Below are 127660 nucleotides of genomic sequence, written 5' to 3'. Positions count from 1 at the left end.
AAAAAACCTTATTATTTAGCTTAAGTATTTATAAAATCTTATATAAGGAACTGTTTCTATTACTCCTTAAATGAATCAGAAGTAAAAATGATGACATGAAAGGAATTACAATCCTTTGGAGCATTAAAAATGACTCCACTAGGTGGAGAACTTGCATCAAGTATGCAACTAAAAATGTTGGCACTACCTGACTTCCTAGTGGTGCTGCAAAAATTAAACTCCTCATAACAGAATACTTTATGTATCATACTTCCTGTCTATCATTTCTGGTGAAGAGAACTTTTAAATTTGTGGTATAGAAATTCTGTGGGATTGTGGAACACTATATAAATTTATGTTTAAATATTAATAAAAGGATGAACATATATTTCTTGATACATTAGCTGAAGAAGTTGCTGTCTGTTGTTATCAACATCTCTGTGAAATGTACTCATTTGGAACATTTTTCTTTACCATCCAGGTCATTCTTATGACTTGCTGACAATGCAGACTGTCCAGAGATAGAAAGAATGAAAAAATTTGGCCAAAACCAGATATTTAATTTTTAGAAGTCCTATTTAACTGGATCCCAGCTAAAATTAACTAAAGAAATATTATATTTTATTAGTTTCCCTGGCTCTGTCAACATGACCAAGATTAAGATCCTTAGAACTAGGAAGAGGACAAATGCTGACAAAAGGGAATATTTTGATGTGTATTTTTGTGTTGACTATAGGCCCCAGCCAGAATTAGGACTGCGGTTGACTTTGAAATTTTTGCAGATTCAGAATTCTGTAGCATTGCAGTAGTTCCTATATGGCTGGGAGGAGAATAAAGACAAAAGGGGACATTTTTTCTTAATCTGCTGGGACTAATCTGTGGAGACAAATCTGCCAGGAATTTGCAATCTGCACATTTGTCTTCTGAAAATAATTAAAAAGTGATATATGGTTTGTGTAAGAGTCAGAATATAAAGTTTCTAGGAACCACATGTTCAGAAGGGGGAAATTTTGAAAGGATCATTGCTTGCTTGGGTGTACAAACTAACACCAGGCTTCAAGGTAGATTTTGAATTGGGCTTTGGGAGTGTAAGAAAGAATTGTAGAGATTTTTGGTTTTGTCAGGGGGCTGAAGAATCAAGAAGATTGCAGAGAGGGGTAAATGCTCTATATCCTTCTTTACTATTTACATGTGTTTAATTAATACAAATATTATAACTGGGATCTGGGAATTCGAGTCTTCAGGATATTTGTTCATGTCTTTATGCTGGTTGTCTGACAGAGTTACGAAGAGGGCAGGTGATGACAGGATAGGAAATTGGATGTACTCTATCATTATGCTCCAAGCCTTGCAAATAATTAACATCAGATATAGAGTTCAGAATTGGATTTTCAAGACTCCAGATGATTCTCTGTGGCTTGCAAAGTTCAGAAGACAAGATAACAGCTGCTGGTAAAGGCAGATACTGTGTAATTTGGAGTCTGAATGCATACTAGCTTATAACTAAGTTAGGGCTAGTGGTGGCATTAGGTTAAGGCTCTAACTTGCTTTAAATTTAGGGCTGAGATTAGATTTCAGGATAAGAGGAGTTCTCTCCTATTGATATGTTCCTTCTTAAGAATCCAGATCTTTGCTGCATCCTATTATTACTGAAGAGTTGGAAATGGGCAGGTTTTGGAAATGATGAATGTTCTGTGTCATCTTGTAGAGGTGAGATTTTCAGTGAGATTTGCACCAATGTCATGGGTAGGGTAGGGTTAGGAATAGGAAATCCAAACTCTGTTTTTCTCAATTTATGGGTGGATATTCCAGGACTAGGGAAAAAGAAAAATGACATGTTTCTCTATGGGAATATGTTTTTCTTTCACTTTCATTGATGTGATCATTGTTGGTGTTGATATTAAGATTGGAGTTAGGTTTAAAGTTTTGGGTTTAGTACTGAAAGAGAACTTTTTTTCATTTTAGAGGGTCTAGATAAATACAAATAGGAAAAACAGTTGCTTAGGCCAGTGCTTTATGCTCTCATTTACTTCTGGTCTTCCTTCAATTCATTCATATAATTAAATTTTGCATTAGGATTTGCTCTTTGTGTGATTTATGAAGACAGAATTCATATTTATTTATAGTAAAAATTATAGTATAAAATAATAGTCTTCAAGAATTATTACATAATATAGGGGACAACAGTAGAAAGGACTCCAGCTAATAATTAGGTTTAGGTTCAGAGTTGGGAGTAAATTTAAAGCTTAGAAATCTAAAGCTAAAACTACAGTATATTTTCCTCTTTGTTTAGCTGTGTCTACTTGAGTTTAGGAAAGGCAATTTCTTAAAGATATTACTGGAATTAGAGGCAATATCTAATTAAACATAATTAAGATTGGATGTAAGGCTGGAGTTATCATTTGGAAACTCAATAGCTGAAGATCTACGTTTGTTGTGGCCTTTTATAGGGCTCTTTGGGGTGGAAAGAGGGAATAGACCATGAGGGGGACCACGTTAATTTTTTCCCACTAATGAAAGGAAATACCTGTCAAGAATCAGCCCATGTCTGCTCCTGGCTGGGTTGGTGGAATGGGATGGGACAGTCTGCTAGTCTCTGCCCTTCTTCCCCCCGGGGGTGTCCTGGGATTTTACCAGCCTGTGCTAGGGCTGCAAGAGTTGATCTGAGAGAGAAGATGTGTGACAGCAGTAGTGAAGACTACTTAGGTTTCTTTGTAGAGTATGAATTTGCATCCTGGGTGTGATGAAGGCTTTCATTAGTGTTGGGGAACGTGAAGGTATTCTCACCCTCTCTGTCTTGCTTGTTCCTTGTTTCTATTTCTGGCCCTCATTTTCCTTGATGAGCCACCATGTCCACCTCCATTCAGAAGATGGCAATTATTTCACCCAAATTTAAATCCAAGCTCAGTTGATTATTTGCTTTATGGTATTTCCCAGAAAGTTTGGTAGAGAGTTGCATTGAATCTGCCAGGACATATGTCCTGTATCTGCTTGTGTCAAAAAATCCCATTGTTTTGTTCTGTAGGACACACTGCATAGCACTGGTGTTATACTGGTGGCCAGTGAGAAAGACACTTTGAACTGAAAATAAACCCAAGTACAGTAATTAGGTTCATGTGTTGAGTGGCAGTACTCACTGGAAGATGCAGGCCAGTGATAAGGGTAATAGACATAAAGGAAAGTGGACAAAAAGTTGGTCTGCCCTGATTGTGCTGGTAGTCAGATTTCCTTCTGGTGGATCCATAGTGTTGGTGCAGAGAGAGCAAAGGCTGCTGATCAAAGGCTTCACTTTTGTTGGAAGAATCAATCAAAACTGTGTAGATCAACAGGACTGATGCAAATATAGACCTGGACAGTGGTGTGACAGGCTATTTTTCACTTGATCTGCAATTCTCATAATATAAAAAAGATACAGCAAAAATCAGGAAGGGTGGCATCTGTACTTTGTCATGTATATTAATGGATATCTCCAGCCATTTAATACTGTTTTTAGTTTGTAACAACTTTTAGCAATTTGTATTATTTCCAGTAATTATTTTCCCTCTTTTCCTTGTACAAGTTGAAAATTATTAACAGATTTTTACTGACAGAATCTGTCTGGTTTGTTGTTACCTTGGGAAAAGGTGAAAGGGTGACCTACAAACAACTGTCGTGAGCTGTGTGTTTTGTCTTTTCTCCCAAGTAAGAAGTGGTCCTCTGGCCTCAGATTATGCCAGAGGAGATTTAGATTGGCTATTAGGAAAAATTTCTTCATTGAAATTGTTAAGCACTGGAACAGGCTGCCCAGGGAAGTGACAAAGTCACCATCCCTGGATGTATTTCCAAGATATGTAGGTGTGGCACTTAGGGACATGGTCTAGTGGTGAACTTAGAAGTACTGGGCTCACAGTTGGATTAAGTTATCCTAAAACTCTTTTCCAAACTAAATGATTTTATGATTTCATGGAATTCACAGGAGAATGTGCAGTTCTCCTCAGTTGTGAAGGCCACTGAGCTGGCTGTCACAAAGGCAGGACACAAAAAGATCCCTCTTCAAGGTACAGAAGGCAAATGGAATATTTTATACTTCTTAGAATTCCTTCTTTGCCTGGATGAATCAGTTTGAGTTTCCTGGTAATAAACCCAAAGGATTCAGTTTTCTAAGGAAAGCTGACATCTTTGACTATAAAAGTGTTTTTGTTCTTTTGAGGAAGGGGATGTGTGTCATCACTACAGGAAAAAGATCTAGTTCAACCCATCACTGTATCTGGTAAGTGCAGATTGCTTCTCAGAAACCTTGATCACAGCAACTCTTCTGACTTCTGCATTGTACCAGTTTTGCACCTTCTGGTTTGGTGATAATGAAATACAATCTTTCAGCCTTTCCTTTTTGCTTTCTGAAAAAAACATATCCTGTTTGTTTTCATAAGGGCTTCAAAGCATTCAGAAGTGTTTAAATGAGGCACATGTCAGCATACCAAATTAACCTGTTAGCCATAAGGAGTGCTATTGTATATATATCTTGCAAATCATCTCCACCTCCTTATTTGCTTTTTGCAAGAATAGTCTGTCCAAAGATATAATTTAGTGAAATAGTAGCTGACAATTGATTTTTTTTAAAGATGCAGCATTGAAAAGGATTATTTGATCAGGAGAGCAAAATATTGAATAATTTCAACACAGGTAGGGAGGGCTTGATTATGTATTTGCTGTGTCCGTGTTTGTGGTGTCTTGTTCATGACAATGGTTTAGCCCTGTTCCATGTCATAGAAATATAGAATCTTAGAATGGTTTAGGTTGGAAGGGACCTTAAAAATCATCTTGTTCTAACCCCTGGCCATGGACAGGGACACCTTCCACTAGACCAGGTTGCTCAGGACCTTCTCCAACCTGTCCTTGAACACTTCCAGGTATGGTGCATCCACAACTTCTCAGGGCAGCCTGATCCAGTGCCTCACCATGCTGACAGTAAAGAATTTCTTCCTAATGTCTAATCTAAATCTACCCTCTTTCAGTTTAAAGCCACTCCTCCCTGTCCTTCCACTACATGCCACTGTAAAACCTCCCTCTCTTGACTATTCTTCACTGTAAATTCTGCTCTGCCAGCTCTTGTAACCACTGAAACAGCTGTGTGTGCCAGTACAGTAAGGCTACAGTAGACTGACATACTCTCAAATATTATGTGATGGACAGAGAACAGAAAATAATTTATCTAGGTTGTACTTCAAAGCAAAAGAAATGAGAGCCAGGCAGAGAAAAAACCCTCCTGTTTCCACATCTCTGTATGGAAATATTCCAGATTGCTGGCTACCCTGAGTGATTGTTTTCCACCTAATTAAGGTAGAAAGAAGAGATCAAGAGCCAAGATGTCCAGAGTCATGGACTTCATGGGACATGAAGTTCAGGTGTGATGATGAAACTTATTTTTTAAAAGTGTGACATCCTTAGAAAAATTGAAAACCCACAAGGGTGAAGGTTGGGAACTCTGTCCTTTCAGCAGCAACAATGCATAACATAATGAAATGTATAAGAAAAATCACAGTCTTTTGGAAAGTGGAAACTTTATTTTGTGTTCAGAAGACAGCAGATGTAAGCAACTTTTACCGTAACCTGTCAATTCAAGTGTTTTCAAGCTGATATTTTTTTTTTTTGCTTATTTTGCAATTGTTTAGGAGAGTCTGCATGACTTATCATTTTTAAGGGAAATACTGATTTTCAATCCAGAAGAAGTGCTTCATCGACTCCATGTTTTCATGAATGCAAGAACATTTATACAAACTCCAAAAGTATTCCTTCCCCAGGAAAATGTTTTAACAGTCCAGTTTCATACTGGCGTTATTATATCCCATTTAATCAATAAGATTAGTAACCTAGAGCTGCTGACAGGGAGGAATTCTGATTCCTCTTATTCTCTGTGCCTGTATTCTCCATCAGTTAAAGAATTTTCAGGGATCAGCTCTTCAGGGTGGAGAAATCAACCATTAAGCAATCATAATATATGTATGGAGAATGTGGTGTGCAAGAGTGGGGTCTATGGGAGCACACAATCACAATTAGAAATCTCAAGTGAGCATGAGCCTTACTCCCTCAAAAAGCTAAGGTTCTCTTTCTCCCTCCTGACAAAATTAGATGCCCTTTCTCCCTAAAGCAGGAGATCATCAGATGCAATACAATTTATTCACTTTTGTGAAACACTCGCTGTCACATTCAGACTCATTCTTCTGTCTTTGTAGGTGGCAGTGCAGGGAGAGTTGAGTGTGGATTTTATAAATTCTGATGAAACTTCTTCATGCTCTGTGAAGTAATTGATAGACTTAGACATTTTAAATTTCTGCAGTCTCTGTACTCCTTTAGAATTACTGTATGTAGTGTGAGACAGTTTAATAGGACTAACTGAGGTAACTTCACTCTAGCTTATTTGAGACACAGTGAGAATATACTCCTTTGGGAAGTGGGTGAGGTACTTCAAGTCCTCCTGAGAGTTAACCTTGAGTGTCATAGACATATGAGGACAATAAAAGCTAAGGACAAAAAATACAGTACTTCCTTTCCTTAATTTTTTAAAAGAAAAAGTTTGAGGATTATTTTCATCTAAGAACACCAATCACGTATGGCCTCACAGAGGAGAAGGAAATGGTACTTCTACCATTTGGGAATTCCTTTGAGGACATAAATATTCTGGGTGTGCTCCAGACCAAATTTCTATTTAATTTTTTAGATAGCTGTAAACTTTAGACTTTTCTGGTGCAATGATCTGCAGAAAAGCTCCAGGTAGGTGACTTTTAGATTCAGTGTGTAGATCCTGGGCTCTAATCTCTTTCTGAATCTAGCCTTACATTCCCATCCTTGCTCTCAAGCTTCTGATGGCTGAATGAGAAAAGCCCTAAGGAGTGAGAACACTCCCTTTCTATAATTGCAGGGTGAAATCCAAACAAATGTCACAGCACCCGTTGACTTCAGGTCATGCCAGAAATTCACATGTGGTTTTGGTTTTATTGTATGTCTTTCTCCTTTGTTCATGAGCATTGGCAGTGAACCTAACATAATGGGACTTACAGAGCTTCCCTGGACAATATTATTAAAAAGGAAAAAGGAAGCTGTTTAATGTATCCAATAATAACTGAATGATAGCAAACTATTCACATGGTTGTCTTTGCCAGCAGGGAATGTATTTTGTGACTAAATGGGAGGGAAGACTTTCAATCTTATATTCCCATGAAATATGCAAAGCACTGAGCAACAAGGGATGACTGAAAATATGCATGTCCAAGTCAAACAACAAAAGTGACCTTTCCTTAAAAACATTTTGAAATAGTTAACTACAATTCCAAGTTATCACTTGGTAAGCAATTAATGAGTTAGCATACAGACTTCTTTTCCAGCCATTACAAATCAGTCTGCATTTGCACACAAAAACCATGTTACGATAAAAACCATAAATCAGATGTTTTTATAGCATAAGAGTACCATATTTAATCCATCTCAGTCTAAACTTTTTTCCATCCTTCTCTCTGCAAACAGACTTGTTTTGCTTGATCAGAAAAAAAAATGTTTGTGCCATTACTCAGTTCTGTTCTTACTCCTTCAAATATTTCAAAATTAAGTGTTGTGGCTACTATTATTAATAGTTTACGTTCTCTACTTTTTCTTTTTCTGACTGTGGTGCCAGGATTTCTCTTCTTGTCATGATGTCTTTTACATTACCTCCTTGTTTTGTAATTAAATGTCTATTACTAAATATCATAATTATAATGTAATAATTATCACCAAATTGTTCCAGCCAGTTAGGACACAGAGCATATAGCAAAAATTCTAACATCTATATGTCTTGTGGGGTATTTTACACTATAGTTTTACTTCAAATTAAATGATTATTAATTGATTGTAGATTAACTCAATAGAGTTATTAATTTTGTTCAATTGTTGTACATATGGCCTGCATTTTTGTTTGCCTACAGTCACTTCTCTGCTTTTCAACCAAAATTAGTTGTTTTGAGCAAATGTTTGTGTAATGTCCAGAGTGTTCTTTATAACCATGTTAACAAGAAAGTAATTGATTTACAAATTACCCTAAAATCTGTCTACTTTGGATAGTTCTCTGAGTTTATAATGAAGAATAATACAAAAGAGGTCCTTTATTAGAGACTGCCTTTATTATGGAGTTGGACTCTGTATTGTATTATTTTTGTCTTGCTTATTGCCTCATTTAATAATACACACACAGGAAATACTTACAGAAAAGGCATTTTAGTCTATGCTGTCACAATGACCAAGATTTTGTTGCTGGATTTTGTTATGTGCGCTGGTTTATTCTGAGTCCTATCCTTATGGAATAGATACACTTTAAATTTGCTTAAAAATATTTTTGCTTTTCGTTTGCTTCTGTGTTTTCAGTGAACACAGCATCTGCTTATATCTCCAACAAGACTACTAAATATCTTTCTAGTTGCATTTCCACACATTGCTTTTAGTTGAATGTTCTTGCCTCTCTAGTTTTGCTAGAGTAATGTGTTTCATCGAGTCACACTTAACTTGCATGCTACTTACACTAAACATTAACTTTTTCTCTGCAATTGCATATATTTCAGTGAGATGTGTTAAAATCCTCATCTATTGTAAAGCACTCCATTTTATCCATGTGCTGGTATGTCTGGCAGGCACTACTTTTGGAATCCCATGTCCCATGACACTTTGCCAGTGTCATTTCAGCCATGAGCAGGGCTTTCCTGAGGTTGGGAGAGGAAAAGGGTGTGCCTCTACAGACCTTTTGCCTTCCTGCAGAGGTTACCTCCAGGAAGGTGATAAGAGCTTCTGGCACTTGCTATTGTTACACGGGACAGTTCTGATTCTGAGCAGAAAAGTGTCTAGGCAAGACAGAGGATGTGGTGGCCTTTGTGTTGTTCCCCGCACTCTGAGCCACTGCATGCCAAAGCCTCTCCTCAGCACATGCTGGCATCTTTTGTACAGATACAATTATATGTAAATGTTTGGGACTCAGCTTCATAAATTGGATTCCAAACTGCTGCTAAAACCTTGCATGCTGAAATGTTTGTATTTCATAATTAAGAATATTACACAGAAATTATAGTTTTATGTTATATGTAGTTTTCCCCATTCATTGAATTTTAGATTGTATTTTACATTATTGTTTGGATGCATTTAAGCTTTTTGCATCCAACTTTGTTCAATAATAACTTATCTGTCATCTGTTAATGTCTGCTTGATAGCTAAACAGCCAAGTCCTGGCATCACAGCTCGAGATTTGCTGGTTTAGTGCTGTTGCTTTGATATTCATTGTTTGTTTTGTAATGGCCCTTAAACATTTCCCATGCATATTTGAGCTAGAATGATTCTTTACATAATGCCTTAGAGGAAAACAAGGTTCTTCTAATAGCAATTAAAATTAGCAATGTTATTAGGCTAAGCATTTAAAATTACATATCACTTCTGTGCCAATTCCCTTTTATCATTAAAAAAAAAATCAATTTTCAACAATGCTGTATACCTCATGCATTATACACAACTTCAGTGATTTACTTCTTGTTTTGGCAGAGGCTCAGTTGAATGATATAAGAGCTAATTTTGTTTTTCTGTTGTAATAGCTTGTATTGTCTGCATAATGAATCCTTGCTGAGTTTCATCAGGAGAGTTATGATGTTTATATACTTCTGTTAGTGAAAAATTCAGTGCTTGTTCTCCAAGAAGTTTATCTTACCTATAATCTGAAAGAACCATTCATGCAGGTATCAGCTATCACACACCATTCACAGCCATTCACTCAGCTATCAGGAAGAGACAAATCTAGAGATGGGTTTTCTTGTTAGGATGGTGGATATTTCCAAGTGAATGCAGGAAACAGAAGTGGGGAAGAAAACATTGAAAGAAGTTCCCAGCTATGCTACACATTTTGATAAATGACACTGTGATGTTTCCATTGAATCATATAAAAAATGATGTCATATTTGGAGAGATGGGCAATGATGAGGCTTTTTGTAGCCAGAGAATGGCAAAGAAATAACAGTGAGGACTATCAGATCAAGAATTTGAGATATCTGGAATTTTGCAATGTTAGTCCATTTGGAAATATTCCAGAAACTGAGTTCCTTTCCTTTTCCTCTGTAAGGAACAAGTCAGTGAATGAGAGGGGAATCTGGGAAAGAAGCTTTTAACCTACAGTCTCAAAGATTCATTATAAAGTAAATCAGGCAAATCAGAGTAAAGCAAGACTTACTAATAAAGGTGAAGGGGTTCCAAAGATCCTAGAAAAAAGTTCAAATGCTAAAAGGGTCGTGGACAGCTGAAAGGCAGTAGAGCCACTGGAAGGCAGCAGAGGTAGGGAAAAGATCCTGATGAGGATGAGGCACTAGGCAGAGAGGAATGAGGGAAGTGTTTGTGTGTTAACTCAGGTCAACATACAGTGGTGATTTATGTTTCTGAGAGGGAGGCTAGTATGTGTTTTTGTTTGCAAGTTATCTTAAGCTGTGTAAGATTAATAATAATAATAATAACAACAACAATAATATTTATAATAATACATGTTTATGATAAATCATTATATGTTAAGTGGATAAAATCTAGCTTAGAAATAAATATCTTTTAATTTGAAATGTCTTTGTAAGAATATTAAGTGGATGTAGGAAATTTTTATTTTTTCTTTGTAGTATTAAGTCTGTCTCTGTCCGCCTAAATTTAAATGGAATGTTTGAATATATATATATATATATTAATATATATGTATATATTTACTGTGAAAGACAGTCACAGAAGATAAACAATGTCAACATTGAACACGTGTGCTTTGCTTCACTTATTTGAAGTTTCTCATCTGGGCTATAAGTAGAAAAAAAGGTTATAAGTCTCATTGTAGTAATTTCACTCTTACAGATGGGATTCCTAGAAGCTAGATTGCAGTAAATATCAACTGAAAATCAGTGGATAATAGAGCAAAAAGTGTTCTCTGGATATGACATAGACACTCAAACAGGGCTTGCAAAAGCTGAAGCCCATCTTTAGTGCTGAGATAAAGCAAAGCTTCTACTCTTTTGAAATATTTCAAGAGAATTGATATAGACTGTGATGCCATACCATGTGTAGGCATTTTGTGTAAATCTCTAACAACTGTATCTATCTAAGCAGATTCCAGCTATGAGACTTAGGAGGACAAAACAGCATGAAGTGAAAGGAAAATTGGCTGATGATATTCTTGATTTTCATGCTCTTCTGGTTCGAGTCATTCACAGATCTGCATCACAAACATTCTGTGAGAATAAACATTGACCAGACATACTTTGGAGAATTTTTGTAGGCACTGACAGTGTTGATGCTGGTTTCTGCAGAGATATCTTGATGAGAGAGTAGATGAAACACAGCGGGACTAAGTTCCAGCATGACAAATCCCATAATCTAAGCTTGTGCCTTGCTATCAGCAGGTAATTTTTTCTATCTATAACAGTAGTTTGTCACTAATGTTCTGAGGGCATGTAGCAAAGATGGAACAGTTCAAGTTAAGAGGACAAAGACAAATCTGAATGAGCCAGAGGGATTTTGCTTGCATGAATACTATTTGAAAAGTACTTTTTGCATTAGCTGAAGATATAAAAACAACAAAAAGCATATGGGTACAAACAAATAATGCAAGTAAGTGATAGTATGGTTATGATAATTCTTCCTTTAGAGTCTGCATACTTCTTAGCCTGGTGAGGAACAGAAATATCACAGAAACTCAATTATTCAGATGACCTAGCTAATCTAAACACACATGCCTCCTAAAGGAGCATTTGGTATGAAGAAATAGATGGGTTATGCTTTACTCAGTACTTAGAACACTGTATCTTAGTGTCCACTGTGGAAGACTTGAAATTGAAGATATACATCTGTGAATTCTGGGACTAGAGGAAAATGGATTTTTACATGCCCTCAACCTTAGAAGTTATTCCTGGCCTCAGCCTAGCCTCATTTTCTCCTTTGGGGTGTGCTGGAAATCATCTATGTCCTTTACTCCTTTTGAGGAGTTGAAGGAAGGGATAGAAAGCAGGAATGAAATGTTGGTCCATGAGTGTGATTGCTGAGTATGGGATGAAGGAAATGTTAAGAATTATGTTACTTTGAATAGTTGAAGTGATTGGCTTGGTTCATATTAATTTCTAAAAATAAGAACAAAAGGTATACACTGAAATAAATATTTTAAAGGAAATTACACCACTTTGAATATATTTCCTTGACTAAAGTTTCAGCGAGGTTGTGGCAAATGCTGCTGTCTCACCCTGAACTTTAGTGTGGAAATTTTTCCAACATAGAAACTCAACCAGATCTTTTCCCAGATTCTTGCCGGTGGGTCCTGATTATGAGAGACCCTGCAGGCCAAGATGGCCTGCTTCCGGCACCAGATCTTACCAACATTGCACAGAAACAATGCAGTTTTCTCTGCTTTAGCAAGATAGAGCTTGTTTGCTATACTGTGTGAGCCTTTGATGTACATTGGCTAAAGACGGTACAGCAACTAAAACATGAGTCATGAGAGCCTGTGCTAAGAAAATCATGGAATCATAGAACAGTTTGGGTTGGGACCTTAAAGGTCTTCTTGTTCCAATCGCCCTGCCATGGGCAGGGACACCTTCCACTAGACCAGTTTGCTTAAAGCCTCATCCAGCCTGGCCTTGAACAGCTCCAGAATGGGGCATTCACCACCTCTCCAGGCAACCTGTTCTGGTGCTTCACCATACTCTAATCTAAATCTGCCCTCGTTAAGATGAAAATCATTACCCCTTGTCTCACCACAACATGCCCTTGTAAAAAACCTTTCTCCAGCTCTCTTGTAGGTCTCCTTTTGGTACTGGAATTTTGGTATTTCAATTGGGGCTTCAGTTTACTGTTTATCATGCTTTAGCTGGCACGCAAAGATGGTAGATCATAAAGCAAATTTCCACTCTTTGGTAGAAATAAAATTAAGGTCTAATATTATAGAGTTACTGTCTGTCCAGACTTGCAAAAAACAAACATTCTGTATTATTAGTTGAATATATATTTGGGATACGTTGTATTCTTTTTCATGATAGAATCACTAACCTCTTGGAATGACTTAAGAAGGAAATGTTCTCTGGATGTACAATTTCCCAGTATGATGGGTTAATAAACAGGCTTCAAAAAATCCTGTTAAATATTCCTATTCATTTCATGAAAAAATAAATGAACCATATGGACAGACAATAAAAATGTCAAGTATTGTGTTAGAAATTACAGTACTTTTGAAAGTTGTTTAAGGGATTGTAATAAATCTAGGACCACTTTCAAACAGCTTAAACTACAGTTAATTTTTTTGAGTAGCAGTGCTCTCTATTAACAAGGCATCTATGAAGGTCTAGGGTTGGCCAATAGGAGACAACAGGGCCAGGGATTTAGGTAAAATGTACATCTATAAAGCAAATTTCAGAAAATGTTCTAAGAAGCAAATCCAATTGCAGTGCAAACTACAACTCAACAGATTATATGCCCTATGCTTCACTATGAGAAAGTTGTCTGAAGAGCAAATAGTTCTGGTGAGAGCAGAAGTTAAATGAATAAGACATATATATACATACATACACACACACACATATATATAAACATGCTAAGGCTTTTGGGAAGCACATTTTGGATCTTTTTGTTTTTCTTTAAAGAGCAAATGCTGTTTTAAGATTTTGGAGTAGGACTTTTTGATTATCTTATTAAAATAAAAAAGTAGTAATTAAAAATGTTGTTTTAAAAATTATGTCAAATGTTTTGTTCAAAAGGTATAAGGAAAAAAAATATTCAGTGCTTTCAAATAAGGAATTTTATTAAACAAAGAAATATGAAACTAAAGTATTATGACCTTTTTATTCTCCCTAGCCAGTTCCCATTTCTGGCTGAATTTATTAGTTGATTTGATTCAAAGTTCCCTAGTTCCAGTTCCCCCATAGTTCATTTACTCTACACTAAAGCTTATTTGCCCAGTTCTGAAACCAGCCTTAAATCTCACCTCTTTTGTAACTACTCTTTGGAAACAGACTAAATTTCTAAAAGTTGCAAGACTCAGAGAAGGTAGTTTGGTAAAAGACTGTGTTCTCAAGACCTGTTATTTTCTTTTTAGAACTAAAAATATTAATGCTGTGGTGCCTAGTCAGTGTTGTATAGGTAGTGGTAGTCAGTGGGTACAGTTAATATGTTGTAATAAGATTTCATATCCTGACCTTTGAAAATTGCTGTCATATATATCCTACACATAGTAAATCTGTTTCACAAAGGTTGGAAGAGTCTCTGAAACATTTTGTTCAATATGAATGTGTTTTGAGCAAATTGGAGAGAGCGACTTTATGGAAAAGAATGACATTTTCTAGGAAAACTTATTTTTTTTTTTTTTTTGGCTTTGTTATTAAATGATAATGTTTAAAAGGGCCTAAGTCTTTTTCCATTCCAAGAAGTGAAAAGCATTAAGGGACTGGAGCATCTCTCTTATGCGGAAAGGCTGAGTGAGTTTGGCCTGTTCAAGAAGAGACAACTGAGAGAAGACATCATCAATCTCTGTCAGAGTCTGAGGGGAGGGTGTCAAGAGTATGGATCCAGCCCCTTCTTGGTGGTGCCAAGCAACAGGAGAAGAAGCAATGGGCAGAGAAACTGATGCACAGAAAATCCCACCTGAGTATGAGGAAGAACTTTACTGTGCAGGTGACCCAGCACTGGAACAGATTGCCCAGAGTAGTTGTGGAATCTCCTTCACAGGAAATATTCAAGAACCATCTTGGCACAATCCTGTGCCATGTGCTCTAGGAACCACCCTCCTTGAGCAAGGAGCTTGGACCAGATGATCCACTGTGGTCCCTTCCCTGGGAGTGGGGCATTACTCATTTTGTATGTCAGTGAATCAAAGAATTCGCAAAATCTCTCAATCTACACCTCATTGAAGTGTTTTCACCCTTTGAGACTAGGTTTTAAAAGCTAGATTTTACAGGATATTACAGACCATAATAATCCTAGACAAGATTTCCCCACAACGTTACAGCATTTGGGTTCCATTTAATTGAATGCACATTTGTCACTATTACAACCATCATGCTTTTACTGCATGGCACTGAGCATGGGGACTGGGCTTTACACACACAGCAAGGTCTCTGCCTGTCACCTGTAGCCCAGTCTGGAGTGGTTCACTCCAGAAAGTCTCCTCTTGTGTTAGGTAGGTCTTGGCTCAGTTTTCCTGTACACACCTGGTCATTTCTTTGCAGCTGATACATGCAAGGGAAACCAGGCAATCTTAATGCCACCCTTTCATTGTGATTCCTAAAAACAGAGAAGAAGCAAAGCAAAACAGTGCTGTAGAAATGAGTTTTCAGGGATATAGTCTATCAGTTCATCCCTGAGGTGCCTTAGAGTCTCACTCTGCTCTCTGCTTTCAACAAATGTAACTGGGTTATTATTTATATTAATTAATGATAGTATTAATATTTATTATTATTTTGGCTGTATGTGCAGAATTTATTACATTTGATGGTTAAAAAAAGTCATTTACCATCTTTTTCAGACTGATAGAAATAAGGTTTGATCCCAAAATAATTGAAAGTGAGTTAGTGGCATAGGTACTAGATGGAAATGTCACCACAACAATCCTCACAAGAGGGAAGTAATAATTGAATGCCTTTCAAACATTAGGATCCAAGAGTCAGAGTTACTTAGTTTAAATACTGCACCTCCTGAAGCCCACTATGAAGTATTTATAGGACAGAGATGGGTGGTCAAACTAAGCACTGACAATCTAAAGCAAATGAAAATAATTAAAGGAAGCAGTATATTGTATAGTACAATTTATAGAAAGTCAGGATAAAAATAGGTGAGGATCAATATATACACTAAATTACATACATTGGTGACTATTTAACATCTAGTGTCTGTCATGTATTTACTTTATTTACTGTGAAAGCTAGAAAGAAAAATGATCATAAAATATTTAAGAGTCAATGTAAATGGAAAAAATGTTTTCCCAAGGTAATGGACTCCTCCAGCTATTAGGCAATGAAGCAAAGTAGAACATTTATTTTCCAGGCAGAAGGCAGTGCTTCTGAGATAAATTTCTATGATAATGAACATAAGGCAGAGATTCACTATAATGAATCCAGAGGTATCTGGTTTTACCCAGAGAGCTCAGAATGAGTAGGGATGGCTGTTCTGCACAGCCTGGCTGTGGTGCCCAAGCCCCATTTCCCACACCACTCCTGCTGGGGCTCCGTGTGCTCAGTGTCCATCTCCAGCAGTGTGTTGGCTCCTGGAGACTGGGGCTGGCTGAGAACATATGTTTCCTTTCTGACAGAAGTGATGTTTGTAGCATGAGGGGCAGGCTCTGACAGACTGCTTTTTACTGCACAAATGTCCTTTATTTGCTTCCTATGAATTAAAACCTTTGCAACATAAGAAACTCTAACCCTCTTTCCCAATGACTTTTTCCCCCAGTTATTTTTTAACTGCTGCCCACCTGCCCATTTGCTTCAGAACAGTGTTTCCCCTCAACCTTCCAAACACCCCTTCAGACAGGCTTTTAATCCCCCTTCCTTGTGCATCTCCTATGCTTTACTCTGGGCACAATCAGCACTTTGTTTTCCTGCTGACTTCTCACAGTTTAATTCTCAATATCTTGCCATCCCAAATTGAATGTATACTTGACAGTACAGAGCATTTGAATCCGACTTCTCTACCTTTCTTAGCACTTCCTCTTCCTTTAATATTTGTTTAAAATTTTAACATTACTTTTATGAATTATCATATTTAAATATAATCTTTGGCTAGGTTTTAATTTTTTTAAACATCTGAACATGTATTTCTTCATCAAGTTAAAAAATATTTGCTTTTGCCTTAGTAGTAATTCCTTTCTAATCCTTCAGGCAAACAGTCACTAGCCTGAAAATGTAAATTGGTATATGCATTTTTTATTTTTTAAATAAATATTTCATTGGGATATTGTCACTAGAATGCATTAGAAGTAAAATGAATAAGAAAATGCAACCTGGCGATACTTTTAAATATATGAAGGATCAACTTCAGAAAATCAGAATTAAATAAAAGTTTTTGTCACTCTGAGCACTAGCTCAGATCAGGCTAGGCAGATCAGGCTCAACTTGTCAAAACTTCCCCTTGTGATTTGAAGTGTATGTACCTGATGCTTGGACTGTTTGATCTTAAAATGTCACTGAGGCTATTTGTGCCGGGTCATAGCACTTCAAACAAAGTATTTATACTCTTCTCCCTCCTTTCCTCTTATCTGATAGGTGAATAGCTCTGCGAGTGCCTAATTTAAAACCATTAAATGTCACTTTTTCTTTTATCTTAAATCACTGCTTTCCTAAATTGATACTATTATCTACCTTAAAAATGGATATTGTGGATATATATTTAATAATAGTAGTTATAAACACTTCTAGACTTCCCAAAAATGCTGTTAACACTTAACATTTTCATTACCATTGCTCTGTTTTGTGGGCACGGTTAATAAATACAGAAACACTGAGGGACTCTCCCCACACCTGTGTTCCACTTCTGTGCTTGATAACTATCACTCAAAACATTTCATGACAATAATAGGACTCAGGCATCAGCTTAGGCAACTTTAGGTGTCAACTTTTCAGTGTTTTTTAGTCAGATTTGTTTGATTCAATCTTGTTGGCAATGTGAAGATGTCTGAGAATTCACATGGCAGATGCAGGTACCTGACCTGGCTCTGCCCCCCAGAGTCAGATGCTGGAGCATCAGGGAGCAGGGATGTAGAAGGAGCTGGGGTAGCTGTGTGCAAGCCATGTTGTGACTTGAGGAAGTGTGTGGTAGCTGTAGTGAGGTGAGCCTGTGCTATTTGCAGGTACTGGATCAGAAATCTGTTCAGCACTGCTGGTCATAGCATGGGTTTGCCACCTTGGTCTCAGTGAAGCTGGGGAGACAGCACTGTTTGGTGAATTGTATTTGGTGCAGGCACTGAAACATGCAGGGGGGTTAAACCAAGACAACAATATCCCCATACAGCTGAGAGCATAAAAACAGTGCAGAAAAGTGAATGTTCTGGAAAACTACTGCAGTCTGATATAAGGCATGTTGCAATGCTAAAGTGCATGCTATGCTCTTCATTAAAAAGTGGAGCTTTACATGTGATTGTCTAATTTGGACTTTTAATTTAAATTTGAACCTGTGTTTTGCATACTTTCCTCTCCCATCATTTATGACTCATCCCTTTTAAACACAGTAATGTGTCTTTAGACTGAGATGAAACCAACTTTCTTGACTGGCTGAAAATCAAAAGTATAATAAACGAAATAATTTCTTAGATTATGATTAATATCTGTACAACAGTGAGTTGAAGTAATCACACAAATAAGCAGAAAGAGAAGGTCTCTATATGCATGCTATCTTCATTTAAGATACTAAACTACACTAGAGGTCACTGCAGGTGAACCTTAGAAATTCTAAACCTCTGAATTCATTTACAGGAACCTCAGGAAAACAAATGTAGACTGCTGTAGTCACCCTTACCTGTTATTTCAAATTTCCCCCCAGTTTAGGTAGGGAAAAAAAAAAAAAAAAAGAAAAAAGAAAAATCAATTCAGCTCTTGCAGACTTGTTATTGTCTGACAATATTTCAGAAGCTGTGCAGGCTGGTAATATCTACTTGAGGGAGAGCAAAATTTAAAACCAGTCATTGTAGTCCCAGGCTAGAACTTCCTTTCCTGAGGGGCACACAGGATAGCCATCAAAAGGCTCCCCAGATGACTGAATAAACACTGCTCTGCAGTTCCTCATGACTATAGGTCTTTTCTTTTGTATTACTGTGGTCATGCTTATTATTTCCATGGTGCCCAGGAGGCCTAAGCAAGGGTGAAAATCCTATTCTGTACCTCTAAACAGCTACTTGGAAAGACAACTCTAATTCCAGAGAACTTACTGAGTAGAGATTGTATTTACAAGATGAGTAAGGCTGTTTTCAGTAGTGATGGGTAAGCATACTGAAAGATGCCCTCGCAAATACACCATTATTCAACTCAAAAAGATTTTTTCCAGATAAATAAAGAAACATGTATATTCATATAAATATAGGAAGCCATAAGTGTCTATCTCCTGCTTCTGAAAATTCAACTCTATGTACATGGAAGTGGAAAACAACAGCTGGGAGGGAGGGAATTTGGAGTACAAATGAACACCAGACCCAGCTGTAGATTTGCATTCTTTGACATCTGGTGCTGAGTAGACACTGGGGAATTCTGTGACAACATGAGATTTTTTGCATCTGTCAGCTAAATCTAGCAATTCTCTTTGGGACAATTGCATGGATGAAGTGAGACCTGTTTTAAGCCGGAACAAAATAAAAGGACTATATCTGATTCAGGCCCTCAATTCACAGAGCTGGCAGGTTGCATTAATTGGAATCACACATCTCTTCTACAAGAATCTGCAAGATACTTCCATGAAATTCCAACAGGTTTTATTTCAGGAGTGCTGTGACTTGGGGCCACTAAAGCCTTTTGGTGCATAATGAAAGGAGTTAAGAGTGTGTGCATGTGTGTGTATGTGTGTGTGCACATGTATGTGGGTAATTCAATAAAGGACAAAGCTCTATACAGTTTAAAAAATGGACTTTCAACACTTCTCTGAAGATTATTGGAAAATCCTATTAATCCAGATACTCAAGGAAAAAAAGGGTTGTGACCATATAAAGTAATCCCCTGATCTGAAGTAATCCTGCCCTTACCTTTGTACTTTTACCTCATTCCAGTACAGCTGACCTTTTTTTTTTTTTTTTTTTTTTTTTTTTGAGGTGAGAAAAAATCTTGTGCTTTATGCCAAACCAGTTTATGGTTTACATGCAAACAAAGGAGTGAGGGTTTGACACCAAAGACATTTCACGTCATTATACATCATAAATTCTCATGTGCTTGCTTTATCATTGACATTATATAGTGTTTGACACTACACATTGTAAAACATCACTGCCAAATGAAATCAGATCACTAATTCATGGAATCTCACTTTAATCTGTGCTTCACAGTAATTGCCATTCTTAAGAAGGGAGCTACTTAATTTAATGGGATTCTTCTTCGTATGCCACTAGGATAAACACACACCTCATATGAAAGCATTTAACCTCGCTTCCTCATAACTCTGGATAACCAGGGGTGGGTGCAGACAGGCCAGAGAGCAGTGCTGTGGTGAAGTCTGTGGCTGTGACCTTTCCACCTCAGACATCTGAGAGCACACACTGCAGCAGCACTAATGAAAGTGCCCTTTCTCGATGAACTCATGCTTCACAGTCCCTGCCATGGTATATTGCATAATCTGGGGTGATGTAAAAACGATCCGCAGTGCAGAAGATGAAATAAGTCTCCTTCCTTCTTCCTTCCTTCCTTCCTCATCTTCCTGTCAGATAGGCTGCTTGAATTGCTTTTGTTTTGGGGTGACCCTTGTTCCAAGAGATTTCTGCACCAAAAGGAAAGCAAAGAGCTTTATACAGCTGCTGCTTGTAGATCATGTGTGTGGACTCTTCAGATATAAATCAACAAGACTATTTCTATGCTGTTGTCTAGTCCCCATTATCTGCACACACTAATCAAATTTAAGCCATTTTCAGATACAGTGATTGAACAAGTTATTGTGTTAGAATGTTGTTCTTTTAATGACAAGTGCAATTGTGCTATTGCCATGAATATATGGAGAAATACTCTGAACTGCTTTGGCTCCCAGTTGTCTCTTTGCAAAGTAATCTTTGTGCTGCATGTGGGGTGGCAAATGTTTCTGTAATACAGCCCCTGACTCCTTTAATTATTGCTTATTACCCTGTGAAGGAGAAAAAAAGCAACTAAAGCTCTTAAATACCATATTAATGACAGCTATAAATGTAGATATTACCTTAGCAGTGCTGTAATGGAGTCTGGTATGCTGAATGAAAGTCCACAATTTTCTAAAAATATACTGCTGTAACTATGGAAGAGACACAGGTGGGAGCTTACCAGGAGAAAATAGGCTTTGTTGACAACTTGTGTCTGACAAATGTTAAAACCCAATTTCTGAGAAATTCTCAGTTGGTTATAAATCAGGCATTAGAGAAACTTTGCTCCCTTGAGACAACTGCCAAGTTTTTGCTCTGGTTATAGATGCAATTCCTTAAAGACATAATGGATTTAAAACCTGTAAAATACTTGCTATTTTTAATAATGATTCTCAACAAGCTAACAAATATTTTTTGTTTATATTAGAAAGTGTTGGTATGTCTGTGTGGTTTTTTGTGTGTCCATGCATGTGAATGTAACCTTTGCACATATTATGCAACCTGTGGGGGCCACAATAGGTGGTATTCAAGTCATGTAATTAAGTCCAGGCCACCCTAAGGCACAAGTCCAAGGGCATGCACACATCAACCTTTCTAAAATTGGATCACTAGTTTACAACACTGACACGCCTAAGCAAGGGACTGACATTAACCTTGTGATAGATTTAAATCATTCCAGGCAGTCTGTTTTGAATTTACAAATGTGCCGTACTGTTCTAATGAGTTAATTCATTTGGTATCCATTTCCTCCTGTCAGCTGCTTTTGGAAAATAAATTGTGCATTGTTATCTTAGCCTTGTCTATCCTCTTAATGGTTTAGGAAATGCAGCTGAAGATTATCTGTAGTTTTCTATGGCAGAGTTTGACCTGTGACAATATAATGATCAATCACATCTTGAAGGAGTCAGAAACAGTGAAATTGTTATTCATTTTTTTTTCTGTCTGCAGTGTACTTTTTAAAAAAAATGTTTTCCACCATTTGTGCAGAGGGATAAAAACAAAAGCGTTGTCCAGAATTTTTGAAAAACATCCATTTCAGTACTTAAATGTCATCCATGCAATGAGGGTGGATATAGCAATATACTACATATTCCACATTTCCCAGCAGTACATTAGAAGTCTTCTCTGTTACCTTCTTGTTTGGTGTTAGTGATTACATTGGCAATACCTGGATAGTTTCTGGTGTTTTGGGGTGCTGTGTTAGGCTGGGTGTGAGTGGGTATGGATGTAGTACCCCCACCCCACAGCATCTGGCAGCGGAAGACCCACAAAAGAACGTTGTCCAGGACCCTGGTGTTCCCCAAATGCTCATCTCCTTCAGCTCCATGGCATAGCTTTCACCTGTCAAATCCTGTCCCCTGCTTCTCAGCACATGTTAAAGATGGCAGTGCTTTTATACTCTAACTCACTCTAGAGAGAGGCACTGCTTTTAACTGGTCCTGCCTGAGTTTAGAAAACAAAGCTACCCAGGGTATCTCTGATTCCTGTTGAAGAGCTGGAAAAACTTCCACAAGAGACAATTCCTGTCTATTAATTTATTAGTGTCAACAGTACCCTTCCCTGCTCTTTCTAATCCTACCACCACTTCAAAAAACTCACCGTTTTTCTTTACACATCTTCCTCAGTTTCCTAGGAAGCATTTCAAATCTGCTATTCTATGATTATTCCAGCAACTAATTTTTAGAAATGCCTAGATACCTCTGCTCCCTGGTGTTCTGGCTGTGTTGCCCATGTCAGCTTTTTGCACTGTGCTGTGTGCTAACCCCACTGTGGCACACAGCACAGTGTTACTCGTGCCCACACTCTCCCTTCTCTCCAACCACAATTAGATCATCTCAAAATATCTGTACTGCTCAGAGGCTCTAGATCTGATGTGAGGGTTCACAGATTAATTTAGCACAACTAGTTTACCTTGGGATTTAAACAAGCTACTATTTTAACAGCCCTGAATCTTTTTGGCTGTCCCTGTGCTGAAGTCCTATGCTTCCCACAGGATCTGTGGGAATAAAAAGTGTATAAAAAGAAAAAGAAGCACAAAACTCTTAGCCTTTCAGCCCTCCATTTCCCTGTGACTTTCAGACAGTTCTGACTTGCACACTGGAGAGACTCGGAGTTATTTTTTTATGAGAAACAGATTGAATGCGCAGGTTTTCATTGATCTCAGTGCAAGTGAAGTTCACCTCTCTGAAGAATCCCCAAAGAGTTTAACACATGGTGCCAGAAATAGTCAGGACCTTGTACTTGACTGTGTTTTCTCCTGCACTTCCCCTCTCCTCAGCAGGTGGTGGAAAGACTTCTTTAATTTCCCTCATTATGCTTTTCATTGTTGCAAATGGCTTTGACCATTTTAGTCTTACTTTAACTTCAGCCACCGAAGCAGAGCCTTCAGTTGCCCTTTAATTCTGAACTGAGGGCTGAGTGGGAACAGAAGCTGCTTACATAGGAGTGAGGAAATCCATTCTCTGAGAAGGAATTCTCTGCAGCCACACGTGGCATTGCCTGAGCACAATCCTCACCAGCACTGATGTGATGCACAAATCTGAGCTGGGCCAAACAGCTTGCACCCTGTGCACATCTGAATTTTCATTTTCTCAGAGTGATCCACAGTGAGCATAAAAACCCCCTCCCCTGGAGGTGGCGGTGACTCTTGGATGGCTCTGTGTACCTTGTGTGGCCTGCATGTGCCTGGCTTTTTACTGGTGTCTGGGGACAGCTCAACCCTTGGTGTTGAAGAGCTGCAACTACGCAGCTGCACATCTGCGTGATACTCCAGGGAGAAATGGACCGCAGTTTGATGTTCATAAATAGCCTCTCAAATCCAAGATCTGTGAAAAAAAGAATGCTGTCAATGCTTCTATTTCAATTTTATCCTTATTTTTACAAAATTACAACAATAATAAAAAAATGTCCTGTGTTCTCTGTGACAAAAACTGAAGTCCCAGTGGAGTCTGTGGAATTGCATCAAATATGCCAGCAGAGAATTTGGCCTATGAAGGGAAAAGAAGTGTCAATAATGTTATATTCTCAACATGAATGTTTATTTTTCTTATTGCTAGTACCAAAAGATATTTTTCTCTGTTCAGAACTCAGACTGCAATTTTTACTATCAAGAATATAGCTTCTAAATAGAAAAATAAAGAGTAAACTATGATAATTTACCACAACGATATTACTTGAGCCTTAATTTTCAAGTGAAAACATTACTGAACTAAATTTCAGATAGCGTTTTATTATGTGCAAACCACTGTTGATATAATAACTTCTATTTTAGGTTGCTAGCAAAGAAAAGAACAATGTGACCCATTTAAAAACTGGCTCACAGAAAAATATTAGCAAGCTATTTATCAATTGTGTTTAATTTCGGTGATAAGCACCTTTTGATAGAAACATTTCTTTGTTACAAAACTAACAGTAGCATAGGATATATTTGACCATAACACATGTGCTTTGCAATGGTACTGAGAAATGGACTTTCTGTTTGTTGCCAATTGTTCGGAAAAGAAATAAAAAAAGGGAAAATTCCCACCTTTGAATTTTTCAGCAGATGGAGCCTGATTTTTGAAATCTCTGATTAAGAGAAATTTACACTGACATGGCTGGAGTGCTGCAATGTCTGGACACAGCTAGACAAAAGCAACCCAAGAGGCCTCTAGAGTGCATTGATAGACAGTAATGCAAAAATACTACTACTACAATAATAATAATAATAAATAATAATAATAATAATAATAATAATAATAATAATAATAATAATAATAATAATTCTGATACAGGTGACTGAGGAGGTGAAGAGAAGAGATGCTCTGTGGATCTGATTTTCACAAAAGGAGATGAACTGGTTGAGAATCACAGAATCATGGAATCACAGAATCACAAAGTTGGAAGGGACCTTCAAGATCATTGAGTCCAACCCATGCTCTAACACCTCAAGTAGACCATGGCACTTAGTGCCACATCCAACCTTTTTATAAACACATCCAGGGATGGTGACTCCAACACCTCCCCAGGCAGACAATTCCAGTACTTTATCACTCTTTCTCTAAAAAAACTTTTCCCTAATATCCAACCTATATTTCCCTTGGCACAGCTTAAGACTGTGTCCTTTATGTCAGTTGCTGCCTGGAGAAAGAGACCAACCCCCATCTGACTACAACCACCTTTCAGGGAGTTCTAGAGAGTGATAAGGTCACCCCTGAGTGTCCTTTTCTCCAGGCTAAACAACCCCAGCACCCTCAGCCGTTCTTCATAGGGTTTGTGTTCCAAGCCCCTCACCAGCCTCGTTGCCCTCCTCTGGACACGCTCAAGTGTCTCAATGTCCTTCCTAAACTGAGGGACCAGAACTGGACACAGCACTCAAGGTGTGGCCTCACCAGTGCCGAGTACAAGGGAAGAGTGACCTCCTGCTCCTGCTGGCCACACTATTCCTGATGCTGTTGGCTTTCTTGGCCACCAGGGCACACTGCTGGCTCATGTTCAGCCGGCTGTCAACCAGTACCCCCAGGTCTCTTTCTGCCTGGGCACTGTCCAGCCACACCATCCCCAGCCCCAGCACTGCAGGGGGTTTTGTGGCACTTGGGCTTGTTAAACTTCATCCTATTGGACTCTGCTCATCTATCCAACCATTCCAGGTCTCTCTGCAGAGCCCTCCTACCCACCAACAGATCGACACATGCTCCCAGCTTAGTATTGTCTGCAAATTTACTGATGATAGACTCAACACCCTCATCCATGTCATCAATAAAAATATTGAACAGAATTGGCCCCAGCACAGACCCCTGAGTGTGAATGCCAGGAGCAGATGGAACTCAGGATCCTGAGAGAAGATAGCAATTTAATAACCCCGGACATCAGGAAAGCAAACAATGGGAGCTGCTTGGAAGAATCCCATGTGACACCCTCTTGCAGAAGAGAGAAGGAGTTCAGGAGGGCTGACTGATTTTAAAGGATCAGCTCTTCCAGACTCAAGAGTTGTTGATCCCCACCTGCAGGAAGTAAAACAGAGGTGGGAGGAGGCCTACATGGATGAACAGTAAGCTCAAAGATAAAAAAGAAACATTCAAGAGGTGGAAGTAGTTAGGTGATATGGGAGGAATATAGAGGCCAAGCATGCAGGGATCAGGTTAGTAAACTCAAAGCCCGCTTGGATTTGAATCTAGCTAGCGACATGAAGGGAAAAAAGGGAGGTTTCTACAGGTACATCATCAGCAAAAGGTAGAGTGGGCAAAATGTTGGCCAACTGCTGAACAGGGCAGGCCACCTTGTGACAGAGGACACAGAAAAGACCAGTGAACTGCCAAGCTGAAAGGACTATGATCAGCCACACAAAATTCACACAAATTCACCTGAAGGCCACTCACCAGAGCTGTACACTGGAGATTGATACTGGGGTCAAAAGTGTTTAACATCTTCGTAAGACAGCTGGACAGTGGGACAGAGTGCTTCCTCAGCAAGTTTACACAATAGAACTGGAATGAGTAGCTGCTATACCAAATGTTTGTGACTGGAGAAACATGCTGACTAAAACCTCTTGAAGGTCAAAAAAGGGAAATGCCAAGTCAAAGGAACCCATAGAACTGCAGCTACCCGTAAAAGCTGGGGTCAACCAGCTGAAAAGCAGCTTTAATACAAAGGACCTTCTGGGCTTTATTCGGAAGAGAGTTGCTGGCAGGTCAAGGAAGGTGATCCTGCCCCTCTACTCAATGCTGTTGTGTCCACACCTGGAGTTCTGGGTCCTGTTCTGGGCTGTCCAAGACAAGAGAGATGTTGAGCTACTGGAGAGAGTCCAGTGCAGGGCCAAAAAAATGGTAAGAAACTGGAGTGCCTTCCCTAACAGGAAAGGCTGAGATAGTGAGATAATTGGGGTTATTGAGCCATGAGATAAGGACGCTCAGGGGGATCTCATCAGTGTGAATAAATACCTGGAGGAGGTGATTGAAAAGGATAGAGTCAGGATCTTTTCAGTGGTGACTAATGACAGGACAAGAGTCAATGGAGCAAATGAAACACAGGAAATTCCACTTAAACATAAGAAAAACAATGATTTCTGTGAGAGTAGTTAAACACTGGCACAGGTTTCCTGGAGAGGTGATGGATTCTCCATCCTTGGAAATATACAAAACCCAATAAGACATGGCCTTGAAAATCTGCTTTAAGTTGACCCTGCTTTGAGCAGGGGGTTTGGCCTAGTTGGTTTCTAGAGGTGCTTTCCAACCTCAACCATTCGTTGAAATGATTGCTTATATAATAAACCAAAAAGTGTTGGCTCTGTAGGAAGCCCCATGTCACAGTCTGGATGCAATCATGCTCTTCTGCCGCTAATAAGTCCTGTTAGAAAGAATTAATGTATAAACCTGCAGGGTGTAAGTGCACGTAGGATCTTGACATCCAGGGAAACAGCAGGGACCTTTTGGCACCTGATTTTGGGACAGATGGGAGATGCTTTGCTGCTCCTCACCAGCTGCATTCCCTAGAGGCTGGGCTTTCCCATCCCCAGGTAGGGATCACAGTCAGCATGATGACCTTGGTCTGTCAGCCTGCTGGAGAGCAGGAGCGACCTGCTGGTGGGGAACAGCTGGCTCTGGGGGCATTGAGGCAGCTGGGGAGCCCTTCTCTCAAGGAGAAGCTGCAGCTGATTTTTCCAGCCTACTTTCTAGACCTTTTGTGCTGATCTCACAAAGCACAAAGGGAATAGAGCAGTCCTGGGAATATGTGTGAAAAAAATATCTCCTCCAGCCTTCTACACACTGAAGAGAAGGAGTATGTAACAGCATGACTTCTGTACCAGTTCCATAGAGATAAAACCACTTTGGAAAGCAGCTTTTTCATTGTTTAGGAAACCTAATTTTCTCCCCAGGTTTGAATTAGACAAAGTAATTTTATTTTCTCTCCAAGTTCCTCTTATTGTTATGACTATTATCAACAATGAATTGTTTTGAACACCAAGAATAAGAAGAAAGCTATACTTCTTTTTTTTCACATCATCCTTTTACTAGTAAATTTTGGCCTAGACCACTTACTCTGTTTAGGATTAATGCATTCATGAGTCTTATTTTCAGTAGCTAAGAAGAAAAGACATTTTAAAGCAAATTGAGGTAGGTGATATTTTCTCTAATGCATTTTTAATGTATGAGATATTGTAAGGACCAGAAGAGCATTATGTGCTCTGCAATAGAATTTGAGAACTAAAAAAAAAAAAAAAACCAAAACCAAAAAACAACCTAGTAAAAAAGAAAGATAAAAACAAGATAACAGAACATATGGGAAAGTGAAAGATACAGCCATGCTATTAGTGTCCAGTTAGCTAATTTTATTGGGATTTCCAACATATGGAAGATGAATATGATAACTGGTGGGGTATGAAGATGTTGTGATATTAAGAATGTAATTCCATAAGAAAATGTCTTGTGATTTATAGCTAATAATATTACTGAAATGAGGCTAATGAAGGCAATCAATCCAATATAATACATTTTTGTAAATCTGATTCTCAAAGCATTTCTGATAGAAAGAGGATAGATTTGTCTTCTCTCAGGAATCCCTGCTGACATGAGAACTCCCACTGAAATCAATTGACAAGCAGACAGGGGAGTAAATAAACCTCTGTGGACGCACTTCTGCTCTGCCTTGCTTCTGTAGTTCCCCTCTCATGGCAATGTCCTTAGAGTCACATTTTCTGTAAGAAAACTGCTCCAGTGCATCTGGAGTGCAGTCTCACACCTTACTGCTCTACTAATGAACTCTGCCTGCTATGAAAGCTGCCTTTGCTCTTGCTGTCTTGGGTACAGATCACAAAGTCCTTTGCTGTGCCATACCAGTCTCTGCAGACCTTTGGGTATCTATACAATTAGCTGGTCTACACTGCACCCCACGCTGCTTGGTTTTAATGATATTACACTAAAGGAAGGCAAGCTTCATTGTATTTACCCATTCTGTATGAACACAGCAGACTGCAGTGTGTATTTCCCCACCCCAGCCTCCCTTTCTCTAAGTAACTGAAATCAGCTTCAGTTTGGTTTAGCAGATCCCTGAAAACATAGATACTTATTTCCCTCTTTGTCCCCTTCCTGGTCTGTTTCATTACCCATTTTCCTTGGAAAAGACAATGTGATTTATAATATGTATCTTTATAGCATTTGGAAGAACACCTATTTCTTCAGAGAAATGTCATGGGATATATTTAAAACCACAGAAATCTGGGACTACTTTGCTTTGCTTTGCTTGAAGTACAGACTCATAGTTCTACTTATAGGGGGATCTCTACAATGAAACTACTAATCTTGTGAATAATTTTGTGGATGTTAAAATATGACCTCTGTTCTGGGTAGATTGTGAAGAGAAGCTCCCACACATTTATCTCCTCATGCCCAAAACCTTCCTCTTCAGGATTCTGGAAATGGACAGTCTAGCAGATGTTTCTGTCTCTGTCACCATGCTAATTTAAGTCAATGGCAATAACCTTTTTGATGTCAGTGAGGCAGGATAAAAGCTTGTGTAAACAGCCAGTCCTCACATCTTTCCTCATCTCAAGAACCTTGCTGACATCTGGCTTAACACCTTACATATCCACCTCTCTCAAATACTTAAGTAAGCACAGATATGTGACAGGAAGGAGGTATAATGGTGAAGAAAAGGATGTGAATATAAGGTTGGATTAAAGATGTAGGCAAGATCATATAATCTATTTTACTGTGCAAGTTTTTTTCTATATCTCAGTCCAAGCAGCTGTTGAGGCAAGTAGCAAGAAACACAGGAGATTAGGGGCAAAAATATATTTGAACCATCAGATGCTTGGAAAAACTGCAGTCTTATCTGAGTTTGCTGAGAAGAACCTGAGAAATTACATGGACTGGAGAAACACCAAGGGAATGGTTACTGGTTTAAAAAGAAAAACAGTTGATTATATTTTGTCAGAAAAGGAAAGATTTTAGTCCTGACTGGTTTCTTTTTGTGTTTGAGTTACTTATGAAAACCACTTAGCACAGAGCAGATTAGATTCTGGCACTGTTGTGCTGTCATCACTGTAAATTCATTAATGTTTCACTGAACTGTTCTAATGCCATTAGACTGCCCCATGTCACATGTGTTATGTCTATGAATGCTCTCTTTGTCTCCCTGTGTAGCAAGGAAGGTGAAAGGCACTGGAATTGAACTCATTCTTCAAGCTGAGAATCTTTGCAATCATAAGTAAAGTAAGTCCCTTCAACTTAACATTCATTGCCTCCTTTCTCATTTAAAAACAGATGTCAGCACAAGGAGAAGGCAGGTGCAGAGTGCCTCTTTCAGCTGCTTTTGAAGGAAAGCAGGAAGTGAATAAGTCACAGAGAGCTGTGCTGTTTGGATATTTAGAAAGCATTTATAGCTTCTAGATACGTTCCATGCTAATGAGGGCATGAGATGCCAGCTCTTTGGAAGTTAGAGCATGCACTGTTGCACTCTCATCAGCTCTGATGGATGCAGTGTATATGGGAATATAATTTAAACATGAGGGAGGATATGAGGAATGATTTATTAAGTTACCACAGAAAGTACTTAGGAAAAAAATGTCTAATACTAGAAAAAAAAGTCTAGCATATTTGAATGCTATATAAACGACAGAATTTGTTATAAACTGGAAACCTCCAAATGGATGCTCTCCATATACTGCAGCAGTGTCTGAAACTGCATATAAATACCCTGAATAGTAGCTGTAAAATATTACAATTTACAACAGCCAGACCCCTGAACCTAATGAAGGCCACAAACTGATTGTTGCCAATCATATTATTACTGTTAAAGCCAGCAGCAATATCTGAGAGCATACTATGTCTGGGTGTGTGGTGAGGATCTGACTACTGTCATTTTCTCCCTTAGGCAATCCAACTTCCACACAAAATAGTGTCCTTTTTTAATGGGGGCAAGATCAGACACGATATGATCCATGGTCTCTACAAGACTCCAGACTGAGGTGAGCAGGAAAGAATAAATAGCACTATAGCCTCTCTCTCCTCTCTTTCCACATCTGTCAGGTTTGATGTGGGTGGAAACACACGATTCTTTGTAAAGAGCTGGCACAATTTGCCCTCATTAGCACAGCATGCCCACTTTTTTTTGCCACTCTTGCTGTACCTCATTTGAAACACCACATGGCAGGGATTTTGCAGTGTCTGGGATTTTGACTATGAAAGGAGAAGTTTACAAGAAAAATGCCTGCAGCTTCCTGGGCTTGATGCACTGCATTGTCTGGCATGGATTTCACTTTCCCCGTGACACTGAAAAAGCACTGCCACGGAACAACTTGCTTTGATGCCCTATGCTAGCAAACAAGTTCTGTGATAAACAAGCTTTTAATCCTGTATTTCCACACTTTTACTAAGCAAGTTGCAACTTGACAAATCTGTGTGCCAATGACTGTGCCAAAAGCTCAGCCCTGAACAGAGATGGTAAAAGAGGGTAGGAGAGAAAGTGCTCACAGGAAACACACAGAAGAATTGTACTTTAGAAACTTTGTCAGCGCTTTGATTTAGTGCCATCAGTCCTACTGCAGCAGGCCTTCTCCTAAGTGCTAGTGTAGACAGTCCAGGAAAACTCCCAAGAAGCCAGAAATGATGTTTGTGACCTGAAAAGTATCTTCTGCCTCCCTGAATTCTAAGGAGGGATCTGCCAAAGCAAGAAACGTGCTGGGACTCATGAGGAGCCTGCCCTTTCATGTGATAAGGTCTCTATGGAAAGAACTGTAGTGTAATCAAAGTACATAAGTAGCCAAATCTCAGCATCAGGGTTTCAGGAAAAAGCCCTGCTGGCCCCTTCCATATGACACCAGTCCACATGTGTCACAGTGAACAGCTGGTGAAGAGCCATCTTCTGCATGAAGGGAATACCAACACTAAAATGTATGCTAACATACACAAGGCAGAGTTTTTCAGTGCCAAAATTAGCAGTTTGGGAAGCAGCACAGGAATGTAAGTAGCAGAGGACCTTTTCTGCTTACCTGGAAGTCGTCTTGTTGCCTGAAATCTTCATAATATCCTGAAGTATTGCACTGTCTCCTGGTGCTACTCCTCTGTTCCCTTTTCAGATGAAGAGAGGCTGAGCTTATCTGCTTTGCTAATGCAGATACAACAAAGCACACTATGCTATGAACTAACTCCCTTCCTGTGGAAAAAACATTAGGAAGCAGCTGAAGAGATATTCAAGACTCCTGTGTTTCAATATAAACCACAAAATGCCTGTTTACAGATTCTTAAACAGGAGGGTGCAGACTGTAATACAAAAGCTAATCACAAGAATACAAAGTCCGATATCAAACTCTTCTTTTTAGTGAAGAAGTCTTCTTTGATGCTTTCCCCCCTGCCCTTTTTATACAAAACTGAAGTACACAGATGCATTGTAGAACATCGATAAAATATTAGAGCCACTGCATGGCTCTAAATTACTGCACAGAAATCTGGAGCATTTTTGGAAAATATTTCATATTCAGTGTGGGAAAGTATTTTTATTTTTAATGGTAGCTGTTTGAAGTTGTTCAGCAGCTTGGAAAGTTACCAGTTCCTTTTCATTTCTGAATATGAACATTTCTGTGTCTGTGTAAGATCTCAATTTTTTGAGGCGGTGGTTCTTTTTACCACACATCTAATCTGAGCCAAATACTACAATATTTTTGATTATATTATCACCCTGGAAGAATACTAATTCAGGAAATCAGTGTTCAATGCTTCTGTACAAAACATTTAAATTAGAACAAAATCAGTTGCTTTTTCTTAGCTAGCTACATGACACATGATTAACTATTGGTAAAATATAAATCTGAATGGAAGTATCTCCTCTTCCAAGGTTCCAATTGATCAGTTTTGAATTGCCAGACTGAGGATGTGAGCTAAGAGCCTCTCTAGCAGCATTACAGTGACACACTGCCTGTCATTTACTGCCTGCTCTCCTTTTTAAGTACTTGTTCCTTCATAATTATTATCTGCAGTTGGCCACTGGACTTTGAAACTGCAAACTGCTTTCCATATCTTTTGTTTCCTGCTGTATATACATTGAAATCACACGGTATGTTATCTGTCACTAAGATTACAAGCAGCATGACTTAAAAAGAAAAAAGTAGAAAAATGTCAGTGAAAATAGGGAGCTCTCTACTGACTATAAAACATGACACATCTCTGTGACCAAAATAGAGTAATAGTACTTGAAATCTGGTTCTGATTCAGTGGTGAATAGGAAAAAAATGAGTAGATGTAAATAGAAAAAGACTAAAGAAATGTTGATATATAGTAGAAATTTCAGGCTATAAAAATATTGATGTACACTTCAAGAAAAATCAATAATGAGGTTTCACACAAATTTGTGAATTTTTAAACTATATTAATTAGAGAAGAAACTAAGTCATTACTGGCTAAGACTGCATTTTTTTTTATGGTGATAAAGAGATAAAATATTCCTAAATATTTTAGGGGTTTTATTATTGGGGAGGAGTCTGATCTGCTTACATCAGGAGTGGTTAAAGAATTTTTCATTTTATTAATAACTAAGTGGTATTGTGCAATAACATAAAATTTGATTTAAATGTATGTACCTATATAGGTACTTACCAGGTTCTCACAGAACCCTGGAGTTTTACAAGAACTGGCCGAACAGATACTCAGTCTGTTGTGTAAATTGTTAACAAATACAGGAAAATGTTGTAAGACATAAATAATGTTAGCATTATGTAAATATTAAAGAAAAAAAGAGAGAAATGAGATAATTTAAGTAATTACTCTGTGGTTTGACAAAAGTAGCAGGAAAACTACAAAAGATATGGGACTACAGTTATAAAATCTTGATGGAGAGGACTAATGCTAATGACAATAGTTTTACTAGAAGTGTGTCTTGTCAAAGAAACTTATAATGAGATTACAGATTTGTTGAGGCATATGATTTAGTAATGTACAAGATACTGATTAAAAAGGAAGACTAAGGCTCATTCAAATGAATGGCATTTTAGGTCAACAAAATGTAAAATGATAATGCAGTCTGTGTCCATATTCTGTAGACTGGCTCCTGGATACCCTGACTCACAAAGAGGATTTAATGTTTATACTAAATCACAACAAACAAGAAAGCAAATATTTGATTCAACAGCAAAAAAACAAAAAAACAAAAAAAACCAAAAAAACTAATTGTGAATCCTAAATGTGCAAATAAAAAAGAAATGAGTACATAGAGGTAAAACAAGAGCTACTCAGGAGAATCCTAGTGTCTGTATTTTTGATGTGGAAAATGGGAAAATGTGCAGAAAAAAGCTAAACCCAAGATATCTTGGTCTTGACCCTCTAGTAAGTGTTAATGAGCTCCTTTTGTTTAAACCTCACAGAGGTGACCAGACTAACACAGGTGAGTACATTAGAGAGAAACACAAAGCAATAAAGGCTTTCCTGTCAAGGCAAAGAAGTATAACATGAACTAGAGGCTGAAAGTTAAAGCCAGAAAAATTCAAATTTGAATTGAATACCCATTAGTTAACACTGAAAGAGATTAACCACTGGAATGAGCTCTCAAAGTAATGAGTTCTTCATGTCTTGATGTCTTCAGGACAGGCATTTCTTAAAAATGTGCTGTGGCTAAACACAAGTTAATATTTATTGATAGCCAAATAATTAATTTAATACATGAGTAATAACTTGTGATATAGGAAGAAGATTATGCTCTGAATGTATGATTTCATAGCTTTTCCAGTACAGGGCACATGAGCACTTTGCCAGCTATGGATGTTGGCACATTGATAAGTGAAACTTAGTAGAATGAATGATGAACTGACACTCCTTTCACCATCATTTTACAGACTCAAATATGTTGTTATCTCCTTGCCACTTCATGCTGATCAGTGCTTCCTCTTTCTCACAAGCTTCCCAGCTGAAAAGCCAACACCTGTAAGCCAACACCTGCTTGTGCTCTTCTAGTGAAAAAATGATCAGGCCCATTATTTAGCTCATCCTCTCCTTTTATTTTAAACTGTAGAAGGTATTATATCTTTCCCTGATTCAGTGCTTCCCTTTGAAACATTTAATTTACAAGTGGTGGATTTAACATCTATCAGTTCCACTGACAAAGAGCCACTCCTTTTCAATAGCTATTAGATGAAATTCATAATCCTTCAAGAATCTCATATAATGTTAAAGATCTGAAATTATTACAGCTAGGTAAATACATATTTATCATCTCCTTATTGCAGAGTTCCTCCCTGAGCTTCCCATCTTCCTTTAATTTGCATCTGGGTGTATCATTAGTTTTGCTTCCTTACTAAAGAAATAAAGGAATAGGAGTTTTGCCATGTCAGGGCCCTTGATTATAATTTATTTGCATTCTGTGTTTCAGAGACATTTTATTCTTTAACTGCCTTTTCCTTTTAGCCCAGTAACATAAAAAAATCTCACTTCCCTTCTAGTCTTCTGTTGTCTTCAGGAATTCACTTTACTTTTGTGCTTATTTTACTTCATCAGCAATTCCTATTGATCTACCATTTTTTGTAACTCTTTACACATTTTTTTTCCCAGGGCTAGATCCTTTTAGGGAAAGGAAATGCTCCAGCAGACTACATAGATTACTCTCTAAATTTTTTCTGTGCCCTTAAATACACTGTACTTTATTATTATTTCTTCTGTTCCCTTTTGATGGTAGTTTTTTCAGTCCTTAAAAATGACCTCCTATTACTTGTTTTTTCTTTAAAAAGCTTGACATTATCCCCCTGTAGTTTTAATGTCCTCAAGCTGTATGTCTAAATTCTCATGGGCAGCCATAATAGTCCTGCTTTACACATTTGAACACTGGGAGAATACACACCAATTATATCCATAGGTTTGTGGCTTGCTCCCATTTTCCCCTCATCTCTTGTGCATGTAAAAGTTTTATAACTATACTGTAGAAAAATGTCTGTACACACTTGCAGATCGGCATGTTGATCTTTAAATTCCTCACCCAAACCATGCATTGCATATTGTGAAGTGAAGCATGTGAAGTGTGTTTAGGGCCAGTCTGCTGTCCTATTAGCTGGCAAAACCAGGAAGGACAAATTTACACTTACAGACCATAAAAACACACAAGGCCATGGAAACCACCCTTTGGTGTAGATGTAAGGGGAAATAGGGATTCAGCTGACATATTTTTGCAATGTTTGCAGGATGGCATTTGCCAATGTAAACCTGACTTGCAAAGATACAGTGTCTTTCACTGTGAATGGTTTATTTTTGCTATAAATGGCCTCTTTATTGGAAATGGTCTCCCTTTACCTTTTCATCCTGGACTGTTTGAACTACCCAACCAAATTTTCCGTTCTGTAATGCATAACTACAGATGAAGAAAATAAAAATAGGCAAATATTATAATTCCAGGAATACTGGAATATTATTCCTTCTAATGAACTAGTTCCTTTTAAAACGTGCAGAGAGATTTTCAATATTGTTACATATAAGCTTGTGCTTTAAAGTTCAAATGCAGAAACTCTGTACTTACACTTCTAAACTTGGAAAATAATCAAAGTTCTTTGAGAGCATAATCTGGCATGAAATAAAGATAGAAACAAGACCATGTGGGAGATATTTGCTGCTCAACCTCATAGTCAACACAGGAAGAAAAATAGGAAGCCCTATTCACTGGAAAAACTAGATGCTCCAGGTCCCTTCAGCTGCCTGTCTTGCTGTATGGACATTGCCTTCCTTCAGGACACCTTGGCAAGAGCAGAGATCTGGTTTGCAGAAGCATAAATAGACTTTAAATTACCCAAAATGGAATGCTTTAATATGCCATAGAACAATTCCTTCCTTATCAAAATATTAAATCATGCATGCTCTCACCTACTCTATGTTGGCAGCAACATAATAAAGAAAAAAGTGGACAATACAGGAAATATGATCATCTCAGAGTCTGAATTTCTCATCCCTTGCACCAAGGAAATAACTGCCAGTTCTGTGTCTGCAAAGAATCATGCAGGTAGGAATGTATAGTCTAAAATAACTTGTATGTAATTCTGTTTTTCTTTTTTTCCTATAGATTTCTTAGTAACCTGTACAGTTCTCTGCACTGGACTCTCCCTTTTCAGAGGGATGAAAGCAGTAAGTGAAGTTGTGGACATGTAACCTCTTTAAAAACGTTGCTAGTCATTAATGAGAATTGTCACATACAAATTTTTCAGCATTTGGACGGAGAATATTGGTTCAGGCCCAGTTTTCCCAGTATATACCTTTAAAGGTGTTTGTGGAAGATATATTTTCTGAAAAAAGAAAAAAACAATGTAGAACAAAAAAGTATATCTAGATATAGAAAACAGAAGAACAGTTGCTCGGGATCTCACCAGGATTAAGTATTATACTAAGCATGTTTCAAAATGCCATATCTTGTTTGACAAAAGAAATGTCAGAGACTACACTGCTTCTGAACTACTGTTGTGTGAGTTCAAAGAGGAACTATTAAGCCCTGGATCTGTGCTGAGCTTTTTATTCCTGGTACTATCAAAGGGTGTGATCATTAATCCCAGTTAAACAAGAAGTCAGCATGTTCCACAGAATCAAAGGGTGAACCAGGATTCAGGAGAGAGATTGCCTGCTCCTGCTTCTGTTGATGAGGTGTTATGTCACTTATGAAGCTCATGTTGGCTGAACTTCTCCTACTTTTTGCTCAACAATTTAATATTAGCTTGGGGGCCATAACTATACCTGTGTATAGATTTTTCAGTGTGTTGAGCCAATGTAGCAAACATCATGGGCAATGCATTTTTACAGAATAAAGAGTGCATTTATATGCATTATAGTTATATATTTAACATATTTTCATTGTAAATTCAACTATTGGGAGCTTCTACACAAACAATTTTACATTTGCTTACATCATTAAAGGAGATCAAATCCCACTGATTTTGAACAAATCTTAGCTCATGCCACTATCTCCACCTGATTGTTTCAGCCCTTTTACTTGAAGCTGGGTCCATAAACGAATGAGTTGGTTTGTGCAGAGGTCAATATCCACATTCATCTTTATCCATTTTTGTAAGGTCAATATCCACATTTATCATTGGAGTTTAATGTGAGGGCTTAGTCCCATGCTCCATTTCCTTATGGAGAAGCAAACTCCTTTGTTACTTACATACTTCACCATTAAAGTAGTCCCAGGAATCTTCAGTGGAATTTAATCTTTTGATTCTCTAATCTATGCCTGACAGATACTAAGAAAGAAACAGAATATTTGCACAAAAACTCAGCAGACATATGGGAATAAAGAGATGTCAATTATTCAGCAAGGATTTACCTGCCATGCCTAGTTTTGCAGAGGAATATGGAAAGAATTGAAAGGTTAAAAGGAAGGGCAACAAATACATGGCAAAGCCATGAAAAGTATTTATTGCAAGACAGGAACTCACAGGTATGATAAAGTTGCCCCTCATAAGCATGTAATTTGAGAACAGACATCCCACAGGAAAGTTACTGCAGGAAAGGACTTAATAGAGAACATGAATGAATGAAATACTGTATTTCAAGGATTAAGGGAATGAACCCTGCCTCCTAGGACTGTTTGGTTTGTTTCCAAAATATAAGACTCCCTTTTTAGAAGAAAATGAATTTCCAGTCAGATGGACCAGAATTTTGGGTAATGTTTGTTTTTTCCCCATGTGGTTGAACAATGATTCAAAGGAGTCTACATTAATAGAAGCAGCTAGCATGTGTTTTAGAAGTGAATAGATTATAAAACTTAACAACTTAATAAAGCCAATTGGCTATGGGAGATGGGTATGCATATACAACATGATACCTTATGTGACTAAAATGCATGTTAAAAATATCTGAGTTTTCTCTTTGTACTGTTGTCAGGTGCTCAATATATAAAAACTGTCTGTTTGGGTTTTTTTTTTTTTCCTCAATAAACTGCACCATGTTGTAATTTGGGTAGGATGATATTGCAGAAGGAAATCCATGTTTCTTCTCTGCTCTTGAAAAAACCCAACCCAGTAAACTCTACTTCTTTTGCCCTACTTTCTTTTCACCTTGCATGCAGCTCATGAACCAGTACTCTCTTGCTTCATTAATGAAGTTTCATCTGAGTCCTGCTTTTTTCATCTCACATGCACACTGATGATAATTTCTGCTCCTGTGTCAGTGTTGCACAGGAATCACAGGTACTGTGATCACTTAAGCACAATGAGCTCCAGACTGAGATCAAACCTGTGCTGTGGATCAACAGCACAGGATCAAGATGTTATCATCTTGGGATACGAGAATTCAGGAAGGTCTGGTCACTGACTTTAAGTGACTAGGATGGTAAGCAAAGGGCACTTCTTACCATTATAGCAGCACTGTTTGACAGCCTCTGTTACCTTTTCTGATTGCTGTCAGGGATTGCAGACTGCCAGTACTACATTCTCATTTCTCTTCCTGTCACTGATGCAAGTTTTTGGGCCACTGCCTAGAAGAGTCCTCTATAACAGAGGTCCCTTCTGTCCCTTTTTCCCCTGACAGAATGAATATTCTCTAGTTCCATACATGGCTTTTTCAAAGGAGAATGAGGAGTCCTTTCATAACCTTGAACTGAGGCATCTTCATCTTGGGGAGAGAATTTCCTCAAACCCTTCATTTTTGAATAATTTGCAGTAGGAATTGATGCCACACTTCTTCCTTTAGGACAGAAAGGGCAGAAGTGGGCTCCCTTCCTTACTTGATGTCTTCCTTATCCTCACTGAGGGTTTCTGTTCCTCCACAGAAGGGACACAGTGCTCAGTAGTGAGGAGTAAACACAGAGTCACAGAATGGCTGATGTTGGAAAGAACTTCTGAACATCATCTTGTCCAAATCACCTGTTCAAGCAGGGCTGCCCACAACAAGGACTGTGTTCACATTAATACCTTCATGGATGGAGACTCCCCAACCTCCTGGGGCAGCCTGTGCTAGGGCTTAGTCATTCTCACAGTAAAAATTGTTTCCTGATGTTCAAAAAAATCCTCCCATGTTTCATTTTGTGCCCATGACCACTGTTCTTGTTACTGGGCCCCACTGAGAAGAGCCTGGCTTCACCCTCTTTGCATTTTCCCTTCGGCTATTTGTGAGATCCCATTGAACCTGTCCTTTTCTCAGCTGAACAGTCCCAGCTCTCTCAGTCTTTCCACACAGAAGGGATGGTCCAGCACCTTAACCATATTCATGACCATTTGTTGGACTCTCTCCAGTATGTTCATGTCTCTCTGTACCGGAGCAGCCCAGATCTGAACCCAGCACCCCAGGCGTGTCCTCATCCGTGCTGAGCAGACGGGCAGGATCACCTCCCTCGACTTGTTGGAGTTGCTTTGCGTAATGCAGCTCAAGGTATCGTTCACCTTCTTTGCGGCAAGGGCACACTTCTGGCTCATGTCTGACCTGATACCCACCAGGACCCACAGTGGGTGGAATCCACCACTCACCCAATGCCAAACTGCATTCCAGTCAGGTAGTCCCCCGCCTGTCCCGGCGCCTGGATTGTTCCTCCCCAGTGGCCGGGCTTTGCCCTTCGCCTTGTTAAAGTTGCTCTCCCTGGGTGTCCCTGGGTGCACAGAACGCCTGTGCCCAGCTGGAGGGGCAGCGGGAGCTGTGGAGACACCCACCCACCCGGGCTAGTGAAGCAGCCTGCGGAGGACGGCGAGGAAGACGCAGGGAGGCTCAGGAGCAGCGTCCCGCCGGGAACGCCCGCTGCCACCTCACCTCTCGCTCGCCGTGCCGCGTCGCCTCGCTGGGACAGCGACCGGCTCCCGGTGTTGCCCGGCGGCCGCCCCCGGCCCTGCCCCGGCTCTCGCCGCCACCCGCGGGCGGGGGCGGAGGGCGGGGGGAGGTCCAGGCGCGGAGCCGAGCGCCGCCAGCCCGGCTCGCCCCGCACACGCTCGCACTCGGCGCAGCCCGCCCGGCCGCTCCCGGGGCGCCCGCCCATGGCTGACAGGAGCCTGATCGAGGGCGCCGAGCCCCAGCCGCGCCGGGAGGAGGCTCCGGAGTGGGGCTACGAGGAAGGTGAGGAGCGGGCGGCAACTCCGCCGGGGAGAAACTTTGTCCGCTGCCGGGGGAGGAGGCGGCGGTGTGGGAATTTCAGTGGCGGAGCACAGCGGGGTTCGCTCTGCGGCCGTCCCGAGCCGCCGGGAGCGGGGAAGAGCCGTCCCGCAGGAGGTCCATCCCCGCCGGCGGGAGGGCAGCGCGGGGCGGCGGCCGCGGAGCCGCCGGGTCCGGCCGAGCAGCCCCTTCCCTGGCCGGGGACAGGGTCTGTCTGACCCGCAGCGCGGGGTGCCGGGTCCCCCGTAACCGCTTTTTCCTTGTGCCTCAGGAGTGGAGTGGGGGCTGATTTTCCCCGATGCTAACGGGGAGTACCAGTCGCCCATTAACTTGAACTCAAGAGAAGCTAAATATGACCCCTCGCTCCTGGAAGTGCGTTTGTCACCGAACTACGTGGTGTGTCGTGACTGCGAAGTGATCAACGACGGGCATTCGATTCAGATTGCCCTGAAGTCAAAATCAGGTATGCTGAAACATGGCCTTGATTTTCCCGGCTAAAGGTTGTGTTGCCTGAAGACTCACTGTACTCATGTCCCGGAGTTTAGGGAAAGCAGCCTTTCCCAGCTGAGAGCAGTTGTGCCCATTCAGCATGGACTATGCTCCGTGAGAGTGTTGCTGTTGACTTTGGTAGGAAGAGGAGCAGGTGTTGCAATGGAAGTTGCAGATTTCGATGCCAGACTGGATGGTCAGTGAGATTGCTTCAAAACATGTCCAGAATTTCTTCTTGTGGTGGTGGTGGTATCCAATTCACTGGCATTAACAGCTGTCTGCACTCAGAAGCAGTACAGACTGCTGCTAAGACAGTGCAGTGCCAAACTGTTCGGTACAGCTGGCAAGATTTGTTCATGGTTCAAAGACCATGTAAGTTAAAAATGCTTTTTTCCCATTAACTTGAGTGGATTCTGAATACTACCTACAGAACTGGACAGCTTAAGATAGATACACCAGTTATACATGCTCACAATATTGATGAGGACCAAGTAGAAGGCAGTCCTCATTTCTTAAAGGGTGACATTTTTGGTGTCACACATCAAATGTGATTTAGAAGAAAATAATAAAAGTAACAATTCCAACATGAATGAAATTGCAATATTTTATCCAGACTTTTTATCTGGGTAAACTATTCTGTATGAAGGAGACAAGAAAATAGGGAGGAAAAAAGTCCATTTTACTTTCCAGCACTGCAGTAGTTCTTACCATGTGTTTGGAAGAGCCTCTATGTTATTCCAACCAGTCTTAACTAGTAACAGCCCTTTGGGGGCATTTAAACAGCTGAACATTGTCAAACCATGAGACATTCCAACTTCTGTTTTCTTCTGAGAACTCAGTAGTACTGGGGACTACAGCTGTGCTAAGTGAGGGAGTCAGTTCAGTTTCACACAGTTTTTTAAAAAGGAAGGGTTTGTTATCTCAATAATGATGCTTTCCTTTATAATTTCCTTTCTGTGATAATTTCCATGTATTTTTTCAACACAGAACTTTTTTTTCCATGGAATTTTGCGGATTTGCGATAGAAATGTTATACTTCCAATCCATTTTACTGCCTTCATCAGAAGCAGAGCTTTTTCCCCAAGGGATAAGGTTCTCCTTGCAGGATCAGGAGTTCTTGAATTCTCCTGTGGAGGAAGTGAGAGTGCCCACAAGTGACCTCATCATTCGCATGCCAAAATGCAACTCTTTCCATCCGTCCTACCTTTCCCAAGGGCAGTTTCTAACTTAGTAGTGATAATTAATAAGACAGGACCAACACACCTAAATGCCTTTGCAAACCATTAAGAGAATTAGAAAAAAGGAAAGACTTCTTTACACTTGACTGCAATGTGATGCCAGACAGATGTGTCTTGAATTATAAGAAAAATGTCAAATAGGGAAAAAGTTTATGACTGAAGTATGGAATTATGATTTAGGAACTCTTGGTTTTGTTTCAGCTTTTCCTTAAATTTAACGTTACATAGTTTCCCATTTTCCCTTTGTAAACTGGGAATAATTTGGGAGGGACAACATTTATTAAACCTACCAAGAGGAGAAAGGAGTTAATAAGCTGTGATTGAACATGGCCTAGTATTCTGGCCATTTTTCAAGGATTGCAGAAACTCCTACAGTTTCTTTTCCTCACAGGAGATCTCTGATGACATATCCATTTACGCAGATTATTTTGTTGGGAACTATTGAGCACTGGATGCTTTTGAAACTCTGTCCAATTAATGTGCAAGAGATCCTCATCTACTGTAATGTTAGCAGTCAAAGAAAAAGGGCTTTATGGAAAAACATAATCTGATTAAGATGAATATCAAAAATAAATTTGTCATTACTGGTGAATGTTTTTATCCTTTAATTCAAGACACACAGTCTATATGAAATTCCCAAATCCTGTTCATTATTTAATTGCAAACATTTTCACAGCTGCTTTCATTTTGATAGTGGAATACGTGTGGTGCATTAGGTGGAAGAACCATGACCAGCTATGAAATAGTTTTATTATGGGATCAGTGTCCTAACTGAAGCCTTGGAAAGAAACTCTTTGAAGCTCCTGGAGATCCAGAACTACATCATACAAAAAACATTTTTTGTAGTTACAGTTTTTCTCAGAGAAATGTTTTAAAACAGAAAATACTCAATGTTCTTGATTTAGATTATTATTATTATTCTCCTAATTAAGAACTAATTGAGTATCATGATTCTTTTTGTTTGTCCAGATTTCTTAAATACTTCAATTAGTTTATTCCTTGAGTGTTCATTGGATTTGTAGATTTTCACTCTAGGGGATATAGGTATAGATGGAGTATAGATAAAGCAAGGTTAAGGAGAAAACTATAACTATATTTAGGACATTTCATGTTAGAAACTCTAATGGCTGTTGGATTAGTTGTGAAGAATTATTAAAGGAAGATTATTTGGAATATTTGACTTTTCTTCCTCCAGTGTAATTGCTTATGAAAACAATAATTGATCTGTTTTTTTTCTTTTTTTTTTACAGTTTCATACCTTTGTTTTTGTGTTTGTACAATAGTAATATGATTCAATTGCTAACTTATGTTTTAGTATTATACTGCTTCTTGTGCTCCAAACTCAGGTGGTATAGTTTGTGTGCCAAAATAGCTATATATTATGGAACTAATTCCCTAAGGCTATATTTCATGCAGTTAAATAATCCTTATCAATTATCAGAGATTGTAAAAGATTAATTCCAAGTCTATGAAACGCAAGCTAGAATTTAATGGATTCTGGGGAAGACTGTGAATGCCATTAAATAAAACTCAGCCCTGCCTAGAAGCCAATATTCAATGATTTTGGTGGGAAGTTACCTCCAGCTTGTGGTGTAATATTTGATCTAAAGCAGATTCAGAAATCCCTGGGCGAAATGTTTCCGTTTATTAATTCCATACCAGATTGGGCCTCACAATTGCTTGCTTTTACTACTTCTGGTGGAAGTCTCTATTAAGGCAAAAGTACTGAGCAACTATATACATTTTTTGGTGCATGTATTGTGATTGCAGACAGATGCTTTTAAGAAGTTCCAGATGTTTAAAAAACTGAAGTAAGGAAAACCCATGGCTGCCTAGAAGCTGTTTTTAAGTAAATGACGTATGCTGGATTTGCTCCAGTGTGTAGATTTTATTATATCTTGGTGTGGTGGTGTGCAGTATCTCAGAAGCCTGACAGGTGGTATACGATACCTTTACCCAGCAAAATATTTGCTATCAAAAGTTTTCTATCCATTTCTGTGACCCATAGTAAATATAGGTGATGGAGATTAAACATTTGGACAACATGGAGGTTACTTCCCAGTTCAATTCAGAACCCCTGCCATCTGTTTAGAGCACACAGTTAATGTCTTGATAAGACAAATAAACATTCCCTCTTCTGACTGGTAAAGGTACAGTGCTTTTATTTGGTGTTCTGCATCATAAAACAAAGAGTTCAGTATGACAGCAGTTTTACTGTTTTTCTGTAGCTGCCTCAATTCTTGTTCTGTACCTGCAAGGTTCTTCAGAAGTAAAGGTGACAAGTCTGTGAACTTAACTCTTCTCCTCTCTGGTACCACTAATAATATAGAAGATTGCCACAAACTCCTTGCTGTATTTGGAGAACATATTCAGTGGCTTGTCTGCTTCAAAGGGCAAGTTCTTTACCATTTATCTTCTTTCCCAGTGTTAATAGGGGGGCCGTTACCTCGGGGACATGAGTTTGAACTACACGATGTTCGATTTCACTGGGGGAGAGAAAACCAGCGTGGTTCTGAACACACGGTTAATTTTAAGGCCTTTCCCATGGAGGTAAGAGTGCTCTGCATTGTATAACGCCCGTGAAATGCAAAAGATTTTGTTTCATAGCCTGAATTCTTGGTAGCCCAAAAGTGACTTCCTTTTAGCTCTGCATGCTTTATATTTCAACCACAAATCTAGCTTCCTGGGGTGTGCTTTAGTGCAGGTAAATTAGGATATGCATCTGGAATAGAATGCCTCCAGCACTCATCACACTGTATGATTAATTGGTCGTAAAGTTAACTTGCAGAATTATTAACTTCTTTCTTATTAGTGTTCTAACAAGATCTGCCATTTCAACACTTCCTATGCCACCCTGACTAATAGCTATAGATGGGGAGAACTAGCCACTGGAAATATTTCCATGGTGAGTAATAACAATTTAGGTCAATTTGGAGTAAGTGTAGAGTGATTTGTTCATGAAATAGCTTTACATACTTGAAAATTGAAGATTATGTGATAGTCCTCTGTATGTTCTGCAAGATCTGAAAAAAGTATACGATTTTGAAATAAAAGCAAATTGATAATGCAGTCTTAAAAAATTCAGCTCCTTATGGGGTTTGTGTCATAGGTAGCACAAAATGCTTGGTCCTATTTCTTCTGCCCTTCATCAGTGGTTTGTCTTCACTTACCACTGTCTCATTGCTTACAGCTGCCAAGGAATGGCCTGGAATATTCCTTAGGCCCTGGGTTGCAAGACTACTTTTAAAAGATACCAACCCCTACGTTTGGTGACTTCAGCTTTGCATCTGTTATTTCATTTGTTGTGCACTATTTGTTTTAAAGAAACTCAAGATTTTTTTTTGAGTTCTTTAATTTATTTTTGCCTTATTTATCTATCATAATCCCTCATGAGTCTGAAACGGTTTCTTTTATTCACTGTGCTCAGTGTTACGAAATTTATTATTATAGTGTTCATGAATGCTTGACTACTGGAATAGAACTGTCTTATGGAAAAGAATATAAAAATATTAAACAATATTATAACTATTATAAATATATAAATATAATAGTATAAAATATTATAAAAATATTAAACAATATTAAAGCAACTACTGCAGAAATAAGTGTAAAAATCTTGTGGACTTACATCATACATCTAATTCTTAGGGTTGTTCAAATACTTTCTTTAAGAGGTGTGGGTCTGATTTTGGTCTCTGCTATTTGCTATTTTGCACTGGTCTGTCACAACCCCCCCATATGTAAACTTAATCATTTGGAGTTTTCAGGTTGAATTGAGTCAGATCATAGAATCATTTATATTGGAGAAGACTTACAATCAACAAGTCCAATCATAAACCTAATACTGCCAAAGTCCTCCCCTAAACTATGTCCCTAAGTACCACATCTATGTGTAGATCCCCTCTGCAGGTTGATTCCAGGCAGTTTTTGGAAATGCAGAATTGCTTGAATGAGTAAGACTCATAAACCAAAGGGAAAACAAGGCAATGACTTCTGCATCCTGGTTGCCTGGCACAATATGTACAATATGATTTATATGGGCAGTAAGACCTTCAGGATACTGCAGTGTTCCCCTGAGGCAGGAAGTAGCCAATTCATTATAAAATAGCTCTGCTTAGTGCTTTTCTTCAAGGCAGATCCAGTATGTGGTGATCGAGAAATACTGACATGGGCTATGCTGAGAACTGTACTTGGGAATCTATCAGGATTTCCCATCTCTTTGTTTATTAAAGATCACTTGCAAACCGTCTTGGTGGTATGTGGGAACAGTCTATTGATAATCTGCAGAAAACCTAGAATTATCTACTCCAGATCAGTCCAGAGAAAAATATGTTTGACCCAGAGATACAAAACAACAAACTTAATAAGTCATGAAGGGATTTCATTCTTCAGCTACTTTAAAAGCAGTACAGCAGCTGCACAAACAGAATTCTGGCACAGTTGAAGACATCACCTGGAGGTGAGCAAGCCAGTGTTTTTCTGTTTCCTGCATCTAAGCAGCTTTCAATTAAACTCTAACTTCCGAGAAATAATTACTGATGCAAAAATTCTCTAGCAGAAAAAAACTGGCCCATAATACACTTTAAGTACAGTGTGAATGTTTTATTTTGTAAACAGATAAATTCTTATGGCAGAAAATGGCCAGTTCATCATCTTCTGCCCCAAGTTGCAAGAAAGTGCAGAGCAATTTTTTATTTTTTTGACAGATGAACTGCATTTCTTTCTGCTATATGCACAAAGAGCTGTTATATTAATTCCCTCTCAATTTGTCCAAATCAAATATTATACTTGAGCAATAATAAAACGGGTGCTTGTGGCCACTGTAATGTTTAGGTAGCACACCTGACACTCCAGAATGGAGGATTTGCTGTTTCCATTCCAGGCATAGACTTTTTTTTTTTTTTTTAACAGCAGCTTTGATTAACAGACCAGAAAATCTTATTTTCTTAGCTTTTGACATTGTCATTGCTGGAAATCATCATATTTGGAATGTATATTTGCCTTGATTTCTACTGGGTTTCACAGATTGACAGAATACCCTGACTTGGAAGGGACCCACATGGATCATCCAGTCCAACTCTTAAGTAAATGGCTCATATGGGGATTGATCCCACAATCTTGGTGTTATAAGTACCATGCTCTAATCAGCAGAACTAAGTTTGTTGGTTACTGAACACAAACAGCAATTGATGCCTATTTTGGCTACATCCAAGCAATCTGGTGTAGTTTATGCTTTCACACAAAATAAGCTGGCAGTTGTTTGTGCATCAGTGGATGCCTAGGAATGTGTCGTGCACCAAGTGCATAAGTTTTGGGTCTTTTTCAAGTGTAACAAATCTAGTAGGTCATCTTCCTAAGGAACTAGAAATCATTTCTGTGGCAAATGATAGGGATTATCTTCTCTTTGTGAGAGGAAAACAAGGAGATAAGCAATAATATGAAAATGGAAGTGCTTGGTTTAAGTGGGTATATTAACAACACAACAGGTCGGCTTAGATTACGCACTCTACTACTCTATTTTAAAACCTGAACTGAGCAGTTCTACAAAAATCAACTTTTAGTTTGATGAGATCTGAGATGACTATCTGACACTAATTATTGACTGGAGCAGCAGTCTGGTATTTTTAGGGCTGAAGGTTATACAGCTTTATTTTATTACACTGAACAAAATAGTTGTGAAACAGCTTCAGATCATGTAATGACAGATCGTGTAATGACCTTTGTAAAATATTTTGAAAAGGAGTGTAATTTTTCAAAGTTTGGAAGGCCAATCTTCAATTACTTCCTTAGTCTCTTCATCTTTGGTACCATAATTTCTATAAAAGAAGTTAGGCACTATCCTGTATTAGCTGGGTAATATCCCATGTTTCTTAGTGCAAAAATCCATTACTTCTTACTACACAGCCAGGGCCTTTGCATGTGGTTAGGATATATAGTCTCATGGTGAATTTGGGTAGATTACAAAGCTTGTGTAACCTCTGGAACAGCTTCTTGAGTTAATACATATTGTCCAAAAATGTTGTTCATGTGGCTTGGAGGCTTGGTTTTTTTAATTCTTATATGAGGTTCAACAAAGATGTGTTTTCCACCTTCCTTGACTGAAGAAACCAGAATGTAGACAGTGATATGCCAGTGTTTTCATTTTCACTGAAAAATCTGTGTTTGCAATAAGCCAGGAAAGCAGGACAAAGCAAAAATATTTGTCAAAAGGAAATACGGTAACACCTCTTCTTAAACCAAGGAAAAGCAGAGGGCTGTACATACCAGTACTCCTCTCTTTTATTCATGAAAAAAGGAGCATGAAGACCGCTCTTGCCCTTTGGGCAGGAATCTGAAGGAAACATTTGTGTGACTTTCTCTAGAAATCCTTCTCACCAGCTACTTCTACTTCATTTAAAAGAGCACTACTTTGCCTTTTGGCCAAAGATACATTGGCCATGACATATGCTAAATGTTTAGTAAAGGTCTTAACATTGAGAGACTGTTTCATGCCAGCAAATGGAACAGGATACCAAATATCTGTGCCTTACAGTACAAATTTACACAAAGCAGTGAAATCCACATTTACACATTTTATTTACCTGAAACTGATTTAGGTGTAGGAAAGAGAGGAACTATTTAGCATCTTTATTCCTCCTCTTGATGCCAACAGTATGGGTTGGAGAAGGAGGAAAAGCAAATGAAGAACTAATGAAACTGACTCTTTCCCTTACCTCTGAATATAACAGGGAGATAGAAGAGGACAAGAACTGCAAATTGCTGCTATTTATTTTTGTTAACAAAGTGAAATGGGAGCAGCTAAAAATGAGTTCCCATTGTATCTGATCTCTGTATAAACACAGCATATAATAGTGCCAGGCTGAATGAACTTACAGACAAAAAAGAAATTAAATTTAGTGGGAGAAAGTACATCATATGATAGCATCAATACAGGTTTATGGGAAAAAAATGTTTTCACTACTTCTGAAGTGAAGGGAAACAGGGAAAAATATAAAGGGGCCTTAAAGTTATCTCTTCCTCTTAGTTAGTCAAATGGTGATGTGACCAAAGGCACAAACTGACCACAAAGGCACAGTTGTTTCCAGGCCGCTGCTCTAAAATAAAACTGTATCAGGGAAAATAAAAAGGTTCCTTTCACCATTTGCAATATAACTAGGAGGATAATTCTCTGTAATCCATCCTCTTTAAAATGTAGGATTACATTAACTGCAAACCACGTGAAAGCTCTCAGTAGAAGTGGGTTGGCAGAAAATAATTTAGAAAATGTTTCCAAGATGTGCAGGATATTATTGTCTGTCCTACATTTTTTGAGTAGAACAGAAGAAAATACAGTTGCTGCAAGGACCAAAATCAGCTCTGGACAGGAATAAAAACTATTCCTTTCTGTTGGAAAACAAAATGAAAACTAATTCGGTAGACTCAGAGTAACTGAAATACTTGCTGCAATGAAGGTAACAGTGCAAAACACATATCCTACCCTCAATTTGATTTAAACCATGATGTTTTCCTTTGTTACAAGAAATGGTGCCTAAAGAACTCATCTAACACAGTTAAAGCTTTAGGGCTTCAAGTGAGGCTGTTAACATTACACATACCTGCTAAAGCCTGTACAGTTTTCACTGTGGGTTTTCTCCATGCCTAGCTCTGAAATCAGATATCTGCACTCAGTGCATCCCCTTGCTGGCATTTCTGGAGAGAAAGCATCGTGCTTTCCACACAGAAGTTTATTTTTTTGCCAACTTTTAATATTCTTTGCAAAGGCTATTTTACCTTGCTTTCTCTTTTAATTATTTTCTTATTACCTTATCTGGACTAAAAAATAAAACAGAGTATTTGTAATTATAATAGAAAGCATGGGAAACAGTGTGCTTGCCAGCGTGTCTCCCTTTTTATTCCAAGACTGACAAGCTGCAGAAGGACTGGGTAGGTGTGAATGGCAAGCAGAATTCAAACCATGATGACAGTAGTTTCTTTATTAGGACTGTGGTCCAAGTAATAAACTCTAAAAGAGAAACCAGAGAGTAAATCCTGTTGCCTTAGTTGGTTGCACTGATTGCCTGCTTGTGAAAAAATAATTAATTCCACTCATATTGGCACAAGACCTTTGAATGAAGGATATCTATGAATTTAACGGGAGGCAAAAAGAACAGATTCCAGAAGAGTTTATGTAGCATCATACTGGAGTCTGAAACTCTGCTCAGACACTGTCCAAGTTTTCTGCTGGAATATTAACTTGTTGCTAATAGTCTTGGACAATCTTCTAAATTTTGGAATCATTGCAGGTGAACACTCTTAGCTGTGATTAAACACAGTGTGCCTTATAAGGAAATGATGACATTAGTGTAATAGCTAATATCCTTGTCAGATTATGAATAAGACTAGTAATTGTTTAAAGTAGATATTTTCATTGGACAACATCTAAATTTTGAGGACAGAATTGTGGAAAAATACAGGAAAATTGTGCCAATATTTAAACAGCTGTTTTCAGTTTTGTTTTCTAAATCTCAGTGATTTCTACAAAAGCAATTTTTTACATGTTGTGTAGATGCCATTTAGGAATGTAACAGTAACACTTAGATTTACACAGCACTCTGTGGGCAAAATTGATCTTAGCACCAATTCCAGGACTGTCAGTGAATTGTGTTATGTGGGATCCTAGTCCCAAATGTACAGGTGTTTTAAGTATTTTTCTGCATTTTTTTATGTATCATACATTCTGCAATCCCCTTATTGATGTGACTTCTCTTTGGAGTTTTTGTGGTGGGACAAAGCTATGAGGTCTTTGTCTCCTCCCAATGTACAGGGAAACATGAAACCAGCAACGAAAAATTAAGAAAAAATTACCATAATTGTAAAACCACACATGATCAGCTTAGGACTCCTGAGATTGCTAGTGCTTTAAGTTCTTTCAGTGTTGTGTTTTTATTGTTGTTGAGGGTTAATTTGACCTAAGTAGGCACATGCAGTCTCTGGAGTATATTTTGTTTTTGGGTAATTTGCCAATATGGGCTTCAGTTGGCCCTTGTTTTGCTCACTCACATATAGTTTTAATTTTTCAGGAATGTACCTATGTGCTTTCTAGTGTGAATTCCTGAAAGCAGGTGCTAAAACGGGATGATGTACTTGCACAAACATGCTTTTATCTTGTCTAATAACTGAAAAAAAATTAAGTTAAGCCCCATGGAAAAAGGTACACAATTTTAGAGGTTGCAAATGTGCTACCCTTCTGTGCAAAATCTACAATATATTTATTGGATTTTGGAAGATGTATGAGCTGCCAGACACCAAGTCAAAGAGGAGTGGTGTTAATAGTGTTTACTGAAGCCTCTTTATCTTTCTGTCTGTTTTTAAGACTCATTTGAGTTTTGTGTGGAGAAGCTTTGTGGCCCATGTGCACCTAAACCACCTTTGAGGTGGTGGTTGCAATCATCTGTGATTAGTAACTTCTATCAGGATGGAGAATTTCAGTATTCATTGAAGAAATAAATAGTTCAAACTAAAAATGACTGAGCAGAACAGGACAAACTAGCAGGAAAAAATTTGCAAGAGGAGAAAAGCTGGGTGAAGGAGAAGAGAATGAGAAGAAAATGAGGAGCAACTGGAGAGAGGAGCCCTTCTCTGGGCTCCCTGTTCCACCTAATCTCAGTCTATTGCTTTAGTTCTGCCAGAAGCTTCAGGTAGTCTTTGTGTTTTGCCTGCATCAAATTTTCTTGCAGCCCTGCTGGGCTAAGGTAAGATGTTCAGTTGCAGCCTGTTTGGTGGCACTGCATCCTTGTGGAGGCAGGCATGTAACCTTGGACAGAAGAGCTCTTAGTATACCCTGTCTGTGGTAGCAACAGTACAGCCTCTGACACTTTTAAAAAATACGGAATTCTTTTCCATTCCTCGAGCAGATTTACAGCTTTGCCTTCTCCTTACTCTACTTTCTTACACAACTGTCTAGCTGACAGTGCTTGGATTCATGGATATAGAGGTTGCTACCAGACAACCCTTATAGAAAACTCTGTTCTCCAGCTCTAACAGAGTGGCTACTTATGTAGGAGAAGACATTCTGTAGTCTCTTAGCAGATGGGAAGAGGATTTAAACTTAGTTTGGAGCTCAACAAGATTGCTGCTCAAGTCTTCGCCATTTTTATTGGCTGTGTGCCCTTGCTGTGATTTGCTTCAGTTGTACATAATTTTCTAATTTCTGCCATGGTCTTTGCTGGCACTCTGCATGTATTTTGCTTCATTTTCCTGTTGCCTTGGTTTTCCTACTTGGTTTTCCTTTGCACTTTGCCCTAACCACTAGGCATAACTGTTTTGCTATCTAAAACCTATCACTTGTTGAAGAAGAGGAAAGGAGAGTCCTTATTTTGTTGGTTTCCATACTGCATGCTTGAGTCAGGACCAGTTCCAAGACTGGCCCCAATGCATAAGTAAATACTCTAAAAACCAGAAGTAATAGCTTTTTGATGCTAGCCCCAAATTTCATGTTATTTGTGCTAATAGTGCACTCATGCCCCTCAAGAAGTAAAGGATGAAACTTGTAGATCATGTAAGATCTGAAAACCTTAGGAGGCTTCTGGAAGTATTTGCTATCGTGCCTGAGTGCATCACAAACACAAATAATATAATCCTTAAAACATCAGTGCAAGGGAGATGAGTTCTATTGCTATTGTCAAGGAACTGATAGGAAACAAGTTCAAAGGGATTAAATTGTTTGGCCATGGTCACACATGATGCCTTTTGTAGAAGTGGGGGAGAACTGACTCATGATTCCTAAATGCTTGAAATCTAGTAAGGGTTTCAGACACTGTAGTGTTGGAATACCTAACTTGGGTTGTAAATCCTGTTTCAGTAATTTAACCACAGGGCTATCTGATGCCCTAGTCCATAGGCCACACTGTTTGTCACATTACACACTGTTGTCAATGAGATACTGGCCATTCCTGACTTTACTGTCCTAGCATTAAGCCACATAATGAACTGAACTGGGAAACAGCTAAAGTTTAGCAAAATTTGTGGAGTTCATGGAGCTATGGAAGAGAAAAATATAGCATGCTATTATGCAATCTGTGAACTTGAAATTCAAGAGAAAACTGTTGGAGAAGCATAACAAAGTTTATTATTTCAAAGGAAGCTTAGCCAACATTACAGGAAAACAAAAACCTGCCTGAGTTTCCTAGAGGAGTGTATTATGGAAGAACAACTGCTCCCTGGATAGCAGTCAAGATTATGACTTAAGAAGATAATATGCAGCTGCAAATTCTCGTATCTTAAAACAGACCATTACCTTTGAAACACAGAGAACTGTGGAACACAAATCAGTTATTAACAAAACATGGCAAATTAACAGGGAAGGAGTATTTTCTCTTCTGCCTTCATGAGAGAATCTACCATTGAAAATTAAATTGGGGATTTAAAACATTCCACATATGAACAGTCTGGTTTTAAATCCAAGACAATAGATTGCAGGCAACCAGGCAACACTTTGGAACTGGACATGCTTTTATTAAATGCTTAGTGATATATATAGCACTTCCAGAATTAAATGCTTAACTTATAGCTCTTTGTGTTTTCTGTCTTCTTGATGACATTGTTAGTCTATAATGTAATCAACTATCCATCAAGGTCCAGTCTTTTTTCCAAGCTTCACACTATCTAACTGTGGAGCTATAAAAGCACATGCAGACATGCACATGCACCCTCTCAGGCTGGTAAGAATCCAAAGTGAAGGTAGGCTGGAGAATCTTGCAGTAGAACCCTTGCTTTTTCCTTCCTGGCTTTCATATTTCAAAGGAAGGAAAGAGAAAGGCTTGAAAGTATATTTGTTTCTGTTAGCATAGGTAAAGGCAGACCCAGGGCACTTCAGCCTGTGTGTTTGCTGGGGCCAAACATAGTAGGGAACAATAAGCTGCTCTGTGGTGCTCCTTGCTTCGCACACTGAGCAGAAACTTGGCACAGTGAAGAGCCTGACCTATGAATCTGACAGTAATAACTGTGTAGCTGTTTAGTTTCTTACCATTAGGTTGATATTGAAAGTTGGCAGCATAGAGACAAGGACATTTCCAGTCTTTTCATGTCTTTTTCATGTCTTTTAGCCTGTATACTTACATTACAGTTTAAAAAAAAAGTTAATTTTAATTAATTCCTGTTTTCTTTTAATCTCTTGTGAGTGCCAGTACACATAAGCTGTGCTTGTGATTTCAAACATGAAGAAAAAAAAATACATACAGATGACAAATTATGTATCCTCAGTTTCCCCTACACCCTATGATGTTTTTGCCACTGACTTTCCTAAGGAACAGGCAAGCTAATGTTACATGTCAGCAGCTTTTGTGGGCAAACAAGGAGATAGGTAAAAACATCTACATTGCAGTTGCATTAACCATAAAGATTCCCCTTTTTCCCCCCCACCCCCACTTTTTTAGACCTTCTGGCTTATTTTCCCAGAATAGAAAAAAAGAGTGCTGGTTGGATTTTTATGGTTCCCATTGCTTTTCATTTTAGCTTACTCTTTGTAGCTGTCGTGTTTTGAGTTTTTCCATTTACATCAGTACTTCCTGCTGTTAATTTCATTTTTTAAATGAACCAATAGTTCTTTGTGTAAAATGAAATGAGGATGCTGCATGTGATTAGACTTTTCAAAGGGAACAGAGATTCCTGTTTAATATTAGATGTTGCAATGTTTTTATTATTTTGTTATGTAGATACTTCTTTAGTGAGTTTGCCAAAAGAAACTGCAGTAGTGTTTCCTGAGATGCTGCAATTAATTCAATAGTCCCAGGGTTCGTTACCTTTTGTGTAGCACATCTGAAGGTATGCCACACAATTGCTTAGACTACTTCTGCTTTCACTAGGCTGGCTTGTTTGGAAAGATAATAGATTTTGAAAGGTGTCTTTGCAGTCTTTCCTTTTATGATTCAACAAAATAACTGTTTTACAGCTGTTCTTCTTTCAAAGGTGTTCATGGAGAAGAGACCATTAGTCAGCAAAGGTTCTGGACCACCCTGGTGTTCCAGTCAAGCATATGTTCAGCATGTTTTAGCTGTGAATTTAGCTTTTGACCTGAAACGTGTAGTATTTCACTCTGTGATTGTGAAGTTGTTTGAACAGTATCTCCAGGATACCTTGTGCTCTGCTCCATCTTGATTTACGTGCACCTAATTTCTCTGATCTTAGATTACAGACTTCTTTGTTCAAGGAATGTCATCTTGTTCTGAACATACTTGGAGCCTGACGATTAATGCGCAGACTAGATCTGCTCGATCTTTAAGACTTTCAGTAAATTATGAAAGCAGAAGTTGAGCAGAAACTGTGCTTTCTCTTCTCCTACATTATATTAATCAGGAGATTTTTAATGCTAACAGTGTTGTCATCTGTGTTCATTGGAACTGCTTTCATTGGAACTTATGTCTCTTAGTGGTGAACTTAGTGTTGCTTTCAATGATGGGCAAAGATTTCCATTATGTGATTTTTTTCATTACAATGATCTATGTATGGAATTTTAAAGAGCATTTAAATTATACTGAAATTTAGTGTCATTTTGTCACCTATCCACTATGGAAGCCTTGAAGAATTCAAGCATGGAAGCATAAACCAAGTGCACTAATTTATAACCTAATGACATTTTCACCCTCTTCTTCATTTTGCACAGAGTTCATGATCTAGTAATTTGCTTCTGTTTGCATTTGCATTTACATAGGAAGCATATTTACGTTGACTGAAATATAATGTTTAACCATTAAGACTTCATGGGTATTTGTTTCTTTGTTTTGTGGCATGAAGTATGTACACGTACTCCTGTTTCTCCTAAGATATTTTCAAACAGTCTCTGTATCAATTCCATTAACTTTATTTTCCTAAACCTCTCCTTCAGGCTGTTAATAACTAACTTTCTGGTTTTTTAATCACTTTTCTGGAAGCTGTGTGCCCTGGTCATATCCTTGGTTTGGTCCCCTTGTGAGGATTTGGAACTTAATTACTGTATGTTATGGTCACTGCCAACAGCTTAGTCAATTGCTTCCTGAAACAATTCAGTGCCAAGTCAAGTATCAACTCATAAATTCTTGTGCACATGTAAAATAGCAAGACACAATTTTTTCACATTTTGTCCTCCTGAGATGTTGCTTACGCAATATTTGTGCTGTTGAAATTACACATCATTATTGTACAGCTAGGCTGTGTTGCCTTCCACTATTACTAGCTGAAATCCTGAGCTTCATTTCATCCCTCTCAATCCAGGAAAAAGCCTTCCTGCCGGCTGTAGTTAGGTAGCCAGAGTAAGCCATTTTTCTGTTCCCTACTCCATTCTTATGGCATGTTGTGGATGAAACTGAAATGTACTGATCCCTGGCAAACTTGGGTGAGTCCAGGAGAACCTTTGATATCTACAATCTGTAGCAGAGGAATTATAAAGCTGCTTTAATTTACCTTAGAGATATAGATTTATCCCTGAAACCATGTTTATGGAATCAAAAGAGTGTTTCAGCTACACTCTTCCTCAGCAGTGACAGAAATATCACAAAACCCATTCTGTTCAGAATTTCCAGACTGACATGTTTTAGGTGCCCCTCTGATTAAGACATCGTGATGCAGTATCCCCCTACTAGTATTTTGATGTACAGCCTATTGCATTGAAATAAGAGTTGGGAAGATACGAGAGCACTGACAAATCTCTCATCCTTGAGACATTTGTTAAGAGGCGTCTTCCTTCCTATAATATAATATAATTAGACTAAGCAGACTTTTCTGGAGCTTGTAACAGCTGGTTGCACAGCTAACAAGGAATAGCTGCATGTATATCCTAGTTCTGAGCAAGGAACAAAGGTTACTAGAAAATTCATTTACACATGATGCAGCATGCACTGAAGAAAGAAGCTTTTGTAATAATTAGCTTCTCAATCAAGAGTGTAGAGAGTGGAAAAAATGCAATAGTTTATTGTGCCAGCTGCACAGTTTCAAGCAGGCCCACTGACAATTGTGTCCCAATTAGATGTTCCAATCGATCTAAAGAGGAATTATTTAAAAATTATGGTCTTCTACTGTGCGTAGAGCACAAACAGGAACCTGTTAAACAGAATAATCCCCTGTGTCACAAGCTCTTGCAATATGGGTTATGGTTGCCAATAAAGTTGAGGCAGAACCTACACCCAGGCTGGGCAGGTGTTTCTTGTTGCCTCTCGCTGCCTGAGCTGCCAATGGTTTTATCAAGCCCCTGTAGAGCCTGGTTCTGGTGCCAGGGGGGTTGGGAGGATTTTTGCTGTTGGCACATTTCCTTTTGACTCCTATGGAGGGTGAGCTTGGTGCTCTGTTCTAAACTGCTTGACTTAGCCAGTGGAAACACAGCACACTGAACAGCAAATTAGAGTTTCAGTCATTTAGCAGTAAGTATTCATAAAGAAAGGAGTTATAGCATATGAGCTGCTTTTTATGGTAGCAGGATATTCCAGACTGTGCAGGTTCATAGCAAATTTGCAACATTAGGATCATACAAGAGTGCAGAAATGTTGGAGCAGAGTATTTCTTCTCCTCATACCATTAATCACATATCTCATAACAGATGATGAGCTGTGATTTATTTCAGTTTGTATTTTCCTGTGAGGAATTAGCCTGGGTCTGACATTTGGGTGACACATGCACACCAGTAGGTTACAGTAAGGGACAGAGCTAGTAGCAACTTTCCTGACACTTTAAGAGTTAGGCAAGCTTAGTTGAAAGTAAGCTTAGGTGAAACATGGTCATTCAAACAAGTGGATGACTGAGGAGGTTTGAGAAAGAGGCATCATTCGGGAGTCAATCACAAGATGCTGATTTGGCAGTCACAGGCAATTCATGCCTGGGCTCCCGAACTGAGAATCCTGAGGAGGGCAAAAGAACAAGAGGCAAGGGACACAGGTTGCAACAGAAGGATTCTGATTAGGTAGAAGGAGAAATAAATTATGGGGAGGTCAAGCACAGAACAGGTTATCTAGAGAGGTTGTGAGCCCTCCATCGTTAGAGAGACACAAAACTTAGTTGGACAAGGACCTGAACAATCTGATCTGACTTTGAACTAGTAGCTAACTTTGAAGGTGGTGCTGCTGTGAAAGAGTTGATCTTCAGAGGTGACTTCCAACATAAATTATCCTGTCATTATATATTTTATCTGTGAGCTGGGAATGAAGTAAGGTCATCAACAGAGCTTAAAAGATCATTTTTGCTCTCAGTGAGCTTTAGACCCTGCAGAATTCCACAGAGTAGTCAGTGCCCCAGACAGGGGAAAAATGTACATTTTTGTAACTGTGTTTTTTATTGAGACACTGGCTTCCAGAACTGATGAATGTGATAGATCATATACACTGACACTGACTCCTGCTAGAATCTGTCATCCCAGGACTCCAATTTTGTGTAAAAATCTACCATCAAACCTTATCATATTGACATAGAAGGTATTTCTGTGGTAGAGAAAGGAATGGATTTAAGGGGTAGGGTTTTCACTTGATAAATGTTTATTGATGTTAAAGTCAGAATCTCACTCCGTTTAGAGAAAGTCTTGTTTTGAGACAGGCCCCCTGCTAATGTCTGTCAGCTTTTCCTAAATAAGGATTTGGTTCAGTAGCCTTTTGGTTGAGTGGGGACTGGATGAAAATTGAGAAGTTTCTCAGAATTTGTTGCATACAGAATAATCCTTCCAGGGGGTTTGCTCTGCTACCTGGAAGGATTTATTAATCTTCACTGTGTAGGAGAGTTTCTCCAGCTGTTCACAAAGCAAATCAACTTTATCAGCACTTTATTATCATTTGCCTTCATGAGTTTTCAGTTTATCTGATTTTAAAGAAGCCGCTACCACAATTCTTTGATTTACAGCTGTAATGTTAAAAGGCCCAAATTTATGGGTTTTTCAAGAGAAAAGTAGATTTTTTGAGTGCTAAGGATTTTTTGATAGCTTTCTGATTATTTTGTCAAAATATATTGTCTGGCATGTCAAGCCAGTCACCGATAATCAGTAACAGCATAGCTGACTCATTTTGGCTGTGTAGAACCATCATAACTACAAAGTATCAAAACATTACCTGACAAGGTGAGCAGAGCCTTTCCTGCCACACTGACATGTGCAGCTGCTTTGTACTCTGAATGAAAACCACACAATGGAAAGCTGCCAATGCACTGTAACTGATTGTTTAAAAAGCCCTGCATGGTTATGTTCATATCAGGGGCTGGCACCCCTTGTGACTGAGCACTTTTCAAACAGCTGTCTCAAATAAATGTGGAAATGAAGGTTACTAAAATACAGAACATTGTTAGCCTCTGTGATTATTCCTAGTTGTGAGATACAGTGGCATGGATATGACATTGTCCATACGCATGGGCATTATATCATAGTGACAGTTTCAAGATTTGTGAAAGTGCTGTGGTCTTTCCTCTGTGCACATCTGATTCCCATAAATATTAACAAGAGTTATAGACCATGTTTTTTGTAGTCTGTACTCTCAAGAGTTCAGATTTTGTAATGTTTGTAGACTTGTTGCCATCTTTTTTTGAAAACTGTTGTCTGATGTTTATATCTGGTGTTACATTACAAATAAAAAAGAACACACAAAAGTCAGAAGAGCTCCAGAGAGCAACAAATATGCAGGATAAAACATGATTTATAAAACCCACACACTTTACTACAAACACTTACTACTTCCTTGCTACCTCACTTTCTGAGTGACTTTTTCACATACTTGCCCAGCCCTGCTTTTAGCTATGTTTTACCTGCTTTGTAGAAGAAATAATTTGACTTCAATTTTTTTAAGTGCATAACCAAATGTGTTTAATTATTTGAGTGTGCATGCATGGTCTTACAGAGTTAAAGGATACGTTGGCCTGCTGTTTGGAAATATCATGGTATTAATTATTATTTTCCATTAAGTTGCCTTTCTAATTTCAGTTTGTAAATTGCTAATGATAGAACATTTTCTGTGAACAGCTAATTCTGAATACCACTTTGAGTCAGGACATGGGAATGTAACAAATACACTGCAGTGCATACAGTGTGCTGTTGTCAGCAGTACCAGTCAGGGGTGCTATGTAGAAAGAACATATGAGCCAGACCACTTTTTATTGTACTCCCCAGTCATCTGCTATCATGGGGCTAGGAGTGCTCTCTACCTGTTTTCTTCAGTGTTTATGACAGCAAGTTTGCAACCTGCTGTATGAAAATATATCACCATTCCACTGTAATTATGGCCATCTTTAACACTAGCATCTTAAACACAGATCAGAAGTTCATTCTACTTTGGGTGTTAGCAAGCCAGTACAAAATGATGGATCTTGTTCCAAGGACCCTATTAATTTAAATGCCCTTAAGCAGACCCTCAAACAAACCCTACAGAAACCTTTAGACAAGAAAGTACTGATTGCTGATTTTTCAGTACTTTTAGTGATGTTAATTACTAAACCTGAACCTAGTCTGGGGGTGTCAACATTACCTTTACATATATACACAGTCCTGCACAGACTAATTCTAGAGCTCTTAACGTTTTATAGCATTACACACAGGTTTTGGTGTCATTTTTCTAGGTGATGCGGCCTTATCATAGGGAAATCTGTGCCCTAATGAACCTGCTGCCTAAGATAGGATAATCTGTTTCTGGATAAACTGGGGTCATTGCTTGAACAATTTGAAATGCTTGTTCATTTTCTTCTTTCTCGGGTTCAGCATTTCCTGTTTAGAGAAAGCGTGCTGTTGTCAGAACGCAGATAGATGTCACATTAGACTTCACCTCCAAGGGAATGTAGCACTGCCATCCCCACTGTAGTCACCACAACCAATTTTTCCTTCACGTTTCCCTCTTAACATCAGGATTTTGGTGTGGCTTGTGGGACTCCGTGATCCCCCTCTAGTGGGGAACTCGTGCGAACTCCAGGCTCTTCTGGAGAGACCTCAGAGACCGAAATCTCATTATTTGATCCTCTGGCTTTAAAATCCAAAGGCAAATCAAATATGTAACAAAGGTTTTTATACGTGATAAAATGCACACAACAAAGTAAATCCACAGGCTTTGCTCTAACAGGAAGCATGTGTATGTCTAGAAGTTTTGTAGCTGTGGGCAAGTAGATAATTTATATTAGTGTTCTAGTGTAAAAACAATTTGTTGTATTTGCTAAAAAAAGTTTCATTTTTTTTGCCACAGCAGATGACTTTGATAAAAACGAATAAAATTATTTGTGTGATAATCTGGAATTTAGTTCAATTTACAATATGTTTGTTTAAAAGTTTGTATTTACTTTTGGAATAACAGTCATCAAAAGGAGTGCCTAAAATTCATATTGGAAATAAGTAAGCGGAGACTGATTGCTTGAAGAACTGGTATTCTGAAATGCTAGGATGACTGAATGAGCTCCTATTGTGAAAGGGGCAATAAGCATTTCACAGAGGCTGTTTCTGCAAAGAAATAAAAAAACAAAATATGAAGATACACTGTTTTAAAAACTAATTTTGATGAAGGTGAAAAACAATGGTAGCTATAAAAATGACATTTTTAGGCACACGACTGAACAAACATTGATCATGATTTTACAGTGGAAATTAAGTCTAAGAATTGGCAGATAAACTTCAAAGCAGCTGTGTGTAGGATGTTGAACGTCTACAGTGCTACCAGACCTAGGCACAGAGATTACATTTGCATTTATTTCTAGAAAAACTCATGTTCAGAATTTGTATTATCTTTGAGTTGATAGATCCCTCCCTCCCTCCCTCCCTCCCTCCCTCCCTCCCTCCCTCCCTCCCTCCCTCCCTCCCTCCCTTCCTCCCTTCCTTCCTTCCTTCCTTCCTTCCTTCCTTCCTTCCTTCCTTCCTTCCTTCCTTCCTTCCTTCCTTCCTTCCTTCCTTCCTTCCTTCCTTCCTTCCTTCCTTCCTTCCTTCCTTCCTTCCTTCCTTCCTTCCTTCCTTCCTTCCTTCCTTCCTTCCTTCCTTCCTTCCTTCCTTCCTTCCTTCCTTCCTTCCTTCCTTCCTTCCTTCCTTCCTTCCTTCCTTCCTTCCTTCCTTCCTTCCTTCCTTCCTTCCTTCCTTCCTTCCTTCCTTCCTTCCTTCCTTCCTTCCTTCCTTCCTTCCTTCCTTCCTTCCTTCCTTCCTTCCTTCCTTCCTTCCTTCCTTCCTTCCTTCCTTCCTTCCTTCCTTCCTTCCTTCCTTCCTTCCTTCCTTCCTTCCTTCCTTCCTTCCTTCCTTCCTTCCTTCCTTCCTTCCTTCCTTCCTTCCTTCCTTCCTTCCTTCCTTCCTTCCTTCCTTCCTTCCTTCCTTCCTTCCTTCCTTCCTTCCTTCCTTCCTTCCTTCCCTCCCTCCCTCCTTCCCTCCTTCCTTCCCTCCTTCCCTCCCTCCTTCCTTCCCAGCTTCCACAACTTCCTTCCTTTCCTCCCTCCCTCCTTTTCTTCCCTTTCCAACTTCCTGCTACTCTGTCTTCCAGCACTTTTCTCAAACACTACTTCCCAGATTATGCTGTGACACTTCACCACAACAGACTTTGTGTTTACTATCCAGTGTCCACTGCCTCCCATGTATTCCTGCATTAGCTCTTTGATCTTTACCATCTTTCTTTCACCCTTACCCCTAAGGTGATCCTCAAGCCACTTTTCTCTGCTTGACTTTCTCTGTGTTAACCTTTTCTGAAATCACTTCTACTCTTACTACTGACATTTGAATGATTTGTCTTGGGAGGTAGTGTGTGAGACAAGTGGCGTTGTGATAGTACAGTCAGTCAGTCTGACGTGTTTGGACAGCCTGTGTCCATAATAATTCTCCTACCTTGGGAGAGAGTTGGCTGGCTGAGGGGTAATGTTGGTGGATTTCATTAGCTGACATTATTTCAGTATTCAGATTGAGAGAGTTGTTAAATCGTCATTACTACAGTCATTCACACCTTTTTGTAGATTTTTGGTAACTGGCTGTACATCACTTTATCTGTAATTTTACCTGTTTTTTTCTTGGTGTTCCTGATGTTTACAATATGTACTATCATAAGTAAATCCACTTATCCCTGTATGCACAGCCATAAGCATGCACATATGTGTGTAGTCATGCATGTGCACAGACCACATGCTGAGGCTTTGTTAATTGATGTAAATTGCTGGTGTTTTTAATTACAAAACATATTTCTCTATTGGTCTCTTTGCATTGCTTTGTTTTAGCTTCATCTAATGCACTGGAACTCCACACTGTACAGCAGCATTGATGAGGCAGTAGGGAAGAAGCACGGCATAGCTATTATTGCTTTGTTTGTGCAGGTAAGTTTCCTTTACACTTGTTACAATGCACTGTCATTTGTCTGAGGATAATGAGGTTCTTTCCATATTATTTAATTTTTAATGATTTCATGAAAGAAAACAATGTATGACTGCCGGTATTCTATTTGCAAGATATTTTTCAGTCCTGTCTTCTATATGTGTGTTAAGCAATCAATTCTTGTTTAAAACATTGTTTTTTTTGGGGGTTTTTGCTGTTGAGAGAGATACATAGGCACCTTCCTGGGACTCTGGCTATAAGTAGACACCCAATCCTCTTTCCTCTGAGAGCAGAATGAGGGGCTGTCAGGAGGGACAAGTGCTTCACTATCTCTGTGAGGTATTTCTCTTAATTCCTGGCTGGGTCTGCTGTTCAGAGGTTGAGGAAATAGATAGAGGAGAGGAGGAAAGATTAAAGAAAAGGCCTACAAAGTCATTGGTGCTGTTGAAAACTGGTAGTAGAATTGTACTTTCCTGAGAACAGGGGACAAGTGTGTTTCTTCACACAGGACAAATGTGAGGTGGAGTCATATTACTTCTTCAGAGACTGAGAGTGTTAACAAGACTTGCCAGAAACCCTCAGAAAAGCCTGCAATGAGAAGGCTTAAAACTTTCTGGGGACAAGGTGTAATGAAATCTGGGAAGTTAGCACTATAATCTAATTGCTGTTGAAGGTTTTTCAAGGTCTGCACCCTATAAAGATTTTCAGTTTTAGTCCTCAAACACCAGATTCTCATCTTCCTCATGAGAAATGGCAAACTGTTTTATTTAAATGGGTTTGGAGGAAGAGGTTTAGAGTTCATCCTTAGATCAAATGGATTTTCTTGCACAGTGATGTTATTAATTTGTCCGTATTTCATAACGAGTTTATGAGTGCCTTTGAGCTTTACCTCTGAATTTAAAGGTACATTGGTTACTGCCTCAACACTCAGAACTGCTAAAAATGGAAGTTAGAAAGTCTTCAGCTTTGTGTCCTAGAGGGCTGTGTGATAATTGCTTATGTAAGTCACCTTCTCATTCCAGCAGAAGTAACCTTTGAGTCAGTTACAAAGTTATATATAAGTTCTTAAATAAATTTGAAACTTCAATGATACATTTTCCATTTCTGGTCTCTCACCCGCATCAGTGTTCGTAAGCATTCCAAAAAGGCTTTTTCATTAGCCAAGAAAGGCATAATTACAACTGACCAAGGAAAATAATATTTAAGCTGTTTATTAAAGGAACAGGGAGAGTTACTTTGATGACCATCTTTTTCTTGGTAAAGGCATGGAAAAATAATTTGTACCATGGTTCTCAAAATACATTATTTTAAGGTCAATGAAAATATTTTCACTGATTTAAATGACAGCCATTGGGGATTATTAATTTAGAAGCAGCATCTTTGAAGTGACTTCAATATCTTTTATCCACTTTGAAAAGTTTGAAATTGAAATCCTTTCTGAAACAAAAGAAAATGCTCTTCAATTCCTAGAAGTAACAAAGTACCTTTTGTTGACATTCAGTTGTTTCCTTCCAGTGGCTACTATGTCATTCTATTCCAAGAGAAACAAAAAGCAAACAAATTTTTCAGGGTCTAGCTCTCCCATTCTCACTCATGCTGGTTTATTTCCTTACCTTGTATTTGTACATGTTGGCAAAGAAGTCAAGTGGAAGGCCATTCTGCCTCTTTTGATTTTTTGCTGAAGGTAAAACTAGGATCTTGGAATGGCTGATTTGAGTCAGAGGCAGTTGAGTTTAGCGTGCAGAGTGAGCACCATACATATAAAATTAGAATTTCTTTTCTCAGTGTGTTTCTTTAGAGCCCCATATTCTGTGCCTTACAGGCATTCGGTAGAGGCAGTGCTGCAGCCTGCCAGGAGCCTGGCTTTCACTGGCATGATCCCAGAGGTGCTGTGGGAGAGGGAATCTGCTGTTCTGTGCTCTGCAGGCAGGAAAAAACTCCCCTGAGCTTCAGAGATACCTTGGGCCAGATTTGCAACGCTATGGGAACAAATTCAAAAATTTTCTGTTATGCTTGTTCACTCTGTTCCTTTCTGTGTACTTTTCTGACAAAAACTGGTAAGGACAAACTGTATCCTTGGCATTTGTATGCCACAATACTGCATGATTTTGACTCCACATAGAATAGGTGCTGCAAAACAGGGTTAATAAAAACCTACCAGACTTAATTATGACTCTTTCTCTTGTTCTGTGAGTTTGTCTCTGCTTTAAAGTTATTTAAGCCTCTTTACTTTTGGCTGGTGGTTTTAAAATGATTTAATTTTTTGGAGTTGTCTCATATCAGTGTATTTGATTAACACAAGGCTGTGTAGCTAAACTAAAAACAGCTATAGTACTTACTGTTCTGGTTGACCTGAGTTTTGCCTCACAGTTTCTGAAATACCAAGATACTGAAACTCACCTTTGTTTGCTGTATTTCAGATAGGAAAAGAGCATGTGGGCCTAAAGGCTGTAACTGAAATTCTTCAGGACATCCAGTACAAGGTAGGGCATTGTCTGAAGCAATACTTCCTTTAATGACCAGAGAGACAGTAAGCAAAGGGTCTGTATGGAGCCAAGAGAAAGATTTCAGATGTGTCTGTAGTAAAACCATGTATAAAAGCCATCATTTGATGGCCAGCATGAAAACCTCAGCATTTCATTCAGCTAATATTATTCAGCTAATATATATTTTTTATACTTCTTTCTTTTTTTGGTGGCCAGAAAGTTTGATCTATACCAGTAACTGCTTGCAAGTCCTACCTTTTCAGTGATTTTCATGGAGTCAGTATGAGTGCAAGCACTGCAACATGCTTAGTGAACACCAGCAGCCATATCTCCTAGCTTACCTGGTTTTAATTTGTAGAGGAAAAAAACAGATGAAGTGAGCACCCATATTAACTTGCAGGGAAATCAGCAAAAACACAATGCCAACTTGTTAAGTGGATTATGTGTGGGGATCCTGAAGGAGAGGTAGTAACCCTAGCAGGACTGAGGAGAGTTGAGTGCTCTCCAAAATATTGACACTATCTTAAATGACCTTGGGCAAGTTACTTTCATCTCTTTTCTTCATGATCTGTAACATAGAAGTAATCATACATATCTTTAATTTTAAAAGGATTTTGAGATGTATTGATGACACATTTTTATTGGTCTGAAGAGATTACCATTAACTTCAGCAGATGCCAAAGTGCAGAAAAATGAGAAAGGAATCGCAATCTTTTAGTCAAATAATGTATGGTAAACTTCAGTCATTACGTTTAATATTATAAACTCCTCATTTATGAAAGTGTCAGAGAAAACAATAGTGTATGGAACTCTAATTTCATTACTGAGACAACAGGCAAGCAGAGAAAGGTCATAAAAGCCTCACCATTGTCTTATAATAGTGCCTTTCAAAGGGTCAGCATCAAATACACTTGGCATACATAACATTTTCATGTATTAAATATGCTGAACAAGAATTATTTTATTAAGTGTTATCCACATCAGTTAAGTAAAGCTCACTTTGGCCCTTGCTTTTTTTAACTCTTTTTATATGAAACCCCTGAATTTCATGAAGAGAATTTCAAGTCTGGGACCTGAAAGAAGTCCAGGTGCTAAAGGCAGAATGCTAACAAATTGCTGGGATAAGCTTAAAAATGAATTAAAAAATAGAATAAAAATATGTGTTTGTGTAGCTGCAAGAACAAATGCAATAATAATTAAATGGGGGCTCTTAATGAGGTTGCTTTCCACAGGAATTCAAGGCTTAATGGTAAAAGAACACAGAATGTGTTTTACCTCGGCATTCATCAGCATTTTAATTAGAAGCTAGAGATGAGATTGACTTGTATTCGTTTTTTCAGGGAAAGTCCAAAACAATACCCTGTTTTAATCCCAACTCTTTATTGCCAGGTAGGTGCCTTTGCTTACTTTTGTGTGTGTGGATTAGTAGCTGATTGCAGAGGCTGAGACTATCTTAATCTAAAGCCTAGCCTAAACTGCAAGCCTGAGTGTGTCCCATAAGGTGGTAATGCATTTTGGTAATGCAGGTCCTAACAGGGATAGTGGTGAAGTCCCACTGGAATTTACTGTAAATCTGCACCTTTGTCATGTGAGTGGGATGTGATACTGTAGTCTGTGCACTGCTGACAACACTGTGGCTAGCTTTGTTGAGGATTTACCAGCCCATCCAAAGAGACAGCTGTGTGTATTCCTTTCTCTACTTGGGCATAAAATAGGAAGTGTAAGGCTACCCACTTAACAAGGTAGTTTTTTTGGCAGAATCAAAAGACAATGCCATTATGCAACAACAGTTGTATAGCATAAAAGGAGAAGTGACAAAGGGAGGCAAATTCAAACTTACATAGTTAGAGAGTAACAGTAAGAAATGTGTCTTTAAAAATATTTCTAAAAGGAAATGTTTCTGCAAGGAATCCATTTGAGCTAAACTCTGTCATAGTGGCAAGATCTTTAATTTTTCAAAGTAGCCCAGATCTTCATTAAACTATATTAATTATATCAAAAGAATATTGTCTAGTTGCAAAGTCAAGTCTCAGCAATTAGGAATTGCAGGAATTAAGGCAGCCTGTGCCTCTCATCATATCCATTATGAAACATCACCTGATTGCATGACCATAAGTTATTTTTTACAGGACCCCTGCCTCACAGTTCCTGTTTGATGCTGATCAAGTCACATAAACAAAAATGTTCACAAGTCATCTCTAACTATGTGTTCCTCATTTTCTAGGTGCCCGACTTGAGATCATGGGGTCTGATTTGCAGAAGTGCTGAGTGCTTACACCTCCAAGAGAAGTCAATGGGAGCAGTGCTCTGACTGTATTATGTGCTATAGAAAGTTAAATACTCTGAGAAATCAGGTTCTAAGCATGTCATATTGAACACCTGAAATGAATAGATGCATTTGACCTCATCTTCTCTGCCTCAGTTCCCCAGCTGTAAAGTGAGGGGATAATCTATCCTTCCTCACCACTCTAGGGTATGGGAGGATAAATTAATTCATTTAAGCTCTCAGACACTGGAGAAATGAGTGTATTAGAAATATGAAAAATGAGAAAATATTCTAACAAGCAGGATTTCAATATAATAGGAAAAAGAAGACAAAGTGCCTCATATTGTACTGAGAATTCTAAATAATATTATGTACTTTTCAAAACAAAATCATCTGTCTTTGCAAGTAAACTATGAAAGGTTCTTCAGAAAAGACACACATGATCATGTGACAACACTATATCACGATGCATGCACAGGATGGGCTGAATTAATTCTTGCAGTTCTTAACTTTTGAGTGTTTGATAATGCAACTTGCTGTCAATGGATATGCTTCATAATTTCCTAGCTGAGAAAGAAAATCACACCAACAAAATCCATTTACTGGCAATCACAGGCTTCATTAGCAAAATTTAATTCTATTGATATTCCTCTGAGCTAGTAGTGAAATGACAGTAACAGGTTAGTTCCACCAAGCAGGTTTATTTGTTTCCAGTATCCCATTCTATCCTTGTCAAGCTAGTCACAACCTTCCCCCTGGCTCTCTATGCCATGATTAACCACCCTTTGTCTCCAGTTTCTCTCTAGGTTTGTTTCTTGAGAAACTCTCTTTTACAGTCAGGCAGTTTTCTCTCCTTTTTTTAGCACTTTTTAGGCTGTACAGCAGCAAAGGGAAGCCCTGTGTCATCTCACTTATGAAGTGTAGTGTGATTGGAATCTATGAGAAATTGAAAAAAATTAAAATAATTTAAATCAAATGTGTTTTATGTAGAGTTAAATCTCTGCATGCACAAAATTTTGTACATTTTCTTCAGTGACAACTGTTTATTCTAACAGTTATTTATAAACCTATTAATAAATATATAAACTTAAAAATTATGTTATTATGAGGTAAACCTTGATGTTTTCCCCCTCAACTCAGTTTTCCAAAGGTAGGAAGCGCCTCTGCATCTGAAAAAATATGTCACCAGAACTGCAAAGTGAAAAGTTTTTTTCAGCTGAATTTTCATTGATTTCTTTTTCTAAAAAATGAAATAAAATTAATTCTTGAGACATATCCTAAATGTAGAAGTCAGTTAAAATTCAATCACCACAGACCCTCTGCCTTCAAAATACATCTCTTTTTAGCTTTTGACATTAACAGGAATTACTTTATTCCCATAACATTGCTTATTTGCTGTGTTAATTTAAAGAGCTGTGCACTTGTTATTTTTCACATCTACAAAGTGTCATTTTCATACCTAAAATGCTTATCTGCAGGATAACTTACAATAATATAATGACCACAAGCTCATATACAGTCATATGAGGAAGTAGTGGGCAGTGCTTGGCCGGTTATAAATTATAAATTCACACCTTAGCTTCTGCTTACTAAATTCATCATGCGAGCGAGCCCACAGCTGTCACTGAAAACCACCATTAACTTCCTAATAGTCATTAAAACTCCACGTTTCTTTTGATTTCAGATCCTCTTCTGCGTGACTACTGGGTGTATGAGGGCTCTCTAACCATTCCACCCTGCAGTGAAGGTGTCACCTGGATATTATTTCGCTATCCTTTGACTGTGTCCCAAGTGCAGGTAACAGCTGTGCTTAAAGTGACCTTGGACTATGGTTATGAGCTAAAGGTTATAGCGTGCAAATGTATATATCAGAATGTTATGTCTGTTCTCCTTAAAGATCCCATTAGATCAGTACAAGGCTTTTCAAGTAAAGGTTAAACCTTTTGAGTCACTGAAAGCAACGCAAAGGTCAGAGATGAAAAGCCTTGTTATCATTTATCATCTGCATTTAAAATAATTCTTATATTTAACTGAATGAAAAAGAAAAAAGGAACTCAATGGGCAAAAGAAATTAAATTCTTTGTAATTGTATGCTTTCAAATATCACTGCTTTTTAATGTTAAAGGGGAAAAAAAAGCACAGGGAGGCACTACGTCCTGGAGAATGAAAAACATTAATGTAGTACAGATTGGCTAGATTGCACTGAACTGTATTTAATTTATCTGGTTCTTTTAAAATTCAGTTTTATAATAAATGTCAAATGGAAGCTACCTATTTAAATTTGATTTCCCATCCATGTATTTTAAAATGTTTGGGGTTTTTTTTCTTAAATTAAATCTCACAGTTGTGAGCCTTTCTGTGTACAGTTTTTCAAATCTGTCTACAAATAATCCCAGTAAAAACAAAGAAAACTCCTGATGAATATTCTCCCACAGTCTGTGAATCCCAGCTGGAGGAATGTGCATTTAATTTAAGTGAACCTACCTAGAATCCCTGAAGCTGAATTCATTCATTTTCATTGCCTGCTCTGAAGCATGTGAAAAGAGTATAAAAGGTGATAAATTCAGATTTCAATTATTTCAGCTTTAATAATTTAAAATTTTTCTAGTGATGCCAGCACAATATTTTAACATCCTTAACAATTTAAAATTGGCAGCATTTCTTGTTTTATGGAAACTGAATTCTAGGTCTAATCATAGGATAAAAGCAGTGACTCCCAATAAGTAATTTATCTGGTAGCTGCAACTTAAATGCATCCTGTCATGAATTCTGTTATTTGTTTATGAAAAGCTAAGACTTGTGGCTGCTTACTACTGAGTAAATGCATTACTTGCTACTGAGTAAACAGCATTCTGTTAGCATTATTAGATTCAGAATAACTTTTAAGGACAGAGTGCATTTTGTAACTTGTCAGTTAATTGCTCAGATGGGATATTGATAAATAAGGGAACATAATCAGATGTACAAAGTCCAGCTGTTACAGCTGAGACATAGTATGATATTACAGCTATTACATTGAGACAGAGTATGATATTGCTAGTTGCAGATTTTGAAGTCTCTATTCCTTTTTAATCCAGTCAGTGCACTGAAGAGAGCCGAGTTTAAACCATCCACATGTAGTGGGAGACAGCAAGAGGGTGAACAAAAGAGGAATTAAGAAGAGAAGTACAACTTTAGTTAGTATTACTATCTACTAATTTACCACAAGAAAGCAGGATGTTGGAATTCGTGTGAAGACAATAAGACTCCTGAAAAGAATATTGTGCCTGGGGAAAAGAGTCACCCATAGTGCCTGGGGCAAAGACTGAAATTCACAACCATGGCCTTTGTTAGGTGAGGAGTAGATGGTTTATGTTGCTGCATGACTTTGATAGGTGCAAACCCGATCCAAAAACATTGCAATGATGAAGGGCATGCAAGTCATGGAGGAGCTTTTCCCTCCCACTGCCAGTGTACCTGGGTGAGAAGTGGCACTGGAGTCCAGTGATGGATTGGAGCAGACTCATGCCAGGATGATCCACTATACTTGTCAGAGATAAGAATCAATTAGAAAAATATTCCTCAGTGATATTTATGATTACAGCATTAAAGTTAAGGTTGTGCAGGGAAGATAATTATTAAAAACCTTTTGCCAAGGTGGGATAGAAAAAAAATCTATTTCAGCAGATATTGCTTTCAGATGTCAATGAAAAATAAATATGTCAATAAAATAAATATGTCAATGAAAAATAAATATGGGGTAATTGAGAGGTGATGATTCTGGGATTTGTAAATTTAAAGGTATTGTGAGGTCTTCATGATGCCCAAATTAAGATTTTGTTGGTTCTAGAATATTTTGCTATAGCTAAAATTCAAAGATTTTAAATTGTAATTAGCATTTTGGCTGCAATGACGTATCTGGCCTCTTTTGTGCATGTGGGCATGAGTGCCTATGAGAGATTTCATTTAATCACAGAACCGCAGAATGACTGGGGTTGGAAGGGATCTCTGGAGAGCATCTATTCCAAATGCCCTGCTATTCAGGGTCATCTAGAGCAAGTTGCCCAGGAGAGATTAAGGAGAGTTTAGAAATGCAAGGACTTTTGTCTGTGAAAAATAAGAGGATGCAGTATAGGATATACCATTTGGATCTTCCATGGAAGGCTGTTAGAGGTATTTAATTCAGCCAGCTTGTAGTATTAAATCATAGATTTCAGTGCAAATGCATTTCTAATAGGTTTAAGTACATTATTTTTACATTTGTCATTACCTTGTAGAAATTCTTCTTTAGGATACTAATGAAATGTCAAGTGCTTTATATAAATACTAGTAGCATCTGTGATTATAGCGAGTGAGAGACAAATTCAAGACTATTTTCCTTTTTCAGGCCATGAAATAATCAAGTTCTGAGTGTCAATAGCAAGTAAATAAAGAATTACATAATATAATATAGAATAAGTTTTATTTCTTTCCTCTGATATACTACTTAATCTATTGGAGACAATATGCTATTTTTCTGCAATTAACACAGCAATATTGATCAACTTAACAAACTGCAGGTCATAAGGGCAAAAAATGAATAAAATTGCCACTCTGTTTCATGGTCCTATTCCTAAAATATTTTCACACTTTTTTATTTTGAAACAATGAAGTAAGCATTTTGACATAGGCACAATAGGCTGACCATTACAAAGTAGAGAACCTTTTTTTTTTACCTGAAGACATTTTCACATAGTAAAGTTCAGCTGATGAGTTGATATGCCACTGATCTAAGGCAAAGTTAAGTGAAAGGAGATCTGAGTGTGCTGGTTATAGAAATAGCAAAAGAGCAATTCAGTTCACTGCTGAAATGCAATGGGAGAAAACTCCTTTTACGCCCTTAAAAAGTAGGAAATAATTGAAAAATACTTAGGCGTGCTTCTCCCCACTATATTAAAAAAAAAAAAAGGAACATTTGTGAATAATGTGCTTTGTGGTTCACCCAGAACAAGTGCATTGTCTAAGCCACTCACTAGGGATTTTAAACAATGATGCAGGAGCTGTTGTTCTGCTGTATTCATTGTCAGAGTTAACTGTTCTTTTATTAAATGGCATGGTCTCTAGTCCTTTTGTCTACCTCATTCAGAATGAAAAACTACCAAAGGACAGAAATAGTAACTAGCATATGAGCCGTAGTGGGAATTGTGCAAAATTTATGTAAACTAAAATAAAGCTTCATGGTATTCTGGGCACTGGGAAGTAAGGTCCTTGTTCTTGGAACATGTCATGGAGACATGCAAAATTTTCAAACAGAAGGATAATACTTCTATAGCTCATATCGAAGAAATGTTTATAGAAAACATACAAATTTTTAGTATTGTGTGCTCTATTCTTCAGCAAATGTGTGAGTGAAACAGAAGAGCGCTCAGGATCTGAATACAATGAGTGGTCAAAAAAATTCTACACAACATGAACGTGAATGGTTTTACTTAGTAGGAATGCCATTGTTCACATTGTGGATTTACCCTCTTCACTGGTTAGAACTTAATCCCAAATTTCAGTGTGAACAGGCTTAGGTCATCCTTAATGTCTTCTGGGCAGGAGAAGAACTTTTTAAAGTAGCTATTCCTGGTAAAAGTATGTGGCTATCCAAGGGTGCTTAGCTGTATTCCTCTAAAACATCTGTTGCATTGTCAGTCCTGCAGGGTGTACTTCACAGCCTTGACTTTTGAGGGGTTGGGAGGAGATGGTGAGCAGTGAAACAGGATCAGCAAGGCACACATATGTCTTGGTTTGAAAAGACAGGTGTCTGCTAAGGAAGACAAGAGCCTTCCTTGAAATGGAAAATGTAAACCCCCTCCCTCCAACTTGTTACGATTTTGAAATTAAGGGGCTCTCAGGCAAAGATATGGGAATAGGAATAACAATTCTTTACTAGGAAAAATTAAAAAAATACAATAGTACAAAAAAAAGAAAATAAACTACTGACAGAGTCAGAATATGACCTGACACCCTGTTGGTCAGGGTGTTGGTAGCAGTCCGATTGAACTGTTGAGTTGCAGTCCTCCTGGAGTGGCAGGTGTGGTACTGTTGGAGCAGTGATCCTGTAGAAGGATGTAGGTTTCCTGTGAAGGTCCAGAAGGGGTGTAGATGGGCCTAGTCTTCCTCTGGGAATCCAGTGGAGAAGGTAGCTGCTCCTCTGAGAATCCAGTGGGAAAAGGCTGACTGTGATGTTCCAAATGTCTGGTTATATCCAGGTAAGAATGCTTGGCTCCTCTCCCTGGGTGGAGCATCTCACAATGGGATGATGTAATTTTATCAGTCACACAGTGACACTGAATGGCCCATTAACAGAAAACGTCTCCCCCAGGGTGGGAGGATTGGTTGTGGAAGAGATAAAGAAAAACTGCCCAATTAACAGAAAATAACTGCCCCATCTCTAACAGATGGGAATAAAATACACATCCAGCTACACCTTTCAACTTGAGACAATATATTTCCTTGCCACATGAAAATTTAATAGGGAAAGTAGTATTGGCACAGCTAGTGTCCTTTTCTGACAGAAGTCCTTCTCACGAGTAGAGCAAACCACCATGTTGTAGAGGGTCTCTGACAGGGCAATGTGAACCATGGAAGGAACAACTAAACAAGGAGGGTGTCAATCTCAGAAGAAATTCCTCCTTGGAGCACAGCTACAATTCTTGATTTCCGTAAAGACTAAAGAACAGGCACAGAGGTCAGGTCAGTTCTACTCTCCTGACTGAAGAAACTGGAAGCTGCTTTGTGAGGAGTTACCTCCTGGAGAAAGATTTCACTGTGGAAACTGGGACGGAACATTTGTAGTTGCAGTAGGAGACAGCTCATAAATGCCAGCTTTGCAGAGAGCCTGCTCTTCCCTCTCCTTCATCTGTCTTTGTTTGAAGTACCTCATTCTCACAAGATCAAACAAAAGCCACATTTTTGTAAAGTGCTCCTTCCTAAACTGCAATTATCTCAGACTTTCCAGAGTTGATTCAGATGGTGAAAAAGTATGCTTTTACAAAACTCCTTCAGTCATTTACCAGCCCTTGAGTTCTGAAGACTTTTTCAATTCCAAGCTGGTAGTGGGTTTGTTTTCTGTTTGCTTTAAACAACAATCTTCCATAACAGGATTCTGCCTCTAAAAGCACCTTCAAGGAGCTTTTTTTCATTTTTGCAGTCTAAGCTGTTGCCTTATATCTCAGCTGCCACAAACTGGGTGTTGATTTCCAAGCATACTGTTTTTTTGAGGAAAATAAAGCAGAGAAGAACTAGCCTCTAAATCAATTAAATAGGTCTGTATCAGTACTGCTGTAGAGTGGAAAACAACAGTGAGGGCAGTTGTGTTCCAGGTTGCAGTAAGAAAGTATTCTCTGTAGGCAGGATAAGAATAAAAATGCCATTACCTGCTGTTTAGTACCTCATTTAATTTAATTTGGGAATCATGCTTACATTCTCCCTGTAATATTTCCTAGGGTGTTTTTCCTGGAGAATTTAACTCTATAATGTCTTAGATATTAAAATGATTGTATACTTCAGGCTCCATTTTACTTTCTGTGTATCTTCAGTTTGAAGTTAGTGATGAACTGCATAGTGAAGTGAAGTGCATAGTGAAGTCCAAGTACAGAGGCTGAGGCTAGGGGAGTCAGCCATCAAGTACATTTGCTGTATCCAGCTAAAACAGCTTGTGAATATGTCAAAGAAAAAGCATTTTTTTCTAGTAGTTGTAACTATTTAAAATACCAGACTTTTAAAAACAGCACTGGTGAACAGTAAGGTAAAGGTTTTTATCATGCAGCACTTGATGCTAACACCAGGGATGCAGATGGAAGCTGCTCATATTCTTCCATACACCAGATTAGATTTAGAAAAATCTAGAAAGAATCTATAAGCAAGAAACATATTTGTTTTGGCTCAATTTAAATATTTCATATTTATTTTTTACTATATTTGACTTTCTGACTATCTACACCTGCAGATCTTTTGAAGCAGTATTTTGTTTTGATCACAAAAACTGTATTTTTTCCATATAAAATGTCAACAGACATCCTCTAAGATGTCTCTTTAGTATTCTTCTGGTTAGAAGATAACAACAGTTTCAGGCAGTAAATAAATCACTAGGAGAATTTCAAAACAATTTATAGTCAAGCAAGTTATTCCTAAAATGCATTTCTTTGAAGAAGAAGACCAGAATTACTGCTCTAAACACACAACAGTAAGGCTGATTCATAGGATGTAATCTGCAGTGGCCAAGATGGTTATAGATCTTAAAAGAAGTTGTGAGAAGGCAAAGGATAAGTTTGCCAAACCATGTGCCTAAGAGTTCTTGTTTTTCTCTATATCTCAAATATTTTGACAGTGCTGATAACTATTTTAAAATGTTATTAATGTATATTGACCTTACTATATGTCACCTGAACACTGCCATTTTCAAAGCTGCAGAATTGGATGTACAGGGCTGGTTTTGGTGAAGAATGTGTCTCAGCTTCTTAATTTCTGTTTTTCTGTCTTTCAGATAGAGGAATTTCGAAGACTGAGGACTCATGTTAAAGGTGCTGAACTTTTAGAGGGCTCTGATGGAATCCTAGGAGATAACTTCAGACCAACTCAGCCACTTAGTGATAGAGTCATCAGGGCTGCATTTCAGTAGCAGAGGAGGAAGAGCGATGATGAATCTTCAGTCAGGTAAGCAAAAATTTAGCAGAAAAATCAAAATTTTGAAGTAACTTAGCTAAAGTAGAAAATGCACTTAATTTTAGCTAATGTTATGATACATTGTCACAATTGTAAATGTTGACACTGTAATCTCTATTTCATTCTGTGTATAATAGTTTGGCTATGTCATGATTTAACTCCAGTTGGCAACCAAGCCCCACAAGCTGCTCAGTCCACTTCCATGTGGTGGGATGGGGGAGAGAATCAGAAGGGTAAAAGTGAGAGAATTTGGGTTGAGGCAAAGACATTTTAATTGGTAAAGCAAAAGCCATGCATGCAAGAAAAGCAATAGAAAACAAGAAAGTAATTCACCACCATCCAGGCAGTGAATCACAATGCCCACTTACATCACAATTACTTCTTGTAGCTTTAAATTTCTCCTGCTGCAGTGAAGAAGAGCACAGTATGCCTTGGTTATGTGGTGTATTTCCCCAGTTACTGAGTTTTACTGGTTGATTTCTTCCCATGTTTCTGGAAAACCAGCCATTGGTGGGTCTTTTCACCCTGTTAAAAAAGCAGGGTAGTAGTTCTGGAAGGAAGTCTTTAATTGTAAAATGAGGCGCTTTTTTTTTTTTTTTTTTTTTTTTTTCCCCACAATGCTGTTCCTTCCCAACAAGTCTGAATTTTGGGCAACTTCAGTGAAGGTATGAAAGGAAACAAATTAAATTCTGTCATGGCTAATTTTTCATATTTCATTAATCAAATGAGTTGCTACTTCTTTTCCACCTTCATTGACACACAGAGCAAGAGAAATACATGTATGAACCTGCATTAACCCTGCTGCTGTTATTAAAACTTCTTGTGTCATGTTCCCCCAGCCTCTATCTATTTTATATATAAAATAAATCCCCTCAATGCTCAACAGTTACTTCTAATCCTTGTTAAACTTAGTTAATGGATGTTTTGCTATAATGAATAACCTGGCAGTGAGATTCAAAGAGAGTTAAAGTCCAGGGAAGTGGTTAAGTCACCATTCCTAAAGGCATTTAAGATATTAGATGGGATTTTAGGCATATGGTTTAGTGGTGGACCACCTGGCAATGCTGGGTTAATAGTTGGACATGATGATCTTAAAGGTCTTTTGTAACTTAAACAATTCTATTATTCTAAGACAAATTGTTGCCTTGAAAGTAATGAGTCAAGGCACCAGCTTTATGGTTGATTTTGAAATGAATTGATCCTGCTTTAATGCAAAAAATAGGAGAGCAAATCTGGGAAATAATCAAGAAAAGAATCTGTTTGATTGCTTTTTAAATAAGTACTACTGCTTTTTAACATGGTAAAACTTTCCCTCTAGTTTCCCACAAAAAACTTCATTTAAATAATAGAAACATTGGGTATTCTCCATTACCCTATTTACTGTTGAAACACATAATATAAAAGCCTCAGATTTTCTATCTTCTCATTTCTCCAAAACTACAAAATAACCAATTAATCTAGGGTTTCATCTGGAAAGCATGCTGCTTAAAGACTTTTGATAAACTGTTTTGGATAAGGATATTTATTTGTACTTTAAATTCTTGCCTTCTCTAGTTCATGCCAGGCTCTGTTGTGGAGTTAAGCCCATTCAGAACATGCTCTGGATCCATTTCCCAGTTTCATGTGAAGTACCAAATGATCAGGCAGCAGATAGGCCATAAAAAAGATTGATAATTCAGTGCTTCCAAAAAATAGATCCATTAAAACAAAGTGAGAAGATTATCCTCTCTCCTGCATATGATAGAAATTATTAAATTGGCTAGGACAATGACCAACAATTTCATTAATTTCATGGTTTTTCCATATAGCATAAGCCTTCAATATAGTGTATGCATCTAAACATTTTTGAAGTAAGGTTTTTTTTGTATTTTATAACCCTATTTAATATCTGCATCCCAGAAGTTGAACAAAAACCCAAAACATTGATCCTTTTTTTTCATATGATTTTCTCATTCTCATATTTAATTTTGGGCATATCCCTAAGACCAATTCTCAATTACATGGTTCTCATGGTAACCAAATGTTGTCACTTTAATCTTGAAATGGATGTTTCAAATTCATCTCAGCTTCTGCATAAAAATTACTTGTGAAAATCGTAGCAATATTAAAGTACAATTTTTCTCAGAGAGTGAATAATGCCCTCAGGCCAGTGCAGGTAATTCAAGTCTGTAACAGTGAAATTACTTGACACACTGAGATTGAATTTTAAGCATGAAAGGGTTTCCTTTACAATGATGGAATTGAAATGTAAAAATTTCCCTTTTGCTTTCATGTTTGAAATTTTATTACATTTGTCAATACTTATAAAGATTTTTTCTATGTAATAAGATTTATCTTGGCTTTGCTTCACAAAATAGTCTGCAGTTTTAATTCTCAAATGATGGGATTTTTAATGCAAAGTAATAGTCCTTACTGCAGGGCCATAGTAATTATGGACACTCAAGCACTGAGGAAGAACTGTGACTTCTGACACAGTGTAGCTCACAGAAGAAATGACACTTGTTTCTCTACACCTGATTGAATTATTTATCAGAAATTCATTTGGTCAGCTCTTTCTAGTTTTGTATGCATCAGTCCAAGTAGCACTGAACTAATCAAGGTTTCATTATATATCTTTGCTATTGAGTTTAGGGAGCTGAAAAAAAATGAAGTGTAAAAAGAAATCACATGGCTTTGTTCACATTTCTTCTATGCAAAGGGGTAAAAAGGGAAGGAAACAATCCTACTTACTTTGTAGTGATTTCCTCACACCTCTCCAGGAGGAGGGTGTTGAGGAACAGTAGCTCCTCACACAGACCTCAGAAAGATTCCTTCCTTCACAGGAATGAGGGCAGTCCATTAAGCTGGGACTGCTGACATCAGCTGAATATTGCTATGAAAACTCAGCAGTAGATGGGGAAGTGATCATTTTCAGGGCAGCATCTTCCTAGTGATTCAAGAGGAGCGTTTCTTCTTTTCAAAGAGGAGATTACCTTTTATTTTGAAGCTCTGGTATGTCTTTAATATTACAATTACAAACACACTGCTTGACTTTTCTTACACTATGCTCCTCTGCCAAGACTGCTGGAATTCCTGTCAGTAAAGTTTTCAATTTTTTTTTTTTTTATTCCAAGCCAGTGTGGCACAGCCACTTGAAGAACTTTGGGGAATGTTAGTTTGCCATGACCTTGCTACTCTGCTGGAGAAAGAAGGAGACAAATGTTCCTGTAAATGTATCCACAGGAATAGCAAGAGGTTGTTTGAAAGGTCTAATTAATTTTGACTGAATCAGAATGCAGGCTCTATGCACACCATGCTCCCAAAGCTTCAGAACATCTGCTCCTCAGCCTTGATTTAAACCTTGACAAAACAGAACCCTTTGTGGCTTATGATCAAATGGCATATGTTGATCTTTGATGTAATTTGTTCTAATTTGTTGAATAAGAAGCAGAGTTGACACAAACATGGAATATCATGGTGTGTAATATCAGGGAAAGAACTATTTTTTTTTTTTTTAATGTTCCTCCATCATAGAAAAGCCCAGATCTCAAAATATTCCTCCCCATTCTAAGACAAAGTCTGGCCAGGCTCCAAAGGGGGCCTTCAGGATAGTAAAACAGAGAGAACTTTGTAGCTTCTCTGCTCTCTTTCACCTGGTAGTTTTTAGAATAAGTTTGCTGCTATCTTATTGGCCTCTCCTGGCTCTGCTTATTTTCTGCTGAAAATGTATCTCTCTCAGCTATAGCTTGGGGTTAATGAGTTTTTGGATTCTGTTTTGGTAGGGTTTTTGACATGCATCCAAATTACATCCCATTAAATGACCTTTTCATTCTTCTTCTCCTGCAGTTGCTAAAGTTTTCAAGTACATTTCTTTTGAAAAGGCTGTTTAAAAAATTTCTAACATTTTAAAATCATATCCAATAATGAAAGAACCGATCAGGTGTTAAGGAGTTTGGAGGAAAAGCTCAGTATAAATTTGCTTTCAGACATGGAAGGTTAAAAAAATGAGTTCAGATTTAGAGAGTGAAGAACAATAGAATAACAGAGTAGTTGTAATTGAAAGGTTCCTCTGGAGATCTATTAATTTGATCCTCTGCTCAAAGCAGTGTTAACTACAGTGGGTTACTCGGAGATGTGTCCAGCTGGGTTTTGAATATCATAAGGATGAAGACTCCTTAACCTCTCTAAGCACAGGTACCTGTGCACTCCTGCAGGGAAAAAGGTTTTCCTTAATTTTAAATGAAATTTCCCGTATTTCAGTTTGTACCCATTGACTCTTCTTCTTTCACTGGATGCAGCTGAAGATGCATTCTGGTGTGATCTTCTTTACTTGTTCTCATCAAGTATTTATACACATTGATAAAATCCCTGTTGAAACATCTTTTCTGGAGGCTGGGCAGTTTCAGCTCTCTCAGCCATCCTTTAATGACAGGTGCTCCAATCCTTTACCATGCTTGTAGCCTGTTGCTGCTCTCCAGTATGTCTAGGGAACCCAGGAACCCAGGACAGGACCCAGTGCTCCAGATGTTCTGTCTGTGCTGAGTAGAAGTATTTCCCTCCACCTGCTGGCAATGCTTTTCCTGGTGCAGTCTAGAAAGCTGCAGAACTTCATTATTGCCTTGGGTGCGTTACTGACTTAGCTTGAATTTGATGTTTGCCAGGATTCCCAAGTCCTTTTCTGACTTCCTGAGTGTTCCTTCCTTCTGACTGACTTCCTCAGTGTTAATGCTAGTTTCTTTTTTACTTCCTGCTTGACTCAGAACCCTTGCTATGGGCATTGAGCCATTTCTTGATAATTTCAGATAATCTTGGAATAAGATTTATAGTTACTATTGTTATGCAACAAAGCCTAACAGTGAAGAAAACAAATGCTATAGCTTCTAGAAATCAAACAACAAAAATCTTAAATCTTCCATTTCATTAAAGGGTATTTATTTCACAGTTGTAGTCTTGACACACTATTTCTCAATAGGTGAATTGTGACTATTCCAGAAGGCTTGATGGAATTTTGGGGCTTGCTACCTTTTCTAATGGATAAGTACTTTTCCAGTACTGCATTCTTCACTGAAGACAGCATTATTTTTGGTTTTCAATGGATTTATCACCCTCTCTTTAATTTGTGTTGCTTTACATGTAGCTGATTTGATAGACATGCCTTTCCCCTTTTACATCAGTGGAACAGCTTTATCTGTGAATGAGCAAGACTTCTGATTTCAAACACTTGGATATCAACTGGAATTTGTAATGATAGTGAACTCAGTATGGCATGCCAGCGTGTCTTCATCCCTTTATACACCAGGGTGTAAACACATGATTCCATGCATAGAGCAGGTAAATGGCATTGCTCCTGTTTAAGAGGAGGTCAAATAGATGCCTATTATAGAGATCATTGAAATCCACAAGACTCTTTTAATAGAAGACAGTAAGAGCTTGTTCTAAAAACCAATTTGGTAGAAGAATATTTTCTTTTTAAAGTGATAAACTTTAATTTCCTTTCCTCTGAGAATAATTAATAAAAGAATTTGATCTCCAGTGTGTTGTCTCAAAACTCCCTATCTCAGATGCAATTTATTTTGTATTCATAATTATCCTCCAAGTGTGATGTTGTCTTATACCTATTCCATCTGCATACATTACTCAAGTTCTCCTGAACATTTTTTCATTTGTGACTGATTCAGAAATTCCTGAGAAAGCATCAATTTTTATATATACAAGTCCATACACATACTCAAACATACACATACATCTGTGGTAGACTCAGACTGCAAGTAGCTGCAAGTTTATCCAATGTCCTGTAAATTATGATAGCAGAAATTAATTCAGATTAAAAACATGCTTAATATAATTACTCTTTTCCTAGTTGTAAATTCAAGATTAGAGAAAACAATTAAATGACATCATTAAAATAGCAAGGTTTTGCTAGGCCTGAGGAACAGGAAGGTGTAATTTAGGGTGGGAGGAACAGAGACTGCATTTCTGATGCTACAGACACTCTCTGCATAATACTGAGAGGTCTGAGCAGACAAGGAGAAGCTGGCACAACTTTAGTTTCACAGCAATGAGGTGACTATCTGGTGCATTTTGTGACTAGATAGTGCAAATTCCTTGCTTTTGAAGCTGCTGAGCAGCTCTTGTGGCTACAAAACTACGTTGCCCTTTCCCCAGGATATTAAATAGGGGATCTGGTGTTGCCAGTGGAATGAACTAGTACTGAACAGGTGGTGGTGCACTCTCCTCTTTATGGAATTGTGAATTATATGATACTAGATTGTAGAATATGAAAGAACATTCAAATCCGGAGTGAGCCATGGAGCTGCACCTTGCCTTTCTTGCCTTTGAGAAATGGGAAGGGTGATGCAATGCTATGGACTGTATTTCAATGAAATTTATATTTTAATGGACATTTACATTAGCAATCCACATGTCTTTACTCTCAGTTTACTAGCAGCTTTTACAATTTGTGAAGTTCACAAACAAGTTGCTCTGCAGAAGTTCTAACACTTGGGGATTTTATCCTTTCCTGTTGTGTAGGTCCAGAGCTGGAATGAGCTATCAGCAGCCATGCATCATTAGGCCACTACAACTGTTCTTATCATTTTCCTGTTTGAAAATCCTGAATCAACCTGACACAAAGATTATCAACACTAGTTCTTTAGAAAGGCAAACACCAATTTCCTAGATTTGTTGAAATTTAAGTACTTATACTTCTTCTAAGTGAGTGATTTTTTTATTGGTCATTGTTTGTCTCCGTGAATTTAGAGTTTGTACTTAAAAGGTGATTGGTTTAATTGTTAAGTTTTAGTCTTTTAAAGAAACTGAAATCCATGTTATCACCAAAACTGACTCTCGTTCTTCTGTATTAAATGTCTAATGTCCAGTGCCCAGCCCTCTGCTGCCACTTCAGAGTTCTTGAGAATGTGCTTACAATTGAGCGCATGACTGTAGGACAGAGGGCCAAACACATTTGGCTTGTGAGCTACACACCATAATCAGAGGCCTACTAGTAACAAAACTTTTGGGGCCTTCAGGCAACCAAAACCTCCAGGAATGGCTGAAAAAGGGTGCCTTTTGAGGTTGTTTCCCACTACTTCATTGTAATAGCAGGGGGTAGGCTGTGCACTGAGATTGCAAGTGAACCCTGTAATATCAGCATAAATTATTTTCCCACTGCTGATAATTCAAATAAGTGACTAGAAAAACGCTTTTGTTGCTTATGTGACATACCTCAGACATGGGGGCCAGAATGTAGGGACTTGGTAGCCAGAGGCAGCCGAGAGTCATAGGCTGGTCCTTGTTGTGGTATTTATGTGTCCAGGCCAGAGCATCAGTATAGCAGGTGATCAAGCCCTAAATGAGAAAGAAAACCATTTTGAGTTTTCAGAGTTAGTATCATATTGGAATTGTCCTTGTTCAATTCTTTACTGAGCTCTTGTTAGAAATATATGAATTGTGGAGGAATGGAAAATGTTCAAAATCCCTTAGCATGTAAAGAAGCCAGGAGGAAAGATTATTGTGCTTCCTTTTCTAAGCTAAAAATGTCACAAGGTAGTCTAGGAATCAGATCCCTGCTTATGCTTCAAATAAGATACTTCATGCTGACAAATGCTCCTAAATTTTGTGATCGGTGAGTTTCTACCAGCATCATACAGTTTTTCCAATTCATAATTTGCTGTTATCATCAGTTTTTCATAAAAAGAGTTTTGAGAGTATAATTCCCAGCAGCTTACCATAACCATGTATAGTTTGTAGACTGCTGCTTGGGAACTGGTAATGTAGGACCCCAGAGTGCCTGTCATACAAAACACCCTCACAACATGTTTATTAGCAATCACAACACAAGTTAGAGTCTGAACACGCACTGAAACTCTGCCATGGCATTTTCATTGATGGGGAAAATGCTGCAAATTAGTGGTGAGTCAAAATAGTGGGAGGCTTAAATCATCACTGATAAAGCTACACCCATTTTTTAAAAAAGAGAGTGGTGCATATAAAATATAGTGTAATAGACTCTCAATTATCAAAGATACTAGAAGGACACACAGGTACATATGTTTGTACAATACAATGAAGAAAGCCTGCAATATGCTTTCCTCCTTTACCAATGTTATACAAGTTAAGCACTGGAAGTGCACTCTGTTTTACCTGGATGAAATCACACAGATTTAAGCAGAACATTATTACTCCATTGAAACTGAAGATCCAGGTCGTCCTTACTCTTATTTGAACTTTTTAATTCTGATTATTTCATATGGATAAAGACAATGCAATGAAAAATATGCAAACACTTACTAAGCAAACAGACATGTTTTGTAAATAAATAGCAAATGAAACCTTCCAAGTTATTTGGATTACTGAAAATGTTTTTGTAACTGGTACTTGCCACTCAAGAAACAGAATGTCAGCACTAACTGTTGCTAGCAATGTTTTATGTATAAAAAGAGAGTTTATGACAGAGCAGTGCTACTCAGCAAAACTTTCTTTAAAAACATTTATGCATCCTTGTAGCTCAAGACAAACAAAGGTGTATTTTAGTTAGCTAGATGTAGTTAAATGCCCACAGAAGTTGATGTCGATTCAATAAATTGTAACCTTTTCATGGAAGGAATGCAAAGTGTTTCAAGAAAGATAAAAGTTTCATAAGGTACTCCGTTCTGTTTTCTGAGACACTCTGAATCCACACCTGGCTGTACTTTCAGGTGCTGTTTGTAGGATAAAGGCAATATTTTGTCAGTATTATACTGGTTTTGCCACCCGTGTATTTTGCTTTTTTTAAAAACTCTTAAACTTTTTGATTTATCATAGTGTTAAGGAGGAGAAGGAAAGATCCTTTTATAAAGAAAAAAATAGGACATTGTGTGAGACAAGGATAAGGAATATGGTAAGACAAAAGAAGTGGAAAAGCTCTCCAGAAAGGAGATTGACTACTTTTAAGTAGCAGAATAAAGGTTTTGATCTTGACCTAAAGCTGTTGCAGTGGGACATCTTACTTCCTCCCTATCAGATGGAAAGACATGTTATTGTGGCCATCCTATTTAATTTCTCCATAGTCTCTTTATTTGCACTTTCTCAACACTTTTGGAAGACTTTGAAAAATAATCCTTTTCACTGAAGTTTTCTCATATCTTCTCTTTTAAATTTGTTCTCTCTATTGCTATAGGAACTTTGGTTCTTAAAAATATACCAGCTTTGCTCCTTATCTTTGCTCCTACTTTTGCTCCTTGTTTCTGAGATAAAATTTATAGTGTTCCATTTGTCCCAGTTTTGTACAAGAAAATTTTCTCTGTGAAGAATGCAGGTGCATAAAATTTTGTATATGAAAGAATTAGATATAAATCTTCTTGGAAAAATAATTATTTTTTTACATTCTGAGGTTGATTTCTGAGCATTGATTAACCTTGCTAATAATTTTTTTTCCAAACCATGGGTATTGTGAAGAACTCTCAGATTTTGCAGGTATTTACGCTTTTTGGCACTGATCCTGGAAGGTTTTCTTCGGGAATAATTATGTGGTCTGTAGAGGACTTCACCAGAAAGTAGGAAAGTTATTGTTAAACAAGAATAAACAAGGGTAAACATGGATAACAACACTACCAATATATACAATCAGTCTTTTGTCAGACAATACATTAAGTATTTCTGTAACAAACACAGCTCAAATCTTCAGACTGGCTCATAATTAGGCTCCTTTCAGAAAGTAATTCATTAATACAATAGGTACCAAATCCCAGTTCAAGTTAATTTCACTGACTTTTGGACTAAAAGCATTAAGCTTGAACTGGCTAAAAATGTACAAAATGTGCATTCAATTAAAGAGTAATTAGATACTCAATCACCCTTACATCACACTAGGGATTATCCAAGAAAGAAGGGAGATGCTACTCACTGCAGTGTGTAAAACAATTTTCTTAATTAGTTTAAGCACTAAGTGAGATTGAGGAAGTGTCACTGTGTCACAGCATTAGTTTACCTAAATGGAACCTTAAAACCACAAAGGTTTTGGCTTCTTTTGAATTTTCTCACTTGAATTGTTCAGTTTTATGCACTGATCCGGTACCTCTGGACACAAAAGCGGAAACTTTCTGTTCAGTTCAGGGAGGGAGCTGGTTGGTCCCTGCACCCTTGTATCAGTAGCCCACTGAAAAACATGCCAAGAGTTTTTCCAGAGATGGAGAATAACTTGTTATTATTACTTGGTTGTTATTTTGTCTTTTTATGTCTTTACCTGTATACCAAGCCCCAGGAAGAGCTGGGAATCCTCCGTGCTGTTACATGGAGTGTAAAACCCTTACACGGCTTACAGCCTGCCTTAGGTAGAAAGCTCTTTAAGGGGACCATCAAATGGTGCTGCTGCCAGACAACGTGGCTTTGGGGGGGTATTGAGTGATAACCAGGGAGTATGTGGAAATCACAACACAGATTGTCTTGTGGGTAGGCACTGACATCTTAGCAGCACTGCTGGTTACTGACAACCTTTACAGTCCCTTCCCCTGTCAGGACCAGAGTGGGAACTCTCTGGAATGCGTTGACTCTTCCTGCAAGCAGTTGTAGCCCCGGGTGACCATTTGCACACAAGCACTTTCAGATTGTTTGTGTGTACACACTGAGCTACTGTTAGCACTATAATAACCTCAGGGGAAGAAAAAGGAACTTATTACAACAGAATGAAGCAGTCAGACACTCTCATACCCATTGCTTCTGAACTGGGAGCACTGGGACAACCTGAGCACCTGGATCTTAAGGTTATGCCAAAGCACATGAATATGTGTTTGCATGAAATCAAGTATTGATTAATGCTGCTAATGAATATTACTGCTGTTAAGAGAAATTGAGTGATTGCTTTCTATCCCTTGAGCCCACCTGATTCCCTTGAGAGCTGGTACTCAGCATTTCATTTAGTAAGGCCCCTAAAACAGTAAATGGTAAAAAGTTCTCTGTGACCAGTATATTTTTCTTTCTAGTTTACTACCATGAGCACCAGGTTAGAATCAATTACCAGACTGATTCAGAAAGCCAGTTTTTAAACTTTGTTTCAAATTAATAATTTTACCACTGCATTTAACTTTGCAATTTTACTGCCATTTCCTCTATTGCTAGTAAATCTTGCAGCACTGGCTTTACCCTGAAAGAGAAGAATCAGTACCATTATGGCACTGAAGTATATACCCTGAAACTGCTCCCACCTGCTGTCATGAAATCCCAGCTTTTAGTTTCCCCTGTCTTCCTGGCTGGACATAAACAGTCTTTCAGACCCACTGCAGAGGAATTTCAGTAACATAATTGTTCCATTCTCTTTTCAGAGAGGGGGAAGACAATGCTCCCACAGTGCCCGCAGATGAGAAATGGAAACTTTTGAGACTGCTGCTTCAGTTGAACCACAAAGCCTGTATTGTTTGTCTTCATCTAATTCAGCCTTGATAGACAGCTGTGACAGTTGGTCTGTCCACATGGTCCAGTGAAATTCTGGGAATGGGCTGTACATTAAAAGAAGAAAACGTATTAAATCTTCAATTCACACTGTTAACTATTTTTAATTTGTCGTTATTGTTGCTTTTATAGCTACTTTGCCATAGCATTCAATAGTCATCTGTGATCCAAATAGTACTGATTTTAAGCTTGGTATGAATGCTAATATGTAGAAATACCCATTATTATTTTGAATGTTAGATTTGCTTTTATTCCAATCTCTTCTGCTGTCAGTAACCATATTTTCTGTAGAGGGAAGATGCATTCTACAAAGGTAATAAAAACATTGTTTGTTCACAAAGAGTATTATACAAATTCAGAATTAATTTTTTGGCAGAAAGGAGCACTTCTCTGCTAAACATATGCACTTGACATGGTTTATCTGAATAAAGCTGAATGACATTTGCATTACTAGGAACCTTACTAAAAAGAAGGACAGTTTGGAACTGAGTAAAATTAACCAATATAACATTAAACAGACTTGTCTGGATTATTTTATACTTGGTGAGCCATGGAACTTTGCAATATAGTGTTCAATTGAGGCAGAAAATTTTCAGTCTTTGTGCTCCTGTGAATTATGACAGTTCTATTTGTTTTGTACATTGCTGAGGATGGTGGTCTGGGGACTTAGTCTGCATGTCCTGAGCTCGCTGCACAGCATGGGGATTGCCACATGGGGCCACACATGACTTATCTGACAGAGAAGATGAGGCAAGGGTAGTCTGAATCACCTAGTCAACCTCATAACTTCTAATTCCTGAGAAACACCAAGATCTGAAGGACAGAGTCACTAATGTGGGAGGCAATAACTTTGATCACTGTAGCTATTAGTGAGGTCCCCTGTCCTAGCATGAGGGACATTGCAGAGATCTGTGTCAGTGGAAAAACCTCAGAGGCACAGATGGCAACTTCCAGTCTGGGGCACAATGAAGATGCAAACTGAGGGCTCACAAAGGGGATGCCACTCTCTTGGAGCAGATCAATCACCAATCACAAACTCATTCCCAGGCAATGGTAAATGCAGAGTCAGAAGGCATCCTTAATCCACCTTGTCAAGCATTATGGGGAGAGCTACTGCTGAATAACGAGTTACGAGCTCGCTGAGTAATTTATGTGTATATTAGGGGCAGCAGAAACAACAGGGCAAACCAACACAGTGCATGTGAGCTGGGTCAGTGGGACCAGATATTGCTGACCACTTGATGCGTTTGTAATTCGGTGTTCTGCAGAAACACGTGCTTCCTTTGGAGACATGCCTTGGTAGCATGCATTGCAATAAATGCACAGAAATTGTAAAACAAGCAGCCCACCATGAGGTCATTTGTTCATTTGGGCTTAGCAGAATGACAATCAGCATGTTTTTCCTTGGGCTTAGAGAAACTTATATTTCTTAGGGTTATCTCCATCTCCTGCCCACAATTAATGAAGTATAGCCCCATTATCTATACAATGGGTTCAAGATTTCAGTGCTGGCCAAAACCACATTTTGCACCTGCAGTGTCTACAATACGTGTGTGTAGCAGCTTCACTGGCTGCTGCCTCTCTTCCTTCAGCAGTTACTCCCCAAGCAGCTGCAGCCAGAGCCCCAGCACCTGATTACTAGACACTGGCTTCCCACTGATCTACATCATATCACAGGGCAGGAGAAGTCTCTGCTGCAATGGCCTGGCTGGACTGTAGTTTTTGACAGGAGCCTTATAATTTGTCTTAATTGTCAGATTTGGTACTAAAATCTTGGGAAAATAAAAATCTGTGAGGTGGAAGTCAGCTGTTTTCTGCCAGGTGAAGGTCTGTTCTTGTCTCCTTGCACTCAGCAATGAATGAACCCTCCAAAAGTGGAGTGAACCATGTTGCTAACTTGACAGTTCTCAGGTTATATACACAGCTCATTCAGATATTCTCCTTTTGCATACAACATACTATTAACTACTGAGTGCTAACTGACAGGAACTGTAGTAGTAATATGGCAAATATTGACATTATGATGAAATCTGAACTAGATTTATTCTCTAAATAAACATGTTCCTTATCTTGGAGCTGGCTGATATTCTTGTGGCTGTGAAATACAGATACGTTGCAAAGCAAATGATGTAATGTCTCCACCAAAAAGTCCATTATTTCCCTTTCCTCTGCTCCCTTCCTGTGTTTGCTGTTCTTTCAAGCATTGCCTTGTGCAGCGAAATTCTAGTCATATAAATACTGCTACTGAGGAATTGAAGTTAGTAAATTTGTCTCAACACTTGTCAGACTTTTTTTCCTAGGCTTGGGTTTGAAAGAAAAATAAAACCCACTGGTAAAAGTACTTACAGCAGTTTTGTGTCTTAAGAACTGGATCTAATTATAACAACAAATTCATTCACAAAACACACCCATTACAGATTGGTCAACCCACATTTGTTCTGTGTTGGGAAAAGTTAAATTAGTCTTTCTGGTTTTGGTAGGAATCCACAGGGAGGAATTTTCAGAAAGGGCTCTTCATGTATTATTTCAGTTATACTGCACCCATCAGAGGTTTTATTGAGTGTGGAAAGGCTCTGCTGCTCTCCAATTGGAGTTTCACATGCCTACATTTGCATTAATATTTTTAAGAAATCATGAAAACTGATAAAGGGCTTCTGAGGGTTGTGTAAGGCCATAAATTAATAATTTCTTCTTCAAGCCTACAGCTACTAAAATTTTGAATCAGTTTCTCTCTGGAAGTATTTCTAAAGGTAAATGTTAATGGACATAATGCTTCACATAATTTTAGAGATTTATTGGAAATGTGAATTATAAATTTCCAAGAGATGTTGAGCAGTTGCACACTTGTTGGTCACGAAATCAATGACATAATACTTAAAAGCAACTTTGTGCTTCATCAGGCAAAAGCTGTCTGCACAGGCTTCTGATAAACTGTAGGAAGACATTGGGAATAGGAGGAAATCCGGCTCTTGTGAGAAGGAAGGTGAATTGGGGCAGATGCCTGCTGTCAAGTGATCATCCGTCTGCAGGTGATGTCTTCTTCAGTTTCCTCTGTAGTTTTCTGGAGCTCTCAAAAAATTTAGAGCCTTTAAACTCTTAGTTTGGCTTCTAACCATGGTATGATGTGCTTTGCACTTTGAGCTGTGATTCTGGGCTTCCATTTATCTAAATTAGAGGAGCTTCTTAGAAAGCACAGTTCCTCCCTAAAGCTGCCTTTTGCCCTGCCTCCCACCTTTCCTTTGTGTGAAAATTAAGTCATAGGTAGATGGACCGATAAATTCTAGGCCTGATCTCAAAATATACCTGGGAGGTAAACAAGAATAAATTGGTGTGGGTTAAAGGATAGGCTCGATCCCAGACATTACACTGGCAAGTGTGGGGTAGTGGCTGTGTATGGAAACAGATGTGAGGTAGAACATGAGTCTAAGAGGAAATAAGAGTGGTCCCTGGCCAGCATCCTTGTTTGCATCCTAAAGGTTGACTCATCTGTGTTCCTGACTCTCAGAGGGTAATTGAAGACTACCGTTGCTGAGGAGATAAAAGTGCGTACAGCAACATAAAGAAAAAATAATTTTACTGAGAAATTTTGGCTAAATTTTGCTGAGACTGCAGAAGGAACAAGGAGAGGACATCCATGCACATGCAGCTTCACAAGAAGTCACACCAATTAGCATTTTCCAGACCTTGCCAGGATGCAGCTGCCATAAAAGCACAGGCTCACCTTCATTGAGTTTGACTGATGGGCACAGCACTTGGTGCAGTGATGGCCTTGGGCAAACTATTCCTTTCATGGTTGTCACATCCACTCCAATGAGAATGAAGGGAAGCTTCCTTTCTTGTAGAAATGGGGGAAATCTCAGGGGGAATGATGGCTGTAGAGAAAAAGGGGAAAACCCTCTAGGAGTTAAGAACTGTGGAAGGAGTGCAGATTTTGGCCTGGTTTTTCTTTTTTGACTGGGTTTCATGGTGGCATCATCAGCCATGGAGTTTGCTTTGAGATGTGCTCTTCCTTTATACACCAGTGCTGCCTGCTGAAGTGTCAGCTAGCTGGAGAACCACCCACTACACCTCCTGAGACTAGACCATGCAGAACATGTTTGGAAGTGTTCATGTGAACATTTATTAATGAAACTGTAGCTGCCATTGTAAGCACACCTATGTGTGTGTATTTATGTCTTAAGAATGCTACAAATAAAAAAAAAAAACTGTTTTAAAACCAAAAGCAATTCAAAATGAATTGTAGAACTTCTAATTAAAGTTAATCTATTTCAGTATGAAGACTATATGCCTAGCATCAGTTCACCAGCCCTGCTGGTATTTGTATGACTTCTTTTCTCCCTTTGCTTAATGTATTTGTGTTAAAGTCCTATTTTTTTTTTTACTTTTTCCCCATTATTCATTTTACAGCCAGCCCCAGGTCATTTATATCAAATGCTGTTTGAGACTTGCTCTGAAGACACTTTCTCATGAGCCTTTCTCTTACAGTACTTGTTGGAATGCTTCAGATGTATTAAAGAACTTATCTTTCAATCCCTTTGCATATGCCTTCTCCCCTCTATCATGTGAGAATTTCTCTCTGATCACAGATTATCTGCAGCATGCCAAGTATAAGAAAAAGACACCGCAATCAGCTATGCCAGAGAGAGACTTTTCATATGCACCTACAATGCATGTAGTCCTTGTCCAGGAGGACCTGTTATACTTTAACTTAGCCTTGTTTGCAAATTAAAAACTCAGCATTGACTCAGTAGTCAGATCACTTCTTAAGTCTTCTTCCTGATTTGCTGGGATAATTACTTCTAATGCAAGGTTTGCTTTTTAGGGCTGGGTAATTTTTTGTGATTCTTACATTCAGTATCTTCAAATGCTTCTCAACAGTGTTCTTCCTATGCTGTTTACAGAGACAGTGGCAGCTTTTTGCTTCTGCTTGGCCTTCTCCAGAGCCTGACCTCATCTTGATCCAAAGAGACCTTCCCCTCCCCAAACATCAGAGAAACAACTGAAGATGGGGTAAAAGAAGGGAAATATTAGATAAACTTGGAAAGAACTTGTCCTATAAAGCGACAGTGAGCTGTTTAAGCCTTGAATAACAAAGAAAAATAAAGTATAAAGATAACAAAGCAAAAACAGCATAAAGAAACTTCCTTAAGTGTCCTTTTCACTAGCTGGGATGTGGTTGGAAATATTCCTTTTCTATTTCCATCTCAACTTGCTTGTGTTGGAAGTGATCCATTCTGGGTTGTGTAACACCAGCTGACTAACCCATAGCCAACTCCCAAATCAGTGATCAGAAACCACATCCAGCCAGCCTTATTCTCTGAGACTGCTTCTCTCCTGCACCTTTCCCTCCAGTGACAGGGAATTGGCTGCTTGTCCTTGGACAGCAAATCTTATCCAAAACCCTGGCTGTTCACCACATTCCCTGTGTTGGGTTACCTTCCCACCCCCACCACATCTCCTGAGATGGAGAATGGTAAAGAAATAAAGTTAAAGCACAAAGTCCATTCTTTTATAAAGTAAAGCACTTGAGAAGGCCGGAGCTTCAAGCGCATAAGCAGCTCCAGTTCTTATTATTAAAGGTGATATTTGTGTCTGAGATGGAGACAAAAACAACATGATCTTATATAGACATAAACTCTTTTCCTCCCTTAGGGTTTAGTATAAATATACTCTACAAACAGTGCTTTCTGAAGTGCCTCCCATGTAAACATCTGACAGTGGTGATCATGAAACAGATGAAAGCTAAGTCGGTGAATACATACAGCTGAATATGATACACCATGTCAGCAATATTTTAAATAGCAGGTATAAAACAGTTCTAGAAAATGTGTGTTTAGCCTCATGTTGTGAAGATACCAGGGTTTTTCTTTTTGGTGCAATATAGGTCTGTACAAAGCGAGTTTCATTATCTTGGATCATAAATTGACAATGGCTTGGTCTCTTTAGTTGGGCAATCATACATGTGGCCAAGCAAAAAGAAAAAAAATGCAAACCAAAGGTAGTTGAAAGATTTATTCATGGCTTAGAAACATGTATCATACAGATAAGGAGATGTTCATTCAAGAGAAAAATAAAAAACAAACACACAAAGGTCTGAGAGCTGTGTGCTCTTGGCAGGGAAGCTGCTAATGATTATTAAGTGCACGAGTCTCAGTGTGAAATTATAGGCTGTCATTAAGTGGATGTGCTGCAGCATTTTGAATCTTCAGATTTTACATTTTGACCACCCCAGTTCCACACAATTTAAAATGGAATCCTAGAAACACATGAGGCCAGAGTATTTCAAAGTACCTGTGACTAGGGCTGTAATGAATGAAAAAAGGTTCTTGCAGAGCCAAAGAATCTGTTTTCAACAGGACCCAAAGTATCAGGCCTTCAGATGATACGATGGTGCAAAACTTTTACAGGTGTACGGTAAAGATGTGTTAATTGCATTATATTATCCAACCACTAGATGTCTGCATACTATAGCTTCAGGCAGGGTTTGTTCCTCAACATAAAAATCAAACAAAGAAAATGTGTATGTGCAGATGTCTCTCTCTGTATCCTAATTTGGCATCTGTTTTTTTCTGACCTATGCCCCTTGTCCAAGGAGGGATCTGTGGGCAAAGAGATACTCTGCAAGAAAAATTACATGTATGAAAATGACGGGTTTCTTTTAAAATAGGAAAGTAAACAATAGATTAGGCCAAATGTCAAGATCACATCTATTCAGATAAAATTCACAAATACCAGAAATTAAATACAGCAGGGCCACCAGTGATTTTAGGAGCACCATAAGTCCCAGTGCTGTTTTTACTTCAGGAATTCCCACGGGTTTTTGTTGTTTATTATTTGCAATATGGAGCATCATCTGTTTGATTTCAGTGGAATCAGAGCTGTTAGGAAGCGGAAGGTGAGCTGTGAGCACTGTGAGCCCTCAGATATTCCCCCAAGTGCTTGCTTTGTAGTAACAGTGTTAAAACAAGGACACATCTTTCCTGAACTGTAGAACAGCCCAGACTAAGTGTGCTCTGCATGAGCAGTTGTTTACAGACTTGTTTGGCATAAACACTTTTCTCACAGGGTTTCCCCAAGGCACAGTGATCAGCAGCCCTTCCTAGGTGCTCGCTGTGCTGAAATGCCAAGAAGAGGATGGGAAAAAAAATTCCTGTGCTTTCAGGGCCTTTGCTACTGCCTGGAAAGCATATACTGCTTGAGTTTAGATACCCACCTTCAGAAGTCCCTCTTATCTGCATTCATGGGAATAACTGAAGGCTGTGAAGTTTTGTAAAAATTACTGGTTTACACAAGGCAGTACCTGCAAGTGACCACCACTGCAGAAGCAGATTAACTGGGTCCTATAACCCTTGAATTGGAACACTTCCTCCTCTCTCCAAAGGCCTCCTCACTTCTTTAGCAGGTTGCTTTTATTTGTTGCTCCAAAATACACCTTCCTCTTGCTTCTCCTGATCTGCCACCTTCCCTTGCTGTTGTGAATTCTTTCCCAAACACATTTAGTAGTGGGTGGCTGCAGACCATAGAGATTTTTTGTGTGCTATTTGATATTACAGTATTCACCCTTTCCCAAGGTTTTAAATGGTGTTCAAGACTTCCCATGCTTTTTTTTTATCTCTTGGCTAGTTAATAAATTAACAGTTCCTAAATTCAGCTTCTCATTAACAAAATTGAATCTAATATTAAGGATGCATTCTCATTTTAGAGTTGATTACCATCATTGTGATTAGTGTTACATCACAATTAACTTTGTTTTTAATCACTAAAAGGCTAACAAGCTCATTTCAAAGCACTTTCATTTGGGTTCATAAAAGCAAAAAAGGAAGGTCTGATAGGTGTTCTGTATTTACACACTGCAGAAACTTTCTTTCACTGTCCTTAATAGTGAGGGTCAAATTTGTGAAGCTTAGGGACAGATTGATGAGGAAATTTTTCTCCTTTTAAGAAGTAGAGGAATCAATAAAATGTCATTACTACTTCTTTTTGAATTAGAGCAGAATCCTTTTGCTGTTTATGGGAATGCTAAACTGTGCAGTTCTTTACTGTATTTTTTTTTTAATTCACAAAGCCCCTGAAATTATTTTGTGAAGATTATTTGTCTTGAGACAAATGTGTGCTCAATCTTAGGGTCTCAAAAGTAAGGATACAATGAAGCCCTTGGAAGATCGGTCTTCGTCCCATGTACAAGAAAAGCAATTGCCCTCCTTGACATTTTTAGAACTTTTCTGAATTGCAATGAAGTTTTAATTAAGTTAGAATATGCTAAGTTACTGAGATTTTAAAGTCCAATCAGTTTTAGTAATGTTTCTTAGGGCTTCTGTTATATTAGCTAAATTTCTCTTTTCATTGAGCCTCCATCTCATGTATAGACCAATCTGCAGTCTACATTTATTTTGTTGTGTAATTGTTTTTATTTCTCAGAGAGAGAGAAAAGAAAAAGGAATGCTTTTTGAGAAAGTATCTGTCAGTTGTCAAGTAAATGAAGAGAGTGATAATATGTGGTTATATTACCAGCTCTTAACAGGAGAGACTTTGTGATCTTGAATACACACCTCCTCTTGCTAATTAGCCAGTTAAGAAAGAGCAATCTGGTATTAATTTGGGAATATTTTCATATAGAAAGAAATTTAGCTGGGCATAGATGAGATTGATTTTACATTTCTTTTTAAAATAATGCTTCTTTCCCACCAATTTGTAAGAAGAACCAAAATATATTCAGTTTTGGGCAACGAGACCAGGTGAAGAGACATCCCTCTTCCCCTCAATTTCCTTATGCCTGTTCCTTTCCTCTGGTAACCAGAAGAATGAGAGAAAAGAATCAAAACATGGTGTCCTTTCCAGCAAAAAATTCCAGCTGACATTTTAGCTGTAGTGGATATCTACATGCAGGGATAGGACTGTTGTCACCCAAATCAAAGAAGTTGCACCTGCAAAAGAAAAACATTTGGCTAGAGCAAGGAAAAAATTAGAGTCAAAAGCTCTCAAGGGCTTTTCAATTGGTAACTTAATGAGATCATGTGGGGGTTTATATCTTCTTGTCTTTCATTAGATTTTAATTAGATTTCTTCCTCTTCTCCAGACAGAGTCCTCCCATTTTGTTGTTATATTCTTGTTTGTACCCAGCAGCACAGCCTTGTCTTCAGAGCTGTGGCACAAATACACTCAAGTCTGTGCACTCCAGACTGCACCACCACAGTGACTTGCAATTACTTATGATCAACCAACATTAAAGTGGAAAGGTTCACTCTATTAGGCTTGGTCTCTATAAAAGAGACCACAGAAATTCACCCAGTAATTCCCTCATCAAGTTGAGAAGCTTGCATTGACCTTCTGCCTCATCTTGAGTTGCCTTTATCTGTATTCTCAATGCTTTACACCTGGCACTAGGTGTAACCATATTTGGACTACCTGCAGCTTTTGCGTGGTTTCCAAATATTTTGTTTCACGTGCTATGTTTATTTATTTATTTATTTCCCTTTCAAGTCACATCTCTCTCTCTTTTTTTTTTTTTTTTTCCTCATCAGCTTTCCTCCAGCTTTTCTACTTTTTACTCTCCTCCTAGATTCTTTCTGTCACATACCATTTCTGTCAACAGGCCTCACACGGACTGTGCTTCCACTGTGTAAGATCTGTGTGCTCCTGGATCAGCCTGTGGTACAAATCCAATCTGAATGAGGCACGGGCATATTTCTGATGAATTAGCCAGAGTACAGTATATGGATATATGCCAGGCTTTATCCCAGCTATGGGTAAACAGAGGATGTGTATTCGGCATAAAATTAGAGTGGGCAGGATGAGCTAAAAACTGATCTGTCAAGACAGATTGAAGTTGTACTAAGAATTCAAAATATTTGGAACAAATTTGAACTGACAGACTGAAGTTGTTTTAGTGCTTTGTGTCATATGGCCACAGAGCTTTTGATCTTGTAATAGGCATCTTAAAACAGGTTTACCATCTTGTCTATTTACAGCCTCTGTAACACTAATGTCAGCAAAGTAATGAACTTCCTGCTATTAAGACCAGAAAGAGTCCTTTGGGTAATTTCACCTGATCCTTGAGTGACCTAGACAATAAAATTTCCTTCATTAATCTGCAATGTGTTCAATATCCTTCTGTCATTCTGCAATATCAAGGCCCTGTGGCAGAAAATACATGGAACATCCAGTAATACAATGTTGTTTGGACAATGCAGTCAACACATCATCTGGGAAGCACCTGTCTGAGATTTGAACATAGAGTCACACTTTCACACAGAACCTTGGCAAACCTCTTAGCTTAGAAACAGCCACCCTCAGCCTGAGTCTTGGCTTGATTCCCTGAGGAGTAAGGCACCAGCCATGGATAAGACACAGCTGTGGCTGGTGGTTGCCACACTGGCTAACTCCAGTGCCTGCTGCTTGCCAGCTGAAATCAGCATTTGGCCACTGAAGTCAGAGCATGCTTGAGAAGGGTTTACAGGCTTGGCACATCCAGGGCTTGTGCCTCCGACAGACACAGGATGGAGATGTGGGCTAAGAGAGCACCACTGGCCCCTACAGCTGCAAAAGAGAGCAACCTAAGGAAAAGCTCCTCCATCCCCACCAGGGCAAATCCAGTATTGAACTCTGAACATTATGACATGGAAGTTTTTCCTGTCCGTTTGTGTACCTGTAGATCAGGTGTATCATTAGGGGAGAGAATTGAGTGAGAAAATAAGAAGGAACACAGATGCACAAATTTATCGAAATAAATCCAGAATCTTTCCTGACACTGAAATCAGATGACAGGTCTTAAGTGAAGAGCCAAACAAGACTGCTTCCAACAGGGACACAAGAATCTTTTTGTGGACAAACTGAGAGTAAGAAAGATCTTTACTTTAAAACGTTTTTAATAAATAGATAATATCTATTTAATAAATAGATAATATGGAGGACTAAATACACAGAGCATATGGACTTCTTGGGAAAAATGTTTATCACTTTCTACCCACTTCATTACATAAGATTCAGTGTATCTCACGTTAGAATGATTTGATTTGGCCAAAGTGTTTACGCTTTTCTCCAAAAATGATGAAGTCACATTTTTGATCTAGTAAACAACCTACCTTTGTGCATGTTCAAATATCACCTCCCAGAAATAAGTTTCCTGTGTTTTTTCACTCCTGTTAGTCCTTCAGCTCCAGCTACAGGACAAATGTGGCTGTTCTCTTTTCCTGACTCACAGATCTCCAGAATGTTTGTTTTTTTATGCAAAAGATATCTTTCTTTGATGTTTTTTATGTACTGGACAATCAGTAGGGATGGTCCAAATATTTCATGTCTTCAAAGCTCTGTTAAGGACCTATCCCCTACATACCACTTCAGCCAAGTCACCTCTGAGCAGTAGGAGATGGCCTGGAAGTTATTTATTGCCTGCTTATCATGTTTGTTGTATACTTGCACAAGTTTCCCTCTAGCCAGAGCTGTAGTAAGATATCCTAGTACTCAGAGTAACTAATAGTTTACCCTTTTAATAATGCAGTTTGAATAAGTATAGAATCATAGAATGGCTTGGGTTGGAAGGGACCTTAAAAGTTATCTTGTTCCAACTCCCCTGCCATGAGCAGCGACACCTTCCACTAGACCAGGGGCCTAACCAGCCTGGCTTTAAACATTTACAAGGATGGGACATCTACAACTTCCCTGGGCAACCTGTTCCAGTGCCTCACCACCCTTTCAGTGAAAAATTTCTGCCTAATATCTAATCTCAATCTACTCTCAGTTTAGAGCCATTATGCCTTGTTCTATCATTACATGCTCTTGTAAATAGTCTCTCTCCATCTTTCTTATAAGCTTCCTTCAGGTAATGTGTTGCATCCCGGGTTGGTTCAGTTAGGGGTTTTAATAAATGTTAGTTAGCTGGTTCTATGTACCCCCATTTTCCCCTCACAACGGTTCGCTCCAGGTTGTCTGCCATAGGAGCTTTCCCATGTCAGTCTTGTTGCCACCCCCTGTTCATTCCTGAAGGTTCTGTGTCAGTTACCCCATCCCTGTATTTCTATTTGTCCCGGAACCCTGTACCCAGCCCTGTTATGTTCCCGTTGGCTGCCGTGGTCCGCGTCACTCCCCTGTTGCCTGTCCCCATCGGGCAAGGGGGGCTTCTGCCCCTGTCTGCCTGCCCCCTATATAACCCCATGGTTCCTTTGTCTCGGTGCCATCTTGACCACGCGTGCTAGGAGACGGACGCTGCTCCAGCCACTGTGGCAGCCACGCGGGAATAAACTTTCTCCAGCCATGCAGGACAAGGTGTGCCTCCTTCGTCCCTTTATCTCCTCTCAGCGTCAGCTACAGAACGCGGCAAGCCCACGCGGAGGCTCAGCGCTAGAGCCTCCGAACACACGGCAGCCCCGGTCTCCCGGCCGAAAGGCAGAGCCTAGCTGGGCTCCCCAAGCTGCCCAAGACCGGGGAGAAGAATGCAACGCCGCAGTAATGGAAGATGCAATTAAGTCATCCTGAAGTCTTCTCTTCAGGCTAATTTATTCCAACTCTCTCAGCCTTTCCATGCAGGAGAGGTGCTCCATCCCTCTGATCATTTTGTTGGCCTCTTCTGGGCTTGCTCCAACAGGTCATTGTCCTTCCTGTGCTGGGGACCCCAGACCTGGAATCAGTACTCAAGGTGAGGTCTCACAAAGATGGAGTATAGAGACAGAATCACCTCACTTCACCCACTGGCCATGCTGATTTTGATGCTGCCCAGCATACAACTGGCTTTGATATTTTTTCAAATACTTAAATTCTCAAATAAATAATTCAGTATTAGAGTTGCAAGCACTAAATATTGATTATTCACAGAAAGTTAGTACAAAATGGAATTACTTCTGCCTAACGGTGTTGTCAGTCTCTTAAAAGCAGGACTGATGTAATGGCTGGGCCTCAAGGGCACCTGCAGTGAGATCACATTTGCTTTGGGAGACAAAGGCAGGGCCACCCCAGTGGCCTTGGCAGAGATCTGAAGTTTTACTGTTCATCCAGGTGCTCAGGTCTTGAGCTGGAAAGACTTAATAAAACTGCTTGGTCCTTCCTGATTCACTGAAGGACATATGTAAAGGGGTAGCCAAAATAAAGCTTTATCCACCCTACTTGGGTGAAGTTCAACGAGGCACCTTGAAGCAGGCTTGGCAGGAGCATACACTCCCAGAGGATGTCTCCCCTTGCTGTACATGAGCCTGTTGCTGTAAAAACACAGGGATGTTTTGCTGCCATGTCTTGTCCTATCCCAGCACTGAGACAAGAGTGGCGGATGGGTATAGGTATAACTTGCTTTAGAGACCTTCCCATGTGAGCCTTCCCCATCTCCTTGGAAAGCTTTTCCTCCAGGCTAACTGCACTCAGCTGCAGTGGCTATGTCCCCCTGCCTTGTCCCCATCCCTCATGGGTTCTTCAGGGTATGGCAGTGCAGTAAGGAACCATGAGAGCTGGGGGCTCCCTGGGATGGCAGGGCTGGGTCTGGCAGGGGCTCCTGTCCCACTACCTCATCCAGGAGCAGCCAGGGGCACTGGGGCACACTGTCCTGTATCAGGCACCTCCCTGGGGAGGGACAGCTCTGGGAATGCCCTCAGGCAATGACACAGAAATTTGTTCTGTGCCTAACAGCCTTTTACCTGCCTAAAAGCTGCGTGTTGCATCTATCGACAGTCCTGTCCTCTGAAAAAAGCCTGGTGCCCGTCTCCACTATCTTCTGCACCAGAAATTTTTCTTAGTTTTGTTTTGACTGCCATCCCTGTAGCGCAGAGAAGCCACCATTCCACCTGAGTATTGTGATGCAAGTGACCACCAGATGTTACTGATCCCAGCTGGTATCACTTCCTGGTGGTTCCTGTTGTCCCTCTTTCCTGACCTCTATGGCTCACTCACGGGTTTGCGTTGGCAGATGGAAGTTTGACATTGGCACTGTGAACTCTGCTGAGTTGTAAAATCTGCACAACTTAATTTCATGGGCCTCATCAACAAGTCTTGGTACTAAAGCAGCTGATTAAACAGTAACTAATCCCCCTTTGTTGTTGAAGGGAAAAGTAGAACAGTAAAACATCTTGCATGTTGCCCATCTCCTGAAGTTAAAAGGGTGAAAAGGAAGAAAAGTAAATAACTATGCTTTGGAAAAAACAGAAAACCTCCTGATCACAAAAGGAGCGATTTACGCATGCTCCTCAAATGATCATGTGATAGCCAATTTCAAATTAATAAAATTTCACACCTACTTCATACCTCTTTCTTCATTCCTTGTGTACATTATTAATCCATAAGTGACATCAAGCAGCTCACTGGCTTCTAGTGGTGAGCAGGAGTTTTTCCTGAGCAGTCTGGGAAGAAGAAACAGAGAGAAAGGTGAGGGGACCTCATGGTACTGGTTCTTAAAGGACAGGTGCTCCTCTTCTACTCAGTCAGGCTCATCCATCCTAGTGAAAACTCCTTCAATAGTCATGTATTAAACACAGAGAGTCACCTGTACCTTCCTCCTTGGCAAAGGGTTTTACCACGTGGTCTGAGTGCCAGTGCTTCAAAAGGGCTGCTGCACTTTCCTCGGGCATGAGAAAAAAAAACCCACACCAACCTCTTCCAGAATTTTGCTTCTGCTCCGTAAAAACAAAGGCTTGAGGTGACAAGATGGCATGGAGGGGTGAAAAAGAAGATGATCATGCCATGAGCCCTCTGAACTCTTGTGGTGAACAGCTCTGTGACCCCATCCTGGGGCAGCCCAGCCTGGCATGAAAGTGTCCTGCTCTTCAGCAGCTCCTCCTGAGCACTCTTGCCCACTGTGTTTCCTCTGCCTAAACAGGGAAAAAGCAGCTCTAATACACAAAGGCAGAAACTGGAGTCAGTTTTTTTGCACACCCAACTGATGTTTCCAAGTGTTGCCACCAGAGGATGTACCAAGCACATTTTTTGCTGTATCAACACATAAACATACAAACAGATTTAAATAGCCAGATTTACCAGCAGAGGTAGCATAACTTCTGTATCAACACAGGAAGTATCAGTGTAAACAACAGTTCTTGAAAAAGAGAACAGAGAGAGGGGTAAGGAAGTTACACATTGTATTTTCTGATGCAATTATCCCATCTCCGTAGTATTAACATATTAAATGGTAAATGCATTTCTGATTTATTTAATGCATTGCTAATACAGGCAATGTCTAGCCTGGGCCTCTTCCAGTATTTAACAGAGTTTCTATCAAGGACAGCAGCCATTTTGATGTTTGAATGTTTTTCATTGCAGTAATTCATCTTCTAGATCTGGGGTAGTCAGCAATTTAGACACCAGACAGAAGAGAGTGCTCAAAGAGACAATGGCTACTGGAGTGAGGCACTGCCTCAAAAGCCATTTGAAAAATGGTTGCTATAAAAAAGAATAGTAAGAGGATCAATTGGAGATAATTAGACAGCATTTAGAACTGGTGTTTTAAATGTAATCTTCTCAAAGACAATTGTCAAAGATTTCTTAGTAGTTACACTCTGTGTCAACAAGAAAGTATACACTTTTAACTGAAAAAAAAACAAGTTGATCTCACCCTGGCATTTTCCCCTTACTACAGGCACTGACTATTTCTAGGAAGCCACAGATATACTTCAAAATGTACATTCTAAAAGTGTTTAATGTTGTGAAACATTCAGGAATATTCACCCTACATTAACTGTTTTTAGACTTCATTAATGGTCTGACTCTGACCATTCAGTGCCTGGTTCAGTGACAAAACACCCCATTTAGTGGAAGATAATCAAGTCTTGAAAAATAGATATTAAAATTATTTGCCATCATACTCTGAAATAAAGATAATGTGTTATAGGAGTTTTTATTTTCCGTGGATAAACTGAGTTATGTAGTCCTGGCCCCATCCTGGAACCAGCTCATTTATGTCTCTGTGTTTGTTTAGGCACCAAGTCTCAAGAAATAACTCAGGAGTTATTAACTTTCTAAAACAGCCTGTTTACTCAGCACATGACCCCTCTGTATTATGATAAACAAACATGAAAACAGATGGATTAAGGAAAGATTCACTGCTCTCTGTTGAAGGCTTCTGAGAAGAATTATTCTGGATACGTGGTAAATTGCAGTTATTGTTTATTTGAATGGGGCTTCTCAGTATAAAAATTAGCAGAATAATTTCTCTTCAGTTACAGCGTTTGCAACAACTGCAATTGCTGCATTAGAGAGCAGTGGATGAACAGATTCATCTTCCATATTGTAAATACATCATGTATTTTCAGCTGCAGTGTACTAGGGTTAATTTTTTGACCAATCATACACCTTTTTCACTTATTATTACTATCACTAGTCACTTAATCCTGTCCATTTGAACTCCATTTGCAAGTGCTGGGAAGCTTGAATGTTGTAGTAAATTTGTTTATTGATCATCCAATTATAAGACAAGTACTTTTTATTTCTTCCTAATGGCAAACAAGCAAATTCTGAGGAGTTTTTCATACTCTGGTATTCTCATGGCCAGTGTTAAGTATCTGTCCATGACTGATGAAGCCCTGGCAGACCTGTAACACATCAGGTGCCTGATCACTTCTTCTGAAAGTGGGAAGTCATTCCTCCCCCATCTCTGTGAAAGCAAACAGGGAATTTGTAGCCCTTGGCAGCCCAAGTCCCTGCTCACACTTTGGCCCATGCAGTACACAACCCATCATCTGAAGTTTCTCACAATACTTTCTTTGAAATCCCTTAGTTCTAAGAAGTTAGGATATAACATTCCTCCTCTTGACTGCCTTTGAATTTTCTGTTTCCTTTATTTCAATAGCACTAAAGAAAATCAAAAGCACCATAGAATTCTTATACACAACTGAACAAACAAAACCCAATCAACATCTAAGGCATAGATAAACAGTTCAAATATTAGCGTATTTTTTGTTAGAGCCCGACTGCCTGACTCCTCAGAGCCCATTCACTCACTATCTCCAGCATGCTGGTGTAGGAAGGAAGGCATCCTCTGGATACAGGATGCTCTGAACACAGCTGTACTCCAAGGCAGTCATTGCAGCTAGAAACACTAGGTAAACAGACACCAGAGGCTCCACAAAGCAGACTGGAGAAGAAGTTTCATCTAAGAGCTTTTTTTTTACGAAGAGGCTGGAGACCCAGGCATGCCTGGTCTAGTCAAGCCATTCCTTGTGATGAAGTCATTGCTGCTACCATGGACCCAGCTGTGCAGTCCCACAGCTCTGGAGTCTGCACCTGAGCCTCAAAGGAGCACAACCTCCCGAGGAGCCTTCAAGCAGGGGTCAGGATTCTTACAGCCCTCTATTCTGTCCTGCTGAACTGTCCCTACACTCAAAATAGGATCCAATTCCCTGTCCTCAGGAACACCTGGCACAGACAGTCTTTTTCCTTTTTGTTTTTAGCACAGTGTCTGCCATCACCTGTGACATCAGATGTTGTCACTTGTGCAGCTGAAGTGTGGGCAACCCCCCCAAGATGCAACAGGTAGGACAATGCCAAACAATGCCAGATAGAGCTGGTTAGAACAGCCTTTAATCTTGGCAACACTCTTAGCTCTGGTATTTGCACACATGCCTCTAAAACTGAATTTTTTTCACAGCTGTAATGTCAGAAATCTCAAAGGCATTTTTGATTAGCTTGTTGTGGAAGATTTCAGTTGATGGTCTTCTCTGTAGTGGACAAATCTGGAGCCAATTTCTGGGGTGTAACTTCATCCAAAACCTCATTGTGGCTGCTAGGGCTTCTGAGACTTCTCAGATGGGTGGCTGACAGGAAGCTGCCTGGTTACATGAGTTTTAACACATCTTTTAGCTAACTCTGAGACTCAAATGCAACATCTGCTAGAACACACAAGGATGTCATGTGGATTTATGATATTTGCTTGAGGATTCTGGAGCCATAAACCAATGAATAGACTACAATGAGATAAATACAGTATTTCTTGTCTGTCAAAGGCAATTCTGTCCCGATACTTTTCAATGCATTATTTAATTGAAAGCAGTTCCCATTTTGCTCAACCTAGCAATTTAAAAGTTTAAAAGATAAGCTACATTTCTTTGTTTGACTATACTGTCAAATGCATTTGAAAATGAAATTCTCAATCACTATAATGTTAAGACTGCTCTTTATGTTTGTGGGTTTAAAATGTTAAACCTAATAATAGTCCTTTTTTGAAACTGGGCCAATGCTACTTCACTTGAAGTCAATGGGAATTTTGCCAATGACTTAAATGAAAGTAAAGTTGGGGACTATATATATTAGCTTTAGGACTCCACAGGAGCCCAGTACTTTCACTTTGTGAAAATTAAATATTTCCAACTGCACTGATCTCTCTGATTTTAATTTGCTGCCACATCCCCAAAAATGCATTAAAATGAACACTGATAAAGAGGGAAATATTTTGTTATATTGCTGCCAGATTCTAAAAAGTTTTAAAGCAACAATATACACTTGCCCTTTTTTTTTTTTTTCCCCTTTCCAAAACATTTGCGTTTCTCGAAGATATGAGACACAGTGCCAATCCTTCAGGCAATTCCCCACACAAGGAGAATTGTGAAGCACAGGTAACGTCTGCAAGTTTAAACAAGCCTGTGCACAGCTTGGGAGCCCACCTACACACAGTAAATGAGTAGCTATATCTGCTGTAGAGACTCCAAAGGTTTCTTGAAGACCATTGTCTTTTAAAACATTATTTAAAATATTGATCTGTTTTTCTAGTACTCATCTGTCTTGTTCTGTCACAATGGCTCAAAAGGGAGGATAAGAAAAGTTTAAAGATTTTGTGGCCAATTCTAACCAAATTGATTAAATAAGATCCTTTTCAGTTATTACGAAATCCTGATAAACTCTGTAGGCAGATGAGAGGCAGACCAGATAAGTTTAACCTGATGTAGAGAATGAATAGTCCTTTCAGCATTCAGTCTTTAGAATGAACATTTGATATATCTCACAGAAAATAGTTTCTGCATTTGGACCAGTACTTTATGAACCACAAGGTTTTGCAACCAATTATGGCCTAAGAATGCAAGTAAAAAAGAAGAAAAGCAAGAAAGACACAGGACAAATCTCACTACCCTACTTACACATCAAATCTGAGATGCCAGTCTCCCCATACACCAAATTAATCTCCTGGTTTTGAAGAGGCTTCCTTCCTCTCCTCATTTGGTGATCAGATATCTCAGTGGTGAGCACTGCAGCTTGGCTTCAAGTCAGGTGGCTCAGTGACACAGAGTCACTATTCCTGCTTGTCTGATTTCTACCTGCACACCAGCACACCTTCCAGGCTCAAGCTGAGGGTTTATCTGCAAAGGAATTCAGAAAAAGTGTGAATACACTTCTGAAATCATAGAATCATGGAATGGGTTAGTTGAAAGGGACCTTTAAAATTCAACTAGGTCAACACATAAATATAATAAAAATATCATATTTTACCCATGATTTCTTTTTCGTACATCATTTCAGCACAGAGGAATACTAAGAGTCATGTTGCTGTGGCATACTAGAAGTCGTGGTCTGTCTCCCTCTGCCCAGCAATTTTGAGGAACTAGTTTATCCACCCCTTGAAAAAAATCCCAGTATTTTACAAGTGACTGAATAGCTCTGCATGCTTTGCAGGGAAACACACAGAATTCATCCTTTCCTTCCCTCTACTGAGTTCAGTATGTGGAGCCTGATTTAGAGACTCAGAATATCTGCAAGATCCAACAGACTCTGAGCACTTTAAACAGCAATGCTTCCTGAAAAGCAAAATGTCTGCATGAGTTTTTTCCCCAGCAGGATGTTCATTTGCAAGTTCAACCTGAAGCATATTAAAAGTGTGTTATTATGTCTTTCTATGAATTATATGTATGTGGCAATCATTCCTTCCTACTCTGGATGGATAATGACAGATTCAATTTATTTATCTGAGAAAGATGGAGTTTGGGGTACAATGTAGTGGTTAAATAATTGCCAAGTCACCATAAAGACATTACTCCATCTAATGTGCACAATCTCACATTCAGTCAACTGATGATACAAGCCAAGCAGAACTAATCAAAACATTGAAGGTGGATGCTTGCTGCCAGCATCTTTCCTGCATTTACCAGACAAGCTATTTACAAACCTAGAATGTGAGCTACTTAACTGTGAGTGAATTGAGTTTTGAAAGTAAAATGTAGCTAAAATTAAATAAAAATGTTCACTTAGAAGAGCTGGAGAGTTGCAGGCTGGCTGCAGATTAGATTTTCAGTAGTCATATCATTCACCAGTTATGATATCTTCACTTTTAGGCTTTCACTGACCTTCTGAAACCATTGTTTCATGGAAATGGATGTTATCACTAGATTTCCCAAAGTCTTAGGAAACACAGCTGAAAATAAGCTCCAGAGATCATCTTTTCACCTCCTCAAAGGGATCAGCTTTCTTAAACCTTTCCTAAGGGAAGTTTTATGCAGCCTGTTATCATTTTTCTAGTATTGTAGCCCAAGACCGTGTGAGCTGATGCAGATTTCTTCTGCTGATTCCTCCAAGCTGGCACTGGAGCTTATCCTGTTAGGTGATCTCGTATTTCAAGTGTACAAACATGTTTTTTTTCTCTACATTATATCATGACCAAAGGAAAAAAAAAAAAAAAAAAAAAAAGGTAAAGGAAATCAATTACTAAAACTCACCAAATTAGATGGAGGATTATCAGGCTTAGTTAGATCTATTGACCTATTTTGCTTTTAGTGACAACCTGTTGCCCTTTCATTTTGAGCAGCAAACTATGGATCCCTTGGTTTGTTGCCACCAGGTGCCAGCCAGGCTGCTTGATAACTTCTACCCTCCTCAGCAGGGGCAGAAAAAGTCCATAGAAAGAGACAAGGAGAGGGAGATCACTCCTCATTTACTGTCTTGGGCAAAACATACTTGACTTTGCAAAATAATATGATTTATTAACAAGTAATAACAGAAGAGGATAAAACCAAAACTAAGCCTACTTTTCACCTGTGCTCCCCTTCTTCCCCTACCATCTTCCCAGTCTCAGCTCCACACACAATTCTTCTGTCTCTTTCTGCCCCCTGAGTGGCACTGGAGGATTGAAAATGGGGGTTGCCATCACTTCAAAATCATCTTCTTCTTTGCTGCTTCTTCTTATACCCTTCCCCTCCAACATGGGGGCCCTTCCATGGGATAGAGTCTAATCAGCAATGGGACACAGTCTTCCACCAACTTCTCCAATATGGCCCATTCCATGTGCTGCTGTCTTTCAAGAACCACTCTAGAATGAGTCCTTTCCACTGAGTAAGATCTTTCATTTATGGACTGCTCTAATGTAAAAATGGGGCAAATAAAATGGGTAAATGGGCAAAAAGTAAAAATGGGGTATGAATAAAGTAGTCCAAGTTATGACTTGATTACTAGAAAACCTGGATAACAAAATACCCATGAAAATATCAAAGTTGTAATATTCATAAAAATACAGACATTTTCTATACCAAAGTCTTTCGGTATCTTAAAATATGAATAATAGAAAAGACTTTTTAAAAATTGCATTTGTATACATCATGTACATTAAAATCACTGTTTTAAAATTGAATATTATGTGCTTATGTGTTTAATTGTAATGAATGGACCCAGAACCACTACCTAGTAGACTTAATTTCAGAATTTTCTAATTTCTGAGCATTTGAAATGGAATTTAATATTCTGTTGTCTTATTTTTTATCCAGGAATATCTATTTCTAGGAACGGCCAATATTTAAGTATGCTTTAATGCTAAGACTTAGAAAAAAAACTTTATCTAGTTGAAAAAAATGTCAAGAAAAATGGATGTGGAATGTATATACAGCATTTTTCTAATATCACCCCATACATAGGCTTCGTAAAGCTGCTAACAATTTGTGTATAAATCTTGACATTTGGTTTCATTATTTGTTTGCTTTTTATTTATATTCCTCAGCAAGCTTATAGATGTTCTCTAGTGAGTACTTTAATCAGCTTTCTTCCAAACCTGTAAATGCTCATTTTGATTCTCCTAGACAAAGCATCTTCATCTGATATCAGCCTTCTCATATCAGTAATTCTCTTTCCTTCTGTGAAAGGTCTGATGACCTGACTGTCTGGTAACTACCACGATTATCTGACACACACTATATCTGTACTGCTACTTCATTTCTTCCCACCATTAAACTGGAGGGGAAAGTGATGTCAGGAGACAAGAGGATGAGAGAATTATTTTGCATTAATAAAGCCCACAGCCATGACTGACTGATAAGGAACTAAGTGGTGATTGTGGAAGTACAGCTTCACTCTCTTGATGGATGGAAAAACAAAGGTATGTCTAAAAGTCATCACAGGAACTGCAATGGGTCTTAATCAGGCATATCAGTACCTGATAAGTGAATGGCTTAGTGAAATGCTGAGTGAGGAATCTAAATTGTCAACATGTGCCTTGTTAATTTCACTGCATGGTGACAAGCAGTTCAGAAAGACCAGCACTAAAAGACCCTATTTATCTCTTCGGTTTGGATGTTGCTGTCTCCTTAAACAGAGGCTAAGCTGAAAATAATAAGAACAACTACATTTTTAACAAAATGAATAAGCCAGCTATTGGCCATATGAGAGGAAGAGGTGCAGGATCCTGCAGGTTTCTGATAGGCAAGAGAAGACTTCTTGCATAACTGCTGCAAGGACAGATAAGCACTCTTTTTTGTTTCACATCACCTATAGCAAGATTATATAAAGCCAGGTAGCTTCTTGATAATAAAATATTAGTACATTTTTTTTCTTTTCATATTAAAACCATAAATAAGCTTCACAAAATAGAAATTTTGACTACTCTGACTTGTGAACATGACTAGAGGTTTGGCGTTCACACATTCTGTGCCTAAATTGGGAACACCAACACTGTTTTCAGGCTCATGGACAAGTGTGTGAGTCTAGACTGTGTCCTAATTCAACTAACACAGCAATGATAAAGACAAGTGCACATAGAAGGGCACATATGTGCCCTTCTGACTTCTGCCAGAGAGAACCACTGATGTGAATCCATCAATACTCATGCTTTTACTCAGATTTAAAAGTTAAATAATTTTGGCTGCATGAGTGAGCCAAAAATTTCTTCTGGTGGTATGTCACCTTTCTGTAGCTTAAATTTGTAACAAGAGTTTAAAGCAATACCAACAATATTTTATAATCTATTTCCCTGCAGACTTAGCTTTAGATTTACCATCTACTTAATTTATTTATGCTTCTTTAGAGATTGTACTAGGTATTGCATTACTCAAAGGATGTGTTATAATGAATACTAAACTGGTAATTTGGGCAGTCTCTGCTGAGAGTCTTGGTGAGAGCAGACCAGTTTTCACCAGGAAAGAACAGGAAGTAATGAGTAAGTATTTACCTAAGAATAGCATCTAGAATGTAGAAGTTTTTAGGTGAGAAAAGCAAAGAAGGAATCCAAAATACATTGTCACAATAAATCTAGCGTTCTCATCTGTTCCTGCTTTAGCATTTTCACTTGACAGATTAACAGAGATGTGTAGCATATGGATTGCTGTGCTATGAATGATTGCATGTAATATTCAGGCCTAAACTACATAACTCTTTTACAATGATCTACAATGGAAAATTGTAAGTAAATTTTTTCTACTTGGATCAATGCTAGTATTAGTGATGGGAAAATCAATTTAAGAATCAGCTAAACCCCAAGATTCCTTGACATTCATAACTATATGGCTAATTTTATTAAATATTTTGTTTTCTCATTTCTAGTGTTCCTGGTTATAGCTCACACCAAAACAATCAAACAAAAAAACAACCCCCCCTGCAAAGAAACCATATCCCACCAAGAACCCACCCAAAAACTACCAAAAGCTACAGAAACCATGCCCCAGTCCCCCCAGTCCTTCAAGAAAGACTTTTCACATGCTGTTTATGGATAAAATCTCAATGAAATGAAATTTAATTAGACACAAATGCATACTGACAACACCATGATGATAGTTCAATTACCATAATACATTCAACACAGAATGCACTTGTGAATTTGTGACATGCTTTTTTCTTAAAAGACCCTACTGAGAGGTTCCATAATTTTTAGCAATGCTTAACCAAGGCCCTGAATAGCTTTTACTAGTGGTTTTAGACACAATGAGTAAAATCCGGGCCTTGTGAAGTAAATGCAACTTTTATTATGTAGGTAATGAGTCTCTGCATATTCAATTTACTGGATGTCTGCTGAAAATGCAGTACTGAAGAGAGAAAACAGTCCAGGAGGTTCCTGGAGTGTATGGAAGAGAACTTCCTGACACAGCTGTAGAGGCATCCAACTAGGAAAGGTGCTCACTGATCCTGCTGGGTGATGTGATCATTGGATTATTGATGGATTATTTCACAACAGTGGTCGTGAAATTATAGAATTTTTGCTTCTTGGAGAAGTAAGAAGAGGAGTCAGCAGAACTGTCACCTTGGACTTCCAGAGTTTGGACTGTTTAGGAGACTGATTAAGGGAGTTTCTTGGGAGGCAGTCATGAAGGACAAAGAAATCTAGGATGTCTGGACATTTTCCAAGAAAGAAAAGAAAAGAAGGTGAAAGAGCCTGTTGTCCCCGTGTGCCAAGACAAGATGGCAGGGAAGAAGAAATCCTGGCTGAACAGATTTGTCTACAATTCAGAGTAAAAAGGAGAGTTTATGATATTTGGAAACAGGGGCAGGCAACTCAGGTTGTGAAGTTATGCAGGGAGTACATTAGAAGGTCCAAAGCCCAACTAGAATTTAATCTCTATAGTGCTGAAAAAGACACTAAAAATAGTTTCTATAAATACATCCACATCAACGGGAGGACTGAGTAGAATCTCCATTCTTTTTTGGATGTTAGGGGGAACATAATGGCAAAGAAAAAGAAAAAAGATGAGATAATTAATGGTTTCTTTGCCTCAGTCTTTAATAATATCAGCAGTATGACCAGTTAATAAGACCATTTTTTCTCTGGTTGCCCAACTCCCTGAGCTGGAATACAGCTTCTGGGGAGCAGAAGGAAGCCCTCATAAATCCAAGGGGAAATAGTCAGTGACCTGCTGCAGCACTTAAGACACTCACAAGGCTCACTGAGCCACTTTCCATCATTTGCCAACAGTCCTGGTTAATCAGGGAGGTCCCAGGTGACAGGAGGTGACACCCACCTATAAGAAGTGCAGAAGGAGTAGTGGGAGAGCTACAAGCCTGTCAGCCTGACATCTGTGCTTGATAAGGTCAGGAAGCATGGAACAGATCATCTTGAGGACCATCCCACAACACATACAGAAAACCAGGAGATCAGACCCAAAAAACATGGTTTAGGAAAGTCAGGTCCTGTTTGACCAACCTCCTGTGACAGTGTGACCCATCTAGTGGATAAGGGAGACTGGATGTTGACTACCTGGACTTTTGCAAAGCGTTTTGCACTGACTCCCACTGAATTTTCCTGGAGAAACTAGCTGCCTATGGCCTGGATGGGTGTTACCTCCACTGGGTAAAAATCTGTCTGGATGGTAAAACTCAGGCCCAGAGAATAGTGGTGAATGGAGTTGAATCCAGCTGCTCACAAGTGGCGCTCCCCAGGGCTCAGTACTGGGGCCAGTCCTGTTTAATGTCTTTATTAATGATCTGAATTGAGTGTACCCTCAGTCAGTTTGCAGGCAACACGAGCTGGGGTGGCAGTGGTGATCTTCTGGAGCACAGGAAGGCTCCGCAGAGAGATCTGGACAGGCTGGATAGATGGGCCAAGGCCAATTGTATGAGGTTCAGCAAGGCCAAGTGCTACAGGCTGAGGCAGAGTGGGTGGAAAGCTGCTCAGTGGAAAAGGACCTGGAGGTGCTGGTCAATAGCCAGTTGAACATGACCCAGTGTATGCCCAGGGGACTGAGAAGGCCACTGGCTTCCTGGCCTGTATCAGAAATAATGTGGCCAACAGGACAAGGGCAGGGATTGGGGTGCTGAAGCCATGTTCAGTTTTGGTCTCCTCTGGAAAGACACTGAGGTGCTGGAGCATGTCCACTTGATGATCTTGAAAGACTTTTCCAACACACATAATTCAGCAATTCTATATTTAGTTCTTTTTCCCCTACAGGCTATAAAGTGAGATGCTATGAGTTCATGCAGTTGTCAAGGAATGTTCCTGGCACAATAAGAGAGTCCTTCACACTGGATTACCAGTGCTGTGGTCTTGTGTGTTATAGCATACTCTCTTTAATGACTAAAAAAAAGAGTAGGTTAAATCTTTATTTGAACTCTCGGGGGAGTCTTGTCTTTCAGCAGTACCCTTTCATTTTACTAATTTCTAAATTTCATTTCACTACATTTATTTTAAACCCAAAACTAATAAAAGCTATTGAGTGGGTAGTCAGAATAAAGAGAAATATTTCACAGTTTTGAAAAAACATAATTTTTGATGTGACTCATGACCATGAAGGCAATTCCTGTCCTCAGATGTGCTTGGAACATATATGGTTTTATATCTAAAATCACTGTCATTTTTATCAGCTGAATAAAATAATTTAATAGTAGTAATAATAATAACAATGATAATAATAATAATTGTGAAAACATAAAAGCTCTCCCATTTACATCTGGGATTTTTTAACCCAAAAATGTTATTCTATTGATACATGCTGTGGTTTAAAATCTGTTTAAATATCAGGACAGATCTAAGGGCGTATGTTGCTGGACTATTTAAGTTTTTACATGGTAAGTCCATGTTGGCCTATTATAAGACATGGGGTCTATAAAACTTCATTCATGTGCAGCATCTGTCTATTGAGAAAATGCATGTAGACTGCTCTTACAAAGCCTTAGATACATTAATATCTCTATCCAAGTAAAGGTGAGTCTGTTACATGAATGAGAATTGTGTAAATATTAAAAAAAAACACGTATGGTTAATTTTGCATTATAATAATTCTGGGATTTTCATTTGGTAGTTTCTCATGAACATTTAAGTTTAGCATCTCTTTCTTAAGCCTAATATCTTCAGATAATAATATCTGAAAAAAATTGCTTTTTGGAGTATGCAGGGATAGCAAAAAGGATTATCTCAAGTCAGCACTGGTTATTTGAAGTGCTTCTTGAAGTACAGTACCACATGCCAATATTGTGTTGACCTATTGTACCTGAAGTGTACTGCAAACTTTGAAAATCACATTGCCTCAACCATACAAAGCATTTACTCTTCCTTCCTGCAAAACAAATAACTCAAATCGCTTCTTTAATAATGTATTTCTTCATTAAGGAAGGAAAATTTGGTATATTTCTTGCCACTGCTGATACTTGCCATCTATAAAAATGTTGCCCGGCTTTCTAGAAATTCTTTTCACAGGCTTCATTGCTCCTCTCTGGATAGACATGCTGCCCATTTCTGACAACAACAGATGCAGTGCTTTCAGACTCTGCAGAAAGTAATGGTGCCTGACATTTCTAGGGTGAAAGTCTCTCTATGCTTTTAGTGTTAATAGAAACAGACTTTTATTCTTCTTGAAAATCCTAAGCCAGAATGTAAATGGCTAAATAGTAAACAGAACAGATTCTTTTTTAATCACAGAAAATAAAGAAACCCTCCTATTGCAAAGTTACAGAACTTTTGAAACAACCATGACTTTCTATCCTGAGTTTGTTTTCTTTAGTACCTATTAGATAACATTTATACTGAACATCTACCAATATTTATATTTTATACATAAGGGAATTTGACAACAGTGTGCATGACATCATTGGCAAGTATTTACAAATGAGAACAAACCTCAGCCAGATTGGCTATAGAGATTCACAGAACCATTCTAAGTTAGGATGGTGTGTTCAGATGGCTTATACTAAATGAAAATCTCAGTTACTTTGAATTAGTCGTGAAGTTCTAGCAGTTCTGAAGTACAGTCTCTACCTAGCAAAAGAGACTTGGTAAATAATATCTTGTTTCGTTTCATAGAAGCTAAGGATCCAGTGTAAAGAATTCTCTATGGTCCAAAACAGGAAGAGAAATTTTAAAATATTTTAGAGGATAATTTGAAGGGCAGGGAGTTTTTATAATGGTTGTTTTCCTAACAATGGTAAATGTACAAGGCTTAGCATCTGGGAAGTGATATTTTGTGAATAATTAGTACTGAACAACGATCCTTGGATATCATCTAATTCCTCTAATAATATATTTTCAGTGTATAGAATAGTATCTTTTGAGTTCTTGCTTCAGGCCTGAAAATCTGTGATATTGTTTTGACTACCATCATATTTACGTCAGGCTGAAAGAGGTTGCTAAAAGAGTGCTGTTACTCATGGTACTAAAGCCTCAACACCCCACAACATGTATCTATTCTGACACACCTGTGTAATGTATGTGCAACTGGACACGATGAGATTCACCCACAGTTGGTGTTAACTGAATACTTCACACTTTGTCAGACAGCAGCCTTGAAAGTCATTGATCGTCAAAATTTCAAGCATAAAGTCTCAAGTTTGCAGAGGTGCTAGATTTTTGCATGATGCACTCAGCATTATGTGACTGGGCCTTTGCCCATTGTTGTCAGCTTTATTGTACTGGCTTTTGGAAAAAAATAGTTCTACAGAGGCCGGTTCTCAGACACAAGAAATTCTTAATGTAACAAAGAAATCAGGCCAATGTCAAGAAGCTTTTCACATAAAATGTTTTAGGTTCCTTAGTTCGGTGAAACGTTTTAATCTGGGCAAAGCAATCTGCAACAATTCTCAATGGGGTTGGAAGACATAAAATCTAATTGAAACAGCCCAATGAAACATATTAATTTACAAAAACTGCATGATCCATCAGAAAATTGTTCTGATGGAAAGAAATCTGTGCTGGTCTCTTTGAAACTTAACTTCAGGTAATATACAAAATATTTCCTTCCTTCCTTTCCTTTTGGCCTCTTAAGAAGCCACATATTGATGTATTAAATCAGAATGCCACTGATATCAGGGCAGTAGTTTGGTACCATCAGCAACTGTTCAGAGATGTGATTATACAGTCATTAAAGAGGCAGGTTCTAAACTGATTTCTTTTTAGTTGTGCTCTTCTGGAAGTTCTAAAACTACATGAGCTCATTAGGTATTCTTCATTTGAAAGCTAGGAGTGAAAAGTCTTATTTGATTTTTTTTTTTTTTAAAAACTTACATTTTCTCTGGTTTTATTTCACTTAGCCTGTTTTCTTCTGTCCTGTATGGGAACAAGAGTCTCCTGTGATCATCTCAAAACATTGAGTCCATGATCATCTGAGTCTTCTTAGCCTGTGAAATGGCTCTTTTAAAATCTGTGTCTTTTAATGCCATGTCTGATGCTATTTGGATTAATTTTAGAAGACCATGGTCTACCTGCCTTGATAGAGAAAAGAATTGCTCTAGCTATTAAACCAGATGCTGAGCCTCTCTCCTGCCTTTATGTCCCCCATTCACTTGACTGTAGAAATCAATCAATTTTTTCTGGTAGCCTTGATTATGCCAACAAAGTAAAGAGTTAATCTCAACTGGGTAACTTCTTTTACAGATGTGCACACACAGAGAGTATGCAGCAGAAGAAGAGCAGGAAAGTTACACAGATAGTCATCAAACTCCTGAACACTGTCATTAATGCAGAATTCTGTCACCCACAGAAGTTTTGGTTTTGATCTGAGTTACAGTGGCCATTTCAGGTCTCAGTCTTTTGGCCTTATCAGATTGTATGTGGCAATTTATTGGTTTCCACTGACTTGGAAAGTTTCCATTTGGGAGTTTTACACTGTACTTTTTTGTTTGTTTGTTTTGATGTTTTTTTAATTTTTAATTTTTTCATAATGTTCTGATGAAATTTCAGCAAGAAATTTCATACTTCATTTTTCTCTTGTCATCTGAGCACAGAACTCTTCAAAGTTAGCAACCATCAGCAGAGCATAGTTACATCAGAGCTCACCAGGAACAGTGAGTCAGAAGGTGTCAAGTTCTTGCTCTAAAATGAACACTCAAAACTGAACTAAAGGTTAAAACTAGACAAGAGCTTACCAGAGAAAATGACATATATATATATATATATATAAACAGATATGTATGCCACAAATGGTCACATCACTTTAGTTCAACCTGGATCAATGGAACTCATGACATCAATCCAAACAAATTTTGTGTGAAAAGAACATTTTCTCCAAAACCAGACAAGATTTTCTTTTGAATGAAATGGTGTTAAGTGGTCCAAGCGTCATGTGAGTACTGAGCATTCAAGCATTTCAGGGGAAGAGAAAGGGTATTTACTGTGGCAAAACCCTGCAAAATATAATGACTAGGAGTTATAACAACTTAAGTGAAAGTAGAAATACAGCAGTACTTTTTTAACAATGAGTTAATTTATAGTACAGGTTACCAAAAGAAACATGAAAATTTTTAAGGAAGATTTTGTTCCTTTCCAGTCAAAATTTAGTATCAACCTCTGAAAGAACCCTCACTTAAGCACAGGAATGCCGAAAATATCTGGTGCTTGATCCAGGAGCCAAAACAGGAGTATCTAGTGCCATCTGAGATGCTCTAGGAGAGGTGATCTGGTTTCCAGACACTGTGCAAGTACAGGTCCTTCTTTAGAGCAGTGTCACAGCTGCTTGTCCTGGATGTGTGTCTCGTACCCTGTGGCATCTAAACTGGCTCTAGGTGTTTATGTGTGAGCAGCTTGTACAAGAGGAAATGGAGTTTATTTGCTAATAGTTGGCCTACCTGCATTATTTATTACCATTTTCAGATGAAAATGGAAACCAGATTGCCTTTAATTTTTCTGTTCTGTAACATCAGACTTGCAAATCCATGAAGATAATCCGGTAACCTTAATTCTGGAAATTTACAAGAAGGTATATGGGCTTACTTTCTCTGAAATGTTCTTAATGGGTTTATTTTGTGCTGCCTCATAACAAAAGTAAATTTCAAAAGAACATACATTGTGAAACTGTTTGAATTATCCTTCATTTTTTATCTTCCAGGACAGTCAAAAATCTTTAACTCACTAGCTATCTAATGACATAACTGACTAAAGTTCAAGCAATGGACACATTATTTGCCTGTTGCATTTCTTATCTGGATTTTTTATTCATTTCTGAGTAATGCTCTTCATCCAGGAGAGCTCTGTGAAAATGTAAGTGTAAATGCTACACAATGTGAGCCAGGGATAAAGAGAGAAGCAGTGGATTCAAGGCTTTTGGGCTATAATGTGCTGCTTTCTAGATAATGGTCTCTTGGTGTTATAAAGAAAAGCAAACATATCATTAAGAAAGAGCTCCATACAAACTGCCTGTCAAATATCTTAAGCTTCATTAGTTTAGATTAATGACTCACTTGATCTACATGACAATAGGTGAAGCAAATCTTTGTTTATTTATTGACAATTCAATGTAACTGTGACATGCATAAACAGGCTTCCTCCTGATTAGTTCCATGTTTTAAAGTAACTTTGTGTTATAAAACTTGTTAACTACAGTATCATTTTATTGAACTCTGCTCTGTGAATGATGTGATCTACATTGAAAGGCGTCAATATTGCAGCCATTCCTGGCAGGCATTGGAGCATTATGTACACAGATTGGAGTAGATATCTCATTGTACAAATCCACGGACCCAGAAAATGTCCAGTTATTGAGACTCCACTGAAAGGACAATGTTTTATTCATAGGATCTGTGATGCAAGGTCAGAGAATGAAACCTGAACTAAGTGTAAGGTTCAGATTAGCTTCATGGTTTTGAGGAAGACCTCCCTGAAAGTTAGATCTCTGAAAGCACCAGTCCTTTCCCAAATATCCATGGCAAGCGTTTGTAGCACACAGCATAGCATTTGTATGAATAAGTTGTTGGGGAGTGATTTCCAGTGTGAAGCTCCTGTAAAGCTCTGCAAGAGGAAGACAGAGTAGCAGAAAGTAAGTTATATAAACCTTTCACAGCATAACAACTTTTCCAATGCTTGTGGAGTAGTGGTAAGAGGATGTTGAATTTTGTCATGTGTTTTTGTTTGTTTGTATGAAATAATTTATATTTTGTTTCATTTACAGTTTGGAAGCCATAGCACCATTGACACCCAGGGGTTCTACCTTATTCATGCTCCTGAAAGCACATAGCTGAAAGTGATTTTCTTTAATAGTATCTATTTTAGGCAGAACAGGTCATGTTGTCTCTTATGCCACTTTCATGCTTTCAATTATAAAGATCTGTTTTCACTGACTTGTAAATTTGCCAACTTGTTTGGGCTGATATTTTATAGATTCAATGTTGACTTCAGTTGCAACTCTTGGAAAAAGCCAACCAAAACCTTTCAAATGAGCTAAGGTTCAAGGTCAAGGCAAAGAAGAGGTCAGAGAAGGGAGGAATGAGAAAAAAAAAAAAAAGCCTTTGCTCAATTTGCACATAGCTGGGTGAACATAAGTGTCCTGAATCTCACTATTGTTCTGCTGCTGGAAAAAATGACAAAGTAATGGCAAACTGTTTTCTCAGGGTACTGCAGCTGACCTGCAAGAACTACTATGCTGCTATCTGCTCTCTGCTAAGATCTCCAAAATTCTTCTCCCACCTCTTTTATTTGTTGTCACAGGAAATAATTTCTTCCATTTTCTTCTTTTAAAAACACTCAAGAGGTCACATGTCAAAACACACAAGAGTAAAGCTAATAGGGTAAAAATATTAAAACAATTTTTCCTCCTAAATTGTGAAGAAAATGTCTTCAGTAAAATATGTGGGTCCAACAGTTAATCAAATTATAAAAGGGACATACACTAAGGTGAGGCTATTGGAGAAAATACCCTCAAAATTAATTCCTTGTGTCAACATTTATTGCAGAAGAGGCCAGAGAGATTCCTACTCCAGAGCTACACTTTACCAGAACATAAGGTCACAGGACTGCTTCCATCAGGAATTCTTAAGCAACAGAGATAAACAACTGCTAAATTATTTTCTGTGAATAATAGTCTGTCATTTAAATGACTTGTATTATCTGAAGAATAGAAAGTGGCAAATATCTCACCAAACTTTTAAAAGATTTTCTAGATTAACTTAGACAACGACAAACCAATAAATTATATTTATGTAAGAACAAATCTGTAGGAATATTCCATTTCACCGACTGAGTAATAAAAGAGAAAAACATGATATACTAGGAAAAAGCCAACCTAGCCTTTGCAAGGAGAAGTCATGACTCATGTATCAGTCATCTTCAGAGGAGCCACTGAGCATATGGTTCAGGTGAAAGTATAAGAAACAGATGGTAAGGAGTGGGTAGCTGGTTTTCAGAAAGAAAGGAGCTCAAATTCTACATGTGAAAAATGTGCCATTCGACATATTCATAAATGGATATTGCTTGAATGATAAGGAGAGAAATATCTGAAAATGATCTAGAATTATTTGGGATAATCTAAAGCTGATTGTGAGGAGTTGTCAAGGAGCTCAGACTTTCAAGTAGATGATAAACAGTTAGATGAAATCATATGTTAAGAAGTGGAATTTAAAGCCTAGGAAAAGAAATAACCTACAAATATTAGTAAAGGATGGCCATGAGTGTAATTACTACCATTCCAGAAAGACAACAGCTTAGAATTCAGCCATGTCTATAAATATAACTAGAGTCTGAAGAATAATTAGGAAAATAATTAGGAGCATAACAGAATACATAATCATGTCCCAGTGTATATTACTCAACTATTAATATTTCAAGATTTCATTATTCTAAATTTAAGGACACTGGGGTTCTAGAAATGCCTGAGGGGGAAAAAAAAAAAAAGTTATAATAGAATTGCCAAAGATCCAGAGAAAGACAACAAAAATAAGCAGAGATGTGGATTGTCTTTCACAAAGCTGGAAAACAAAAATAAAAATAGAAATAAAAATAATTTTGAAAAATAGTTTACAGAACAAGTGATGTTTGTAGAATGGAGATGATCAATAGCAAACAACTGACAGTGCAAGTAATAACACCAAATGAAATTGCCAGAGTGGACTTTGAAAGATACAAAAGGTGTACTTCTCATGCACAAATGGTATGATTTTTAAACCAAGTTTAGAAGGGGACCTCAGAAATTCAGGCAGTCTAGATCTACTGCTGGCCACCACACATGATGAGCTGTAACCTCCAGAGTAGGTCAGTCACGTCTTGCTGGAGGCTGGCTTACTCTACTCACTGCACAAAAGAGAGTGAGTCTGGGCTCACCTTCAATGCCACCCCTTCTGCCTATATTTATATTCAGTAGTCAGAAATGAGAAAGCTGGAAAACTAAAGTTCTCTGTGCAACTCTTATTGAAAATTCCTTTTTGAATAGCTATTGTGACGTAAGTATTTATTACTATTTATTTTTATTGTTTTGCTCTTTTCATCTCCTGCAACACTCTCCTATTCTTGGTAGCCCTGGCAGAATATATTTTGACCAGTTGCAGTTGTCTGGTGACTATCACAGGGAACTTCAAGAAAATTGCAGATCAAACAAAGTCAAAATCCCTTGAATACACCGTGCAGAACCCTCTCCTACCATACCTTAAATTGTGTGCCAAGGATGTCTTGCAGGCAGATATCCACAAACTTCCTGCCTTTGAACTGCATAGCATCAGCACTATAATTATACCCAACCTATTGGTGTTAGCTGGAGACATGTTTTCCATACTCTGCTCCCTCTTTGGGATTTCTTCTTAAAGAGGGACTTAACTCCAGTCAGTTTGGTGGAATTCAAACTCCCAACCAAGAGGATATACAGCCATAAAACATTAGGAAGTCACATCAGATTGGAGTTTTTACAGCTCATCACTAATTTTTACTGTAGTACCAGGGAATTTGATAAAGGAAAGTACTATCAACTTGCAATTTCAGCTAAAGTCAATAAGATTATATAAGCTGCTATATGGTGTTGAGTGCTGTGAGAGGTCTGATTTTCCTCTGTCTCAAATTCTGCTTGCTAATCACTGGAAAGATTTGTTTTCACAAATGTATTAACCACTTTGGCTATTGCATAATGTTCATGCCACTCTTCGGCTCATAAAAGACTGGTGAAAATAATTAATTAATATTTATGTATCACTCAGTTGTGGATATAATGAGTGTCACTGAAAAGAAAAATGTATTCTTCTGTCTTTAAATTTATGTTTTAGCAACAGATATGACCAATGTTGCAGAATGAAGGGGAAAAAAAAACCCAGAATACTGACTAAATTATTCTTAAGACTATTTTGTATGTCGAATAAGGTAGGTTGTATGTAAGGAATTATTTTGTAATTCAAGACAACAGTAAAAGACAATAATAAAAATATATGCACACAGCCATACAATGGCAATCCTAATTTTGACATTTCCTAGCTACTGAGAGCTTGCATTGAAAGTCTGCCTTTTTAGATGTGTGATTTGTGTGTAATTTAAATAATGAGCTTTATATCAGCACTGATTGTTTGAAATTTTATATATATATACATATATATCCATCTGACATTTTCAGTGTAACATTTTTATATGAATTGAAAAGAAACTTATTCTAAGGCAATTTTAGGGACATTCACATTTTATGGTTTAGCCTGTCCAGAGGAGTGCTACATTTATGCATAATAATGTCATCACATTCAAAGGAAATAGAGAGTTCAATGGTGGATGGGTTATTGCAGATCAGTGAAAACAGAAAGATTGCTTTTCCCCTTCATATAAGGTCTATATTTAGCAGACTGTGACCATGCCATGACACCATACAGAGAAAGTGATAAAAGCAAGACTGTACAACCAGACTACTTTTCTTGAAAATAATTCACTTTCTATTATACCAAAGTGGTGAGAATATTGCTGTCTAGGAATTTTTAATATTTCTAGACCATGCTTCCATTTCTGGTGTCATGGGCAGAAGAAGCACATACTCTGTTTCAACAGGTAGAGTCTGAATAATTTTATTTGTCATTTTTAAAAAAAAATGACAGGTACTAAAACAGTCACAATAGCCCAGAGTAGAACTACAAAATCTGATTTTAATTCACCATTCTCCTCAAGAAATTTACTTTCTTCTATGACATCACAGAAGATTCTATGTTTCAAGAAAAAGAGATTAGGACAGAAAAATTTAATAGTTCTGCAGTTCCGGGATGTGATGAGAAGAGTGGTAATTAGCTGCCTTTACTTCTTTCATGTGATGTTGATCTGAAGGAAATTGTATTCTCAACACTTCTTCAGTTTCTCAGGAAGCACAGAAAAATAAAATCCGCATTCTTCTATCCTTCAGATGGCAATCCTAGAGGAAAGTGGTTTATCCCTGTAGGAGACTGTTAATGGGCTTGATGGAGGACTGAACATGATTTTTTAATGTATTGTATGTATTTTTTCCCCTTAAATTAATAGCTGCAGTCTATTCTTTCTTTCTCTAGTCATCTTTTATGTGGTAGATAGCTACTTTGTATCACAAACATCTGGAAGATAAATTTTCAGAGCATGAAACGTTCCTTTCATCCTTTATCCATGCTGAGGATCATACATCCAGGTCAATGTTAACATAATACTCTGTATGTAGAGTCAGGGAAGCAATCAGAAGGAACCGCTTGCATATCAGGAACAGATATGTGGAATTTTCCTTGAAATTTGTGTATAGTGAAGGGTTTCAGCTATGCAGGCTGTGCACAGAAGTTCGGTCCCTGTGTTCTTGCCTCTTCTGAATTGCACTGAGTACTGCCCAAACCTGATGTGCTGTGCTGTTTGCCTGGTAGCCATCCTCTGAGGCAACATCTGAACCAAGTAACTTCACTGAGCTCTTAGTATTGCTCTCAGTACGTACCAGCACCAGCAGGAACACACAGAGGTGCCTACATGGCAGGGGCACAGCATCTCTTTTCAGAAGAAAACAGCTTTTTCCAGCAGCAACAGTTACAAATTTGCTGATCTCAGAAGCAGTAAGGTTTATATCCCTTCCTAACTTAAAACAAATCCTGTTTAACTGAATTTAAAGCATACTTACTGCCAGTATAAATGCATGATCCTTTTCAAATCCTACTAAATCACTGGTCTCAGTGATTTTTCTGGCAAGGAAAAAGCCAACGGAAACACAGTGCAGATTAGGATGTTGATCCTGCCTGTGAAAGAATGGTCTCATGGACCAGGCAATAGAGACAGGAGCGCATTAAAAGGTCCAGGTCCTCTCTCTGTCTGCTTTGGGAATCTTCCCATTCCAGGATGGCACAGGGGAAGGGATTGAAATATAGTTAGATGCCTAAGACTTATCTGTTGAGTTGTCTGTAGACAGATATTTTACTCTACATGGCCCAATTCCAGACAAATAAAACATTTTTCTTCAACTTGATGACCCCATATGACATGATATCCATGAATATCCATTACTCTAAAGGGAAGTGAAGATTGGAAGGCTCAGCCATATGCAAATGTATGTGTGCAGGGGAAGTTTTTAAGGCCAACTCTTCATCTGTTTAAGTTAGAATGGCATCATTGACTTCAAGAAAACCATGCCAATTTACCGTAGCTAAGGATTCATTATCTAGTGCTATATTGAAATGAATTTTTCCCCCACAACTCAGGTGTCTAAGTTACCTATCAAACAAGGAAAAAGGAATGTGTTCCTCTTAAAGGGTGTCTCTGAATGTAAACCTGACCTTGCGGTACCAAACTTTTGCCCAATGGATCCTATTCCTGTCCCTTTGTCAGATCTCAGGGGACCTACTCAAGGGGTATAGCAGGCACCTAAAGCCAAGGGCATTGATTTATCCCATAATGAAGGTTTTTGAGTGGAAATTATGTTAAAGCATCTTTTTGGTCAAAGAACATAAAAATATACATCAGCCAAAGAGAGACCCAATTTCATAGCCTCTCATCACATGAATAATCATGCTGAAACCTGCAGAGTTCTATAAAATGGCCTATTGGATAAAAACCATTATGTTTAATAAAATTTATATATGGGTATTTTTTTCCATTGAGGAAGAACAATAGAATACACCTAATTCATTTCAGTTTTAAATAGAAGAATGACTCAGAAGCCACAGACTGATTAGCAAACAGGAAATGGAGAAAGACCTCTGAGCTGTAAGTTTGAGGCAATATTCTACTGTAATATCTGAAAAATAATGGAAACACACTTTAATATTAACCTGTCATTACACTATAAAAGGATGTAGAGAGAAAAGTAAGCAGTATCAATGAAATGAATCTAATGACATTTTATTGTTGCCACAGACTACAAATCCAGAAATTTGGCCGACAAAAGAAAAATATTCTAGAATTTCTTACTAAATTATGCAGTTGCAACAATTTTATAGATTATATTATGGGGTAAAAAAAAAGTTCATTTTCAAATTTAAAAGCTCAGTTTTCATAAGAGCTCTGTTTACTTTGGTTTTGTGAGCTTGCCTTGCTGCAAGAATGAATTTCAGCAGTGATCTTGTCAAACAGGATGCGCCATAATTTTCACTGTGCTGTAAAAACTCCCTACCACTACAACACAGACATGTAAGAAGTGTAAGTTAGGATTGAATCCAAAGCTTTTAAACCCTACATTAGCTTAAGTTTATCTTTATTGAAATACAACATTTGTTTTATAAAACAACAATTAGTGGTCTAATGTAATTTAAATTGCTGCCTCCAAATAAGATGCTAAAAGAAAAATATATTGTTCTATTGAGATAGTGAATAAAAAACAAATCTCAAAATAAGAACAAATGAAGGTATTATCCCATGAGAAAGAGCCTTCTGAATCGATCTATTATTTCGCAGCTTGAAATGTGCCACTATTGTACTTCTACTTGATTATGAGTCTTGTTATCACTTCCTCCAGTTGATCCAAATTGAGTGCTTCTGACATTTGCAAAGTTACTTGCATATTCCACTGCACAGCAGGGAAAACCTTGCTAATGAAGAAATAACAAGCAGAAGAAGTGAATAAATATTTAGCTGATGGTAAAGAGTTACATTTGCTGGTATTTAAATGCTGAAAATAAAAAAAAACCCAAGCAACTCAAGCCACAGTAACATGCTTGTTCATGTCCTCTAAAAAAGGGTGCTAGTGGTGTTTTCCTCTGTGCCACAGGGCACTTTCATTTCCTGATTCTATTATACACTAAGTGGCCACCTGAACCTGCCAATGAACTTGTTCTATTGTGTTTTTCTATTTTTAATCTAAAAGGAGTAAACACATTTCTCATCAGATGTGTCACACACTGCTCTACATTGGTGAGATTTATGAAGGTGTCACTGAGTTATTACAGAGCC

At 38.5% G+C, this 127660-nt stretch overlaps 1 protein-coding gene across 1 annotated transcript; it reads left to right on the top strand.

The window, feature by feature from the left end:
• The first annotated feature begins 40440 nt into the window (after window positions 1-40440).
• Window positions 40441-89060, top strand: CA8 (carbonic anhydrase 8). The gene is made up of 9 exons (XM_053995353.1): window positions 40441-40731; window positions 41039-41230; window positions 44920-45044; window positions 63627-63722; window positions 66141-66203; window positions 67547-67595; window positions 70157-70269; window positions 76964-77133; window positions 88419-89060. Exons 1-8 carry the CDS (start codon window positions 40653-40655, stop codon window positions 77096-77098), a joined length of 852 nt encoding a protein of 283 aa, XP_053851328.1. The 5' UTR covers window positions 40441-40652; the 3' UTR covers window positions 77099-77133; window positions 88419-89060.
• Window positions 89061-127660: the final 38600 nt, after the last annotated feature.

Source organism: Vidua macroura, chromosome 1, assembly GCF_024509145.1.
Source record: "Vidua macroura isolate BioBank_ID:100142 chromosome 1, ASM2450914v1, whole genome shotgun sequence".
NCBI lineage: Eukaryota > Metazoa > Chordata > Aves > Passeriformes > Viduidae > Vidua > Vidua macroura.
Note: the sequence above shows the minus strand (reverse complement) of the source record. Positions and strands in the feature narration are given on the sequence as shown.

Excerpts from the sequence above, each read along its gene's own strand:
- CA8 (XM_053995353.1), top strand. The coding sequence starts at position 40,653 with ATGGCTGACAGGAGCCTGATCGAGGGCGCCGAGCCCCAGCCGCGCCGG. Across the intron at positions 45,045-63,626 it reads TTAAGGCCTTTCCCATGGAG|CTTCATCTAATGCACTGGAA; the intron begins GTAAGAGTGCTC and ends GCTTTGTTTTAG. Across the intron at positions 70,270-76,963 it reads TGACTGTGTCCCAAGTGCAG|ATAGAGGAATTTCGAAGACT; the intron begins GTAACAGCTGTG and ends TCTGTCTTTCAG.